The sequence below is a fragment of the Caretta caretta genome, chromosome 4, assembly GCF_965140235.1.
Source record: "Caretta caretta isolate rCarCar2 chromosome 4, rCarCar1.hap1, whole genome shotgun sequence".
Lineage (NCBI taxonomy): Eukaryota > Metazoa > Chordata > Testudines > Cheloniidae > Caretta > Caretta caretta.
In genome coordinates, this window is record NC_134209.1 from 40,724,931 (window position 1) to 40,846,826 (window position 121,896).

A 121,896-nucleotide genomic window follows, 5' to 3' on the forward strand; every position below is an offset into this window, starting at 1 on the left:
AGAGCAGCTTTAATTCAGCAGGGAGTTTCAAGCTGTCACCTGCCTGTAATGAGAACTTTTTTCCCCCAATGCTAAGTTTCTCATTTGACTGCAGTTTTTCCCTAAACAAATGTAGACTCAGAAGATGAAGAGATGCTCTTCTTCCTTCCCCCTTTCTCTGGGAACTCAAATTCTCTAGTCAGGGTTGTTTTCTTTATTTTCTCCTACTTCCAGTCTCACAAGCCTTTTGTGTTTGAATCTCTTTTCTCTAGAGATTTTACTAGAGACCTGTCAGTACCATTAATCTCAGGTATGTTACTGAGTTGCTTTCCCCCCTGCCCCTTCTCAACAAATTATCTCTTTAAATTCATTTCCCTAACTTTTTGTAATCCATTGACTAGGAAAACATTTCCACAATACAGAAGGTCACCTCAGGCCATCAATTTTTAAGCACAGTCCTCTTGTTTTCAGTGAGAAACTCCACTTTAGCTCCCTGAGGCAGAAACGTAAGTTAGGCAGTTATCTTTATACATGAAAGGCCAAATTGTGGCATTTAGCCACTGGCCCGAGTAGGAGGTTCAGAGCCATATATTCCCCATGGGAAATTCAAGAATGACTGTGCCACAGCAATAATATCCAAACATTTTAGCCTCCCCTCATAACAAATCCTGCGTACACTGACTGGAGTTGAGGCTTGTTTCACTGTGAGCTCCTCCTAAGCCTTTTTCCCCTGCAGTGTGGTTCTATTCATTCATATATAGCAACAAAGCCCCAACTTTGTCTCAGTGGGTCCTGTGCTTCCTGGCAGATTACACTAGCCTCAGAGACTCACTGTGACCCTTCACATAGCCCTTCTCTCTAGAGGCAAGGGTCACAGCCTACTGAGCCATTTTCATCATAAGCCAGCAAGGGAGGTGAGGAGAAGCTATCCTCCCTCGCACAGTCTCTATTGTCTCCCAGTCCTAGTGATTAGTTGGGGAAGGGAGGGGGGAGCCCGGGCCCACCTTCTACTCCGTGCTCTAGCCCAGGGACCCTGATAGTAGCAGCTCTTGGTAGCTGACTTTTTGGAAACAGGACAAATAAGATTCCCTGGGCTACTTCCCCACAGCAGCCCCCACTTCCTCAATATCTAAGTCACCCTTACCTCAGGGCCTCCTTTCTCATGCCTGATGGAGTTTGTACTGCTCAGTTTCTCCAGCAGCATGGCTCCCTTCAGCAGCTCCTGACACACACACCCCCACCTCACTAAGTGGGAGGCATTTAACTAGTTTCAGCCAGCCCCTATTTGCTTCAGATGTCCCAATCAACTTAGCTGTCTCCACTGCTTTCTGGAAGGATCTTAATTGGCCCCAGGTGTCTTGATTAACCTGGAGCAACTGCCATTTGGTTATCATGGTAACAGGGATTTGTTTAGCCTGGGGCTAACATACCTGTTTCTCACTACTTTCCTATAGCCATCTGGCCTTGCCCCATCACAATATATATATACTTTCAATCTTAATATGTATTTGTTGTTACCAGACTTATTATATTGGCTAGGTCTAAAATGTGCTTTTGTCACTCACTGGATCTGCCACCTGTCTCTACTAGCTCCACCTATCTTAGATCATGTTCCCTGTTCATCTTTCATTTAACTGGAAAAATGTTAGCATTGTGCTGTTGCTGTTCTCCTTCAAATGGGTTGTAAATATTAAAAAGAAGAACGCAGTCCCTGCGTGGTATCCAATGGTAAACTTTCACCGCTCTAGCAGCTACTACATATCTTTGGGTTTTCTCGCCAACAAGCTCTTTTATCATGACCTATAGCAGTCACTTTAAATGTAGCAAATAAGGCAAGTTAAATAATGTAAATTTATATTGTGCAGAGGTCACAGATAAAAAATTCAGCTTAAATATTAATAATTTTATAAGGGAAATTCTCTTTATGAAAGAGAATCTCCATTGTTAAATATATCTATTTTATTCTCTCTCCCAGTGGGCTTGTGCACAGTTCAAACTATTACCATATTTGAACAAAGCTGTGAAGAATCAATTAACCACTGTCTCCTCTAAGGGAAGTAGTCATTTCTAAGGGCAAAATTCAGCAATGATTAGTGGCCTTCAATCTACCAAAAGCACATTCAGTTGTCATGCTGCACTGGCTGAATCTTTCCTTAGTGCTGTCAAGGAACTCTCACCTTAGTGCGTTTGAGGTTGCCACTCTATGGGTATGTCTACACTACGGAATAAGGTCGAATTTATAGAAGTCGTTTTTTTAGAAATCGGTTTTATATATTCGAGTGTGTGTGTCCCCACAGAAAATGCTCTAAGTGCATTAACTCGGCGGAGCGCTTCCACAGTACCGAGGCTAGAGTCGACTTCCGGAGCGTTGCACTGTGGGTAGCTATCCCACAGTTCCCGCAGTCTCCGCTGCCCATTGGAATTCTGGGTTGAGATCCCAATGCCTGATGGGGCTAAAACATTGTCGCGGGTGGTTCTGGGTACATATCGTCAGGCCCCCGTTCCCTCCCTCCCTCCGTGAAAGCAAGGGCAGACAATCATTTTGCGCCTTTTTTCCTGAGTTACCTGTGCAGACGCCATACCACGGCAAGCATGGAGCCCGCTCAGATAACCGTCACCCTATGTCTCCTGGGTGCTGGCAGACGTGGTACAGCATTGCTACACAGTAGCAGCAACCCCTTGCCTTGTGGCAGCAGACGGTACAGTACGACTGGTAGCCGTCATCGTCATGTCCGAGGTGCTCCTGGCCACGTCGGCTGGGAGCGCCTGGGCAGACATGGGCGCAGGGACTAAATTTGGAGTGACTTGACCAGGTCATTCTCTTTAGTCCTGCAGTCAGTCCTATTGAACCGTCTTATGGTGAGCGGGCAGGCAATACGGACTGCTAGCAGTCGTACTGTACCATCTTCTGCCAGGCAGGCAAGAGATGGGGATGGCTAGCAGTCGTACTGTACCATCTTCTGCCGAGCAGCCATGAGATGTGGATGGCATGCAGTCCTTCTGCACCATCTGCTGCCAGCCAAAGATGTAAAAGATAGATGGAGTGGGTCAAAACAAGAAATAGACCAGATTTGTTTTGTACTCATTTGCCTCCTCCCCTGTCTAGGGGACTCATTCCTCTAGGTCATACTGCAGTCACTCACAGAGAAGGTGCAGCGAGGTAAATCTAGGCATGTATCAGTCAGAGGCCAGGCTAACCTCCTTGTTCCAATAAGAACAATAACTTAGGTGCACCATTTCTTATTGGAACCCTCTGTGAAGTCCTGCCTGAAATACTCCTTGATGTACAGACACCCCCTTTGTTGATTTTTAGCTCCCTGAAGCCAACCCTGTAAGCCGTGTCGTCAGTCGCCCCTCCCTCTGTCAGAGCAACGGCAGACAATCGTTCCGTGCCTTTTTTCTGTGCGGACGCCATACCAAGGCAAGCATGGAGGCCGCTCAGCTCACTTTGGCAATTAGGAGCACATTAAACACCACACGCATTATCCAGCAGTATATGCAGCACCAGAACCTGGCAAAGCGATACCAGGCGAGGAGGCGACGTCAGCGCGGTCACGTGAGTGATCAGGACATGGACACAGATTTCTCTGAAAGCATGGGCCCTGCCAATGCATGCATCATGGTGCTAATGGGGCAGGTCCATGCTGTGGAACGCCGATTCTGGGCTCGGGAAACAAGCACAGACTGGTGGGACCGCATAGTGTTGCAGGTCTGGGACGATTCCCAGTGGCTGCAAAACTTTCGCATGCGTAAGGGCACTTTCATGGAACTTTGTGACTTGCTTTCCCCTGCCCTGAAGCGCATGAATACCAAGATGAGAGCAGCCCTCACAGTTGAGAAGCGAGTGGTGATAGCCCTGTGGAAGCTTGCAACGCCAGACAGCTACCGGTCAGTTGGGAATCAATTTGGAGTGGGCAAATCTACTGTGGGGGCTGCTGTGATGCAAGTAGCCCACGCAATCAAAGATCTGCTGATATCAAGGGTAGTGACCCTGGGAAATGTGCAGGTCATAGTGGATGGCTTTGCTGCAATGGGATTCCCTAACTGTGGTGGGGCTATAGATGGAACCCATATCCCTATCTTGGCACCGGAGCACCAAGCCGCCGAGTACATAAACCGCAAGGGGTACTTTTCGATAGTGCTGCAAGCTCCGGTGGATCACAAGGGACGTTTCACCAACATTAACGTGGGATGGCCGGGAAAGGTGCATGATGCTCGCATCTTCAGGAACTCTGGTCTGTTTCAAAAGCTGCAGGAAGGGACTTTATTCCCAGACCAGAAAATGACTGTTGGGGATGTTGAAATGCCTATATGTATCCTTGGGGACCCAGCCTACCCCTTAATGCCATGGCTCATGAAGCCGTACACAGGCAGCCTGGACAGTAGTCAGGAGCTGTTCAACTACAGGCTGAGCAAGTGCAGAATGGTGGTAGAATGTGCATTTGGACGTTTAAAGGCGCGCTGGCGCAGTTTACTGACTCGCTTAGACCTCAGCGAAACCAATATTCCCACTGTTATTACTGCTTGCTGTGTGCTCCACAATATCTGAGAGAGTAAGGGGGAGACGTTTATGGTGGGGTGGGAGGTTGAGGCAAATCGTCTGGCTGCTGGTTACGCGCAGCCAGACACCAGGGCAGTTAGAAGAGCACAGGAGGGCACGGTACGCATCAGAGAAGCTTTGAAAACCAGTTTCATGACTGGCCAGGCTACGGTGTGAAAGTTCTGTTTGTTTCTCCTTGATGAACCCCCCCGCCCCTTGGTTCACTCTACTTCCCTGTAAGCTAACCACCCGCCCCTCCTCCCTTCAATCACCGCTTGCAGAGGCAATAAAGTCATTGTTGCTTCACATTCATGCATTCTTTATTCATTCATCACACAAATAGGGGGATGACTACCAAGGTAGCCCAGGAGGGGTGGTGGAGGAGGGAAGGAAAATGCCACACAGCACTTTAAAATTTATTGAATGACAGCCTTCTTTTTTTTGGGCAATCCTCTGGTGGAGTGGCTGGTTGGCTGGAGGCCCCCCCACCGCGTTCTTGGGTGTCTGGGTGTGGAAGCTATGGAACTTGGGGAGGAGGGCGGTTGGTTACAGAGGGGCTGCAGTGGCAGTCTGTGCTCCAGCTGCCTTTGCTGCAGCTCAACCATACACTGGAGCATACTGGTTTGGTCCTGCAGCAGCCTCAGCATTGAATCCTGCCTCCTCTCATCACGCTGCCGCCACATTTGAGCTTCAGCCCTCTCTTCAGCCCGCCACTTAGTCTCTTCAGCCCACCACCTCTCCTCCCGGTCATTTTGTGCTTTCCTGCACTCTGACATTATTTGCCTCCATGCATTCATCTGTGCTCTGTCAGTGTGGGAGGACAGCATGAGCTCGGAGAACATTTCATCGCGAGTGCGTTTTTTTTTTCTTTCTAAGCTTCACTAGCCTCTGGGAAGGAGAAGATCCTGTGATCATTGAAACACATGCAGCTGGTGGAGAAAAAAAAGGGACAGCGGTATTTAAAAAGACACATTTTATAAAACAGTGGCTACACTCTTTCAGGGTAAACCTTGCTGTTAACATTACATACATAGCACATGTGCTTTCGTTACAAGGTCGCATTTTGCCTCCTCCCACCGCGTGACTACCCCCTCAACCTTTCCCCCTCCCCGTGGCTAACAGCGGGGAACATTTCTGTTCAGCCGCAGGCAAACAGCCCAGCAGGAATGGGCTCCTCTGAGTGTCCCCTGAAGAAAAGCACTCTATTTCAACCAGGTGACCATGAATGATATCTCCCTCTCCTGAGGATAACACAGAGAGATAAAGAACGGATGTTGTTTGAATGCCAGCAAACATACACTGCAATGCTTTGTTCTACAATGATTCCCGAGTACGTGTTACTGGCCTGGAGTGGTAAAGTGTCCTACCATGGAGGACGCAATAAGGCTGCCCTCCCCAGAAACCTTTTGCAAAGGCTTTAGGACTACATCTAGGAGAACCGCAAATGCCAGGGCAAAGTAATCCTTTCACATGCTTGCTTTTAAACCATGTATAGTATTTTAAAAGGTACACTCACCAGAGGTCCCTTCTCCACCTGCTGGGTCCAGGAGGCAGCCTTGGGTGGGTTCGGGGGGTACTGGCTCCAGGTCTAGGGTGAGAAACAGTTCCTGGCTGTCGGGAAAACCGGTTTCTCCGCTTGCTTGCTGTGAGCTATCTACAACCTCCTCCTCATCATCTTCTTCGTCCCCAAAACCTGCTTCCGTATTGCCTCCATCTCCATTGAAGGAGTCAAACAACACGGCTGGGGTAGTGGTGGCTGAACCCCCTAAAATGGCATGCAGCTCATCATAGAAGCGGCATGTTTGGGGCTCTGACCCAGAGCGGCCGTTTGCCTCTCTGGTTTTCTGGTAGGCTTGCCTCAGATCCTTCAGTTTCACGTGGCACTGCTTCGGGTCCCTGTTATGGCCTCTGTCCTTCATGCCCTGGGAGATTTTCACAAAGGTTTTGGCATTTCGAAAACTGGAACGGAGTTCTGATAGCACGGATTCCTCTCCCCAAACAGCGATCAGATCCCGTACCTCCCGTTCGGTCCATGCTGGAGTTCTTTTGCGATTCTGGGACTCCATCATGGTCACCTCTGCTGATGAGCTCTGCATGGTCACCTGCAGCTTGCCACGCTGGCCAAACAGGAAATGAGATTCAAAAGTTTGCGGTTCTTTTCCTGTCTACCTGGCCAGTGCATCTGAGTTGAGAGTGCTGTCCAGAGCGGTCATAATGGAGCACTCTGGGATAGCTCCCAGAGGCCAATACCATCGAATTGTGTCCACAGTACCCCAAATTCGAGCCGGCAACTTCGATTTAAGCGCTAATCCACTTGTCAGGGGTGGAGTAAGGAAATAGATTTTTAAGAGCCCTTTAAGTCGAAATAAAGGGCTTCATTGTGTGGACGGGTGCAGGTTTACATTGATTTAACGCTGCTAAATTCGACCTAAAGTCCTAGTGTAGACCAGGGCTATGGCTTCATGAACGAAGAAAGTAAGGGGTAGGCTGGGTCCCCAGGATCACTATTGGTATTTCAACATGCCTAATGCCTAATTTGCCAGTCAAGAAAGAAAGTCCCTGCTTGCAGCTTTCTGAACAGTCCTGTGTTCTTAAAGATGTGAGTATCATGCACCTTCCCTGACTGGCCAACATTGATAAAGCATCCCCACTGAGCCACCAATGCTTGCATAACCATAGAAAAGTAGCCATTTCTCTTGCTGTACTCTGGCAAGGTGGTCTGGTGCCAAAATAGGGATGTGCAGGCCACTGCACACTGCTCCACTGCAGTTCGACTCCATTGCTGCAAATCCATCCACTATGTCCTGCACATTGCTGAGAGTCACAATCCTGCATAGCAGGAGATGATCAATAGCCCAGCGCACTTGCATAACAGTAGCCCCCAGAGTGGATTTTCCATCTCCAAAATGATTTGCTACTGACCAGTAGCAATCTGGCATTGCAAGTTTCCACAATGTGATTGCCACTTGCTTCTCCACTGTCAGTGCAGCTCTCATTTTGGTGTCCCTACACTGGAGAGCTGGGCACAGAGATCCAAGAATGTGGCCTTGAGCATCCGAAAGTTCTGCAGCCACTGTTTGTCATCCCAAGCCTGCATTAAGATGCAGTCCCAGAATCAGTGCTTGTTTCTGAGGCCCAGATGCGGCACTCCACCATCTGCAGTTGCTCCATGAATGCCACCAACAACCTTGAATTGGTCTTGCTATGTCCCCCAGCAATCTGTCCTTCAAGAAAACTTCTTGTTCCCTGCTGATTTGGTTCTTCATACAGTTCTGCAGATACCAGAGGACTGTGCGTCCTGTGTTTGCAATGCTTAAGAAAACAGTGCAGAGCTGTTCAGGCTCTATGCGTCTGTTAGAGACCATGGACAGTGAAGAGGGCTCCATGAGTTTGTGGGATTTTTGAAAAGATGCGAAAATTATGGCATATAGATACCATTACGGGAGGGAGACAGTTGCACACAGGGAAGTTGACCCCTTGCTCCCAGTTACCCACTGTGTGACTCGTTTCTGCCCCACCATGCATTGCTAAAATTTCCCAAAAGACAGTGCGCTGGACGGTGGTGGGTTGCACACTGGGATACCTACCCATGGTGCACCCCAGTGTGCATCAACACAAGCACGCCTCTTGAGTACATGCAGCACCAACACAAGGAGCAAAGTTTGCACACATATAAGCAATATACTAACTGCAATGGCTATACGTAACTTGTATAGACCAAAGTTTGTAGCGTAGGCATAACCTATAAGTACTTACATAGGTCTGATAGTAGAGGGCTCTTTGATCTAGCAGAAAAAGATCCAGTGGGTGGAAGCTGAAGCCAGACTAATTCAGATCAGAAAGGCACAGATATCTATCTATCTTTTTTTTTTTTTTAAACAGTAGGAGTCATTAATCAATGGAACAACTTGCCTGGGAAGGCAGTAGGTTCTTGGTCACTTGAAATCTTTACATCAAGATTGGAAGCCTCTTTCTAAAAGACAAGTTATGGGCTTGATGCAGAAATTGTTAGGTAATAGTCTAAGGCAGGGATGGGCAAACTACAGCCCGTGGGCAGGATCCAGCCCCTCAGGGCTTTGGATCTGGCCCACGGGATTGCCACCCCTGTGCCTCCCCCAAAGCTCCCATTGGCTGGGAACGGGGAACCGTGGCAAATGGGAGCTTTGGAAGAGGTACCCACAGGCAACAGCAACACGCAGAGCCCTCTGCCCCTCCTCCCTCAGGGGCCTCAGGGACGTGGTGCCAGCCACTTCCCGGAGCAGAGTGGGGCCAGGGCCAGGGCAGGCAGGGAGCCTGCCCTGGCCTTGGTGTGCACCACTGCCACCCCGGAGCCACTCCAGGGAAGCTGCACCGGGCCGGAGCCTGCACCCTGAACCACTCCAGCACCCCAACTTCCTGCCCTGAGCCCCTTGCTGCCTTGCTGTACCTCACACCCCTCCTGCATCCCAACCCCTTGCCCTGTGCCCCCCTGCACTCCACACCCCTCCCTGCACCACTGCTCTGAGCCCCCTCCCACACTGTGCACCCCAATGCCCTTCCCTGTACCTCGCACCCCTCCTGCACCCCAATTCCCTTCCTTGGTAGGCTGGACTCGTACACCCCTCCTCTGCCCCAGCCCCTTGCCCTGAGCCCCTTCCTGCACACCACACCCCCTCCCACACCCACACGCCCTCCCAAAACCGAACCCCCTGCCCTGGCCCTACATTCATGGCCCTGCATGCAATTTCCCCACCCAGATGTGGCCCTTGGGCCAAAAAGTTTGCCCACCCCTGGTCTAAGGCCTTTGTTCCACAGGTCAGACAAGATGATCATAATGGTCCCTTCTGGCCTTAACATCTATGAATCAAAGGCATATGGTCTGTTACTTTGATTAAAGTACTATAAGAGTGATGTAACAAGAATTTTTATTCATAACTTGGTTCTGGAGTGCCTATCAAATCATTAGAATTTGGGAGACATAGAATGAATAAGACTAAGTGAGGCATGGCAAAGGAAAGATATCATACTAACTATGTTCTTTAAAGTATTCACTCAGGCTGGCATTTCCAAAGGCTCCTAACTCTCTCTTATGCTCTATTACTACTTCATTTCTTTTTAAATATATTTAAATTTTTGTTGACTAATAGGATTGTTCCTGCAACCCTGGCCATTTTATTTGAAGGTTCCTTTGGTTTTCAAGCTCTTCTTAATTTTAAATTGACTGGAATGAATTAAAAACCAGTGACTAGATCTGAAGGAGGCCAGTGTGATTAAGAAGTTTATAAAAGGGCAGGACTGATGGAATAAACCAGTCAGGCTGGGTCAGAAATGGTTAACCACATTAGCTTTTCAGCTTTATTCACCCATTTTAATCCATTCTCATTAAATTAAAGGGAATAAACAAGCACCATACCTCTGGTATTTCTGAAACTGACTTTCACTTTCAAGCCAAGGTGTCTGCCAAAAGATGTCCTTGGTCCAGCCACAGCTTGCACCGAATAGTCTCCTAACTGAAGAGAGAACCTAGCATTTTAAAAATAAAATAATAAATATACATACATCTTTTTATACTACTCAGGAGATGGGTTTTTCTTAATAACATTATAGTTAATGTTATTCATAATAGTCATGTTATTTCAGACTACAAGGTTTAAATAAGACACCCTATTTCTATGTTAAAAGTAAAACCATTATTTTATCTTTATTACATTTTGCAAATATTACTTTAAAATGTAACATTTTCCTGCTTTGATTGCCTCCCAATGTCACAGGTTCTCCTGCAGAGTTCTTTTGCAATGGAACCCGTGTACAGTAAAATCATGTCTTTTCAGAGAGTAATTCAATGAAGGGCTGATCCTGCAACTTTTACTCAAGGGGGACTTTGATTTAGTAAGGAATGTAGGATTTCACCCTAGAAGTGAAAATTCTTCAGAATTCGAATTTCTATTTGTACTTTGCAGTCCACTGAAATGACATGAGACTTTCATTCTATTTCACTATCAGTGGTTTTACTATATCTGAGACCAATATATGGGTAGGCAGGACTCACTGTACTTCTTTCAAGCAACTGTCACCACTGCCCTAAAGCAAAGCAATTAACATGTAGTGTATATTGTAGTTGAGTTGAGAAGGAAGGATGATTAGGATGAATAGATGCATTAGGGAGACAGCATGGTCTATGGATAGAGCAGATGTATGATAGTCAGTAAACCTGGGACTTATCCCCAGCTGCACTAAGGATTTACAATTTGACCATAAAAAGAATAGGAGTACTTGTGGCACCTTAGAGACTAACCAATTTATTTGAGCATGAGCTTTCGTGAGCTACAGCTCACTTCATCAGATGTATACCGTGGAAACTGCAGCAGACTTTATATACACACAGAGAATATGAAACAATACCTCCTCCCACCCCACTGTCCTGCTGGTAATAGCTTATCTAAAGTGATCAACAGGTGGGCCATTTCCAGCACAAATCCAGGGTGAGAAAACCTGGATTTATGCTGGAAATGGCCCACCTGTTGATCACTTTAGATAAGCTATTACCAGCAGGACAGTGGGGTGGGAGGAGGTATTGTTTCATATTCTCTGTGTGTATATAAAGTCTGCTGCAGTTTCCACGGTATACATCTGATGAAGTGAGCTGTAGCTCACGAAAGCTCATGCTCAAATAAATTGGTTAGGCTCTAAGGTGCCACAAGTACTCCTTTTCTTTTTGCGAATACAGACTAACACGGCTGTTCCTCTGAAATTTGACCATAGCCACCCCCATGCTTCAGTTTCCCTCCCAATAAACATAATACATATTCATCACTATAAAACATTTTACTCAGATGCAAGCTGCTATGTAACTGCAAATACAAAATATCATTACAGTATTGCAACCCCCAAGCATTCAAAATTCAAAGGTCAGCCTCAAAAAAATCAGATTAGCTTAAAAATCATGAAGTTTTTTCAAAGAGTAATACATGTTGGCATGACACTGGCTGGCCACGTACCAGCTCATGTCAAGGTCCACATGTCTGAACTGGACACTTACAGATACTAGATACTTACAGACCTAGCTGGAATCTGTCTGGCTCACTTGTGGGTTAATATTGATAAAAGATATATTAGAATTCTAAGCATGTGTTTAGTGTTTGGACTGTATCTAATGCTTCTGAGTTGCTGCATGCATTAATCTTATTTCTAATATCTGTGCTCCATACTATAATGTAATATTTGAGCAGTTTGTAGTGTGAGCCTCTGTGACTATGTGAATTGTCATACAGGAGAGCGACATTAAAAAAGCAGCTCTTCATGCTAATTAATAAATTGTTATGCCCCTCCTGAAAGAGACCTATCAATACTAGACACACTCCGACTGAACCTTGCAACTGAAAACTCTCCACATCTGGATTAAGGAATCATCAACACAAGAACTAAAGATTCATATTGTTGCTCTGCTCTTCTCCCTGTGAAGATGAGTCCTGCAAATGGATTCCTCCCATCATCTATGTTTGCAGCTCAGAGCACATGGCTAGAGGGGGATAAAAACCCCAAATCAAAGGAGCTATGGATCTCTATGCTTCTTGGGTTCCTGATGTGGGCAAGGTGTTTCTATGCATAAGCAAGAGATCCCCAGATGCTTAGCCTGGATTAGCCCTAAAGGACAAATACAGCTTGCTGATTATAGAAGCCTATATTACCTTTTAAAAGCTAAGATGGTAACTCATTTGTGTGTGTGTATATTTGCCTTCTTTACCCTTATAAATAACTCTCTAATTTCCTTTTCCTATTTAATCAATCTTCATATAGTTTATTACTGGATTGGCTACAAGTGTTCTCCTTCATGTGAGATCAAAGGTGCAATTGACCTGGGGTAAGTGACTGGTCCTTTGAGATTAGGAATAACCTGAATATTACTGTGATTCTTGGTGCAAAGGGCTATCTATCTCAGAGATACACTCACCTGGGTAGACATCTGGCAAGACAGACTGGAGTGTACCTTAGGGAACTGTCTGTGACTCCATGTTAGGTCTACTAAAGTTCCTGAGGAGTCTACACACATGGTGCTGTTGGTTGGTCAAATCTAAATTTCAAACTCACAACCAATTTGGAGTTTGTGCCCTGATTCTTAGCAGTCTGCCTGAGGTTTATACTCACTCTTGCATCACCATTGGGAGCATCACAGTTGGGTTATTCCTATTTATCTTCTGGCTTCTGATCCTTTTAATATCCGGTAACGTTTTCAGTCTTTTCTCTGCAATCACAACACTTGACATTTAAAAGAAAAACTTTTTTACATAATCACTTGGAGTTGGGGTTGGGGTTTTAAGAAAAACACCAAATAACATGCAATTTGTGATAAAAATCATGAACTGACAACGTTATGTTGTTGCCATTATTATTAGCAGCAGCAGTTGTTTAAATGCTTGTGAGAATGTCAGATATAATTTGACACATACTGGCCCAAATTTTTCCAAGGTGACCAATGATTTTTTGGTTCCCTAACTTGATTTTCTGACCCTGATTTTCAGGAAGTGCTGAGTATCCCCTTCTGAAAATCAGGCCTCTTTAAGGTGTCTCAAGTTGAGTACACAAAAACTAAGGCATACAGAATTCATAGTCGCTGGAAAATTTAGGACACTTGTTATCTGATGGGGAGGAAAGAATAACACGCACAGCTTTTCCATAGAGAGAACTAAAATATAGTCTACTGCTGAGAGCCACTAAATCAAATTGTAAACCCTGTATATGAAGCAAACCACTTCAAGCCAAGGGATGCAGCAGCACCCCTAGTTCCAGTACCTGTAGCTACTGGTCTCAAGAATCCACAGCCACACCTATTCTCCTTTTCTCATGGCTTCTGCTTCCCCCCCCCCCCCAATTCTCAAAATGTTTTCTAGTTTTTTCCACAGACTGTTTAGGATGAAATTAACTACACACGGATCATCCCGGCAGCTACAAGTTTTTGGTTCCTGTCAGCTTCACAACAATTTTTTGCCTTGGTCTTTCAACATTCTATTAAATGGAGGAGGAAACAGAGCAGGCTGTCATGAAGTGAGCTGTAGCTCACGAAAACTTATGCTCAAATAAATTGGTTAGTCTCTAAAGTGCCACAAGTACTCCTTTTCTTTTTGCAAATACCATCACTGCTATTTTTCAATCTGACAGCCAGCAGCATATTGCAGTTAAGGCACTACCTATGTGGAAATGTGCCAAGACACAGGTTCAAGGCTTACCACCGCTCAGTTTTTCACTGTCAAGATATCAACCATCCTTTGACATATCTGCTGAGTTATAAAGAGAAAGTGATTCACATCCAATGTTGAATTTGAGGGCTTTTGTCCCCACCAATGAAGAAAAAAAGGACAGTGCACTCTCATGGTATGCTGAATAGCACTTCAGTGTTTGTTTCTATTCTGCTACTGTTTTCATGCTGTCCTATTCTTTGGCCGGGCAGCTCTGCTCCTCAGTGATAGAAGAAAAGGGACACAGGAATGGCAGAGGCAGTGGTTTCAGACAGAATTTTCCAGGACATATTTCACATTTAAACTAGTAACTTTGCCAATATTGCCACTAGACACAGAAGACAAATATTTTTTCCACTCTTTTTAAAAAATAATTTAAAGAATAAATGGACACAAATCAGACGTCAAGAATTATAACATTCAAAAACCAGTCGGAGAACACTTCAATCTCCCTGGTCACTCGATTACAGACCTAAAAGTGGCAATTCTTCAAATTCAAACAAAAAAACTTCAAAAACAGACTCCAACAAGAAACTGCTGAATTGGAATTAATTTGCAAACTGGACACCATTAAATTAGGCTTGAATAAAGACTGGGCGTAGATGGGTTATTACACAAAGTAAAACTATTTCCCCGTGCTTATTTTTTCCCCTTACTGTTACTCACACCTTCTTGTCAACTGTTGGAAATGGGCCATCCTGATTATCACTACAGAAGGTTTTTTTTCACCTGCTGATAATAGCTCACCTTAACTGATCACTCTCATTATAGTGAGTATAGCAACACCCATTTTTTCATGTTCTCTGTGTGTGTGTGTGTGTGTGTGTGTGTGTGTGTACATATATATCTTCCTCCTGTATTTTTCACTGCATGCACCCGATGAAGTAGGTTTTAGCCCACGAAAGCTTATGCTCAAATAAATAAATGTGTTAGTCTCTAAGGTGCCACAAGTACTCCTTGTTCTTTTTGCTGATACCAACTAACACGGCTACCACTCTGAAACCTGTTCTTATTTCAGTGACTCCTCTCTGTCCTTTGGAACCAGTATAGCTGTAATCAATTCTAAACACACAAACAGAAAAGGATCAGGGAAAGAGAGTGATAGGAAGAGAAAAAAGGCACTCTAATTTTGGATAAAAGCTACCAACTAATCAGTAATCAAAGGGTAAGTAGCACTGAGCCAAGCACCTGAAGTAGTCTGATAAAAGAAATTGTGTAGTGATATATGAAATACTGAACTAACACATGTCAGCCTGACCACATTTGCTTGTATGTGTGTTTATTCCTTTTCCCCATCACTTTGTTATTTGTCTCTTTAGGTTGTAGGCAGGAAACGTGTCTTCCTGGATATCTATAAAGTGCATAGGAATACCCAGTTCTGCTATCATACAGATAATATTATTTCCACTGTCTTGCCCTTGAGAAGGGAAAACATAGCTCAGGTCCTTACACTGTCAGCTAGTGCCATTTGTGATGTGAATACCTCTACAATTGGAACGACTCATAGATCACCAATTCCTTTCATATGGGCCATCAAACCGCTTACAGGTGATAACAACTTCCAAACTCTGCTGACCTGGAGACCTAGCAGTGAAAGACTATAGAGCCCATTGCCAATTTCTGGAGCCATCTTTTTCTATTTATTTTATGCTGCTATAGAATTTGCTTGCTGTAAGGTCTAGGTCTAAGGTGCCACTGTATGAAAGAGAGTGAAAACACTGGGGTTGCTTATCTTAGAAAGGAGACAAATAAGAGGGGGATAAAAGTATATAAAATAATGAATGCTCTAGAGAAGATAGATTGGGAACTTCTGTTCTGCCTGTTCATAACACAAGGACAAGGGAACATTCAATTAAATTGAATGTTGGGAATTCAAAACTGATAAAAGGAAATTCTGTTTCACACAATGTGCAATTGAGCCATGGAACTCATTGCCACATGAAGGCCAAGAATTTAAACAGGATTCAAAAAAAGATTCCATATTTATATGGATAATGAGAATATCCAGAATTACAATTAATGGCAATACAATTTTTTGAAAGGGCTATTAAACCTCATGCTTAGGGATTGGTTTGAGATCTAATTACCAGAGACCAAGGTGAGAACTAATGTAGGAGGGCAGATTATTTCACATCACCCTACTGCACAGCTTTTAGGCCCTCCTCTGAAACATATGATTCCGACCACTGCTGGAAACAGGATACTGAACTGGATGGATGTGAGCCAGTCTGACAATTCGTACAACGGCACAGAATGCAGAGGGCGCTCTAGACTTGAGGTTATTAATATCTGAATGAAGAAAAAGGTGGGAGGGTTTTAGATAATAATATGCTCTATCTCCCTCCTGTCCGGCCATTGAGAGCATTCTGTACATATTGGTGGCTATTGGAGTTTGATCATTTGCTTTTGCATGTTCCATTGCTCACCATTACCCATAAATCTCCATCAGTTTTGTCTTATTCCTATGGTGCTGATAAATTGTTTCTATTTCATGAAAGGAAGCATAACATTTCGGTGCAACTCTAGTGTGATAAGCTGCCTAACTGACTCTGGTATGGTTGTTATCACAGTATTTGTGGGTATAACATCTGCTTTATTGGCTGTGGCCTATTTTCTCTATAGTGATTTTCATTTTTCATTAAATAAAAGACCTGAATCACTGATTCAAAACAAGACAGTTTTTCTTTTTTATCCTTTCTGTGGTCAGATATGTTAAAACTAGAGGATACAACCTCAGATCCAACTTCCCCCCCGTCCCCTGAACTCTGGAGAAGTTTGAACTCAGATCCAGTTCCAGACCTCATAGCTAGCTGAGCTAAGTCACTATCTCAGATCCCAACACCCTGAGCTTTGAGGAAGTTCAGATCCAAATCAAGATATGAATGTTTTGGCCAATGTCCATTTTTAATTAAAACAAAGTAAAGATCTTGAGAGGGAGAAAAGTCATTTAAATACACAGTATATTTTAGATTTTGATGACTTTGTTCTCTATCATATTAAACTAAAATGGCTTTCACTCTCTCAGATGCTTTTCAGGGGAAAAATAACTAAGAACTGTTTTACTTATATTTCCTTATCTGCTCTCTAACTGCCCAGGAGGGATATGGCAACACCCAAGAATCACCTAATTACCTGTTATTCAAGCTGTCTCTCCTATTTGAGCTAAAAATCCCAATAACATTCTTCCCTGGTAATAGAGTCACCTCTTGCTAAACTTCCCCCCCCCCCCCGCCCCTCTGTCCTTTTGTTAAACTACAATTAAACTCCCTCACCTCTCAGTCATTTTTCTCAGTTCAATGAGCTTCCTATTAATTTAATATTTTCACATGTGCTCTTGAAAATCTTGAATTCACCAGTCTCCTTACATGCCCTCTTATGTTTTCTATACAAGAGCTTGAGCTGCTCCTAGGCAGCCTTTCATGTACCTGCTGGAAATGAACACTTTCTTTAGGCAGGGTTTTTTCTTGTAAACAATCCATTAGAACAAATTATTAAACAAAAGCTCCCATTGAAACTCAAGGCAAAGCTTCCAATGACTTCAATGGAAGTAAAATTGGGTCCAAAGTTTGTTCTTTCCTGCCATAAAAATCATAAACAAAAACAACCTCCCACTAAAAATCATTATCAACAATAGAGAGGGATTGGAGGGGTTGTTCTGACAGACTAACCACCTTTGCTTTAAAAAAAATTCATGTATAGCCACAACTTACGCTAAATATAATTTTCACTTTGACTTGTGAGTATATGGGGGATTAATATCAGTTTAGAAAGTAGCCATGCTGGAGGCAGTAAGTAGTCTCCTTGGCTAACTATGGTTTCATTCTGGAAGAGTGTGATACTACAAGTACACAGCTTAGACATGCTTAGTCTTACTTTCAGAGGGGCTAATGGCACATAATTCTCCACTCTGCTGCACGGGTTTGACACTGAGGTAACTCCATTGACTACAACAGTTACAACTCTGTAAAAATGGTGTGAATAAGTGGTGGATCCGTCCCAAAGTCTGGACATAGGCAAACTCTCCCAAGTTCTGGTATGTTTTGGATTTTGTCTTGACACATTATTAGAGATAGGAGCCCAAAACAATGTTTAGTTCCACCTGGAGCTGGTGTATGCAAAAAGAAAGTTTGAAATAGAAATGCTCTATTATAGAATGGAATATTGATGCTATGTCATAATGAGGTAATGCTTATTGCATGAAGCTAAATTAGTTTAAGCAGAATACAAACAGGTTTAATTTTGTCTATATTAGGATTTTGAGCCGAATGAAATAAGTGCTTTTAGTTCTGGCAGTGCAAGATTTCTAATGTAGACAAAGCCCAGAGATCAAGAGGGAAAGGGGGAGAGGTGCTACCAACTCCTCTTCTCAGGTTTTTAATTCTGATTGCACAGGGAGAAAGGGAAAACAACCAACAAAATCCCCAGTAGTTTGTTAAAGAAATTATATTTGCATTTGAATTGATAATCTCGAGGTGAGAGGCAAAGCCCCTTACCAATCCCTAGAGCCAGTCAGAGCTCCTTTTTTTCAGAGCTCCTATGTCTCTGGGCTCTACTCCCAAGACACCCTAGAAGAAACAAACAATAAAACTAACAGGAGGGCTTACAAAGTCCCCACAGACTTATAGACATTCAGGTTCAGAGAACAGAATGACACTTTAAAGTCCCACCCTCATCATCACCACCACCACCACATACACACACACACAATTTGATTTAAATTAGTATAGCTACAATATATATAGGGGCTAACAGACATAAATGTCATACTGAAGTTCATATTCAAAACCCAGGTGCCACAGATCTCCCATTTAAATGCACCCTACTTCTCATGTATTTTCCCATCTGTTTCTCACTGAGTTTGTTTATACAGCCACAGAGAACAAATATGCAATGTATTATTTATTTTGTACAGGCAGGAGAGTGGAGTGCAAAAAGCAAAGATAGCATCCTGAATCAAACATCCACGTCTCATCAAGACTTCATTAGTACATCTAATCATGGAAAAAGCCACACCCACACAACCATCATAAAAAAGGTAATGACTGCTAATAAAGAGATCCGTGGAAAACAATGCTGAGTTCTAAAGAAAGTAGGAGCACCCACCCTAAAATACAGCAACCTCATCTTCTGGCAAACACACAAGTGCTTCATTCAAGTAAGACCAGACTGTCAATCTCTCTTCACAATGCATATGAGTCTGCTGGTTGATAATGTTAAATTGAAGACGTGATGGCTTTAAGCCATGATGAGAGCTGTCAGTTTCTCATGGCAAATTATGGAGAAGTCACAGTGACAATGTCACAGTTCATGGAAATAATGGCAACATTCTGACAAGTCAGACATGTATTATAGTACCTGAACTGCCTTTGCGGAACCAGAGTGCTATACTTGCCCCTTACATAGGAGCATGGCTATCATTTCTTGCCCTGTATTTGACTGAGTTGCTGGGAAACTTCCATGTGAGTACACCAATTCGGTCCCTTATTTTCCTGCAACATTGTCACCGATCCCTGCTCTCTAAAAGCCTCCTGAATATTATTCCAAGATTACAGGATGGTGTACAGACATGAATCCAGGAGCAATCAAGACAGAAGCTAGGTTGGGCATAGTGCAAAGAGTAGGAGAGAACAGAGGAGGAGATGAGGACGAAGATGAAGGCAGTAGCCGAGTTATGGAGAGCTTTGAAGTTGAGGAGAAAGAGCCTGAATTTTAAAGAAGGTTCCTAGTACAGATTCAGAAAAGTAGGAGACATGGTGAAAGTGGCACTAAAGGAAGAATATCTTGGATATTGTTTTGAACTACAGGTTACATTCTTAACGCTGTGAATACAGTTGCTTACCTACTCATTTCCCCCAGGCACCTGCTTCCTCACCCACACATCCATCAGAAAAATCTCCAGATGTCAAAAATCATGGGCAGACTTTTAAATAATCTAAAAATAATGGAATTCATGACTGACAAAACAAATCAGTCCAATATCAGAGCCATTCAGTAGTAGTCACACACTAAGTTTCTCTCAAAGAACCCTACAGACAAAATACTACTTACATCCAATGTACATCAAGGAGAAGATAGGCCAGATCTGACATAAATCTATCCATGTGACACTTGCACTAGTTACATCATGGGGCACTGATAACATGGGTTCTGTAAAATGTTCTTTAGAAGATCTGGAATTGTCTGTGATTGTGTAGTTCTTCAGTGATGATTAATGTCTAAATGAACTGAACTGAAGGTGATATATGCCATTAACTTTTACTGCAGCAAGCTGTTGAGGATAGGCCATCATTAGGCCTCTTCAGCAGGGACAGAGCTTCTCATGGAACCACGATTAGCGCCCACTTCATCCTCTGGGAGCAGATATTGAGGCAGCCTGCTCCACCCTTCTTTCATTAACTGCTTGCTCCCTGCTCAGACAGCAGAGATCTTTGCAAGATTCTAGGAGGTTCATGGAAAATGTAGTTCTCAGAAAGTCTGGAAGGTTCCATGAGATTCTACAAAGGTCCAGAACATTCTAGGAGGTTAGTGAAAAATGAATCCACATACGGAATACCTGAAACATTTTACTCCAAACATTCTGTTTTCCCTTTTGTCACTAACAACGACCGCACCCCAAGCCCGGCACCGCCCAAGCCCAGCACCCCCTAACTCAGGCCTTGAGCATGGGTAGTCACCTTCAGCTGCAGTGTAGATATACCCGCTGAGTAAAAGAGAAAGATAAAGGGGAGTGTGAGAATGTAAAGGCCTGCTGATTTGTATTTGCTAATTTTCTAGATTATAGGGAATAAAATGATTAGGTGACATAAGTGCTGGAACTCAGGGTGCTGGGTTGCTGCCACACGCACTGGTTTAAAGTGGTTTCCATCATATACAGGATTTACAGTTTGGTTCAATGGCTTTCAGCACCCCCACTATACAAATTACTCCAGCACCCCTGTTAGGTGAGATAGAATATGAGTATTTTCTGGTTAATGTACTCCTCTTCCCCCCTTCCCCCGCAACTCTTTATTATTCTAAATAACACATTAATGGACTCATGAACACAACAATGACCATAGGCTGAATAAGGGTATAAATATAATGAATAAAATTCTGTTTTGACATAAATCGTGTGCAACTTCAATGGAGTCAAAGAGGTTTGCACTGAAATTTAAAAAGGGCAGAATTTGGTCTTGCATTCTGTATACAGTTAAAATAAGCCATGTTTTACATTAACATAGGGTACAGTGTGACAAAGAATTCACATCATATAACTCATTATCTTCTCCTACATAAGTAACAAACAGATTCACTAGGACCCACCTGGAGCACCCTCCTGCTGCAGTCCACAGCATGACAAGCCTGTCTGTCTCAGTTTCCTTTTACAGGTAACCCCAGGATTCTACACAGACTCTCTTGCTTGAATAATACCCCTCCTGGGAGCCACTTTACTACAAAACATATGCAGATCAACCCATAACAAGAGTCCCAAAAGATAGTCCCTATTACCTCCAGGGCACGTAGTCCTTAAAACCTCACTCTTCCCAGTGGGAAACACCCCATCTTCTCTGCTGGGAGTGCATTCCCACCGGCTTCCCCCACCCCTAGTCTCCTTGTCCATCCCCTTCCATCCTTTTGCCAGGACAGCCACCCCAGACTTTCCAGCTGCAGTGAAATTCTGCTCTTCACAGCCTCTCTGCTGAGAGATCATCTTTACAGGGGGAACATCCCTTGCGCCCCATGGCCCTGGTACTGTTCCTCAGGATTCAGCTTCTCACCTCTAGAGATGTCTGTGGGTAAGACCCTTATTTGCTCGCAGGTCTTCAGCCCTCTCCAAACCTGGAGTCCAGTTCTCCAGCTCAGAGCCAGCAGGTAACACCTTCTGCTGCTGTTGCCACTGCCACCTTCAACCCGGGCTCTTCATTTCTTGTTGCTTTTCTTGCTTTCATCCTTCCCCCAGGAAATGCTTTCTGCCTCCTTCCAGAACTTCCTCCTGTTCTCAGGCAGCTTGTACTTGCCCCTGACCGAACCAGTCTGCTTTGACTCACTAGACTCCCTTTGCCTAGGTCTCTCCATGATCCTTTATAACTTCATCCTCTTAACTGAAGACATGGGAGCATCTCTCCTGGGCACTGGATCTAATTCATTTACTGGTGCCAACCTCCCTGTGATAGCATCCCTTCAATGAATTTGAGCCTAGTTTGCTCACTGATGCTTTGGAAGTGCCCTGGAAACTTTGGGCTATGACTCGCAATTTGGATCTCTGTCAAACGGCTTTGACATCCTTCACAAACTTTGCCATTCATAAAATGATAGAAATGAGAAGGGAACTGAGGGCTGGATCAGAGATTTATAAATAATACTATCTAGCACTTATAGAACACCTTTCATCAGTAAATCTCAAAGCAGGGCAGTATCATTACCGCCATTTTACTGATGGGAAAACTGAGCCACAAAAAGAGAGACTTTCCCAAGTTCAGCCAGCAGCAGAGCTGAGAATAGAAGACAGGCATCTCACATCCCTGTTTAGTGCACCATTTACTAGGTCACACTTATTCACCTACTATGTACCTGTGATTACTTCAATTGTAAAGGCAAATGTCATAATCAGATATGCAAATGGTCAGTAATGCTTCTAATTGATCTTCTGTGCATGCGGTTATCCAGTTTGCACATATAACTATGGTAGCAGCTTGTCCAAACTATGCAAACACACTCACAATTCAGCACACAGTTTTAAAATGCTACCCTAAAATTACTTGCCCAAGGCCACAGAATTATTAAATCTCAGTGCCACAATAGGCCGCAGAACTTTCTAGTTTCCAGTCCTGTGCTCTGGCTGTGAGACCACATTTTTTTCTGAAAAGTCACATTGTCCAATTCATTATGTCCTAAAATAAGCAGAAGATGTTCCTAACCACTACAACAGTGTATGCATAGATACTGCTTTTTCTGTAGGATTCACAAGAAGCCATATATTTAATCATTTGCATTTCTCACAACTGCAAGGATCAATTGATTAGAAGAAAAAGATGGATCAAAAGATAGGCCTAAAGAAAGGCGGAACAAACAACTTTTGAGCTAAGTAAATTTCAGGACCTAGTAAAGTTGGGTGTCCTTTTTAAAAAAAAAAAAATGCCCTGTTTGAAAAATATTCATGACAATTTTTTTTATAAGTTCAGGCTAGAACTTTAAGCCCAAACTGTAAAAGTTTAATGAGGAGGGATTGTTTTCTTTAAAAATAACTTTTCCGAGACCTCCAGCATTCCTGCTGAGTTTAACATGCTCTTTAACTCTGCAAGCACTGCTGCCATCAGACAAAAGAAACAAGCAGGTCTGGCATCCTTCACAACAATTACTGATGTACTGTACAGAGGTCACTTTTCCCACAAATATGTGGCATATGTTTTAGTCTCTTGTTTTTCAGGAATCAGCATCTGGAAGCTAGGAATGAATGCAAATACATTGCATCATGATTTCAATTTTAATTTTCAAGTCTAGGAACTGGCTACCAGTTGTGACTTTGTTTTGTTTTTCCTTCCTATCTAGTTAGGTTTTCAAAAGGTCAACCATCACCATGGTATCTGAGCATTTTAATTGAAGCATTTTCCCCATTTTATAAACGGAGATAGGTCCAGGCACATGGGTCAGATTTTCTGATTGTGTAAATCCATTGAAGTCAATGGAACTACTCCAGGAGAGAATTTTGGCTCTATGTGCCTCCTATTAGGCTGCTAATAGAAGTCAGGAGATTTGCATTGTAAAGCAAGCTGCACTTGACAGCTGCATGTGTAATGGACAGCAGTAGATCTGAAAGCCAAAAGATAGCTGCTATCAATATGTGACAGGGGCACTGGGTCAGCCAGGAGGCCTGCAGCTAAGGTAGTTTAGAACAGCAGAACTGAGCAGAGGATACTGTTGTAAGTGTGGGTTACATTTTGTGGAGAAAGAAAGTGCTGCTGTTTCATCAGAAGTGCTGATCCTGGCTTTATCAAGTCTGTGAGGAACTTGATTATAACAGACTGTTGTTACAGCAGTAAATTATCTTTTACACACACACACACAAATAAAAAAAAGAGCAAAAGCAGTTAACCACACCTATAAGAGGAAGCATTTTAAGAATGCACCCATTTAGTGCAACTAACTTTGGGAGTCATGTCTGCCTTGTCTTTTGCTTTTCTTTTGCCCTAACTGCATAGACAGAAAAATAAATCCAAATTCGTTATACAGAACCTGCTGTTTTCTTTGTAAACCTCAAGTTATCCATGTTTGCAGTGGCTTGCTAGTGTGGAGAAAAAGAGGGGGTGTGTTCTCCTTTTTTAAATCAACAAATGTCATGGTGGAAGTAAGGGGTGGGAGAGTTGGCAAGAAAGGCCAGGCTTGTTTCCAAGCTGGGTGCAAGCCAGAGAAGATTTCAGGCTGACAAGAACCACCTGTTACAACAGAGAAGGATGTAGAAGGAGGTGGGGAGAGATTTCAAAGATGAAATGAAAAAGGGGTGACCTTAAGGATCACTTTACCAAACACAATGCAAACACCAAAGAACAATGCAGATAGAAATGCCTGAAGAAGAGCTCTGTGTAAGCTCAAAAGCTTGCCTCTCTCACCAACAGAAGTTGGTCCAACAAAAGATATTACCTCACCCATCTTGCCTCCCTAATTTAAACATGTAAATGTTGTATCTTCATTAGGCAAACTGAGGAGATACAAAAGATATAGGCCTAGAGCCTCAGCTGGTATAAAATCAGCTTAGCTCCATTGAATTCAATGCAGTGACACCAGTGTTCACCAGCTAGCCTGTAGCCTGTCAGATAGTTCTCTTCTTTATATCATTTGTCTCATAAAGATAACAGGAAGGGGGAAATCTCTTTGTTTTATTAAATGTGTAGAATTTAAACAGCTTGAAATACTGGTGAAAGCCTGGTAGATGCTAGGCAACTGCAGCCTGAAGCGAAAGGACAAAAACTGCTGGCAAACAAAATAAAAAACTTCTTATCTTCAGATAAACTAGTCTGCAGAGAGCCTCATTCTGATATCACAAACATCAGTTTAAACTGTGTGAAACTCGACTGAAGTTAATTATCTCACACCACTATAAAATCAGTGTGAGAGGAGAATTGGGTCCAGGCTTTGAAAACAAGAAGATCTCACTGTACAGAAAATTTTCTTTTCATACCACACAGAACTAAGAATTCCTAGCTTTTTCTTTTCTTTTCTTTTTTTCTGGTTCTGGTTTTAAAAAAGAACTTTTAAAATGAGACTGACATACTGTTCTGACATTGTTTAAACAAACCATTTCAGTATGATTACTATCATCATCATACTGCTTGGAAGCCCCAGTCATGGACCAGGGTCCCATGGTGCTAGGTGCTGTATAAACACAGAACAAAAATGGTGATACATTGGACCACGTCCCTCCTTGTTATTAAGAAGAAATCTTTCTTCATTATTCTTTTCTTTTTTCTTCTTTTTTTAAGTAAGGGAAACCTTTCACTACATAGATTTTCACATTGCAGAAATGTTTTTAAAAATCCGTCAAAGTACCAAGCAATGAGCTCGTGGCAAGGGCTGGCTTTCAACAGATCACAGTGAGGTAACTGCTCTGCTACATATGAAACCCTGACCCAGAATCACGTTGTCTATGAATGATTTGGCACCAGGTTCCCCATGAACATGTGGTGCACTATGGGTGAGAGGCAACCCCCTTCTGTGCGTGTTCCGGTCCCCAGAGAACATGCAATAAAATGGTTTGTGATGTAATAATTTATTGCCAAAATAACCTCTAAATTGCTCTTCACTGAAATTACTGAGCCAGATCTTCTGTCCTGATACATTTCCTTTGTATTTTTCCATGTTCATAGCCTAGCAGGACAGATAAGGGCTTACTGTCTACCATAGCTGGCTCTAAGCCACCCCTTTCTGTTCTCACCAGTGTAGTAAGCACCTCTGGATATGAGAGGGCTTGGCCAAGAATACTGCTTCACTCCAGCAATCCTTAGGGACCATCATTAGCCAGGATGGGTTAGAGCAACCCTGAGGCCCCAAGATAAAGGGTGCAAAGGTGGCTTTCCTTTCCTTTCCTTTGAGTCCTGCACTGGATATTGAGTAGCCAACCTGAGGATCTAGATGTCTATTTGAAAGCTGGGCCTCTATAGTATGAACACTAAGGGCCTGACTGCAATCATCACGTACAAATATAAGTAACTACTCACATGGAGTCCAAGTTTTGTTTGTGGCATGAGCTCAGTGGGATTGTTCATGTGAGTAAAGTTGCTTACACACATATGTGTTTGCAGGATTGAGCCCTGAAGTAATCAATGACTTACTATTTAAAAAATAAAATACTCAAGGGCCAAATTCCATTTTTGATTACTCAGATAGAAGCCCATTGATGTAAGTGGGATTGCACAAGTATAACCAAAAGCAGAATTTGGCTCCAAGACTCAAGCTGTCAGTGCACATGGAATCATTTCCTCTAGCAAAGAAAAATAAAGTTATTGTTTTAGAGTGCTATAGTGAGTCTCAGTCACAAAACAACCAAAGTCACTTGTGTAACCCAGTTACACATTTTAGAGATGCGTGAAAGTGGCTGTTTATCTAGCCCATGTTGCTGGATGTCTAGTGTTCTCTGTTTTTTAATTATCTCCAGATCCATTGCTTCAGCACATGGACTGAAATGCTGAGAACACAGGATGTTTTGTTGAAGAGGCTAGGTACCATATTATCCATTATTATGGTCATAAAATGTTTAAGGAGAAAGTCAGAGAAAGAAGTTAAAGTTCTGTTTTGTGGAAGGTGACTGTTATGCTCTCCCTGCAGCTCACATAGCCAGATAAACAGTAGGTGGGCATTGGATAGTGTGGGGGGGGAAATGATGACTCAATGACTTTTAAAGGTTGAGAACCAACCACATCAACATTCATAAGGCACTTTGACGTCTGTTTTCATCTGGCAATATTTTGGGGGCTGTACAATGGACGAACAGGACTAGGGCAGGGCTGCCCTAAAGACAAGGGCCTGGATAGTTCGCCATGGGGTAGGTTTTTTTTTGGTGGTGGTGGTAGTGTTTAATGTTTTGTTCACTCTGCTGCACTGCAGCTTCACTGTGGCAATGACTGTGGAGAAAGTCCTGTGTCAGCTCCCTTCTGGCACTCAAAAAGGGCACATCACTTGCCCCAGAAAAATTTTCTTCTATTGGCATTCTAGATCAGGCTATATACTCACGCTTTAATTAGGATTATCCCACTTTCACAACTCCTTGCCATCCTCAGCTCAGCTCAGCAAGAGATCCCTCCCCCAAATTTCCACAAGCAATTCTCTTCCAGCACCCATTGGTCACAAGCATGGGCAGAGTGCTTGGTTTTAATAGATAGCAAAAGGTCCCGCCACTTGGGACACAAGGGTGAGGAAATGAAAAGTGTGGAGCATGAGCGTGTACAAATGTGTCCTTGGTGCAGTTTGGAAGTGAATCAGCTACAAATTGCATAGCCGGCTCGGGTTAAAGGGAGGAGGAGGCTGGGAGAGAGGGGGACTCGTAGGGCAGGGGCCCAATAAAAAGGTCCGGAGGGCCATGGGTGCAGGCCAGGCAGGGAACACCCTCCCACAGATCCACTAAACAAAAGCCAGAGAGGCAGACGGTAAGGCTGCCCTCACCTCCTGGAGTACACGCTGGTGAGTATGAGGGGTGTAGTGCCCCATCCACCAACCAAGTGCCAGGAGGTCTCTGATTCTGGTGGCTCCTGCCAGGGACGAACCTATGGCGCACCGAGGGGGACTCCACCACCTGCACACCAAGCAGAGGGTTGTGTGGCAGGGGCTCTATGAGGATATCTACCCCCTCGGTGACCACCAGGGAGCTGATCGCTGAGACCAGCTTCCAGGTCTGGAGGAGGTCCTGGTAGAAGACCAGCAGCTTGGAGAGGTATCATGGAAAACCGTTTGGATGAAGTAAAAGAGAGCTGCTGGTTATATTGGAGCCCTTGGAGGGGGCAGAGGAAGGCATATGCCAACATGCTTCACGTTGGACCACCTGTACTGTAAAGTAGTCTCTGCAGGGCCTGGACACGGAAGACATGGACCTGACTGTGAAGGCAGCCCAGGCTCTGTCCTTCCTCGTCCAGGGGAAGACTCAGTGTTCAGAGTATACAGCTGGCCTGACTGCACTCAGCCTTGATGCACCCCCTCGCCTGAAGCTGACAGGTTTGGTCAGGGTCCAGTTGAGCTTGACCAGACACTCCACGGAAGCATATAGCACCTGTAGAAAACCCACAAATTGGGGTGTGAAGCCAAATGCCCACAGAGTGCCCAGGAGATATCCGTGGTTCACTCTTCTCCTTGTCCAAGGACAGGAAGGCAAATGACAGACAATCCCTATTACCGAGGTCCCGGACCAGATAAAGGTTATCAAAGATGGTACAGCCTAGGACAGTGTAGGTCTGGTCATAGTGAACCCCTCCACCAGCATGGATCCCAGCGCTGCAAGATGGCCTTTGCTACGACCTTGTAGTCCATACTGAGGAGTGAGATTGGACACCATTTCCTAAGGCCACGGAGGTCTCCCTTGTTTGGTAGCAAGGCAAGCACAGCTCGCCCATATGACAGGGGAAGCACTCCTCTCCCTAAGGATTCGGTCACCATGCCCGGTGACTTATTAGTTGATGAACATTAGAAGAACTGTTGGCTGAGGGAGGTTAGCCCCCGGCTGGCTCCCCCACACCCAAGGACCCGCTCTCTTCCCCCCGCCGGAGCCCCCCTCCCCGTGGCTGCCAGCTCCCTCATCCTATGAGCCCAGAGCAGGCAGGCGGTCCCCACTGGTCCCCCCCAAAGCACAGGGTAAGCAGCCCCAGAGCTTCCAGCTCCCCCGCCTAGAGCGCTGGGCAGTGCAGCCCCACCCCAGGGCCCAGGGCCTCCCAGTGCTGGGCGGCCCCAGACACCCCAAGTCCCGGCCACCCTAGCCCTAGACCCAGCCCCAGCACACTGCTTCCCTGAAGAGGAGCAGTTGCCTGGGCTGGGGCCAAGGGGAAAAGGCAAGCAGGGCTTCGGGGAGGAGCGGGGGCAGGGCCATGCCAGGCTGTTTGGGGAGGCACAGCCTTCCCCAGCCTATACGATAAGCCACCCATGTTACTGGGCATGAGATGCAGCACTGCTGAGAACGTGACCAGAGTGAGAGCCAAGCTGGTCCTGTTTTCCTGAGCTGACCATTGGGAATCTGTACCAGAGCACCCTGTAGGCATCGGCGTCGGTCGGATCCAGGGAGAAAAGGCTGGTGTAGAAGGCCCTGGCTCTTCCATGCATCTCCACTGGATCCAGGAGAGGGGTGTGGTCCTCTACCAAAAAGCAGGTGACATGCTTCTTAGCCCCTCTCTTTTTCTCTAGGGCATAAAAGAAGCGGGAGCCGCAATCCATCTCCCGAAGGAGACAGATGCAGGATTGAACAAAAGCACCCCAAGCCCAATGGTCCTCAAGAGCCCGGAGCTCCTCCTGCTTCTCCTGGCATGCTCCGCAGAGGGATAGATTTCCAGGGCTGACAGCCAGACGCCTCTCCATCTCTAAGACCTCCTGCTACAGCTGCTCTATAACCACATCCCTCTGCAAGCTGGCCCCCGGGCTGTAGTCACGACAGAAGAACCGGGAGCGGATCTTCCCCACATCCCGCCAGGACTGTGCCAAGGGAAAGGCACACCTCTGCCCTCACCAGGCCAGCCAGAACTCCTGGAAGGATGTGGCACAGCCCACGTCCTCCAGCAAGCTGTTATTAAAATGCCAGTAGGCCAGCCCCGGCTTCTCCATGGTGAGAGAGGCTGTCACAGTCACGAAATGGTGGTCTGAAAATGGGGATGGCTGGATGCTGTGGGGATGGCTGGATGCTGTGGAGTTGGCCTGCAAAAGGTGGAAATGAGATAAATAAATGCTGTCCAACAAGGAGTAGTGCGACCAATCAACCTCCACCCGGATATCAGTGAAGGTGGATTCAACATCCAGGTGGTGGTCACACCAGGAGTTCACCAGGGAGTGATGGTCAACAATTTCCCTGAGGATGTCTGCAGTGGCCAGGCAATGGGCTTGGTGGCCTCACGTGGGGTGCCGTCTGCGGCCAGGCAGGTGGAGGAGACCTGGGGCACCCCACAGGCAACAGTGGGGGCAGCAGCCTGGGAAAGGGGAGAGAGAGGGTAGGACAGGGCAGCACGATAAAATCATTGTCCAAACTCAGGCCCACTGGCAGATGGTCATCCTCCCCATGGGTGACTGGGATCAGACCCAGCGCCTCAATCTCCTCAGAGATGGAGCTAAAGTCCCCATCCTCTGCCACAGAGTCCACCCTGTCAGCAACCGAGGCAACATCTACCGTGGCACCGATGGGGGGCACAGATGACAAAGGGGTGGGGGGCTCACTTTGAGGACTCCTCAGGGAAGGACTCTGACAGGATGGCGTTACTGCCATGGTCTGATCAGCTGGCTCCACCCACTGGGCTCGCTCACGGGGCATGGCTGAAGGCTCAGCGGCGGCGGCACCCTTCATGGTCTTACGGGGGGCCTCCTCCCCTTCCATACCAAGTGGGAGGTGCTGAGCCTGCACTTCCCACTTGTCGCACTTCCCTTGGACAAGCGCCCCGCTCCCCAATGTGGTAGTGGAGGTTTGACCAGTGTGGATGGGTCCAGGGGGCAAAGTCTGGGAGGCAAGGGCGGGACAACAAGGGGAAGGGGAATCTCCCCCAGGGGCGGGCCCTCTCCCGAGCATGGTGACAGCTCTGCTGCCTTCTCTTCCACAGGCCCTACCCAACTATGCACAGTGGTGGTGGGCCCAACTGCTCATCTGAGTGCAATAGGGGGGCTATCGCCGGGGCCCGAGTGGAAGCGGCAATGGGCGAAGGAGGAGGAGGGGTGGTTAAGGAGATCAGGCAGTCAGGGTTGCAGGCGGTAATGGGGCCGGTGCCCTCCCAGATCTTGGGGGTCCCCAGAACCCCTCCATGGTGGGCTCCAGACGTGCCCCGTTGCCTGGCAGAGGAAACCTCGGGCTCCCCTGAGGAATAATATACCAGGTACTGGGCCCCCTGATGGGGCACCAGGAAGGATCCCTCGAGTTCCTCTCAGTCACACACCGCTGGCGGCAGCTGGATTTGCACCTGCTGGCGGAATGAGAGAATGTGGAGGAGGGCGGGATCCTTGCAACCCAACGGGAGAGGGCTGATGACAGATAAAGACTTCCCCAAGGTAGAGAGGACGGGCAATAGGGCAGCACTAAGGGGTGAAAACCACCCAGATGCTTAGGTCCTTCAGGGGCTCAAGAGGAACACAGATGCCCTCCATCGCAAGGCCCTTCTCCACAGCCTCCTGGGCAGTGCCTTCCAATGACAGGAAGAAGACAACCTTCCTGTACATCTTGGAAGTTGCCACAATGGCCGTGGGCCCCACCACCCACGCCAATGTCCACATGTAGGTCTCCACGTGGGACAAGGCGGACATCCGGAGGCAACAGACACCATGCTGCCTGGTCAGGGTGGGAAAAGGGCCCCGGCCACCAGAGATGGAACTAGGGGAGGTGGCAGGTGCAGATGACAGGGCGGTGGGCGGAAGGACTGGCCACCTCGGCGTACACTCTGGGGGTTGGGGGTTAGGTGCCCCCAGAGCTGGTGGAGGGAATAGCAGGGGGAAGGGAAGCCGTGGCCGATAGCAGGGCCGTGGTGGGGGAAGCGGTCCCTGCCATGGGGGGCTTCACCTTCCAGGCAGGGCTCTTGCCTTTCTTCTTCCCCTGGCCCTTTCTTCTGGCTGAGGAGCTCCCTTGAGTGTGGTAGAGGTGGAAGCCATGGCAGCAGTGGAGTCCCTACCCGTGACCGCTGTTGCTGTTTCCTGGTGGGGGCTCTGGCAATGGCCCAGCCGCGGCAGTCAAAGTAGTAGCCACAGGGATGGATGGGGGAGTAAGCTGGGGCGGCCACCTCCTGTCATCCAGGGAGAAGGGACAGGAGCAGGAGCTAACACCGGAGATGGGGGAGCAGCTAAGCACTCCTCCCACCTAGGCTGCAGGCAGTGGAGGAGGGTGACAACTGGGGGGGGGGTGTCATAAGGGTGCCAAATAAGGCATGGGGAGCAGGGCGCGATCCCTAGCACAGGGCAGGAGTGCCGGCTCCTCCGGCTGCACTGGGTTGGAAAGGGACTGTCAATGCACAGGGGAATCAACAACAACAAAAAACACACACGCACACCCATAAGGCAAACCATCCAGGCCCTTCTCTTTTTGGATTCCACTCCATAGCTTTAGGGCAGCCCTGTCCTGCCCTGCTCGTCCATGTACAGCCCCCAAAACATTGCCAGGCTTTGTGTGGGAAGCCTCAGGAGGGATTTATAGCGCCCGAGCGAGCCCGGAGGTGTAGTGCCGCAGCAGCACCCACGGCGCGGTGGAGCCAGTTCACATGCGAGTCACGCCCGCTGCCGGGAGCCGGAGAACAGCCACACTGGGGCTTCACCAAGTGATGAGAACAGACGTCAAAGGGGCCTTATGAATATTGATGTGGAGGCTCGGGTTGCTTTCGTAAAGGAGCAGAAGGAAGCAAGATGGCTGCCCTTTAGGATTTGTTAGCAAGGGGAGCAGGCTGCATTTGCTGGATTGCTGCAAGGCTGAGGGACATAAAGAGGTCAGAGCGGTTATCTTAATGCCACGAAACTCTCCCTTTCCTTCAGCGGGGCTTGGCTAGCGTGCTGCTGGGGGCTGGGATGCCGGGCTCCGCTGCCTGATCTACAAGTAGAAAGAGGGGAACGAAATTTTTTTCTGAAGCTTCTCCAACATGGCTGACAAATATAGTTTTAAAAATGTTTAAAAACTAGTGAGCTGGTGGCTTTCCTCCGGTGGGTTGGGCTGCTGCTCTCACCCCAAACTTTGCTTTTCAGCTCCTCTCAGCATCTCGGGCTGGCTGGTGTATTTATTTATTTTTGTAATGCAGGGAAGTGTGCTCATCATTTTTTTTTAAAAGACTTCATGATTCTTATGAACAGTTGTTGCTGTTGTCCCACTTTCCTCCCTTTTGGTGGGTTTCCTTCTTTTCCTGCGCCGTGTCTGTCACTGTATTTTATTGTGTTCTTTAAAGAGCCCCAAGAGGTGTTTTAAAACTGCGGTGGATGCCTGTTTTCTTTTTCCACTTCAGGAGGATTTTTCCGATTGAATGTGATAGCTGGTGGGATTTTCTGCATCTAGCTTTCATTTATTGTTGGTTTATTGAATGCAAAAGGGGTGCCTGGTGCTATGGGGAAGAACGGGGGGAGGAGGAGAGGAATAGTTTCTTTGGACAAAAAAAACGTCTTTTCTTTCTGATAAAGATAGATCCGGTGCCCACAGCCTGGGCGTTCTGGCTAGTTTGGGGAAATATCTGTGAGAGAATTTGTACGTGGAAAGTGTGTTTTCTGGCTTTGTGCTTCTCATGAATCAGCTTTCATTTGGTTTGCTGGTGAGTGACAGACAGACACAAAGGCAGGCGCAGTCAAAGGGGGAGAAGGTGGTGGTGGGGGAGAAGAGGATTGTGGAGTTTGAGGACTACAAGGTCAGGGGCGCTGAAGGAAATAAAACCCAATCCTAGAGGAGAAAGAGAGAAATGGAGAAGAGATTTGTAACAAGGCCTTCCTTTTTCTTTATGATTTTTGTCATCCTTGTTAAATCCTGTGATCTAGGCAACTTACACAATGTGACTAAGAAAAAATGCTTTCTACTGTACATTAGATTAAAAATGTCTTTAGCCAGGTAAGGCATGCACCTACAGTCTGATAGGAAAAAATCCAAAACATATGATTTTCAGATCTGACATCACTGTATCCTGATGTTGTGTTTTTATTAGCATTAAACCATTCTTCCAGCTGTTGCAGTCATTTTCATACCCTTGGTAAAAATGAGGCTTTTTTGTTTGCTCTTTGATTCTTGGAAATTCAGCTAGTCCTTGTTCTGCTTAGCTGTTTTCCTTTTCAAAGTGTGAAGTGGGGGAGAAAAGTGATGTGGTATAGTAGGCTTCCACTGAAATGTTTCAACCAAAGGTCTCATTATGAGATTTTTTTCCATGATGGAGAGTATGCAAATGAACACTGTGATAGAACTACATGATAAGCAACTGAGAAAAGGAACAGTGAATAGCAGTGTGGTTGTATAATTTATCTTTAAAACCAGAAATGTAGGAATTTCAGAATTGAGGAGTCATTAGCCTCAGTAAAAGCAGGTAAGTGGGTGTTTTTTACTGGCTAATGAGGCCATTATATTTGCATTATAATGGCAGGTTGACTTACTGCAGTGGAAGGGATAACATGTATATTCATTTGTGTATTTGCATGTGTATTCCATGATGACACTTGTATTGGAGGCTGTGAATTGCAAAATAGGGCATGTTTGTAAAAGAAATTCAGCAGAGAGGTGTTAACTGTCAAGAGTCATGAATAAGTTTCAGTTAGAAGGTGATGTGGATTATCAAAAGGTGAAGAAACCCACACCACAAAGCATACACAACCTTTTTAAATTGCACCCCAAAAACTATTTGTTGAACATTTCACTTGTAAATCATTCTTCTACTTATCTTTTGAGGAGTTAGGCAAATTTGCTTTAAACATTGAGTGTCCATCAGATGAGCTGCTTTTGCAGATTAAAGGAACACTTTACTCATGTCTCCAGAAGATAAGCACAGTTCATTGGCCAGTCCTTATGGCTGCTTATAATGATGATTTTATTTTTTTAGTGGGTATTTCCCCATCTTACATAACACATTCCACCCAATAAACAAACAAACAGGTTACAACCCATTTAGTTGTTTATACATTACTATTTGTAAATCACATTGTATGTATAACCCATCTAATGTCATAAAGAAACACTTCCTTTCAGCTCTTCATTTCTCAGACTTGTAATATTTTAATGTGTTCTCTTCTCTCCTTGAAAGCTTTCTACCCCGTTGTGGATCATTTCCCTTCACTTCTCTATTACTAAAGTATCTAATTTTCAAAGGATTGAACAAAATTAAACATTTAATATCCATAGAGTCTTGATAAATCTGAGTTGAGACAGTTGGATTTATTCCTACTCCGTCAAGCAAATAAAGCTTTTCCCATTATTTTGTGTAGTCCACTATATACGCATAAGCTACATACAGGTACTATTTATGTGTATCATACAGTTTATGCTGTTGTTTGCACTGTTGCTTTCCTGTAGAACAAGTAAAAGGTAAGAATTTGGAGCCAAATAGTTCTCCAATGGGCAATACATTGACACACTTCCTTAGTTGCTCAGGAAAAATTGGTTAGTCTCTAAGGTGCCACAAGTACTTTTCTTTTTGCGAATACAGACTAACACGGCTGCTACTCTGAAACCAGGAAATATAGTGTAGTACCAAAGAAATCCTGTCAGAGAAATCCATACAAAAGTTTAAATCCAGCAGCTAGGCTGGGGGAAATTTAGTGACTAGTTTGTTGAATTAGTTCTCTATTTTCTTGTTCTTTGTTGTATGTGAACAATCTTTCAGTGGAAAACAATTTGGTTGGAGAAGAGTTCCTCAGAATTAGCTCAATGGTTCCAAGGACCTCTGAGATTAGTTGTGTGTGTTTCCCATTTTAGAAGCTTTCACATACTGAACTAACCATTAATAAATATTGGCAAGAAGAGGTGGGAGGGAAGGGAGGCATTTTTGTTACGTAGATTAATAAATCTGCCAAATTGTTGTTAGTAGTAAGATTTTTGAACTAGGACTTTGGCATTTTATTGGTTCTTGGCCAAGAGCCAGGGGAACTGATATTGTTTTGATATAGTGCGCATGGTCCTAGACTTTGGCATGTCAACATTGTTTAAAGAACAAGGAACGTGTGCCTTCTGAGGCACTGTTATGACAGACAGATTTCCAAGATCTCTCGTTGTCACTGGTACTGCATTAGGTAACAGAAATAGGTAGCCATAAATGTCTGGTTTCAGTGTGATGACTCAGGGCACTTTCAGAATTACTCTCCTACCTGCAGAGCTGGAATTTTTAGCTGCCACAACTAGAAGGGGCCATTTTCACTTAATCTGAGCAGTCATCGTAAGACATACTACAGCTCCTTGCACTCCTGGGACTTATCCCCCTACCTGATCATTTACAAATATTAGTGACATCTAAGTGGTCCTAAAAACAAAGCATGTTTCAAAATAAACGTGCTCAGATTTTCAATGCATGTTTTACTGGTAGTGCTAACATTACCAAAACGTTCTGGGAGCTATGAGGAAAGTTTCATGTTTGATTTCTTCTAAATTATTTTTGTTTAAAAGGCAGTGCAGTGGTTTTCTAATAGAGTGCCTAAATAGTCACTTTAAATAATTTGTTCAGTTAAACGCTAAGTGGTATACTTTTTTGTTTTTCCAAAAGCAAAGAGGATCTCTCATTAAAACACGTATTTTTTCAAGCTGAAACTTTGGATGAGCTCAAATTCTGGCTTATCAAACTAACCCTCTTCCGCTCTTATTTGACTGCCACACAGTAGCTTTAAGTGTGGTAGTACAGTAAAGCCAGCAGCAGCGAAACTTCTTGCAAGCCAGATTTACAATTGGAACCCACAAGTGGTAGAATAAAGGTGCCAAGTTTCAAGTAAAGTTGGTGGTTATCTTGGAAACTGTGCTGCAGAACACAACCACAAGCGATTTCGCCAAATAGTATACAGTATTTACGTAGTCCAGCTCTCCAATTTGTTGTCAAGGCACTCTGCCAGCGATCAGTGTTGTGACATCATTTAGAAAGGCTGTGTGCTTGATCCGCTGATTCTGAGATGGAGTGGGATGTACTATGATTCAAAAGGGAAAGGGAAATAAAAGACTGTAGTCTGAACCAGAGATAAAGCATATGACTGCATCATGGCTGTCAGCCAAATAGGAATTATGTGCATCAATCATTTTCAGCATTATTCTGATCCTGAACTCAGCAAACACCCATCTATCCATTTAACTTGCTTCTGGAAGAAATGTCCTTTTATATACTGAATGTTTGGTGAGAACTGAACAAACTATTGTGGCTTGATTTAGTATGTTTTTCAGATTATCAGTGAGTGCATATTTAACTTGCCCAGTATACTGCACACACATAGAACTAGAAAGTACCACGAGTAATGGTCTTCTCAGTGCCCATGTGGATGGAGATGGGGTAAGAGATTGGATATCAGAAAAATGACTTTAAGTCAGTTACCATAGTCCCAGGGAATTGCTCAATGCATACAGACATCTGAGGTCAAGTAATGAGAATATGAACTTGAAATATCAACTGGGCTAATCCCAAGGGTAATCAATGACCCGCTGACTGGAAATAAAGGGTTGTTCAGTTTCAAAAGATTAGACATGTGTCCTGTGGTGCGAGGGTAGGCAAGTGAAGGAGGGGAGAGGAAATAAAAGTTTCTTAAAGTTTTGATTTGTTTCAAGACCTTCCAAATAACCTGAACTCAGTTTTTAAAGGTGGAAGAGAAGAGATGCTTAGTTTGGCTCACATTTTAAAAAACTGCACTGATTTAAAAGACGAAGAAAACCTAACCAATCACTCGTAATGAAAAATTTTAAACTTTAAACTGGTAAAATGCACTTAAGTGTGATGCTTTAAAGTCCCCTTTAACATACAATTCTTTAACATAGACTTGGCTCTTAAGAGGCAACATCTAGATTTGTTCCTTTCAAAGTCTGGCACATACTTCTTTCCATGCATTTTCCAAAAACTTATCAATCAAGCAAACTTCAGGGCCTTTTTGAAAAGTGTTCTAGAGGGATGTGAATTCGGAGTTAAAGATTCAGATGCTGTGTTGTAGCGGTTTGTGGCAAGGCCCAATCCTGCCCACCTTCCCTAATGCGATAGTTTTTACTCATGCCAGAAGTCCCAGCAAAGTCCAGACACGAGTAATGGTTTGCAGGATTGGGCCTTCAGCTTGATCTTACATATAAAGAAAAATGATTTCATTTCCATTGCCGTGTGCAATGTAGCAGGCCTGTCATATGCTCAGGTTTAGCAGGAAATTAAAATTAAGTACCTTAAACGGTATTTCAAAGTTTTCAGAAGTGTATTAGTATGTGCTTTAAGAAGGCACCTCCATATACTGATACCGTAGAAATGTAATGCATGGAAGGTGTATTTACTTTGTAGACCTTGGTTTAAGAGCAAAGCGATGAGTAAAATTTCCATGATGAGATATAAATCAATGCTTTCCCAGTTCTCAACTGCAGTGTCTTACACCTCTACTTACTGGAAAATCGTTCTGGATTTTTACTATCAAAGCATATTTTGCACATTAGGGCAGTGAGTACAGCACTTCGGGTTTGGGTGGGCACTTCAAAGGTGCCTAGCTAAAAGAGTGAGCTAGTGAGGCTGAGTTTACAAAAAGTCTACTGTGCATGGGAAGAGTATTCTGTGCTCTTCTTGTGTGAGGTAAAAAAAAAAAGTGAGGAGATGAGTGTGTTAGATAACTTTACAAAGTGGTACTTGTGGCACCTTAGAGACTGAGCTGTAGCTCACGAAAGCTCATGCTCAAATAAATTGGTTAGTCTCTAAGGTGCCACAAGTACTCCTTTTCTTTTTGCGAATACAGACTAACACGGCTGTTCCTCTGAAACCTTTACAAAGTGGGCTTTAATAAGGAGCTCAACAAGACAGTTTTCCCACACATGCAGGTCAGCCATCTTCAAGTTTTCTAAATAACTAAGTTGATGTAATCTAATTGTAAGAAAAAGTATCTTTCTTGTATAATATCACTACTAAGCTTGCATCATTGTAGAAACTAGCATGAGACTTTGAAAACTTGTGCTTCACCAGAGAAACATCCCAGAGGACTCTTCAAGTTTAAACATGAATTTTTCATTGGCATGTAAGAGTAGGATAATTACCGCAACCTTGCCTATGTATTCTTTACTGTGCACATGAAACACACTATACTTACTATTACATTTTGGTTCTTAAGATTAAAATGACTTGTCCCCTTATAATGCTTAAGAACTCAGAGTTCTGTCCGTCTTCCAAATGAGGCATGAGACACCATAAGTAGAATAATGGATACTGATTTGGCTTCAGTGCAGTAACACTGATGCAACGACTTACCAGGTGGGTACATGTTTAAGATCAGGATGACGACTCTCCATGCGGTTGCATGCACATGGTTATAGTGTTTACAAACACTATCCCAGAATTCCTAGTAACTGCCTTGGCATAGTCAGTGAGTACAGACCAGAGGGAACGTCCTTGCTCCTCACAGGGAAATAATGATTGTGAACTTTGGGATCTCGGGGGGGTGGAGGGGGAATGCAATAGGTTGGTTTTGGCTGAACTTTCTGCATTTTCTTTTACATTAGAGACTTTGTCAAATAATGCTTCCTGCCCCCTTGTCCTGATGGCATTCATGCTTTACAAGCACACTTGCTTGGGGTTGACTGATATTTAGATTCAAGAGGGTTTGTTGTAAAGGTGTTTGTTGTAAAGGTGTTTGATTTGAGGCTACCTTTTTCCCCCTCTTCTTTGAAGATTCCATCACCAAAAGCTTTCACCACAAGCTGCTTTTAACAATACAGTGATCCCACAGTAAATTATATTTTCTTCCTTAATTTGGAATGACTCATTGCCTCTGAATACTGGAACAATCCCATCTTTACCGAACAAAAATGAAATCCTCAATCATACCAACTTTATAAATAAAATCAGTTTTTTGGAAGGAGTTATTACTTAATGAGACATGTTGACACACACACAGGCGTTATTGTTGCGAAAGCAAATACCACTGTAAGGCAAGTTTCAGTTCTCAATAAAGCATAAGAAGCTCTGTAGACATCTCCCTGTTTGCTCAACCAAAGGAACAATGCCCTCAATCTGTGTCAAATGAGATGGTCATTATTTTGTTGATTTGCCAGGCTGGTTACCGGAAGAGCAGATGAAAATAAATCTGTTGGAAGCACCCCAACTGATAATTTAGTTCATACTTCATTGTGAATTTGACAAAAAGTTGCCAAACAGGTTATGGTATAAGGAAGAGTAGAGAGAGGCCTTTTGGCTACACCATGCATATTGTTAGACCTTTTTGGCTGAGGTTCCCAAAGTATTATTCATCCTGAAAACATTACCTCCAGCTTAAAGCAGGGTTTTAGTCTTTGCTGTTTGATAAAATTCTAAAGCCCTTACAACCACTTTCCACAGGCAAGTACTTGGGGAGCGGCAATGCATATCACATGCTTTGGGAAATGAATCCGGGGTACGTGCTTATTTTCTTGTGGACAGGAAAGCAATTGATGCTTGAACCTACAGCAGGATCCTTCTGCATATTTTGATTTCATCCAGATGAGTCTGGGTATTGCTATCATAAAACAGACTCTGTATAATAATCCATGTGCCGTGTTATATGCATTTCTGCTGCTATTTAGTGACATGTCCTCATTTGTTTCATGTTGCTTCCATCTTGCATTAATTTAATTACAGTGGTTGTGCTTTACCATTGCATACCGACAGGTTCTTTTTGATCTATCATTTTCATTTCCTTGGTGCAGTTGTCTAGTAGTATAGCATCCAACTTCTGGTTCTATTTCATTCAGACTCTTCACAATGTATGAAGAGGGACTTGTCTTGTTTTCTTTTTGGAGTTTTTTCCTTGAGCCAAGATTAGTTTCACAGCAGCTGAGTATAAAAGTAAGGAAGACAGGAGTAAAGGTTATGGAGAAGGGAAGATGTTAGAAAATGGCTCTTCTGAGACTACATTGCCTTTTTATTCTTCCTCTTGGTCCATCGGTGCAGAGAGAGGCAAAAAAAAGAGTACACCGTGTTAATACTGGGCCTGATCTTGATATTAGAGGGCATTGCCCTTGACTTTAAGGCCTTATCCAGTTCCATTATTACTGGTGTTCTTTCTCTAGTTAGCACTAGAGGTAGCGACTACTCCTGGATCACACCCCACTTTCTTGCTCCTGCTACCTTTTTTTTTTTTTTTAAATCTTTGTTTAATCTGTGTGTTCTTTCGGTACCCTTTCATTTTTGTTTGAAGTCTCATACTTTGAAGTTATACCATTTTTATACTTGCCAGAGCACACACCACTCTTTCAGCTGTTATAGATTCATAGATATTTAGGCCAGAAGGGACCATTATGATCATCTAGTCTGACCTCCTGCACAATGCAGGCCACAGAATTTCACCCACCACTCCTAAAAAAGACCTCACATCTATATCTGTGCTATTGAAGTCCCCAAATTGTAGTTTGAAGACCTCAAGGAGCAGAGAATCCTCCAGCAAGTGACCCGTGCCCCATGCTACAGAGGAAGGCGAAAAACCTCCAGGGCCTTCCAATCTGCCCTGGAGGAAAATTCCTTCCCGACCCCAAATATGGCGATCAGCTAAACCCTGAGCATATGGGCAAGATTCATCAGCCAGATACTACAGAAAATTCCTTCCCGGGTAACTTGGATCTTACCCCATCTAAAAACCCATCACAGGCCATTGGGCCTATTTACCATGAATATTTAATTACCAAAACCATGTTATCCCATCATACCATCTCCTCCATAAACTTATCGAGTTTAATCTTAAAGCAAGATAGATCTTTTGTCCCCACTACTTCCCTCGGAAGGCTATTCCAAAACTTCACTCCTCTGATGGTTAGAAACCTTCGTCTAATTTCTAATCTAAATTTCCTAGTGGCCAGTTTATATCCATTTGTTCTTGTGTCCACATTGGTACTGAGTTTAAATAATTCCTCTCCCTCTCTGGTATTTATCCCTCTGATATATTTATAGAGAGCAATCATATCTCCCCTCAACCTTCTTTTAGTTAGGCTAAACAAGCCAAGCTCCCTGAGTCTCCTTTCATAAGACAAGTTTTCCATTCCTCGGATCATCCTAGTAGCCCTTCTCTGTACCTGTTCCAGTTTGAATTCATCCTTCTTAAACATGGGAGACCAGAACTGCACACAGTATTCCAGGTGAGGTCTCACCAGTGCCTTATATAATGGTACTAAAACCTCCTTATCCCTACTGGAAATACCTCTCCTGATGCATCCCAAGATGACATTAGCTTTTTTCACAGCCATATCACATTGGCAGCTCATAGTCATCCTATGATCAACCAATACTCCAAGGTCCTTTTCCTCCTCCGTTACTTCTAGTTGATGCGTCCCTAGCTTATAACTAAAATTCTTGTTATTAATCCCTAAATGCATGACCTTACACTTCTCACTATTAAATTTCATCCTATTCCTATTACTCCAGTTTACAAGGTCATCCAGATCCTCCTGTAGGGTATCCCTGTCCTTCTCTAAATTAGCAATACCTCCCAGCTTTGTATCATCTGCAAACTTTATTAGCACATTCCCACTTTTTGTGCCCAGGTCAGTAATAAAAAGATTAAATAAGATTGGTCCCAAAACCGATCCTTGAGGAACTCCACTGGTAACCTCCCTCCAACTTGACAGTTCACCTTTCAGTAGGACCCGTTGTAGTCTCCCCTTTAACCAATTCCCTATCCACCTTTCAATTTTCCTATTGATGCCCATCTTATCCAATTTAACTAATAATTCCCCATGTGGCACAGTATCAAACGCCTTACTAAAATCTAAGTAAATTAGATCCACTGCGTTTCCTTTATCTAAAAAATCTGTTACTCTCTCAAAGAAGGAGATCAGGTTGGTTTGGCACGATCTACCTTTTGTAAAACCATGTTGTAATTTGTCCCATTTACCATTGACTTCAATGTCCTTAACTACCTTCTCCTTCAAAATTTTTTCCAAGACCTTGCATACTACAGATGTCAAACTAACAGGCCTATAATTACTTGGATCACTTTTTTTCCCTTTCTTAAAAATAGGAACTATGTTAGCAATTCTCCAATCATACGGTACAACCCCTGAGTTTACAGATTCATTAAAAATTCTTGCTAATGGGCTTGCAATTTCTTGTGCCAATTCTTTTAATATTCTTGGATGAAGATTATCTGGGCCCCCCGATTTAGTCCCATTAAGCTGTTTGAGTTTCGCTTCTACCTCAGATATGGTGATGTCTACCTCCATATCCTCATTCCCATTTATCATGCTACCATTATCCCTAAGATCCTCTTTAGTCTTATTAAAGACTGAGGCAAAGTATTTGTTTAGATATTGGGCCATGCCTAGATTATCCTTGACCTCCACTCCATCCTCAGTTTTTAGCGGTCCCACTTCTTCTTTCTTTGTTTTCTTCCTATTTATATGACTATAGAACCTTTTACTATTAGTTTTAATTCCCTTTGCAAGGTCCAACTCTACTTGACTTTTAGCCTGTCTCACTTTATCCCTACATATTCTGACCTCAATAAGGTAGCTTTCCTTACTGATCCCTCCCTTCTTCCACTCCCTATATGCTTTCTGCTTTTTCTTAATTACCTCTCTAAGATGCTTGCTCATCCAGCTTGGTCTACAACTCCTGCCTATGAATTTTTTCCCCTTTCTTGGGATGCAGGCTTCCGATAGCTTCTGCAGCTTTAATTTAAAATAATCCCAGGCCTCCTCTACCTCCTCTACCTTACCTTTATGTAAGCAAAAATAAAAGAATGACTGCATATTTCTTCTTGTGTAAAAATTGCTTTACTTCCCTTTGTGTGGCAACGACTACTGTGAGGAAAATGTTCTGTTGTTGCACTAAAACCAGAAGTTGCTCCCCCACCCCCGAAAGTCACAGAATTGTGACAGCCTGGAAGTTTTAAAATACATGCAGAATTTAGAGCAAACGCACTGCCACTCTTGAAACGGAACCTGCAAAAGATAAAAATAAATTGGACTTTGCCTTTCCCTTGGTCCTTATTAGTATATTAAAGAAGACCTGAAAAATGTTGCTTTAAATTAACTAAGTTTTTTGTTTTGTTTTTTCTTGCGTTTTTTAAAAACATCAGAAATTCAGATCTTTTCTGTCCAGAAAGCTAATGGAGTTATTGAAATGACAACATCATGAAAGTCAAGAAAGTGAAAGCTGAGTAATTGAGAGGGAAAGGGATTATAAATTAGGCTGTTTTTAACACCTATTTAACTTGTATGACTAAGACATTTTGGGAAAAGGAAGTCTTTGTTAAATGTTCAGCACTCTGCCCATTAAGTTGATGTGTGCAACTTCCTCTGAGACTTCCAGGAGGTCAGCCACCAAAAATAGGAAAGATCAGACTTGCATTTCTCCTCTTTAGGAATATCAATGAGAGTGAATAAAATAAAACTCTTTGCAGGCCACCATACATCCTTAAAAAGTTTTAAAAAAAAAAAGTTGTGCCCTTCTTATTTGCATATCACCTTGGTCATAGTAAGGAAGATTTTGGAGGGGGGGAGGGAATGAGAAAGAAGAGCAAATCATCAACAGCCCCAGTGATGCCCATATAATGGGAAGGGACACCTTCAACTTAACCACACTTCTTTCTGAATCTTGTCTGCCTGTTATTGCTACAAGTCACATCTGAGAACTGTAACTGAAAGAGATTAGAGGAAAAAAGTGTATTTTTGTATTTGACAGCACTCTTTGGCAGTTCTGCTGTCTCCTCTGTATAGTCAGGCTGTGATCCTGAAAATTACTCTGTGCTCACAAACCATGCTGCTTACATAGAACCCCATTGGCTTCAGAGAGGCTCCACAGGGACAAAAGAGCCTGTACGCACACAGCAACTTGGAGAATTGAGGCATTATTTAGTCAGCTTCTTACATTCTTCAGAAATGGGGGCAGGGTGGGAGAAAAAAATGTTATTTTGTTTTTGGTTAAAAAAGGGGGGAAATGTAGCTGTTAAACCATAAAAAATGGGCAGAAGGACTCAGGGGCAGGTGTAGTAGCTGAAACTACTTGTAATACTCCTAAAAATTTGACTAGATTTCAGGTTAATGATTTCCCTTTAAAAATAAACCCTGTAGCTAATGGGGATTGGGAAGAAACTTTCCCTGTGGACAGGTTGGTCTATAACTATCTACTACAATTGTTTTTCAGATTTTTTTTTTAACCTCCCTCTGGAGCATCTGGTATGGAATACTAAACAGTCAGACACCAGATATTGGACTAGATGGATCACTGGTTTAATTTGGTAGTGGCAGTCCTGATGTTCTTAAATAGAAGCAGAATGGATAGTGAATGACTATTATTTGTATTCTAGTAGCACCTTGGGCTCCGATCAAGACCAGGGTCCCCTTGTGCCCAGAGCCTTACAAACATAAAATAAGGCAGCCCCTGTCCCACTTACTGCAGCAAAGTAGATTGTCAAAAAGTAAGACAGTGACAGTGAAAAATGATAAGAGTAGAAGTAGCTTGCTTTCAGAACTCAACAACAGAAGCATTGCTACAGGGGGAGACTCAGACAATCCCTTTCTTGAATAATTTTCAAAACAAACTAAAATTACTTGATGTTTGTAATACAGAAGGCATAGAAATCCCAACCAACATTACAAAAGAAAGTTTCTGCCTTAAAATGCTAACATTATGAATCGACAAGACAGACAAAAGGTGGGAGGAAGAGATACAATTTATAGGCAATGGTTGGGACCCAAGGTACAGATATATTAAGGCGCTGATGCAAAGCAGCATTGAAGCCAGTGGGAGTCTTTCCATTCACTTCAGTAATCTTTGGATCAAACCCTAAATGGCTTACCCAAGAACACACAGGAAGTTTGTGGCAGAGGTGGAACAGAACCCTGAGTCCCAGAGCCTTAACCCTCTTTCCTGTCCAAGCAGACTTTAACAGATAACTGGCTGCTCTTACTGAGATAACAGAAGTAGCAATGTTAGGAAATGGAAACTAGAAGCAGAAGCAAATGGCTTTTCACTTATTTCTAAGGCAAATTTTTATTCGTGTTTTCTGTCCATGAACGAGTACAACCTCCTTTGGTGGAGTTGTTCTGTGGTTTTAAGCTGGCACCACTCAAACAAAATGATGCAAGTTGTATTTTAATATAGTTTTTCATTTGGAGGAGGGGTTGCTGATCACTATAACTTTGATAGCAAAATAGGTAAAACAACCCCTTCAGGTGAAATGGGGATAGTGGTGGTGGGGGGGGGCATGGAGAGGAAAGGAAACTATCACAATTTCACTGTCAATGCCAGTACTTCTGCACACCTCTAACAAAAAAAGCTCTCACTATGAGCTCATTTGAGTTTAAAATAGCATGTTGTGTCAGCTAATTGCAGTGTATGGAAGAGGGGTGTATAGTGTCAGCTTAATGAGCAAGGTACTCCGATAATTCCCATTAACCTTTAGTGCCCTAAATCCTCCCATAAAGATGAGATCTCCCACAGTCTGCAAACTGTTCCCATGAATTTGCTCAAAGCTACCATGTGCATGTCATTATAACTTGGCTTATCAATTTTAAGGCCAAGTGGAACTCATGAACCCTCACATAAATGTCATACGTAGCAGTTGAGCTCATCAAAAGAGCAAGTTCCATTTGTTGTCAAAAATACTCCCCGTTGCAGGAGGTAGCGTACACAGATGTGGTTAGCAGTGAGAGGAGGGGTCTGTAATATAATCCTAAAAGCACTAATGGCCTTTAAATGTCATCTGTTATTTCTGAAACCTGAATCACACAGGGTAAATTTCTCTCTCTGTTCATTCACTGATCTTTCACATTGATACTCAGCTCTTTCTTTAGTTTTTATTTGGGAATATCCCTGCTGTGTGAAATCTTGGCTAATCTAATCTGTAAACTTCAGTTTGCAGTGCATTTACGCAAGGCTGTACCAGGAATTATGGTATATTATAATTAATCTTGAAATGTATTCTAAAGCAAAATAAAAATGGATCCTGTTTCTTTAGGATTTAAACAATTTTCATATAGAGACTGAGTTTCATATAGCTATTCCTACAAATGCTGTCCAAGGAAATGGTCACTAGAGTATAAGGAATTTTTTTTTTTGGTCATATTTAGGGATCCAGTGCTGCTATCGACACCTTTGGAAAGAGATTGAGAGAAACACACTTAGACTTTTCTCTCCCTTGCTTCCACACCATTTCTTCTCATTAAGAGTGTTCAGATCCAGTGAGACTCGCGTCACCACGTGGGTTGCGCGCACATGGCTGCACTGTTTACAAACATGGTCCCAGAATTCCCAGGGCTGTTATGTAACAGTCCAGAGGGTGCAATATTTCAAGCGTCAGCTGTGTTAGCGGAGATTCCCAAAATCCATATTTCCAGTGCAGGTTTCCAATTACTAATAGCCACCATTGCAAATTACAGGGCTGACTGGTCAGGGTAGTTCACGAACAAATTCTGTTTCAATCTCCCTTGTGTTACGATTAAGCAATATTCAGCACTAGAGCTTAGAAGGAGGTTGTATGTGGTGAACTAAAGATAGAAGCTTTCTTGCTTGACAAAGAACTGGAGCTGGACAACGCTAGTTGAACTTGCATAAGATAGAAAGTAAATTTCTTTTCTGCTTGCCACAAAGGCTACTAGGAATTCCAGGAACATTTATGATTTGGCAAGATTTCAAAAACATTCTAAAACCAGTGGATACTTTTTCTCATTTCAGTTTAAGTAGCAAACTGGGGAGCGTTTTCTATTCAGGCTCAAGTGATGAGCCTCAGCAAAATGTAAATAGTTTGGAGCTGCTAACATTTGATGCCACAGTCCCATTATTGCTAGGAGAGAAATGCCATCATCTTGGTTTATTTTAGCAGGCCATTGGAATATAGCACACAAGAGGTTTAAATAGCTGTGTGTCACTGGATTAAATTGCCTCCTGTAGCCTAAGCAGAAAAGACACAGCACTCTTATTCCCAGTCACTCAGCTAAAATTGTATTGACTTTTTGCAGCTCTCCTTAGGAGTTCACAGTTCAAGCACTCATTTATCTACTGTACCTTGCATTAAGATAACAAGATATAACTACTCAGGAAAATAAAAAAAAATCACATTTTTTATCCTTTTTCCCCCTTGTTTTGGTTTGGGGTGTGATTTATTTGTCTTTCTTCCTTCCCCTCCCATCCACAGAAGCTTAAATGGCCTGAGAAGTACAAACTCAGCAGGGATTGGTAACAGTTTAACTCTTTGTCCTATTCTCAACAGAAAATGAGATTACAGCTACACTTGAAACAGAATCACTATAGATGGGCAGGGACACTGCTTGTTCCCTCTTCCCCCCCCACCTCCCCCTTTTCCTGTGGTATTTATTGGAACACATAGAACACATGGTCAGGGCCCAAGAAACTTTCTTTGGGTGGCTGTAATTGCTAATCCTGTGTTAAGAGGAAATGAAAGACTTGTGACTTTTATTTGTACTGGCCATATCTATAGCTTCTTGCAACTTCTGCTGATAAACAGAAATAATTTAGAGGCTACTTCCTCAAACTCCTGAACTGTGGTCTTAATTTCAACAGCATAGATCCAGCAATATACTACAGACTTGGTATCTGTGTTGTCTGTGTCCAAAGTTGACTTGGAAACTTTGGCTACACGCCCTTTGAAAATCATGAATGTTGGGGGATTTGGGGTAGTGTATGTGGGGAGGTATTTTGTTTTTTCAAAGGGCTGTGTTACAGGGACCGACAAGCTCAAAGTTGCATTCTCTTTCTGGGAGCAGAAATAAGTATTTCTTAGGTTTTCAAGGAAAATAATGAAATACTCGGCACTGTTAATTTGTTTACATCTGAGGAGGGGGCCTGTCCTGATGCAAACAAATGTAACATACATTCATGTGTGCTGTATGCAAGCAAAAAATTCACTTTCCCCTTCAAATGACCTCCTGCTCTGCTTCACGCGCCTGCAATGGGAGTACACTGAAGAGAGAGTTAAAGAGAGTTAGTTGGCTTAGTTACATTAGTATTGGCGCCAGGGTTTACCTCTCAAGTAGGAGTTCCAGGTCATTCTGATGACTCGCCACGTGGCCACGCGCACATGGTTACAGTGTTTACAAACATGATCCCAGAATTCATAAGGTCTGTTATGAAACAGCCGGCAAGTGTCGTATCTCGCAAGCTATGGTGACCTGCATTGTGAGTGCTGTAGAGAATATTGAGACGCTTGTACAAAACATAAACTGGAAAACACTTTGGATGTTCGAGCAGATAATTTTACTTCTGAGTTGTTTGGAAACATCACTGCCATCAGAAGAGAATTTTCCACTGCAGATATAAAATAGCAGTAAGTGTTTTAGCAATGCAGGGATAAAAGTGACTGTGTTCTTAAGCATCGTAATTTTGTTTCTTAACCAAACTAACTCAGAAAATATTTTTAAAAGACACAAAGTAATGTAAAGCTACTGTCACACTCTCACTGCATTAAAAAAAATGAACACTGTGATCTTGTGACCCCAGTCTCCCAGTCCCTTTTTATTCCTTATTAAAACATTTCCTCAGACATTTTGTGCATGTTTTGTAGAAAACTTCCTGCTTTAAAATTCAGTTGTGGAAAGATGAAAAGACTCAGTATTCTGAAGTAACGTACCTGGGTGTGCAGAATAGGAATACTGCTTAAAGACTCAATTGTAAGTTCACCAAGAAGCTTGGAAAAAGGGTGCTGCATAGTCATGTTGCCCCAGGAACAAACCAAGAATCAGAATTAATGTACTGCATGCTCCATATTCTGTTGCAATGCAAGTTCACTGATATTTTGGTACATTAAATATGCCAAACTTTTTAAAAAACTGTTTAAGTTCCATGAAGGCAATAGTCTTGCTAGAAATTAGCAGTTCACTAGAAACGGCAAGCAACCCATCAGAAAATTAACTTTTGACATAGATTTCACTGATGGGTTGGAGGATCTAGGAAAAAAAATATTATTTAAGAGAAGATGCTATTTTGTATCTTGAAAAGAGAACCATAAATGTGACTGGTTGCCAGAGATGGACAGGCCTTTCTTGAAAATGCTGCTAAATTAACTGAAAACAATCCAAGCCCTTTAATAAACCACTTCCTGTTTTCAGTTTTGGAATGAAACAATTTGTAAAAACCAATTATTTGATGAAGGACTTTCTTCCCCCAAAGTAGCAAAGATTACTTGTTTCCTCTTCTGCTTAGTCATAAAAATATATCAAATATAGAATGGCTCACATGTTTTTACATGGTTCCTACACTACATGACTCAAGTTAATGCCATTATGGTATTTAATAATAATTCTCCTTCTCCATTTTGAATTTACATAGTCCAGAGTGGTTGGGTGTTACTATCATCTAGAATAACAAACTGTATGATTATTGTAAGGGTTTGATTAGGCATAAATCATTCTACAAGTGTAGATTAATATGTACGTATTTTAAAAAATAAATTGAGGATCTAGGAGGAAGTTATAACTAAATCTGTTTACTTTAAGAGTTACATGGTATGCTGTATATATATTTTATTAACCCTTTATCTCTAAAAGGAGATTAATATTTACATAGGTGCCAGACTGAAAGCCCTAGAGAATAAATTCCTGAACATTCAGTACAATCTTTCCCACATCACGCTGTCAATATACCTTGAACTCACTACTGGAGGAACCATTTATAAGTATGGTGGTAGTTCATTTTCCATATGTTTTCCCCATTCATTTTCAATACCTCACTTCCATGCATGTTCTCTGCTGGGTCTGCCAGTATCTGTATCAGCTATGTTTCAGAGTAGCAGCCGTGTTAGTCTGTATCCACAAAAAGAAAAGGAGTACTTGTGGCACCTTAGAGACTAACAAATTTATTTGAGCATAAGCTCACAAAAGCTTATCCTGTATCAGCTATGGTAATTTTTTATGTAGACACATGCCAGTTCTGAACTAACCATGAATTCATTTCATATGGGCTACCAAATAGTTATCAGATAACTACAGCAGGAGGAGAAATGCTCTGTATCCTAGGCCCTGACTTGACACTGGATGCACACAGCCTCCTCATTTGGCTAATTTTAAATTGTATTCAGCATGTGAGAACAAAGGCATTTGCATTGATTACTGATAGGGCCCTACCAAATTCACTGTCCCTTTTGGTCAGTTTCATTGCCATAGGATTTTAAAAATGGTAAATTCCATGGTTTCAGATATTTAAATCTGAACTTTCATAGTACTGTAAACATGGGGGTCCCCATCAAAAAGGGGGTTCTCAGGGGGAAGGGGGGTCGCAAGGCTATTGTAGGGGGGCTCGCGGTATTGCCACCCTTAGTTCTGCGCTGCTGCTGGTGACGGCACTGTCTTCAGAGCAGGGCTCCCAACCAGCAGCTGCCGAGCTACCTGCAGCCGGGGGAGGTCCCTTGAGATGGGTCAGATCCAGCCCAGGAGCAGGAAGTCCTTTCCTTCCCCAGCCCAGCTGGAACTAGCATCTGGAGACAGGTGCACAGTAAGAATCCCCAGCCCTGCCCCTCCCCTACACTAGCCAGATTTTACAGGTAAGACCAGGTTTCACGGTGGAGATCAGAATTCATGGTCCATGACCTGTTTTTCACAACTGTGAATTTGGTAGGGCCCTAATTATTGATGTCTTCTTACTGATGGGTGTTGTAAGTGTTCTTTACACTGTATATAGGAGACCTAGAAATTAGTAGCTCTTTTTAAAAACAGCACTATTGAAAATGGATAACTCCTATCTACCCATTTAAAGAACTCCTCATGGTCACTCTGCATGTCGAACCAATTGCACAGCACATAAACTTTATTGTGAATCTCTGCAGTAATAGTCAAAAAGAATGGAAGGCAAAGTAGGGTGCTGGTATTAAAAACCTCTCTTAAATATAACAGTAGGTTTTTACTGTGCACATCCTGCACTAGAATTCTCATCAAGAGTAATACTGGAACATTTTTCAAGAAAAGCTGAAAGCATTTTGAAAATGCTCAGAAACCAAAAGACTCAAGGCTTGTTTATATGAAACAAAAAGTTGCCTTTTACTCATTATTAGTGTTAATGACACCCACAGTATTTTGTTTGCAGTGGAAGTTCACACTTAACTTATAAGATCCACATAGGTGGAGGTGAGGTGAACATGCAGACTGGAATTAACATATCTGTAGTGCATATTTAACTTAGTGTTCTTTAAAAACAGATTCTGATGACACCAGAAACCTATCTGGTGACATTTTTCTCATAGTAATTTTCATTGTAAAAGAATATCTTTAAGTTGCTCCATAAAGCAGGTGAAATCAAAGAGCTGTTACTGCTGATAAAAATGAACTTCTTTGCACTGGAGGTGAGAGGGGTGGGGGAGAGAGTGGTGTGAGATTAGTTTTGCGTGGTAAAAAGTAAGTAATGATATTGTGTCAGTTTAGATGAATATCTCAAAATGCAGACTCTGTCATGGGTTTTTCATCTAGATAAAAAGGGTAAAGGAAATCCTGTCTAACAAGTTTAGCAAAAGTCACACCTGAAGTCCAATTATGTCCTCAGATACATTGGCACAGTTCCTGCTGAAGTGAATGAGTTGCACCCAGGTATCTGAGAGAAGACTTGGAACCCTCCTCTAATTTCTGTTAGTGTAGAAAATCTGCTGGTTGATAGTCACATGACTTGGAGAAAGCATTTCTTAACACAATAAATAATTACATCTAGGAACAGTTGATTTTTGGAGCATGCCAGTAGAGGGGACACATATATCATAACCTCCCAGAAGATCAGATTAAAATCCCACAGAGAGGTGAATCAGACTTGAGAGAGAGACATATTTATCTTATGGATTTTCCACTGAATTCTACCCTTGAGGGACAGGAGTTATGGCCTTGTGGATGTGGTATGAGGTATGTCCACTAAAACCTGTGGATCTTAGTGATTCACAAAAAGAAGCCCTCCATGAATCTGGTGGAGAGGATCTACTTCTCCATGTTGCTCTTGGGTCTCCTTTACCTATTGTTCCCTAAACGGAACATGGTTCCCTACCACATATACAACCTATTTCCTCTTTCAGTGGACAGAACAAAGGAGAAATTATGCAAGGAGCCTGACGGAGAGCCAATTTAAATATATGGAAAAATACTTCTATAGATGTCAGACAGCTGTACATCAGGCCCAATGTTCTGAGCAACACTAAATTTTTGATGGGTTTTTCTTGTAGTAGTTTGACTGTCACTGAAGAGAAGGATGCCACAATCCTGCAAATCCCGCAAGAATCTATACAAAAGTGTACCAACCAACCCAACCTATTGCCTATGTATTTGCATGAAGATTTGACCATGGGAAATCAGGGTTTGATTAAACCAGGATCTTTTTGAACTTCAAGGCCTGTGACCTAAGAAACTACAAATTTGATTAGAACCTAACTTGGAAGAGTTCCCACAGGAAGATGTGAATAGTAAGTATTCCCCATGTATCAGTGCTAGAACCAATAACGAGGAAGATGGTGTGATTACTGAGTGAGGTGGCAAGATCTGCTGATGAGACACAATATTTAGGTTAGGAGTACAAGAAACTCCAGAAGCACCTAAGAAAACATCAGATTGCATGAGAACAGATTAAGTCAATGTTGACAAGTACAAAGAAGCGTATATTGGATGAAACTTTGAAGTATGAGAAATGCTGAGTTCTGAGTTTGTTATCTTTTTTTTGTCTGAAAATAAAACTAGACTGGAACTTTTCACGGGGGAGATCCGAATTCATGGTCCATGACCTGTTTTTCACAGCTGTGAATTTGGTAGGGCCCTAATTATTGCTGTCTTCTTACTAATGGGTGTTGTAAGTGTTCTTTACACTGTATATAGGAGACCTAGAAATTAGTAGCTCTTTGAAAAAACAGCACTATTGAAAATGGATAATTCCTATCTACCCATTTAAAGAACTCCTCATGATCACTCTGCATGTCGAACCAATTGCACAGCACTTAAACTTTATTGTGAATCTCTGCAGTAATAGTCAAAAAGGATGCATGATCCGATGAAGTGAGCAGTAGCTCACGAAAGCTTATGCTCAAATAAATTGGTTAGTCTCTAAGGTGCCACAAGTCCTCCTGTTCTTTAGCTCAAGCGACACAGGCCTGTCCTGCTGCAGTAGGAGGATCTGAATTCTATCCCCCTTGTTACCATGGAGTTCTGAGCAACCTAGAAGGCCATGTACATCATCACTTTGCATACAATATACAAGTTTGGGTCACATCATTTCACAAAGGCGAGAGCAGAAATAGAAAAGATCAAGTAAAGGGCAATGAAAGAAACGAGGGAAGGAATGATGTAGAAGAACAAGAGTAGATATAGTATGATAGAAGTATGTATGGTATGGCCAGCCAGGCATTTGCATTTACTCATTCCCATAGTATGGTATGAGAAAAAGAGAGGGCATTTGGTAAAATTAAAAGGCAATACACTTCAACTGGATAAAAGGAAATCAATACAAACTAGTGCAATCACACAAGGAACTTGCTGTCACGGGATATTACTGAGGCAAGTCATTTAGTATGTAAGTAGTGACAGTAGCGGACAGTTGTATGAAATAAGAACTGTCCCTGCCATTACACTAACTAGGATAAAAGTTATAGGGGTTTTCAGTTTTCATGCTTTAGGATATAAACTGAACTCTAGAAGTAATCAGAAAGAAAACAATATTGCTCACTTGATAGGTACATTACTGTGGGACCGTGTACCTTTCACTGAAGCATGTGTGATGTAGCAGACCAGAACTAAATGGACAGTTGTTCTGCTTCAATATGGCACTTCACGTGTACATGAGAAGTGTATCCCTGTGTGTGCAGCCCCCAAAACATTCTCCACTTCAGTATTCAGAAGACTACTACTATGAAAACATGGTACATAAAATTGACTATTACAAATAAATATATGCAAATGGATGACTCATTTAACTGAATTCTTCGTTCATTTGGTGAGCATCTAAAAATTCAGCTTAAGCTTTAGAGACGTGACCTAGCATGGTTATCTAAACCATTCTTTGGAACAAAGTCTAAAATTGTTTAACTTTGAAAGGCAACAAACAGCTTTTTTTACAGAGGAAATTCAAGGAACAGGAAAGCTCTTTCTTCTAGCCCTTTGTTTCTAGTTTTAATATTTAATGAACATGTGATATTGTTTTAAAACCAGTCCTGATGGTCTTGTGAAGTTAATATTTAAAGCAGATGGCTGCTGTGCTTTAATAAGATGGTTACTATAGAAACACAGCACTATGAAAGCAATACTTTTTGCAGTGCATGGTCTCCTCACTAAACAACTTAAATGCCCTTGATTTATGTGAAGTGAGTGCATTCAGGACTAACATAGAAGGGAAAAGAAAGGTAGTATGCCTGTGCAGACTATTTATTTAACCTGGGACCCACTTACACTGAATTGGATAGTTAACATTTTTGTGGCTTACTGAGGAGCTGCTTGAAACTACGCCAAAAGTGAAAGGAGATAAGCAAAGATAGTTTAGAAAAGAAATCCACAAGAACCTTAGTTCTGTTAGGAAGTTTTCCTGAAAAATCCACAGGAAACATGGACAACTTTAAATGATCTTATATTAGAGATGTGTTGGAACCTAAATAAATGAATAATCCAGACACCATGAGCTTTTAGAGTTTTCAAATCCAACATTTAGATGTGTAGCTATGAAACTGTGGTGCCTGTGTCCTTTTATTGCACCTTTGCGTATCTAAAGAAAAAAAACAACACAAAACACAGAGTGCAACCACCATATTCTCCAAGTAGGTGCAGCCTGTTACATGGGGATATACACTGCTCTCTCAAGGAGACTTTGGTTTCATTTTTTCTTGTTTTTCTTCATCTAGAATAAAAGCAAATTCAGAATGAACGCACCTGCCTTCCTCTATGTGTAGAAAAATACCCGCACTCTTGGTGCTTTATTCCATTTTTCATATTAATATGTTGTGCTTACTGGTTTGACTTCCCTTTTGGAGAATTTAAAAAAATTGTAGCTGAGTTTTTACAGCTGTCTCACTCTCTTTAAGTGTCCCAGTAAATAAAAAATGAAGAAAAGTACTAATGACTTAGTACTGCAGTAGAAACAGCAGGTCTTTTTTGGGTGGATGGGGAAACTCTCTTGTGCAAAACCACACAGAAAAGTTACATCCTCATCTGGATGTGAGCAAACTTTTCTGGCTGTCTAGCGGATTGAAAAGTTGGGTGTCAGTCGCACTACAGTTGTAGCGCAGGAAATGATGGTTCTATGAAAGATCCTTAGAAAGAATGATGAGAGGAAGGGAAGAAAGAATCAGAAGTCCATTGTAAGTGTGTGTGTGTATGTGTATATATTGTGTATGTATATGTGTGTGTGTATGTGTGTATGTATATATATATATAAAGAGGTACTTTAATTTTAAGATCCCAAAAGAAATACATGAATCTGACTCACAAAGTTCCAGCAACAACAATTAAAAGAAATAGATACCCTTTCATAAAATCTAGGCATCTTGTTAAAACTCATGAGCTGAGGTCTAATCTGCAAAAAGTCCTGACCTACACTAAATAAAGGTTCCTAGAGACTCGCAGACCAGTTTTGCTCCACCCTTTATAAGTTTTAACCAGTGGGTCCCTTCGACGCCTACCTCACCCATTTGCCCTGTTTGTATTTATTTTCTTTTTTCCCCATTAAAAACATTTTCTCTTGCTTTACTTAAAGTCTTCAGAGTATGGATTGGCTGTAGTCTGTCTCATACAGTGTTGAGCACATTGTCACTTATGAGATACCTGATTAATATGACTATTTCCTCATCTTCAAATTCACTCATTTAATTAGTTATTTCTGTAAGACAATATCTGATTCTTTTATAAATTCCTGTTACAACATAAAAAAAAGTGAGGAAGAAGAAAAACATGTGTGACCCAAAATGCCTCTTCTTTTTGAGCCTGATCTGAATCCCACCTTCCCGTTTTATCATTATCCTCAACTTCTGTCTCCAGAGACAAATCAGAGTGTTTCTTGGCCATACTTATATTCCTTGCTTTAATCACTTTACTTGGTAGCTTTATTTCATACACACTATTACGGACTCCTGACTCCATTGTCTATTTATAATAGTGTTTTAGATTAAATATCTTTAATTTATGTATCCCTCATCAGTTCACTAAGATTCTTTCTGTGGTACAGGGAGCAATGCTGCACACAGTTTTGCAGATGACGTTTAACAAGTGCCACATGAAGTAATGACATCAACTTTCTTGTTTCTACTTTATCCCTCTGCTAAGACAACCAAATAAATAAATAAGAAGCAAACCAGAGAGTTGTTTATACTTCAGAAATGCAGCTGATATGGAAAAATCATTGAAACTAACTCCAAATCCTTATAGTGCTCAGTGTGTTCAGTAGAACATGCACATTTTCTGGACTAGTTAACTTGCCATGAGACTGACATAATTTTGTCTCTTCTTCCCCTCAGCCCAATATAACATGCCTGTTTTTGTAACAGGAATATTTTTATCCATGACTGATAGCATGAAGGAACTTTTCCCAGCTGTGCTCAGAGTAGATGTATTATAGGCTATTTTAGGTAATTACATGGCAACTCTCAAGAAAGAAGACTTCATACAGGGCAAAGCTCAACAGGAATAATCGGTCCCTAGTATCCTGTCATAAGGAGTCCTGAGAGACCATGTGGTCCAGTGGATAGCCCACTGGGTTCTATTTCAGACTGTGCCACTGAACTACTGTGATCATGAGCAAGTGGTCACATCTCTGTGCCTGTGGTTCCTCACCTGGCCTCTGTCTGTTTGTCAATTTAGACTTGTAGCCCCTACTCTGAAGAACTTATCTCTCAATATACATTTGTTCAGTGCCTAGCACAATGAGGCCCTATCTCAGCTGGTGCTCAGTTATGCTAGGCATTGTGCGACCATGTAGTAAAAAACCAATTCCTGCCCCCAAAGAGTTTAAAATAGGTTTTATGGAAAAATACAACAGGTAGATGAATCAAACACATGGCAGGATCATGAGATTAAAAAAAAAACAAATTTGACATGGTATGCAATAGTGACATGCTGCCTGTTGTAATATAGATGGTCATTCACAATAGCGTAAGCAGTAATGTAAATGTGCAGTGATGACTACTGGCAAATACTGACTTTGATGATCTCCCGTAGGTAGCCGAGATATCAGTGTTCCTTTCACGGGGCTATACTATGAATGTCTAACCACATATGCTCCCACTGCAGTCAATGGAACCATATATGGGATTAACTGATCACCGATGTGAACAAGGAACACACAATCCGACCCATAGTTATTATAGGAAATAACTGGGATTTCCGGTACCTGCTCATGATAAGTGAAAACAGTTGTCCAGCAGGCACAAATTATAGCTGTTGAGAAATACTGATATTTAAATGGCAATCACAATATCTTAAGAACATGGTGACATGAATGTTCTCTTCTGCTAACATTTTCTGGCATCTGATAGTTCTGATACATTGATTTATCTGAACAAATTTCTCAACTTTCAGGGGGTACATCCATGGCTTTAATAAGGCTGGGGGTGTAGGTAAGAATTTACAGCCTATTTAACTTTCTACTTAATCTATTATGGTGTGTCCCATATGCACATCTGATTGAAATAAAGTGAAAGCAGAATGAATAGCCTCATTTATTTTCCAGGCTACCATTGAATAACTAGCATGTGGGTTATTTTGTTTTTATTTTGTGTCTATTAAAAATTTACTCTGCAACTTCTATACACACTTCTAGTGTCCAGAATTCTTATCGATGGATGCATAGGGTGGTAAAAGCAATAACTCTTGTAGGGTTCCACATCTAACCAGCATTGATTCAACACAAGTAAAATAAACACCGCAAAATTAACAAAAATAGCTCTCAACAACCCTAGTCTATGGGAGTCTTTTGTGAGTAAGGACTACATGATTGGTTCCAAAAGTGCCTGATATCGTTACTGGCATTCTATACTCCATCTTTATAATGACAGGTTTCAGAGTAACAGCCGTGTTAGTCTGTATTCGCAAAAAGAAAAGGAGTACTTGTGGCACCTTAGAGACTAACCTTAGAGACTAGCTCACGAAAGCTCATGCTCAAATAAATTGGTTAGTCTCTAAGGTGCCACAAGTACTCCTTTTCATCTTTATAATAAGCAATATAAATCCAATGCAGTTTTCAAAGTAAGTTGATAGTGAGTGACATTCAACCCAGTTCAGAGGACTAACCATAAGGCCTATCCAATACTTAAGTCTCATTAAGCTATCATAGTGATACTTAAGTGCATAATCTTGTGCTGACATCTGAATAGGGGTATATTTCATCCTTTGTGCACATTTCTGGTATAAAAATAGATTTATTTTAAAAAAATCTAATTTTTAGAACTGTGAGTAGCCTAATTGAAATTACATAGCAAGGCAGGCAGGATTTAGCCTTATATTTATTGCTTGAAAAAAGTGTGAATATCAAGTCCTTAAATATGAACTGACATTGAACACACAGTCCTTGATATGTTTACTAAAGCTGGTAGCCGCTAGAGGCTGTGAGACAGAGGTCCTCTTGCAAATTTAAAAGAATGACTTTTGTGAGGGTTCACAAACATCTGTATTCCAGAAAAGAATTCCCCTTTGTGTCAAAAACAATGGCCTGCAGTGATAGCTGGGAAGTTATGACATCATAAGGACCGTACCACAACACATTTTTTGACATCTTTGAGGAGCATGAGTGTATCTCCTGTGAGCAATGTTCTAAATTACAGGTGTTGCATTTTAATAGTGTGTGTTGACATGTATACATTTCTCACAAAGGATGAAACTGCATGAAAGGACACGCTCTTTCTCGCACTCTCTCTCTCTCTCTCTCTCTTCTTTTTTAATATTAAGAAAAGCAATCCTCTTAAAACACTAAGAAAATATGTGGTGCTTTCTTGGGCCCGACCCAAAGCCCATTGAAATTAATGGGACGACTCATTGACTTCAGCAGGCTTCAGATTAAGCCCTTAGATTCTGATTCAGCAAGCATGTGAATAGTCCCATCGGGTTTTTTTTTTTTAAGTTAGATATTCATATGCTTATAGTAAAGCATGTGTTTTAGGTATCTTGCTGACTTGAAGCCTTATTAAGTAAAGAGTTACGCACGGAACCAAGCATGCTACTCAGTGAATCAAGGCTTCTGGTAATGCATATCTAAAGAGATAAAAATCCTTTAATGCCAAAACCAGTTTATTTCTCCCAGCCCTCTCAAATTTTGCCTGTGTTCTTATTCTGGCAACGTGCGCTGTCATATTACCATTTATCTGATAGAGCCAAATAGCAAGATGTATCTGTATGACTCTTGTGAGCCAAAATTTAAAAGTTGCTTCTCTTCCCCACCTCCCCCTGATCCGCATCCCTTCAGGGAACCAGTGATATGAACAAGAATACTCAACAGTCTCCCAAGAATACAGTTTTTGTTCTGAGTGGAAAGTTGGCTCGTGCACATCAATTACATGTTACAAAGAATAACATTCACCTAAGTTTAACTTTTGAAAGGAATAGAAAAATAAAATGACCATTTGCAATATGCTATTTACCCAAGTAGCAATTGTCAGGGTAAACTTTTTAAAGCGAAATTAGAGAAAGTTGCCTGAGTAGGATGATGGGAGAGTAGTTTCAAGAGAGAGAAGGATAGGAAGTCTTACTATTAAAGATAAAGTTGACTTGCTGCCATGATGTGCAGTATGTCAGGTTGAGGACTGTGTTCAGCACAATTTTTTGCCATATAGTTAGTCATGGACCAAATCCAGACTTAAGCAGGCCAAATTGCTCCTCTTACACTAAGGCTGAATTCAGTCCCTTGTGAATGTGTTAACAACGCACTGAATTTTTTAGTCTTCAGAATACATGCTATTTTTTATATATTTAAGTAAACTTGAATCATGTTTTAAAATGTGCTATTGCTTTTGGCACTGAAGCAATCATCTTGCGTCATTTGATGTCAGATACTATATTGATAAGCAAGGCAAGTGGCTGAAATAGCACTTGATTTAAAGTAAATAAATAAGGTTGTTTTTATTTTTTTATCTTGCCCTTCATTCGGCATTGTCCTAATAGTATTATCTTTAGGAAAAGATTAGATTGGCCTTTTGCTGTGGTGCTCTAGAGTCATAACTCTTCCACTCATCCTAATTAGACATGATTAGAATGGTCAGTAAATTATTAGCATAAACCTCTAGAAGAGAACAGTGGGGAAAGTAGAAGTAGAAACACCATGAGGAACTGAAAGGTACAGGACCATAATTATTCAGAGCTGTACAAAAAGTAAAACTTGTCTCCCACAGATGTTTTAAATTAAGCACCCAAATAAAAGCAGCCTCTAATATGGATTTGGATACCTAGCTTTAGGCACCCAGGTTTTGTCTGAATTCTTAGAGAAACTGGGTCTGTCTCTGGAATTACACCACTATAAATCTGAGAACAGAGACTTCACTGGAGTCACTCCTAACCAACACTGGAGTTGGTGACTTTCAGAATCAGACCCACCATCTTTGCACACTGTACAATGCAGCTTTTTGCAAACATGGTGAAACCAAAAATGCCAGTTATACCCTACCCAAAATGTACACCTCAGAATATACTATAGGCTGAAAATGAACCTAGTCCTACCATCCTGAGGGTTTTTTGCATGCTCGATAGTAAATACTATCGATAGTTTGTTCAAGATCTCTCTCTTTATATACATATTTTAAATATGAGTGAATGCTCAAGCTTATGAAAGTAACTAATAGAATTCGTCTCTCTACCTACAATTCATGTCAATCAGGCAGCTGCCCTGTGAAGTTGCTTATGCTTTTGCTGGTCTTGACCTGGAGATATCTGCTTCTTTAGGGATGAGAGTTAGTTAATGGTCATGACTGAGTTGGTGTGAGAATTGCCTGAGCAGAGACAGATTTACATGCAAAATTACATATAGTGGTAGTTTAGTGATGGGAACTGAGCTAGGATTACCAAATTCATTTAATTTAGGACTTTACATTACACTTGATTTCTGGTCCCAGGGTGAAAGGAGAATGCTTTCTCCGCTAATCCAGCCAGACCTACTCTTGGAGGATATCGGAATTGTGATAAGCCCTTCCTGGTTATGTTTGGGGTGGAAGGTGTTAAAATAAGTGCATTTCCTTCTTCAGGAAAAGGGTGCTTGAAACAGAAAGTTATTTTTAGTCTCTGTACACTATAAGAGTTGATATATGCAGCCTCTGACCTGCCTGCTGATAACGCATTACCTCATTTGCCGCGCCAGTGATGGTGTGCGTGGCTCTGTCCTTGCTTGAACCTGACAGGCAGAGCCACATACAGTTGTCATGGTATTGTTTAGAGGATTGAACTACAGCCAAGATCATTTTTATTTATGGTAACCCACTAACAAAATCTGAGCACCAAGTATTAGCATTAAACAACAGTGTGGTAATTACACCATTGTATTCCCAGCATAATGCTTTTGAAAAACCATGAGTTACTCCAGTTTTCAGACAGGTATAAAAGAGATCAGATTCTGGTACAATCGTACAGGAAAGCTGGGCCAGATCTTAGCTGGTGTCAATCTGTTAATTGATGGAGCTATCCTGACTTACACCAGCTGAAGATCTGGCTGATTATCTTCATTTCTCACAAAATTACCAGAAACTCCTAGCCAAGGCAAACAGGATGTTCACTGTGAGCAATCTCAGACTTCCTAGGAATCTAGATATGAATTGGCACCTGACTATTGACTAGTCTTTTTCTCTGTTATATAGAACTTTAACCATGGCCAGGACAGCTATGCATCCATCCGCGTGGTCAGACAAGCAACCATCTTCAGAGATGGCACAATTGCCTCTCTATGAATTAGCTAATTATACAGGCACTGTATAAAACCGATTAGCTCTTTTGATGGATAAGTTCCAGCCAATGCGTCATTTCTGTGACTTGCTCCACATCCACTGGCTGAAAGCCCTAGTCAGCTCTTCAGCTAGGTTTGTCAGCCAACTGACAGTGCAGTGACCTTACATTGACACAGATTCAGTTCCACTGGTGATGGAGGAGAATTGTATTTGCTTGTTGATCATTTTGAATAAGAAAGTCACGTGTCCACTACACAACTAACCTGTTTTATAAATTCTCCTCAACTGTCTTCATTAGGTTTGGAAATTTTATTGCCTTCAGTTATTATAGGCATTTGTATCGTGCCCATCATGGTAAAGTATCTGGTCACTCGGCACTTGGCTTACAATGAGGCGAGAACTACCACCAAGTACAGAGAGTGAATAATTCACAGCTCCCTTAGTGCCACAGCTTTAAAAGGATAGAGACAAGGAGGTCTTTAATATCTTTATGGTCTCCTTTCTTACTGCAAACTTGGTTTCACCTTTTCCTTGCTCTGCTCGCGTCCTACAGAGTGAAAAGGATCACTGCTTTATTTCAAAACCAGCCTTCATAGGCTTTTGCCTCTACTGTATCTGTAACCTCTTTTCTTTTAAATCTAACCTTCCTTGTTTCACATTCTCATTCATCCATTTCGCTCCCTTTCAGGTCCCTTCTTTTGATCTTTCTTTTTTCTATGCCCAAAGAAGGCCTCACATCTGATTTCTCTAATCTAATTAAGACCTGCATTTATATCGGGAAATGTACAACTCCCTTCCCCTGCTTAATTCATTGCAGTCCGTTTGCTGTTATAGTACTAGGTTTGATTGTGGATTCCCCCACCCCACCCCCAGTCTTCTACTCTATGGTTTGTGCTCCAGTATCTACCCTGTTTCCCATCACAGCCTTCATTTTTTCTCTTTAATTCCTATCATCAAACTTTGCAACCAACTTTTTTCCAAAGGTGGTCAAATTAGAATAATTCCCTTTGTAGATTGTTAACATACTCCCAACTTCCTTTCCCTTTTTGGCTTTGAGAACCTCGTGTCTTTCACTTTAAAGCTTTTTAAATGTTTCTGTGAGATAACCCATGATCACAATAATAAAATTCATACAAAACCAGCTGTGTGAATGAAACCACATGAGCTCAGGAGATATTTCTAAAATGCACTACTCTGGGTCACTGCATTGCTCCTGTCAGCAGTGCTGCCATTTTACGACCAAACCATTCTGTTCTTTGGTTCCCACAAAACACTAGAGTTGCTAATGCTAATAAAAGAAGGACTTGTGGCACCTTAGAGACTAACAAATTTATTTGAGCGTAAGCTTTCATGAGCTACAGCTCACTTCATGGGATGCATCTGCGATGCATAATGCTAATGCGAGTGTAGACATACCCTAAAAAGTTTCTCTCTTTACAACAACAGGAAAACAGTCGACGCAAATTACCACCTCTGTCACAAAGCAACCTATTGGTTTTCATTCCTTAGATCTGTCAGTCACAAAGGATAAGTTGTCCCTGGCTCAGAAAGTTTTGTTTGTTTGTATGTGTTGTCTTCCCCACCCCCATCTCACTGTACCCAAAAATTAGGGCCCTCCCTCTGAAACCTGTCAAATGGTAGCAATGCAATGAACAGCCGTGTTAGTCTGTATTCGCAAAAAGAAAAGGAGTACTTGTGGCACCTTAGAGACTAACCAATTTATTTGAGCATGAGCTTTCATGAGCTACAGCTCACTTCATCAGATGTGATTCACATCTGATGAAGTGAGCTGTAGCTCACGAAAGCTCATGCTCAAATAAATTGGTTAGTCTCTAAGGTGCCACAAGTACTCCTTTTCTTATTGCTACCATTGTGACATTTGCAGCAGCAGCAGCTATGAAGTTACACTGCCTTTACCAAACCTACTTACAACCTTAATCCCCCTCTGTTTCACAAAGTCAAGAAGTCTCTGGAAGTACTAGCTAGCTTTGCACGAGTTACAACTTTCTCTGTGTTTCTCTCCCCTCCCTCCAAACCCTCCCTCCAAATATTGTTCCCATATTTTGTCTTGTCTGGTCTCCTCTCCTTTTCTAGTGTTTGAAGAAAAAAATCACAATTGTGGCTTTGCCTCTTGGATAGTTTTCTACTCTTGGTATGTCTCTTAACCCTTTAATTCCAATAAGACTAGTGGTCTCTGACTTTATCATTCATACCACTACCAAGGAATGTTACTGCCATTTTTCTGTGACTCACCTTGTTTTAACTAGAAAACCATTTTTAAAGGACATCAATTGTTGGTTGCTTATTTATCAGTTGCATTTTAAAAAAATTAAAACAATTAAATTATTTATTAATGAAATTATTATAGTTATTATAAGTAGCTCCTGTGCATCCACAGTATGGGGTTTTTTTAACATTTTTAGCAGTCAGATTACTTATGCATGTTCAGTACACATATTAATTCACTGCATTGCATTGGCTTTGAGAGAGCTGGTGATTGGGTTAGTGATGCAAGAGCGAATAAGTTCTCCAAGTGATCTTTGATGCTATAGACTTGTGGCAGCTCTGAAGGGAACCATCAAAGTCTACTGGTTTATTGATCCACTGACTCTCTAAATGGACAGTGATACAAATACAATACACAGTAATGGCTCCATTCTTTTGAAGAGCTGATTTTTACAATAACCCACTAATTGCAGAATTACCTGATTCAGGGTATAGAGCTGCTACCTCAAAAAAAATGTAAAAATCTTGATTAGGGTATTTATCCAGTAGAAACTGCAAAACAACTGGGCAATTGAGGAAGTCTCAAAACATGCAATTTTCATAGAGTATTGTATCACCATAACAAGCGGTAACATTTCATTCTAAATAACAATGACATGATTTAAAACTACTATAGCAAAAAACAAAACAAAATCCATTGTGACTGAAAAATCCAGGGCAATAGTCTCACTAATAAAACTTCACACATTATTAGCCCCATTTATCCTGAAGAATTTCAGGGTGTTTTACACACTTTGTATAAATATAGAAAACTCACACACAATCTGGGGGTTACTTTCTCCCAGGACAGAAATTCAGTCACTTCTGAGTTGGAACATGACCATGGTTTTGTGCAGAGTGGAAGTGAACAGTAATTCATTATGCTGACCTTACTGTGGTGTGGGCCCAGTACTGGCACCAAGAGAAGATAACCACACCTTGAACAAAATATTAGACCCACTTCCTGCTGCACCTGGCTTTTTTTCTCCTGAATTAGTCTGACCATGCTCAGCCTGCAAAAACTGATCTCACAGCTCAAAGTGGTATGGCTGCTGCCTTTTTCTTTTTAACAGTTTGACCTAAGTTTAGAGTTGGTTGACCTTTTTCATCTGAAATATTTTTTCACTGGAAAATGCAGATTTGGGCTTCCTGAAACACTTCGTGACTGTGTGTCTATTTAGGTTAATTGTTTCGGTTAAAGGAAAAAAATGAAACTGTTGAAATAATTTCATGGTGGCTGTCCTAAATGAGTGTTTGAAGGGAGGAAAAAAAGGCTACCTGCAGTCCAGGGTCAAGTCATGGGAGTTCAGCACAGGCCTATTACAGCTACTGTTCCAGATCATAGGCTGGAATAAAGGCTGCTGCCTCTCCATACCCCACATGCAGGGGTTCCTGACTACAGGGTTGGCATAAGAATGGCTCCAATGGTCCCTTTCTCAGCATATTTCTCTCTGGTCACCTGTTCAGACCACCTCTCTGGCATGTGGAAGTGCACACGTCTTCCTCTGAAAAGTGCATCTACCCACGCTCCTCTCCAGCCCTGCCTATTGAGGCTTCCACAAGGAGCAAATTCATCTTCTCTGCACAGCATGCTAGTTAGTGTGTACTTGTTAAAAGATTTCAATTTAATGGGATACAGAGCAGGCACAGGGCCTGATCTCACATATAGCAATTCTACATCCCATGTGACTATGGAGTTACTCCTGATTCACACCAGAGTGAAATCATAATCAGTTCTGTAGCTCTTTATTGTACAGGACAAATATACCCACTATTGTACGTATATATTTATCTGAAGAGCCTCTCTGTTGCCCCATGATCTCAGATTAATGAGGAAATTCTTGTTTTTCCTCATTAATCAGTGACCATCTCAGGGTTGCTTTCTTCTGCATGTGATGGTTTTCCCCATTACACAATCTAGTTATTTTTCATGCATTAAAATTCCCATTACTTACATGTTTCTGTGATTGCAGTATGATTATCTACAATGCAATTAAGAAGTATGTCCATTTGGCACTATTCATGCTTCTCAGGGGAATCATAATATGCAGCATACTTTCCACGCCCCTTCTGCAATGCATTCTAATTTCTAAAAACAGTGATATGAGGCACAAACCCTTACTATGTTGAACAAGAGAGTTCTAGGTGGCATTGGGGTAGATTCTCAGAATTCTCCTGTGACTTACAGAAAGAGTCACTTTCTTCTAACATTGAAAAAGAAAGTTTTTATTATTCTAATTAACAGTTGTTATCCTGGATTTCCTTTGTCTTTCTCACCTTCTGGGTAAAACTTCTGTCTAGAACCCACCCACATTCCCTTGTTGCCTGGATTCCTGTCCCAGTTTTAAAGAACCAGAACAAATCTTCACAGCAATGTTAGCTAAAACGACTACAGTTGGGAAGTAACATTTTGTTTTTAATTCAGCTGCAACTGTTCCTTAAGGGGTCCCTTCTTCACCCCTGTTCTTTCCTTTTGTTCACAAAGTAAACAAAGGAAAAATCTCTGTGTTCACAGCACTATGTTTCCTGAAGAGGGATTGAAAGATATTTGCTTTTTACCCTGCTATATACTGTTTGGTCATTTTGTGGGCATTTGTGTAAGGACAGTCTCTGCTGGCAAGCAGCATTCTCAATTAACATTTCCCCGTGGGCAGACCTAGGTCAGCCAGGATCTCTGGCTTGCAAAGGGATTTTTTTTTTTTTCCTTGCTAGGGAGGGAGGGGAGGGGTTATGTGCTGTGGGTGTATCTAAGCGAGGCCAGTGACCAGCTGTTCAGTAAACTCTGGCTTGGCTTCTTTAGGACTGGAGTGGGATTTCACCGTAGCTGTATGGAGCAGGAGCAGTGGCCGCCTGGGAACACTGATTAGAAGGAGCTTCCTGCTCAGAGCTCATGTTGAAACAGGATGAGTTATGGACAAATAGGAATAGGAGGGAGGAAGGAAGGATTCAAGCCAAAACAGTGTGAATGTATCCCAGCACAATGAGCTGAAATAGTTGGGTAGCTTTTGTCAGTGACTGAAACTTCTTTGTAAAAGCTAATGCATCCACCAGGCCTCGGAGAGTTTTTCTCTCTCTCTTTTTAAAGATTTCTTGAAAAAGATGATGTGACTGCTTCTTACAACAGAGTCGATGCTTCCAGGCTTCAAAACACAGGTTACTTTCCTGTTAACGGGTTCCAGCTTTGTGTCTCACAATGAAATGATGTTTTGCGTCACTGAAACTCCCAGAAGACACCAGTGGCATTTTTTTCAGCATGTTAATTGTAAGATAATGCAGAAGGTAGATTCTCTGTGTGACAGCTGTTGGTTTTTAAAAAAAAAAAAAAGAAAAAAAGTGTGATCATGATTCAATCAGGGACACAGGGAAATCTGCCTGTCCCTGGTGACCAACTTTCCAAAGAATCGGACTTTCTGAGATGATTATGCTGGAAGAGCTTTAACTGATATTAACAGGGCAGAGGAGGCACCTCAATGTGAAGTTTTCATTGTTTTTCAGTTCTTTGAACATACCCTCTTCCTCTCAGTTATGGCTCAGGTTTGCACCAGCATCATTCCTTGCCTCAACTCCATCATCAAAAAAAAAAAAAAAAAGTCATCTGTGTGATAGTGGGACATCATCATAGTCTACTTTTGAAAACTTTTATAGAAATGCAAATGATCTCAAAGTAACTAACAAACATGTTTTTCCCAGCACCCCGATGAAATACTTTGTATCCCAATTTTATAGATGGTAAAACTGAGGACCAGACAGATTAATTTGTGGACTACGCTATGAGGGCTATCCGTTGCTGTGTGTCAGTAACATGTCCTAAATACAGTTAAACTACAAGTTTTGCAAATGTGAACAGACAAATCATGTTCAGCACCATTTCCAGCTGCCCCCGTTGCTGACAGCTGTGGTCAACAATGGGTTATTTTCCTAGTATAGGCAAGTTTTATTATGTGACCTGCAGAAGTCACTTAAGTTAGTGGAAGAAGCAGGAACAGAGTGAACCCAGGAGGATCTCATTGTAGCCTGACTTTGAGAGCCTTGTTCTAGCCAAAAGCCTATCATAGTTTTCACTTCAGGAGCCAACAGAGCTGCTACAGTTTCCATCTGCATAGGATAGCCCATGGTTGTGTGACTTTATTCGGTGCTACAGGTGGTCTGAAGTCAGGGGGTCTGGGCCTCCAGCTGGTGTTAGGACATGTGAGCTTTTGGGCTGATCCATTGCCAGTCCTGCAGGGGTGGAAGCAAGCTTTTGCCTTCTCCAGTGGAACAATCTGGAAAAATTCTGCCGGGGGACTATCAAAGGGACTATCACTATCCCCTCTCCCCTCACTTGGCACAAGGGAAAAATGTTTCTGTATGTAGCTCTTCACATAGCAATTAGGCCACCACTCTGATCACCTGCTCTCATTGCCTTCTTCTTCTTCCCCTCAATTTAATAGACCCTGAGATAGGAGATAGGCTTGGCACAAAGCCATATGCAAGAGGGAGTTTGAGAGATGGCAAGTTAAGGGTGTGCACCCTGAGGAAATACAGTGTGTTAGTGAAAAGAGAACATCGGCCTGAGGACTGCTCTGCGCCAAAGACTGAAACTGTCATTACTGTGCAGATCACAAAGCAAAAATAAATAAAACTTTGACTGTCCTGTCAACTTTCCTATTTATGCAACTTCCTGATGTTAATGACTGATGTACTGTTACAAGTACATAATTAGGCTTGGAAGGATTAGATTTTTATTGGTAAATTTCAATTTCACTGTATATACACCAACCGATAAAAATATTAATAATCAATAGTCAAAATATCAATAATAACCATCAATAATTAAAATTTCCAGGTAGGCAAAGGGGAAAATATGCTGCTAGAGAACTTAGGGTTTGATTTAAGGATATTTACTCTGTATGTTTCGACATCTGATGTTGACAAATAGTATTTTAACAGCTATAAAGCTTTAACTTTTTGAATCTGTCTGTCATTAAATAATTAGTGTCTGACCCCCATCCATAATTTCCCACAATTATGAACATTTTAATGGATAAAAATCCTAAAAAGCATATAAAAATAAAAATTAAATTCTGCAAACCCTACGCATAATGTACATGTAATAGACCAAATTAATCCCTAGTGTAACTATTGATGTCAAAGGAGTTAGTCAAGAGTTCGATTTGTGCCCTTCTTTCTATGGTAAACTGAACAGCAGAGGACCTAAATCGGGGGTGGCCAACGTGTGGCTCTGGAGCTACATGCGGCTCTTCAGAACTTAATATGCGGCTCCTTGTATAGGCACCGACTCTGGAAAGTTGGCACCTGTAGCTCCAGCCCCAATGTGCCAAGGGGTTCTCACTGCTCAACCCCTGGCTCTGCCACAGGCCTTGCCCCCACTCCACCGCTGAGCATGCCAGGCCCTCACTCCTCTCCCTCCCCCTCCTGAATGCCACAAAACAGCTGATCGGGAGGTGCAGGGAGGGAGGGGAAGGCGCTGATCAGTGGGGCTGCTGGTGGGTGGGAGTAGGCTGACCAGATAGCAAGTGTCAAAAATCGGGACAGGAGGTGGGGGGTAAAAGGTGCCTATGTGAGAAAAAGACCCAAAAATCAGGACTGTCCCTATAAAATTGGGACATCTGGTCACCCTAGGGGGAGGCTCTGGGAGCTTGGGTGGTGGTGATAGTGGGCTACTGACATATTACTGTGGCTCTTCGGAAAGTGTACATTGGTAAATTCTGGCTCCTTCTCAGGCTCAGGTTGGCCACCCCTGACCTAAACAGTCCACTTAAGTGGCAGTACCTTTAAAATAGTCATTTAATCTGAGAAATTAGGTGTATTCTTGACTACCATGATTACTAAAAACAAAACTGACCTGATGGAGGAGCAGGAGGAGGAGTATGATATTGATGGCGAAGGTGATGAAGTTTAAAAAAACATGTTAGGCAGAACAATTACTTGTATCATGTAGTCATGCTGATACACCAATGGGGTTACACAGGGCATACGTCAAAGTAGATTTGAATGTTCATTACGTTCCTTGATTTCAAACCATCCTGAAATCAGTGACTTGCTGTACACATACTTGGCAAGGCATTCCTTGCCATTTTGCTTCATTTCTTGTTAATATTTGGAGCTAAAATGTAGATTCAAAGCAAATGAGATGTTTCTATAATAAACAGGAAATGCACAGCAACTGAGAAGGCTGCACCAAAAATGGAAATAACACAATACTCAAAATCTGTTCTCTTAAATAGACCACAAAAATTATCTATTGGGTGAAGACCTGAATGAATTTATTATCCTCAGAGCTCTTGGGAAATGCTGAAAAAGCCCTCTGGGTGACAGCAGGGTTGAGTGTGGTGCTGCCATTACAAAAGAAGCAAGATGACCTCAATTCAGAAATCCCCTGGATTTTATTTTACATCTGAATAGGGGAGAAAACAAAAGCCAGTGAAAGAGAAAACAACTTAAATGGTTGATAGTGCAATAACAGTGCAGTCTAACCTGTCTTTTAGTGAGGCAGTGCAGTGACGTGGTCCTCTTAGATTAGAGGTTTGAGAGTGCAGACAGCTGCTCTTGCTCTGAACATCTCTCCTAAACTGACTTTGTGCACAGAATCCCTCCCCTTTTATCCTCAGATAAACTCCCATCATCTGTCGTTTTGGAGAAACTGTACCATTTCACAGTCACATTGTAGGATCTGTCATGCATCAGTGTAAATCAGCTTTGTTTTTAGCAGGGAATTGCAAGTCGTGCCTGCCTTTAACAGGTAGAGGCTTACAGGAATTACTTAGTTCCTGTAGCCAGCAAACAGGAAAATTTTCCTTCCATTTTACCTTCCGTTCCCTCCTCCAAAGAAACATTACATCAGATGATAAAAGGAAGTTCTTCCTCTTTCTCTCTGAAAGCTCAATTAAATTTTCTAGCTGAATGCTAATCTTTGGTTTCCAGATAATTTTACATGGATAAAATTCCCTTCTTCCAACTTTTGGGTTGTTTTTTTGTTTGTTTTAATTTTCATCTACTTTTCATAGAATCATAGAATATCAGGGTTGGAAGGGACCTCAGGAGGTCATCTAGTCCAACCCCCTGCTCAAAGCAGGACCGATCCCCAATTAAATCATCCCAGTCAGAGCTTTGTCAAGCCTGACCTTAAAAACCTCTAAGGAAGGAGATTCTACCACCGCCCTAGGTAACGCATTCCAGTGTTTCACCACCCTCCTAGTGAAAAAGTTTTTCCTAACATCCAACCTAAACCTCCCCCACTGCAACTTTGCTAGAGTCCTACCAGTATCACTGATAATTTGCTCAGGGAAAGAGGAAAGCGTATAGTATCTCCCCGAACCAGTTTGTTCTTTCCCTTCCCCTTTAAATAGCACCTATTTATTTGGGAGACGTTCCCCCTAATACACAGTTTTTATCTTGCCCCTGCATAGCATGAGCCAGCAGATTCTCTACTACTTGGAAAAACACCCCAAAAAATGGAAGGAGAAACAATGTCAAAATGGTGACAAAGATTACTTGTTCCTTTAACTCCTATTCCCTAATCCAAAGAGATTCTTATTCTGTGCCTAAACTCCAGCAAGAGAGTTCGTCCCTGAAACATTAATAAACCACACCCCTGAGCGAGAAAGTTGCAGCGCTGTAAAGTGCCAGTGTAGACAAGCCCTACGTTACTCCTGAGGGCATGCTGCACCGAAAATTTAAAATTCTGTGCACAGTATTTTAAAATTCTGCACATTTTATTTGTCCAATAAATGTGGAGGCTCCAGCAGGGCATTGAGAGGCACAGGCCACTGGCTTCACAGAGGTGGGAGATCACTGTGCAGCTTCCCCTGGGACACGGACTCAGCAGTGAGGCTGCACCCAACCCTGACACAGCGCAAGGATCGGGCCTGCCCCAGAAACACCCCAGGACCCTGCCCTTCTGTTCCAGGTGCACCAGGTGTGGTCAGGCAGGCTCAGCAAGGCAGAATCCAAGGGGCTTAGTGGGGGGATCCAGGTGTGGGTTGAAAGGTTTCTATGTGGGACAATCTGGGTGCGGGCAACTCAGTGGAGGATCTGGATGCACAGGGCTTGTTGGGGGATTCTGGGTGCAACAGTAATGGGACTCTGCAGCCGGGTCCAAGTGAAGGTATTTGGGGATCAGCGGGGGGGTCTGGGTGTGGAAGACTCAGTGGGGGGTCTAGATGCTGGGGGAGTGCGGCTCAGTGGGATGGGGTTCCAGGTGCAGCTGGTTGGGGCGCAGTGGGGTGGGGATCCAGGTGCAGGAAGAGTGGGGCTCTTGGGGGCGGGGTTCTGAGTACAGAGGGGTGAGGCTTGCTGGGAGGGTCTGGGTATGAGGGGTTCTGGATGCATGGGGTTGGGTGGGTGGGGGAGCAGCTTCCTCTACAGGCATCCCTTGCCCTGCAACTGAGGAGCAATGGGTGCAGGAAGCTGGGGGGTGGTGAGGGGGAAGAAAGAGTTTTCAGAGCTTTCTGCAGCTGGGGGAGAAATCTGGGGGTGGGTCTGACCCAGCCCCGGATGCCGTGCAGGGGAAGAGGAAGTCCCATCCTTCGCATCTGGGACTAGCAGCTGAGCCTAGCACAAGGTAGGAGCCACCAGCCGGGTCTTCCGCAGTCCCGCCTCCTGTCTCACAGTGAATTACCTCTCTGCCAGCTGCCTGGGGCACCTGAACCATACTGCTAGGGAGGGTCGCACTTTGTGGCTTCCCTTTGCTTCCCCATCAGAAAGTCATTTTTCTGACATAAATTCTGCACATCCGCAGTAGCGCAGAATTCCCCCAGGAGTATTAAGTGCTTTGTTGAAGTAGGACCAGCTTTTTCAGTGCCTTTCAGGATAGAGTCCCAACTAATCGTTTCATGTGAAGTTCCAATTGAAAATATATCTTTTCACCCTTCCCTTTTGTTATGAACACACTAATTGTGTTTAAACTGTAAAGTGTCTTGGGATTCTGTTGGAATAAAGATGTTATATGAAAATAAAGTTGTATGTATACTAGAAATGTCTGGCCCGTGGATATTGCTCTTAAGTGGCATTATAGCTGGTCGCTTTTATCATCTTTCCTTTGTAAGGACATGGGGCCTTTCTTTGATTTCATTAAGGTTTGGATTAGGCTCTCAATCTTAAACTGAGTATGCACATGTGATGCAATAAGACGGTAATGAAGACTGATGGGATTTTGAAATTTATGTTCCGAAGTACCAGGTCAGGGAGCACGAGACTGTGATTGGAACACTGCACATATACTAAGTCATCAAGGTTCTTCAAGTAGAAGAAAATTACGAAGTCTCATATCAAATACATCTTATGATTTAATTTTTATTCTAAATTGTATCAAACCTGAAAGTTAATTACAAATGATAGACAGAATGTTGTATTAAATTTTCTAATATGTGATCTATTTGATAGCTTACGTCTATCAAACTTATTTTCTAGATATCATACATAGGTGGTATGGGGGAAGGAGATCCATCTGTACTCTTAGTAAACTTCTGTCCTTTTTCAATTTGACAGTCATTTTTTCTTTATTCATGCCTGGTGGATTCAGTCTACATTTTACTTTCTACTCTTTCTAGATCAAAAAAGTACAGTATAACCTAAAATAACCTTTATTTTTATTTTTTTATTTAAAAAAAAAACCCAAAACCCTCACGAATTTATATTCTTCCTAGGAAGGGAAATTTTTGTGTAAAGAATGCAAATAAAAATGGCCAAAGAATGAAAATACTCAGTGTTGCTAAATTATAACTGCATGACAGACACACCACAAATATAAAACGATGGTACTTTTGCCTGATCTTTGCGGGGAAGAGGAGTTAACCTACTATTGTTACAGCAGACACCTCCGGTAACTATAACGATAGTCTCTGGGTGAAATCCTGGCTCTGTTGAAGTCAATGGGAGTTTTGCTAATGATTTCAGCGGGGCCAGGATTTCACCCTCTATCTTTCCAGTTTGTTCCATTAGCACATTTGATAGCACTTTGTTTATGGTCAGTTTCACTGCACAAACCACAAACCACAAATGAGTAGGGAGTTTCAGGAAGAGGTATAGCACCTGAAACTATTTTCAATCCACTTCTAGAAATTAAATAGATTTCAAGTGAATAGCTTTCATTTAAGATTTAGCTACACAGAAAAAAGAAAAGGAGTACTTGTGGCACCTTAGAGACTAACCAATTTATTTGAGCATGAGCTTTCGTGAGCCACAGCTCACTTCATCAGATGTGTACCGTGGAAAGTCTGCTGCAGTTTCCACGGTACACATCTGATGAAGTGAGCTGTGGCTCACGAAAGCTCATGCTCAAATAAATTGGTTAGTCTCTAAGGTGCCACAAGTACTCCTTTTCTTTTTGCGAATACAGACTAACACGGCTGTTCCTCTACACAGAAAAGTTGCCATTCCATTCACGAGGCCCATTATAATTGCTCTGTTTCATCTCTGAAATTCTGGACATAGATGGCTGTGGTTGGAACCATTGTCTTTAGTTTTGCCCCACAAAAATATGCCTGTTTGTGTGGGTGGAATGTGCCGTTTCACACATGACAAATAGAGGAGTTAGATGTACAGTTATCAGTGTTTCATGCTAGCACAATTCAATGTGCATGTTCAAATGCAGATATTGTGCATATAAATGATTATACATGCAAAATATGTGTGTGCTAGCCTACAAGCTGGCTGATTGCAAAATGCCACATCCTACTTTAAGTTTTCTAACTGGACTGTAAACAGGGATCGGGGTGGTGATACGGTTTCCTAGCCTTATAGGTCTGGGAGCTGTCTAACCAGCATGAGTCCTTGAAACAGACTCTTACTATTTAGCATGCAGTAGTCACAATCCCAGTTTCCTGGTGTGAAATGCAAACGTTTGTCAAAGGAATTGGCTAAATTTTACATTATGCTTTGCTGATTATCAACAATATCCAATTTATATATAAATTCTAATCATAAAGGGACAACAGTTTGTAACGAATACTTCCAAAATTAGTATTACCTGAACTTTGTACTGTATTTGCCTGTAAACGAATAACAATATCAATTTGTATTAACTTCTGTAACCTATAAGAAAAATAATTCTCCAAAGTTGACTATTTGATGTCCTTTTTTAGTTGGAACATGACTTGCTGACCATGTGCCGGGGCATGCTGTTAATCCACAGAGCCATTCAGTAACCCCAGCGTACTGCAGGATGGAGGAAGGTTTTCCAGATATAGTTAGAGCCAGTGTTATGGCCTTATACATCCTGCAGTTGGTGATTCAGGAAAGAAGTAATTCAAGTTAGGCCATCTTCAAAAGTAATGAAGTAGATTAGATGGGAGGAAAATATTCTGGTGCAAGTACGAAAGATAAGGCTTATCAATACTGAGATGTGTAATGCTACTCTGATATAGGCCTCTTTTACTCAAAAGTAAGGAAATTGAACAAAAAAACCAAAACCAACCCTGTTTGAATCAGAAGCTTATTCAGTACAGTAAACGTTGGAGTTCTCCAACCCAAGTAGCCATGGAACATTTCAGTGTTTATGTTTTTTTCAAATAGTTAGCTATTCCTGTTAGTCTGACTTTGCAGTGTGGTGATCTGCCATGACAAACAGCAGATAGGGAACAAGGCACTACATTGCACCAATTAAAATAAAAAGTATCTTCCTCCTCAGAAAGAACAACAGTCAGCAAATGAGGTTCCCTGGGTCAGAGTAAGATAAGCAGTTTTGGGGAAGGGGCTGTGGCAAGGGCTAAAGATAGCAGAATTTAAAGACTAGGACCCTGATTAGTAAAAACATTTAAGCATGTTTAGGTTGAAGTAAATGAGATTTAAGACCCATGTTTAAGTGCTTTGCTGAAGGGGGGCCCAAATCTAGGTATCCTTAATGATCATTTCACCTATATGAAGTCAGTTGGCATCCTATGTGAGTACTACAGAATTTGGCCTTAACTGTGACTGCTGAATAGGACACAACACAGGAACCAGTCTAGTGAAGTCTGGTATTTTAATTAGTTACCTGTTTCTCTGCTGAATGTATTGTATTCAGCACACATGCGATATGCAGCCCACGAAGTATTTATCAGTAAAATTAATGTATTTTGCATATCTGTATTCTTGATAAGGGTAAGGAGAAAAATGAGGCCATTATTGTAAAAAACCTGAATCATCTCCATACTTTTTAAATTATTATTATTATTTATGTTTTTTGAGATAGACTACACATGCTAACGGATACAGGCCTCATGCCTCTAACTGTTATATAGTCAGCACACGCCTTTGGACTCTAACAGATTGCCATGAAAGAAAGTCGGATGACCATATTGGTTTAAAATCCACAGTGCAAGATTTTCTCCCTGCTATCCTCAATCCTGCTATGCACAATCAGTATAGCTTATTTTTTAAAATACAAGTGGACTTCATTATGTAAAATAACTTTTATGATAAGTTTTTATAAACAAACACAATTAACCAAACCAATAAATGCAGGACCATCATGATTCATACACCACAAACCAAAGCAAGAACTTGATCTTTTTGCAGGATAGATTTAAGCTTGTTTGGGCAGGTAGTGGGCCTGTGTCGTTGATCTCTCTGTGAAGTGCCATGCACACCTGTAGGGATGTGTTAAATGTACATTCCCTTATAAATATACTAATGTGCTCAACAGTAATGGTTCCAAGCAATGTAATTTACAGCTGCGCTGCTGCAGTGTTTCTGATCATTTCCTGTATTTTTGTATAGGTCAAGAAAACCTGATCCTGAATACTGATTATGCTTTAATGCAAATACATGATTCTTTTGTACAGCTGGTCTACAGAACTCTGCTGCACACACACTTTTTCACAGAAATAGATATCTCTCTTATTTTGAGCCTCCTAGACAACCATTGGACTACCACTATGTAAATATTCATTAAGAACCCAAATAATTTGAGCATGTCATTAAAAGTTAAAAAGAAGCTCTGGATAATGGACCAAGAAGTTCTGAAGAGAAATAATTGACAATGGCACGTAGATATTTGCTTTTCATTGAAACGTCTCCTTTCTTTTTCATTGTCTTTTTGAATGGCATTGTCCTTTAGATAAGTTCATGGAGGATATGTCCATCAATAGCTATTAGCCAAGATGGTCAGGAACACAGTGCAATACTCTGGGTGTCCATAAACCTTTGATTGCCAGAAGCTGGGACTGGACAACAGGATGGATCACTCTGATCAGCTGTGGCCACTGTCAGAAGACGGGATACTTGGCTAGATAAACCAATACGGTTCATTCTTATGTTCTTAAGCACCCTCCATTTAAGGCCAGCAAATAGAGATCTCAGAGTCAGATCTAATTTAAAGCTCTAAATGTAGAGGGTTTGACCTGCAGGTTGCTAAGCACTCCAGAAAGCAGCTCACCATTCTCACTCCCATTGACTTTCATGGGAGTTGAGGAGATTCCGCACTTTTTAGGGCCACTCTCTCACAGTAGTATAGAGCCTAGCTCAACAGGTCCGAGCTGTTCTAGGCCTCCAGGTACTACCACAATACACATGAGTAATAACTTCTATGAAGAACTTTGCGGAATTGTGCCCTTTAAAGTGCACAGTGAACCAGATTATCTTTCCCATTAAAATTTTGATGTTGGTCTGATTTGCTTTGGTTCCCCATGTACTACTTTATTGCAAGTTAATTGCATGTAGCCCAGGGCAGATCTCTCATTTTCAGTCTTCCACATTTAGCATAGCTAGCTTTCCAGAACATTTTTTTAGTCATCCATACATATCATGAATTTTTAAGATATTGGTTGAAATACATTTTGGATTTATTACATATATATACACACAAACATATGTGAGCTAGATGGGGTTTTTATGATGGGTGGTCTGCTAGATTGCATAATGAGCAGATAGCTCTTGCTGGCAATTTCCCCTTCCCCCACAGTGAAATTATTCGCTCATTTTGTCATAATCATCCTGGCTAGCCATCATATTTTTAGGAAACCCAAAATCTAATGTCCCTTTATGCGTTTGACAGCAGTGTGCATTTCAATTTAAATGGCTACACTGAACATTTAGTATCCTCATGACTGTCTCTCCCCTCCCCCGTCTTTCCATTTTTTTAAGAAAAAGCAGCTGTTCATTTTCCCAAAGGCTCTATAGAAGTTATATTACCAAATGCAGATTTTTTTTTTCTTTTGAGCTAAACCAGTTGTATGTGTTGGAGCTTAAAACCTGACTACCCTCCTCCCTGCCCCTACCTGCCTTTTAAAAAAGAAAGAAAAAACCTCTCACAAACCTGAAGATTGCTGCTGGCATAATAAGGAACAGCTGTGGTATGAAACGGCATACAATTACAGTTCTTTCAGGACTGCAGCCCAACAGCTTTCGGCACACACGCACTTACACACACACTTCTCTCTGGAATTTGACTTATACACGCAAGACATTCCTTTAACTTCTTACTTTAGCTGAAGACCATATTTATCAGACTTCAAGCTGGAAGTCCAGCCCTGCAAACACTTACTATAGTGCTTACAACCATGAGGAGTTCCACTCGGCCTTGCTGGTGGGATTTGTATATTAAAATAAGAAAAAACAAAGTTCATCTGCTGCTCTTTCTTGGAAGAGCAAAGAGGGAGGGATGGATGAAGTAGTTTAATTATTATTTAGTTGCTTTTTTCTTTTGACTTATAATTACTTGATAAACTCCAAGATATTTCTCCAAACTCAGACTTTTCAGCTAGGAGAATCCTAAGTTTAATTCAAACCCAGCACAACACTCAAGTCTCTGCCAAAGAGAGGTGTGTGTGTGTGTGTGTGTGTGTGTGTATACAAAGCTCATCATTTTTAAGCAGTAGTGATACTTTTTTCAGGACACCGAGGTCAGTGTGTGTGTGTGTGTGTGTATATATATATATATATACACATACATTGACCTCAGTGTCCTGAAAAAAGTATCACTACTGCTTAAAAATGATGAGCTTTGTAATTCACACTGCTTCTTTGTGCGCCAGAAGTATGTCCACATCCCGGACAGAGAATAATCAATTAGTGAAATAGCATTTTGTGAAGAATATGGCAGAATATGAAGCTAACTTTGTAGAAAACTAACAAAAGTTTGTGTAGCTGTGTTTTGTTTTAATTTAAAATTTGATATATGTTTTTTTTTTTAATACCCCAAAATGTCTTAGTACTTCAGCCATTTAAAATTCTCTTAAATCCACGTGGGCTTTTGGAGGCCTTGGAAGATTATGAGCTGAATTGAGTTGGCAGTGAATGGCAGCCTGCCAGAATGAAGAAAGACTGACTGTTTTCAAAGCTTTGGAAGTATTTTAAAAGGAGTGCCAGAGAAGAGTACTGAAATTCCCTGTAGAACTGTATAAATATCACTGTTACGAGGATCTACTGTTGGAGCCTAAAAGCCTTACTTAGAGTTAAAACACAATCTGCCATTTTTCTCCTCTTTTAGTTAGTTCTCTAGCTCTTCCTGCTGCATCTTGCCATAGAGAGTACATTTTACCATGGGAAAGAATGTGCTTTGAAACATAGGAAATTGAAGGAAGGCTGAAATGTCAGCTCATTCTGGGATTCCAACCCATAACCTTTGTCAACACAGTAGTGCTGAATTTTTATGCTGTTCTAGAAATCGGTGGCTCCAGTGAAGCTTAACTTTAAGACAGTACCTTTAAATAGACTTCCTGTCTATAAAGACTACTCTTTTTCCTGGTTCACCACTAAGGCAGTTTCCAAAAAAAGGCCAGCCACCTGTCTTCCTCCAACTTTTTTCCTAAAACCTTTCTAACCAAATGTTTCATGCCATGAAATACATCAATTTGGCATCTCAGTGTCAGTTTCTTACTAAACTGTTGCAGAGTTTTGAAAGGCAGTGAAAATAAAACAAGTTGTGTGTACTGGAGTAAGCTGAGTATAAGGGAGAACTCAAAAATTTGTCAGAATGCTGTTGGAGCATTCTGGTGTCTGTGGCTTTAACTCCAAACTTGGCTTAGTACGATGTCTTAGTTAATGGCCTTCCAGAAAAATAAAAATAAAATGGGGCTCCAGCTCCTAGAGGAAAAAAAAAATACTATGGCCAGAATGTTAACCTCAGAAAACAAGGTTTCCATATTCCTACAGTCTTGAGGGAGTCACACTGTGGCTTCTTGTTAAATATTGATGTAACTTGAAAATTGCTTCTTTTGACTTATAATTAGTGCACAATTTGGGATTTATGCTGTTTTCTTTGAGATTAGTTGATGCCTAAGATCTTCTTAAAATAATGTATTGGCTAGTCCAAAAATAAGATCAAGACTTGGGACCAAATTCTCTTTTCTAATCCAGTCTCCAGAAGCTGAAAATGTCATCATGTATTTGAAGGGATGACAATATCCATACCAAATATTTGCTCCTAAGGTGCTTTGCTGTCCTCCAAAAAAAAATGCCATTCCTCAATTCCACCTGTCCTCTGCGTTTCTGATGGCAGAGCTTCACCAGAGGGTGTATTTTCCTAAGCTGTTCGTATGTTACTGTTTGAAAAAGGTGGATCTAGAAACAATTTAGCAAGCATCAATTACAATTGACTTGGGAAGGGATAAATTATTCTTTAGTGCTTCCTTAGATGTATAGTTACTATAGAACTTTCTGCTAAATAAGTGGTACAAATACAAAATCTAAAACAAGGCAATTGGATGAATTTTGAGAGTCCATAAGGGATTTGGGGCCCAGAAATCCATGGATCGAATACACTGAACCACGTGTTTATGTATGTATATTCATTCTGTTGCATCTATGAGAGAGATAAATATTGGTATTTTAATTATTTTGGGTTCCAAAGCCCCCTGGAGTCAATGAAAACCTCAGAGATTCTGCAGGCTTCTTTTCTAAGACTGCTGAGGATAGCAAGATGATTTTCACTGCGATGCCATCAATATATGGGTGACATGAGGCTTATAACTAATCCAGATGATGTGATTTATCTGTTTTTCCAAGTGCTTGACTGAGATGGGAACTTGGATGAAAATGTTGCTCAATCCAGAGAAGTCAAGGGTGATGCTAGTAGATTGGGGTATGTTGGTGGCATCTTGAGGGTGTGGAGACACTGGAGCCTGCCCACATTTCTTTTGGGGAAGTTGTCAAAGAGCTTTATTGCTTGGTGAGTTTGGCTCTGACTGCTTTTGGATTCTCAGTGGGTGCTGGTGGTCAAAAGCACCCCTTTTTCATCTGTTAAGGCAACTGTGGTCATTTCCTCAGATATAGAATTTATCCATGCCATTATTGCTTATAGATTACAATAATCCATTGTGATGTACATAGGACTACTCTTGAGGACCACACAGAAGTTCAAACTGTGGCTGCTTGACTGCTTGGCAGTACTACCTTCAGGGATAAACTTGCATCAAGACTCTGAAAATTTCATTAGCTTATCTACCATGTGCAATTCAGGAAAAAACTCCCATTGGCTTCAGGAGCTTTTCACCCAAGTAAAGACTTCAGGATTTAGCCCATGGTTTGTAATGGTTTATGATGTTACAGAGAAGGGCTGTTTTGAGCTTTTTCCCTTTCTTTGCTGAAATTCGTAAATTGTTACTTCTGTAGCTTCTTTCAACCAGAAGACTCTCAAAGTGCTTTACAAACTAGATAGAGGCATGAGGTTGCCCATCACTGAAATTCAGCCACTGCTGGGGTAGGATAGGCTACTGTTTAATTGTGCACAGTAACGCTAAACAAGTTAAGTCCCGAAGTGAGCCTACTATTGTATTCAGTTGATATTAGAAGGGGAATTAAAGGAGGCAGAATTTAACGACCCAAACTGGAATTTGGCCAGGGCACCTAGATAAACACTCTTCTCTTGCAGAAACTGCCATGGGAATTTAATGACTGCAAATGATTTAGACCTCTGTTTCATCCAAAAGTGTCTAGCAGTATAGTGACTCAAGCGTCATGCTGGGGCAGGGCAGCAGTTTAGTATTGACATAGAAAAGACTGTCACACCATTGCTATTATCTGTACTTCCTTGACTTTTACTTTGTGTTCTCCCATCCAGCTACTGACCAAGTCCAACCCCATTTATGTTTGAGATCACAGCCCAAGGAGGTCTGGTTGCATAAATACCCTGTGAATGGCTGGGCTATCAGCAAGTCACCTTGGAGAAGATGCAGTGTGTTCTCTGCTCTGTTTCTAGTTGATACGGAGGGGCTATAGTACCACCCATCTTGATTCTGTCAGCCAGCAAGTGTTCATGGACATCCTAACAGAGAACAGTCACTGCTCTTCCTAATGGGATTCTGGCCTGCCCTTGTGGAAGAGCCGGAGGAGGGGGGAACTCACCCCAATTTTCTTCCTACGCCTCCTGCACTAGATGTATGTACAAGGGCTGGTTAGAATCTGATCATGGATGTTTACTCAGCCAAACTTCTTTGCATTCACAAAGTCCCTAGCTAGCAAATCAGCACAATACAAATAGTTAATAAAATATGAACCTCAGGAATTGGCTCAAAATAGATAAGTTATCAAAAGAAAGCAAATCAACATAACCAAGGTTACTTTTGACCAAAAAAAATGTTTTTCCTGTCATCTAATTGTACACGAGTCACTCTCTTACATATTCTGTGCTCATGAAGATTGCAGGAGCACTCCAAAGAGGCACTTACACATCTTTTTAAAAAAACAAAACCAACAATAATCTACTTCTAACTCCTTATCTCTCGTTTGTGCCCAGTATATGGCAAGAATTACATGTATGTTCCTGGATACTTCAAGAAGTCAAATAGTGATGGGCAGAATTACAACTTGGTGGGATGTGAGATGCTGATCCATTTCCACAGTAATGTGCTATTTTTAAGTCATGCATCATGGCATCTTCAAAGAGACCAGTCATAATTCTGATGGATTAGACTGCAGAGTCAGTCCTAGATGCAGTAATTGTTTCACAGATGCTGCTGATGTGACTTGAATTCCTAATAAATTATGGCTGGGGAAAAATATGTTAGAGCTCCTAAGTGTATTGGCTCAAACACCTGTTACTGGAGGAGAAAAAATAAACTACTATCCTTTAGTAAATGTAAGTTTTCTTTAAAAGAAATGTAGTTCACCCCACCACAAATGTAAAAAGACCATAGAGTCCAGATTTTGCAGTCCTAAACAATTCAACAGTAGCATCTAAAGCACATGCATGGTGTACTAGCTGAAATAAATACCAGAGGCATACCATTGCTTGGTTTTTTCTAACTTTAAATTGCATTACTGTGGTTTGTCTGAGCACCTTTTATGGTTTGTAATAAGACGAGACTCAGGAGGATTGTGAATAGAATCATAACTGAGTTTATACATGGGGAATCAAGAGTAATGCAAAGTAACCCCAATCCAACAGTTATTCTGAAGAAAGAAAGTGTGAGGCTTTTTAAACCAATGAGTTCATACGAGGCTTTGAAGAGTCAAATGGTTTAATCCTGCTTTGGAATGCCTTCCACCACCTCCTTTTATGCTGGAGCCAATCAGAATCCAAGGGATTGGTTGATTTGTAGTGTGAGGCTTTTGAGAAGCCTGTGAAGAGTGCATGTATTTTTTGTCACATAATAAGGAAGGAAATACGTGGCTTTCAAGGATCATGAGTTTCCCTCCTGAGGAGCAGGCACACTTTGCACAGAGGTTTGCATGCTGAGCTTAGATACAGGCCACACATTCCTCAAGTAGTAAGGCTCTTTTACCCATCAACAAAACACAGAGCAAAAGGAGCTTTTGAAAACTTTTAGCGAGAGTTAAACTTTACCCTCTGTGATGAAGTAGAGTTCAGTCACCAGTGTTAAAATACTGATATGCTTTGAGGGCCATGGAGAGGGTTCCCATGGCTCAGTCACACAGACTAATACCTTGTTTTGATAGAAATAAAAAATAACCTGATAGGGTAGTGTTAATTACTGTTCCTTTGTACTTTGCTCAGAATACTGTGTCATTTAGCAGCTTACACACTCATCTTTCACCTCTGGGAGTTGTTGGGCTGCAAGCTCAGGTATCGAAAGACAGCAGGTAGGGAATGAAAGGGAAGCAATTTCAGGTTAGGGTGAATGTCTGTTTCTTGAACCCCGTTGGGAGGGAATGTAATTCTGCAGCATCCCTTACTTTTCATTTTTACTTAAAAGAACTATATGGAATGGGGGGAACTTGGAAAGTTTTCCTGATGTGCCAGTCTAACAGTGATGTCTATTATGCTATGGAATAGTCTCCCCAGGGAAGTTGGGAATGCCTTATCACCTGGGACTCTTAAAGCTAGCCAAGCCAAGATGCTGGAATATATATTGTACACAGAAGAATCCTGCTTTATTAGGGGAGCAGACTAGATGACATAACTGATCTTCTCCATCTCTAGTTTCTGTTTTCCAAATTACTTTATAAACTCACTTTGTTAGTGGTGGGGTTTGGGAAGCAATGTGACCATAGCATATTTTCATTGTATAAAGAATAATTCGAGCACATGGAGAAAAGAGTTTTAAGGGTTAAAAGCACATTTAAGAACAAATGAGGGGGTGCGGTTAGCATGTCCAGTTGTCCAGTTTTGCTTAGCATGCACCTGTGATGCTTTGATTGTCTCTATTTTGAAGTTAGCGCCCTGAACAGAAAGGGAATCCCAGTAATCTTATATAATGCTATCAATTCTGCTTATAATAATTTTACATGGCCCAAGAGCAATTCTTATGTAAAGAGTGTTTCTGAATTCTATTATTCACTTGAGTTTAGTAAGGCAATAATACCCTGGAATTCAGTGCACATTGTATAAATTAGGTGTAATTTGATATTGTAAAAAAATTAGAGAAGGATAAATAATCCTGTTCTGTGCTCTTGGAGGCAAATCTACTGTGATAGGAGAAATTTTCAAATGTAATAGTCCTCTCTGTGGAGTGGTAATGTCAGCCACTTGTGAGGCTCTTAGCAGTCCAAGCAAATATGAATTAATAATAGAGAGCCCTTCATATTCCCTTTCTATGCAAACTAGAAGTAATGTCTTCATTGCAAAAATTTGCGTGAGTCAAAATTTTTACGTTAGACTCATTTGTACCTTTTAGTACATTATGTATTTATTATTTGACACATTTTCCTAACTTTCCCAATCTGAAATCCTTCTAACATCTGCAGGGTGCTCTGTCGGTCTCTCTTCTGTCATTTGGGCTGTTGGTGGTGAACGATAAAACCCACAAAGAACAAATTATGGAGAGAGTGCAACAACAGCTTTCTCTACTTTTTCTGTCATTCTGAACCTTCAGCTGATCTGCCTAACCAGAATTGGACAGTTGTTGGGTGGAATTTGTTCACTACACCCTGGCAGCACGTTTATCCAATGTGAAACCTTTTTTATATAAATAAAAGGTAAATATTTTATTGAATATTAAGATATTTATTGAAGAGAAGAATTTCCAAACGACCCAACTCATATCCAAGACACACAGATTTTAGGCTTTGCTGCAGAACAACAACAAAAATACAATTCTAAAGACATGCTCACAGGCTTCGTTCATAATATCAAGCAAATACAGTCTGTTGCATATGAATATGTACCATGATTTTAATTTTTTTCCTTAAATAAATGCATAATGGTAATGTTAGTATTGTAACAATAATGAATAAGTATAGGGATTCCAGTGGAGAATAGTCAGTTTTTGTTTTGTTTTCTTATGCGTGTATTTTGTTAAGGGTGAGATCTTTGGAAAACCAACTTTAAATGACCTTGTCAAACAGCTGATGAATAGAGGTGCAGGGGTGCCTCTCTAACCAGCCAGCTTGGTGGCAATAATCCTTCAAATCAGACAAAAGAGGCTTGGCATACTATAATCAAGTAACAGGATTAGCTCTAAGTCTGGGAACTACAGTTTCTGCATGATTTTCCACCTTACTTGGAATAAAAATCATTACAGAAAAGTTCAGGCGAAGCAGTAAATACTTATATTTTCATTAAAAAATTATCATTAATCATGCAAGAGATTTAGCCTTAAGATAAGTATATTTCTGTTAGAACAGCATTTTCTCATCCCCAGTTTATTTTTGCATGCCCTTTTCTATACTAATCTGAGTTTCTCACCTATGCATCCATTGTTAGGAACTTAGTGCTGAAAATGCTTATCAAGTTTGAAAACACACTTGAACTAATCATGTGCTGAACTTCAGAAAGTGTGTCAAATTAAAATATGAACTAAGACAGTATGTTGCTATAAGGCATAATGGTTTCAAGTTAACAAACCAAGCGTTTTTTCTGCACCATTTTAAAAGCGGGTCTGTCTGGTTCAGTTTCACACTGCTTGCATACCACCATCAGCTTCACATGTTCATGCCCAATCTGATATTGTTTCAGTTCAGGCTTCACCTTTAATTTATTAAAAATACATCAGACTGCAGCATGAAAAAATGACACTTTATAATACCAAATGACACTTTATAAGTCCAATGCTATTGAAAACACCCTGAGAAAACATTGGTTTGATTAAGAGACCAATCAAACGGGAGAGACCACTGTAACTTGGGATGCTGTGCATAGATAGGAGGGCAATGCTCAAATATTGTGTCTGGTCAGTGATTTGATGTGTATCAACTAAAACTAAACTTAGACCCTTTTCCCTCCCTTTTTCTCTTTCAGATACGTTAAAAGGGCAGCCTTGTGGATGGCCCTGGAGCAGGCCAGATGGAACAGGATAGAACCAACCATGTTGATGGCAATAGATTGAGCCCATTTTTAATACCACATCCTTCTCATGTTTCCCAGGTGGAGCCTTTGTCAGTGAAGCTGCAGAATGGAAGTCCATTAACAGAGAGAACCCATGCTGAAGTAAATGGTGACCATAAGTGGCTACTTTTTAAGAACAGCTATGGAATACCTCACGTGAAGGGAAACCCAAATAACCGTACCAGCCCTGACCTCCTACAGGAAAAGAGAGTGTATTCCAAGTATATGCAAAATGGTGGGATAAAACGCACTTTTAGTGAGCCTTCTCTATATGGCCTTCATCAGAACAAGAAAATTAAACGAGATGAAGAGGGAAATGGTGAAAAAGATGAGCCAGGGGAAAACAATGAAAAACCAACTGTCTCCAATTCATGCAATGAGAAGGAATCTGAGAGTTTTACTGGACAAGAAAATGCAGCTTCTGATTTTATACAGTCTTCAAGATACAACTGTGATGGTTCAGAAAATCCTGAAGATCTCCAGATTCAGAATGAGCAAGAGAGGGAAAACATTAATTGCCACAACAAGAACATTGTCTTACTACTTAAGAACAAGGCAGTGCCAATGCCTAATGGTGCTACAGTTTCTGCCTCTTCCATGGAAAACATGCATGGTGAACTCCTAGAAAAAACACTGTCTCAATATTATCCAGACCATGTTTCCATTGCAATGCAGAAAAACACATCTCACATAAATGCCATTAACAGTCAGGCTACTAATGTGTTGTCCTATGAGACAACACATTCATCCCATACCTCAGGGCAGATCATTTCCCCACAGACCTCAAACTCTGAGCTGCCTCAAGTGCCAGCTGTAGTGGCTACTGAGGTCTACAATACAGAAGACTCCAGTAAACCACCTGGATTACCAGGTAGCTGTTCACTTCAGAAATCGGAACTACAGCCTCAGCAACAAAACCCAGGCTATGATACGCATCCGTTACCCACAGGAAACAGTAGTGTTCATGGAAATATGGGGCGGGCACCCAACCAAGATCTCTCTCTAAGTTCCGGCAGTAATCTGCAATCTCACAACAATAGCCTGGAGGGGATTTCAGAGCAAGCAGAAAAAAATGGTGCTTTGTTTAAACACAACTCAGTGTCCAATAAGGATTCCTTCACTCCTCCTCCTGCTTCTGTTCCTCCCCCAGCTCCAGAAATGAACAGCACTCTGTCCCTTGGGGTTACAGAAGGACATCACCCCTATGACAACAGAAATGTTGAAACTCTTCCTAGAGAAGTGAAGAATGAAGGGCAGCAGGAAGAACTGATGTCCAGGAGTCCTGGCCTTGCCCAGCAACAGCCTAACTCTCAACAGAAGCTTCCACGGAAGCCTGAGGTGTCACAACAGGATGGCAGTGAAAGTGATCTGCCAGCTACCATGATGACCTCCATTCAGCAACGCACAGAAGAAATAAAGCCAACATCAGAACCACACATCCAAGAGCTGCAGGTAGTTGGGAACAATGGAGAGTTGCAGCAACACTTTCAGCAGCACTTGGGACAAAAAGAACACGAGATGCCTCCTGAGAAAGGAAAAGACCAAGTGAAACAGCAGCCACAACATTATCCAAAACCAGGTTGGATAGAATTGATTTCCACTCATTTTCACCATAGAGCTTCCCCACAGAAGCCCAATGAGGCTTTATTGAGGTCAATTCTCCAGTTCCAGCCAAATCCAATGGAACAGATGCATTTAAACCAGTATACTGGGAATCCCGATGCATTAAAAGAGCCTTCAGGACAGCCCCATAGCCAGAAAATAATACAACAGGAACAAATGCCTCAACTGTACAAAAGCGAGGCAGCACAACTGCAAGTCCATCCTATAGCTGACCAGCAGCGGCAATTCCAAAAGCACTCTCCCCAGCCACAGCTCACAAAGAGGAATTCTCTGGTGAAGTCCTATGTGCAGGTGCAGCAACACCATACACAGCAGCTTGATTTCCAAGTAAGACAAGAACAACAAACTGAGCAGCCTTTGGGGGCCCTGTTAAAACAGCAGCACTTGACTCCCCAGACAACAGAGAATGAACCATTCTTACATTCAAACATTTTACAACAGATGTTGCAAAAACAGGCTCAGCAAACACAACTGTCACGCAGTCCACAGTTAACCCCAAACCACCACCACCAGCAAACCCTGCAAAGGAAAAGCGAAGAACTGTCTCAGACCTTCTCCCATTCCCAAAGTAACAATGAACAGCAAATAGATGGGGCATCCTACAGTCAGCTTAAACTAGAAGAATGTTTTCAAACCGAAAATAAGTATATAAAACCAACTGAGTTCCCGCATAACCCTCAGCTTGGACCAGAGCAGGAGCAAAGTAGCAACAGTAAAACTTCCCTTTACAATCAGATTCTGAAAACAAATACTAATCTGCAGCATCCTGGCCGTATGCACTTGGTTTCTGAGAAGAAGGAAAACACCATAAATGCTGAACTCTTCAGAATAAACAAAATGCAGGACTTGCAACATATGCAATATTATCCAAATAGTATGACCCCAAAGCAAGAGGTGCATCATTGCTTTCAAGAACAAGAGCAACAATCTCAACAAGCTTCAGTTATACAGCGACCACTCCAACAACCAGAGGGATGTGGTGGGAATTTGAAACAAGGTATGTCCAGCCAGCAAGCTCCACCGATTCAGCAAAGGTACTTACCACACAGCCAACAAACTCTCCCACAAGACCAGAGAGGGTGTTACCTTCAGGCTCAACCCCACAAGGATTTTCAAAATCATGCTGCTCTCAGGTGGCATCTCTTACAAAAGCAAGAGCAGAAAATACAACAACAACCCAAACCTGAAATTTGTCCCAGTGTGACGCACAAGCCTATAAAAGTTGAGGCTGGCTCAAAGTCTAATATCTGCATGCATCTATCAACTGGACATCTGGAAAACAAAACATGGAAAAAAACAATTAAACAAGAGAATCAGCACTTCAGTTGTGAGAACATGCAGCAAAAGAGTATCATTGAGACAATGGAACAGCAGCTGAAACAAATTCAGGTCAAATCACTGTTTGATCACAAAGCTCTTACTATCAAATCACCTAAGCATGTGAAGGTCGAAACCGCAGGTCCTATCACTATCCTATCAAGAAATTCTATTGCTGCAGAATTTGACAGCCACACTTCCACCTTAGATCAACAAGCAATTCCTTCTGCTGAAAAAACCCCAACTAAAAGACCAGCTGGATCTGTCCTAAATAATTTTTTAGAGTCCCCTTCAAAGTTATTGGATACTCCTGTAAAAAATTTATTGGACACACCTGTCAAAACCCAATATGATTTCCCATCATGCAGTTGTGTTGGTAAGTGGCAAGAAATGTACTAAAAATACATTGTTAATTCACAATTAGGAAGGTAGCTTTCAGAGTGGTTGGGGGTTTTGTTTGGTTTGGTTTTTTGTTTGGTTTTATTTTGGGTTGATTTTTGAGAATGCCAGCCATTAGCAAGGGAGAGTTTCAGTTTCTTTCCAGCAACACTAGTTTTTACATTAAAAATAGAACTCCACCCTATGTTTGTAACAAAGCTGTCTGGTTTGTGTGCTAGCACATTAATGTATGGCATACAAATCTAATATAAAGTAGATTCTTCAGTCTGTTTATCTCTTTGTATCCAGTCTCCTTCAGAAGCAGGCATATATTATGCAAACACATCTGATAAAAAGATCAGATTCACAATTTAATTTGATGCAGTATTATTTAAGTCAAGGTTGGAGATACTGTTTGTATGAAAGATGTCTTGGGACCAAAACCTGAGATCCTTACTCCATTTTTACTCAGATACACAGTCAAATTACTGAGAGTTTGACTGAATAAGGGCTGATTTAAAAACAGAGGGTTGGATTTTGCATGACCCTTTACATAGGTGCCTTCTTCCTTTCTTCCCTTCCACTCCCCTGGTAATGACCAGTGTCAGGGCCAAGCAGAACTTCAGTCACTGTGCTTTAGGAAGCACAGTGACTGCTCCTTCTCTGCTCTCCTCCAAGAGGCAGCAAAGGGGCAAGACCATGGCTCACCTCCCACTCTGCACAGAGCAGGACTGGAACTGTAGGGAGAGCATAAGTGTAATAGCTGGCATGCTCCTCCTTTTCATTCTGCCACACACTGTTTTGTTTGGCGAAATGAGTCTCCATTCTGCCTCTTACTATGGGCACATTTTGAAGTCATTTTTCTGGAGAAATGATTCTCTGCTGTGTTGGATTGAGACAAAATGTACAGTTCTTCATTGTGAAGACAAATAGCTTTGTTGTGACCTCCCTGATTTTATATACACACACACACAGAGCCTGCCCCAGGGTATAAAGTTGAAAATATAGTTCTCTACAAAAGCAAAGTTGATCTTTTCCCCCTTCTAAAATGTTTTGAGTTGAATCTCAGGAAAATTAACATGGGGGCGAAGGGAAAAAGTAGTGCATTACCATACTGCAAGGAGAAATACAAAACTGGAAGTTGGTTTCTTGTTTCTCCTTGCCACACTTTGAGAAACCTTGTAGAAATGAAATGGGGAAATCAAAACTCTCTGCATTTGTAGTTTTAACTTGTCCCTGATACTTACAGAGATGGTCACCCTGCATTTTCACATAATGGATATATTAAGACAATTTCTTCAATGTATTTGGCACAAAGAGGCTTTTCTTCAACATCTAGCATTCATCTCATCTTTGCCCCAGTCTTCCCCACCCCTTTTTCAGCTAATACAGCAATTGTGAACTCAACAAGAAGAGTCCACTCTCCATTCAAGCTGTGTTTAACTTTAGGGGCCACATTTTCAAGCCTTTGGTATATAAGTTATACATGCATGCAAAAAACAGATACGAGATAGCCCCCGAAGTGATGTTTGCCAATGTGACCACAAAAATCCTCCCTTCTAAATACGGGGGTGAGAAATCACTGTTCAGTAACTACTGGGAAATGCTAATTTTTAATTTCACTGTAACTGAAAATATAAAACAAGCATTTGTGCTTGCAAAAGGGACAATGGGGTGCAATATCTACTTGCATACACTGTCACCCATTATATATGTGTAAATTCATAGTTTGCAAATACACTTGGGCATAATTTGTGGGCCTACTTTAGACAAGTATATGTGAAAGTTTGGCCCCCAAAAATTCATAACAGGGTCCTACCTGGCCAGCTGTGGGCAAGCTTTGCAACGCAATTTCTTATATTAAATAATTACACTTTAAGGCAATAACCTTTATTTTATTTTAAACAGAGCAAATTATTGAAAAAGATGAAGGTCCTTTCTATACCCATCTAGGAGCCGGTCCTAACGTGGCAGCTATTAGAGAAATCATGGAAGAAAGGTAATTAGCGCAAAGGAACAGGACAGATTAACATTTATCCTTTTGTGTATGTCAGAATTTTTCCAGTCTTTGCACATAAAGAAGTAAACAATTGCAAATGGAGTAATTATTTGTAGGCTTAGCTACTCCAGTGTTGCCAGCTTTACGTACTGTGCTATTCACCAGAGAGTCACAATATTTGACAGGGCTAATAGTCTGCTGGCTGGCACAGGCTGCCCACTTTGAGACAGATGCCAGCAAACCCAAGCGGGGACAAGTATTCATAAGCCTGCCAAGCAAGAGTGTTGGCTATGGTATTCACAGTGGGGGATAGGAAGAAGATGGAGGGATGAGAGCACCGAAAAGCAAATTCAAGCAAAATGTTATCTACAAAAAGACTTCAAATGGCTTAATCCTACTCACTTTCCTCCTGCAATGTGTTCAATTACAATAATGGGAGCAAAGTAAGATTTGGTCCTGAAACTCAATAAGCAATTCTTTAGCAAAACATCCCCCCTTCCATTATATGAAGACAGTATTGTTCAGATTGATAGAATAAATTATATATCACAAGATACTACATTACTAGCATTCTCCAGATTACCAGCAAAACAAATGCTTAGGATATGCATATAATAGTCATATAGATATGTGGATCATTTACATATTATATAAATATAAAACACTGCTAACATTAATAAGGTGTTAAATCGGAGAACTCCAGCAAACAGTAAGATTCTCCTGCCACTTGAAAACTGCCATATTGCACAGCCCATATATTATATGGCATGCATAGACACTATGTGCCAAATCCTGAGGTCCTCACTCTGCTGTGTCTGTGTTTTTACTTACTCCATACCCAGGCTATTTGGAGTTTGCTTGAGTAAGAACTGCAGGATTTGGACCTGATCTATTGGGGCCAGATTGAAGCTAGCAGGTGCACAGGGGAGTGGTACAGTATAAGGAGCTTCTTTCCCCTGCGACTCCCATGCAGGGCTGGCCCCAGCTGCAGACCTTGCACTAGCCCAAGTACTTCTGGCTATCATGGTAAGCAGCATTAGCAACTCTAACAAGGGAGTGTGATGCTGGCTGGCCAAGTGCCAGCTCATGGCGCAGTCCCAGGCCTCACTTGAAAACTGGCAAATACTTAGCTGACATCAGTTTGGCTCACCGGTGTGTTAATATTGTTAAAATAGGTATTAGAATTATAAAAATGTGATTACTGTTTAGACTGTATTGAATGCTTATAAGTTTCTGCATGCATTAATCATCATTAATTATAACATCAGGGTCCCATATTGTAAGGTAATATTTGAACGTTGTATTATAAGCCTCTGTGATTGTGTATATCACCGGACAGGAGAGAGACGTTAACTAATGTAAAGTGCTGATCTCCAACAGAAGGTGTTATGTCCTGGCACAAAGGAAGGCCTCTCAACACCAGACAAACTATTGTGGAACATTTAAAGAGGACAAAAACTTTGTTGTCTGTTCCTCCCAATGAAGATGAGACATCCAGGTGGATGCCTCCCATCAGTTGAGTTTGCCGCTGAAAGGGCAAGGGGGGAAGAGAATAAAAACCCCTTACAAGAAGGAACTGTGTCTTTATTATGCTTGGATTCTGGAGGACAAGGATTACTGGGAATAAGAAAAAGATCCCCCGTGCTTAGTCTGGGTTAGCCTTAAAAGACATCTAGAGTTTGTTTATTATAGAAGCTTCTATTATTTTTTGAAAGTTAAGATTGGAACTTATTTGTGTCTATATATGTTTATGTGCTTTAACCTTGTAAATAGCTTTCTTGTTTCCTTTCCTATTTAATAAATTTTTAGACAGTTTACTGTAGGATTGGCTACAAGCGTTGTCTTTGGTGTAAGATCTAAATTGAGATTGATCTGGGGTAAGTTACTGGTCATTTGGGACTAGGAATAACGTGGACTTTACAAAAACTAGACAAGCCATTTACAACACACACTTTGCTTCTCTACAAAAGAAAAAGGACACTAAACTATCTAAAAAGGGGCCACAAGGGGCCACAACAGTGGTTCCCTTAACCCACCCAGCAATATTGTTAATCTATCCAACTATACTCTTAGCCCAGCAGAAGAATCTGTCCTATCTCGGGGCCTCTCCTTCTGCCCCTCCACCCCCACGAACATGATACAGTTCTGTGGTGACCTAGAATCCTATTTTCGACGTCTCCAACTCAAGGAATATTTCCAACACACTTCTGAACAACATACTAACCCACAGAGACCTTCCTACCAAGACTACAAAAAGAAGGATTCTGGGTGGACTCCCCCTGAAGGTCGAAACAACAGACTGGACTTCTACATAGAGTGCTTCCTCTGACGTGCACGGGCTGAAATTGTGGAAAAGCACATCACTTGCCCCGTAACCTCAGCCGTGCAGAACACAATGCCATCCACAGCCTCAGAAACAACTCTGACATCATAATCTAAAAGGCTGACAAAGGAGGTGCTGTCGTCGTCATGAATAGGTCGGAATATGAACAAGAGGCTGCTAGGCAGCTCTCCAACACCACTTTCTACAAGCCATTACCTTCTGATCCCACTGAGGGTTACCAAACGAAACTAAAACATTTGCTCAAGAAATTCCCTGAAAAAGCACAGGAAAAAATCCACACAGACACACCCCTGGAACCCCGACCCAGGGTATTCTATCTGCTACCCAAGATCCATAAACCTGGAAATCCTGGACGCCCCATCGTCTCAGGCATTGGCACCCTGTCAGCAGGATTGTCTGGCTATGTAGACTCCCTCCTCAGGCCCTACGCTACCAGCACTCCCAGCTATCTTCGAGACACCACTGACTTCCTGAGGAAACTACAGTCCATCGGTGATCTTCCTGAAAACACCATCCTAGCCACTATGGATGTAGAAGCCCTCTACACCAACATTCCGCACAAAGATGGACTACAAGCCGTCAGGAATGGTATCCCCAATAATGTCACAGAAACCCTGGTGGCTGAACTTTGTGACTTTGTCCTCACCCATAACTATTTCACATTTGGGGACAATGTATACCTTCAAATCAGCGGCACTGCTATAGGTACCCGCATGGCCCCACAGTATGCCGACATTTTTATGGCTGACTTAGAACAAGGCTTCCTAGCTCTCATCCCCTTATGTCCCTACTCTACCTGCGCTACATTGATGAAATCTTCATCATCTGGACCCATGAAAAAACGCCCTTGAGGAATTCCGCCATGATTTCAACAATTTCCATCCCACCATCAACCTCATCCTGGACCAGTCCACACAAGAGATCCACTTTGTGGACACTACGGTGCTAATAAGCAATGGTCACATAAACACCACCCTACACCGGAAACCTTGCAAGCAGGTGTTTGATAAGTACAGGACAGTGTGGCTGCAGGTAGTTCCTGATTGCCCCTTTGCTGGACACTTAGGGGTGAAGAGAACCTGTGATAGGCTCCAACAGAATTTTTATTGGCCTCACATGTGTGAGAAAGTTTAAAAAAAAAAAAAAGTACTGTAAGAGTTGTGTCCTATGTCAGAAGCATAAGAGATTAAATGAACTCTCCAGGAATGGAAAGAAATATATACTGGCTATGGTGGATTCTGCCACCAGGTACCCTGAAGTGAGAGCTCTATCTAATGTACAAGCGGAAACTGTGGCTACTGCCCAAATGACCAATTATAGCAGGGTAGGTTTTCTGAGGGAACATTTTCTTCGCCTTTAATGGATTTGGTCAAGGAGACAAGGAAGAGACTACTCTGGAGAGCACTGAGATTTGAGAGGGTTTGAACCCAGCCAAAAGCAGGAGATATTGGCTCTCTTGAAATACCACAGGCAGGGGCATTCATTTTCCAACCTCCCAGGTTTAATTTAAAAAATAATGCATTCTATTGTAATTACAGCACCCTGCCCTGCTCCTAGCAGAGCCTATGCTAACAGTGAAATGCAAAGACAAATTCAGGAGGAATTGTAGAGCATTGTAGACGTGGGAGTGATCACTAAATCAAAAAGCCCCTGGGTCTCCTATTGTGATGGTACCTAAAAGGTATAAATCATGAGATTTTGTTTGGATTTTAGAAATGTACACACCATCACCCAACCTGATTCCTACCCCAACCCTGGAGAGAGGACCAGTAAGGACATCCAAGTTTATTCTTCCCATCAGCTGAGTTTGCAACTCAAAGCACAAGTGGGGAAAGAAACAAAAACCCCTAACAAGAAGGAACCGTATCTTTATGCTGCTTGGACTGTGCATAAGAAAAAAGATCTCCAGTGCTTAGCCTGGGTTAGCTCTAAAGGACATCTAGAGATTGTTTATTACAGAAGCTTCTATTACTTTTTGAAACTTAAGATTCGAACTCATTTGTGTGTATATATGTTTACCTGCTTTAACCTTGTAAACAACTCTGTTTCCTTTTCCTTGTTAATAAATCTGTAGATAGTTTATTATAAGATTGGCTACAAGCATTTTCTTTGGTGTGAGATATAAAGTGCAACTGATCTGGGATAAGTGACCGGTCTTTTAGGACAGGGGGTAACCTGAATATTGCTGTGATCTTTGATGTACGGGTTCATCTGTCACAAAGGCAGGCTTACCTGGGTGGCAAGACAGATCGGAGTACCCAACTGGACTGTCTGTGACTCCATGTTAAGGCTGTTATAGTGCCCGAGGAGTCCACACTTGATAATTAGTTGGTGAAATCTGAGTAAGGAGCTCACAACCAGTTTGGGGTTTGTGCCCTGTTCCCTGACAATCTGCCCTGTGGTTCGTACTCACGCTCTTGAGCCACTGCAGGGCAGCTTGAGGGGGTGGGTGGACCATATCCCACACTCCTCACTGTGCAAGGGAGCACGCACATTTAGAAGGTGGTACAGGCCACACCTGGGATGCAGTATGTTTGTAACTGCACAGCATTCCCAGCTCAGGGCTTTAGTTCTTCCATTTAGGCCTTAATATTTATATTTAATCAGTAAAACAGAAAATCCTCCGTATGAGACTTTGGCAGTGTTATAGAAGAAACCTTAATTTTTCAAACTTTTTGACTTTTGAGGGCTTGATTTCACAGCTTATTGTGTTCACTTGTTCGCATTTAATTTCTGCTGTTTTGGCATAAGGAGAAGATATAGAGGTATTTTGGTTGACAGCCTTCATACTCTCAGCTGGCTTCACCAGAAAAGCTCAAAAATTACTTGAACAGGCTGGGAGTCTTTTATATTGTAAGAGCTGTGTGGTTCAAGATGGCTGAGGAACTACAAAGCTATTTGGCTCTCTAAGCTAATACTACATCCTTCCTTTAAAACACACCCTGAAATACCTATACAAATATTCTAAAACACATGTATGCAATTACTGAGTTTAAATAAATAGAGCGTTGACATTACTGAACTGGCTTTCAACACACTTGGCTTTAGTTTTAAGTGTTTAGATCTACAAAACAAGCTAGGTCTGGAATTTCTAGTTATGCGACAACAAATGTGTTGCATGAATCCATGGGAATGTGTGTTTATCTTTTCCCTCATCCACCCTCTACAGTGCTCACATAACTCAAAACTATCAGCTCCTATTTTGCAACTTAAGGAAAGATGTCAGAAGAGTGAGAATAATATTATAGAAACAAATTTCAGTGCAACCTGATTAGCTAATTGATAGGAAAAACGGTTTTATAAAGAATTACAACTTTTGCACATGGTTAATTTAAAAAAAAAAACAGCTGTACATTTACATCTCAGCCTTTAACTAGGAAAAAGGTGATCTAGTAATTGCCTTTAGCACACGTGTAGTCCAACATGATTGGGAATTCTTCCTTTTCCCCCTTCCTTTACTGATGAAGAAAATTAAATACAAACATTTGTATTTAATTTAAATACACAAATAAGAAAAGCCAAACTGAACGTTCCAGAAGCAGTTAACTTGGCCACATGACATGTGTAATGCTTTCTATTACTGGTTAGACTATTACATATATAGTAGTCTGTGATATGAGCCAAATGCTACCTTCATTTATGTCCCTACAACACAACGGAGTTGCACAAGTGCACCTGAAAACAGAATTTTGCCCAGTTGTGAAATGTGGCTAAGTTAATGTTGCTGTTGGAACCATGATGTTGCATTTACTGAGAACTGTTCAAATTTGCAACTAAGTGGGCTGTTTCAACTTTGGTACGCTATTGTGTTGTGCAGAAGGGCACCACAACAGCAGCAATGGCCTTCGGTAAATGCCTCTGGGGGACACAGAAGGGGGAGTGTGTTTAGAAATGACAACAGATCTCATAGTTCTTTTATAGATTCAGTAATTGTTCTGCCTAGCACAGGCCTCAAACTGCCAGCTGGTGCATGGGAGTGGGGGGGGGGGGGCATGGAGAGCTGACTATGTCCCCTTTGGGGTGTATGCTACTGCCTTTGGTTCATACACACTCACAACTTTGGACCAGATTCCACTCCAAAATGTAATTACTCCTGATTTACACCAAGATAAGTGAGAATCAAACCAGATCTCCAAATCTGCAAAGGTTTACAGACACATTATCAAAGGTATTATTTTAGTACTTCCTATAACCCTGCTTAGGTATAGAAGGCAGGCATAATTCTTATCCATACTTATTAACTAAATGCAACAGGTAACTCAGAATGGATGATAATCTACAAGTATGTCTTAAAATAAATGATTCATGTCTTTTTGCTGACTTACGCTGTGTCTAAGGCAAAAATCAGTATAGAAAGTGAGTTGAATGTAACTATTACATCCCAACTATTCCATGACAACGATAAACTTAAAAAATGACCAACTACCTACAGTTAAAATACCTGTCAAATGTGTGTTTCCAAATGATCAAATACAGCAAATTCACTATAGAAAGGAGCTATCTGGTTTTAAAAATTTAGCACAGATTAGGGTGACCAGATAGCAAGTGTGAAAAATCGGGACAGGGTGGGGGGTAATAGGCGCCTGTATAAGACAAAGTCCCAAATATCGGGACTGTCCCTATAAAATCAGGACACCTGGGCAGCCTAGCACAGATGGACAATTTTTACACTTTTATGACCGTCTAAATACATTTTACAAAATGGCCTCTTTCACCATAGCAACATATTATTGTACTGATATGAATAAGACTGAAACATTATGATTCATCCCTTCTTGCTTAGAGCTAAGAGTTTATTTCTTAAGATAAGACTCTGAAATGTGCTCAAACTTTAAGTATTTGTGCAGACCACATTCAAATTCAGCTGCTTATTGTATTTGTTTGTTTGTTTGTTTGTTCGTTTAAGATTTGGACAGAAGGGTAAAGCTATAAGGATTGAGAGGGTCATCTATACTGGAAAAGAAGGCAAAAGTTCTCAGGGATGTCCTATTGCTAAATGGGTAAGAGTGATGTCTACATGTCCTTAATAAGCTACTTCAGTTTGATCATTCATGTAAGTAAAGGGGAATGACACATGTATTTATTTTAATTGAAGTAAAATTAAAACAGCTAAGTACCAACAATATCTCAGGCTGCCCAGTTGCCCACTCTGAGCCAGTTTTTGACCTCACACCTGTGCAGTTCCTTCAGTTGAGTTGCATGTGTGTGAGTGAAAGCAAAACTTGGCCTAGAGTTATGAAAAGGAAGATGCATTCTTTTAGATATAAGATCCAGAATGTTAGACACTCTTCTTACTGTTACATTTAGCGTAGAAATAATTAAGAGGTGCAACAGCACTAGTACAATGTTTTGAATATGCACACTGATCAACAGAAGCCAGCACGCTCTTTTGTCTGCTCTGGCAGACTCAGTACTGAGTACTTTGGGTCACTTGGTAGGAGACAAGATGAGGACAAATTGATGCCTTTTTAATTATAGTCTTTTGGTATGCCAGACTGTACCCTCTTGTAGAAATACCCACAGTCATATGGGCACTGAGGCAGGACCTGTCTTCCTACTTTGTTTGAACTTTACCTGCCACTGTGTGCATGCTGCCATAATGTTTATACATGAAAATTAATAATAGGGACACATGAGGTCGCAAAACACAGAGGCTGACCTCAAGTTTGCAATTTATCATCTGGGCACAGCAGGAATCAGGGGAGAGAAATGAGGGCAGGCTCCTCTGTGAAGCTTTTCTAGTCTCTTCCCCAAATCTGTGTGGCTCTTGCAGAAGAGAGACCTAAATTATTCACCATTGCTTTAGGGAGGATTTATTTGGGTACAAATATCTGCTGCCATCTCTGCAGAGGGAAACACCATGGGGAGTATCTAGCTTTTCCTGCCCCCTCTACTACAGCAGTAGTCCTTTCTGCCATAATACCATCCTGGACACATTTCTGTTTTCTCAGAGAAAAAAGGAGATATTCTGCAAAGGTGTCATTGCACCTACCCCAGTTCTTCTGTGCTCTTCAGACAGTATCTATCTCATCTAGACCCACCCTGTGTTTCAGGAAACAGAAGAGAATTAACCTGGCCCTTATCAGTGTATTACTCCAATAGAGGCAAGAATCTGTGTGTCAGAAGCATCAAGGGGGAAAACGTATATTGGCAAATGTAACTTTTTACCATGACTGTTGAGGTTTCATGTTCTCTTGCTTCTCACTAAGAAATGCTTTTTGGGGGGTGGGGGGATGGTGTTGCCGTACATGCAGGTAGTTCGTAGAAGTAGTGACGAAGAAAAGCTGCTTTGCTTGGTGCGGGAACGAGCTGGCCATACCTGTGAAACTGCAGTGATAGTGATCCTTATCCTGGTATGGGAGGGGATTTCCCTGAGTCTGGCAGACAAGCTGTATTCTGAACTCACCGACACGCTAAGGAAGTATGGCACACTCACAAACCGACGGTGTGCTCTGAATGAAGAGTAAGTGAAACAAATCATATTCTCCTTTCCCTTGAGTATGCAATCAAGCTACAGCCAAAAACAAACACAAGCTCTACTTACGTCTTGGATCTAATTTTCCTCTCAGTGGTTTTACACTGGTGTCACTATTAACCTCACTGAAGTTACTCTTCATTTAGGCTGGTGTAAATGAGAACACGACAGGGCTCATTACTTCAGTGGGAACTGTACTTGCCCTTGTCTGATTGAGAGCAGAATTTGACTCACAAAAGTTTATCTAGATCCAGTAGGACAAATTCTGTGTTGGATTTCACCCCCATGTAATACCAGCGAAGTCATGGCGTGGGGGAGGATTTTAGTTCAGAAGCTGCAAGATGTGTACATATACCGTTTTTAAAATTAGCCAATTCAAGTTACGTATTTAGGGCTCGAAGAAACTTCTCTCAAAAGCAAGGTACTTTTGAGATTTTGAAACCCTACTGTCCTTGTGGGGGAGACAAATTCAGCTTCATTAAAGTCAATGAAGACCTCTTTCGGCACTCACAATTACAAAAATCTCGATATAAAACAGACATTCAATATATGAGCTTTTCCATCTAGGCTCATGGGAGTGCATAAAGAGAATTAGCTGTATGATTTCTATATAGAATTAAGTTGTGTAGCTACAGTTTTTAATGACAGTTCATTTTAAATCTCCCATCACCCACAAAAAATTTGACAACTGAGCACAAATTCTCTCAAGGCTTCATTTAAACAGAGAAGCACTGGCTAACAAAACCTTGATAGTCTGTAAAAATATTTAATGATTGGTAACATCTTTGTTTGAGTCAGCTATTTTACAGCTAGGAAATGATATATGCAGGTTTTGTGAAAGAGCAAGAAAGGGCACACTCCTTTTCCTCTTTCTCCCTTTCTCCCTTTGATGGCTATACACAGAAAGAAACTGCTTTCAGAACAAGGCTTACTTAATTACAAATATTCTGTTTTCTCTTTTTGGTAACATGGGCATGGCTTTGTTTCAGGAACTTAGTCCTATCCCAGTTGGCAAACAGCTGTGAGTTAACTCATTTTCCCTAGAAAGTCAAAAGACCATTTATTCAACAAAGCTTTATCTTATGGGGCTGAAACCTGGGCCAGGCTATTCAAGCACAGAAAGCCAAAAAGAAGCAGAAATCCTACACTGATGGTGGGCAAATAAGGAGAAATGCCACACAAAAGAACTCTATCCCCATATACATGAACATGTACATGGTTTACATGTATTGCATGAATTTTAAGCATGCAGACTTTTACCCATGTACGGCTCTACATGCTGTTGATAGCCACATAAATGTTTCTCTTATTTCTTAGACGGACTTGTGCATGTCAAGGGCTGGACCCTGAGACTTGTGGTGCTTCTTTTTCCTTTGGTTGCTCCTGGAGCATGTACTACAATGGGTGCAAGTTTGCCAGAAGCAAGGTCCCAAGGAAGTTTAAGCTGCTGGGGGATGATCCAAAAGAGGTTGGTGTTAATTTTAAAGTGAAGTTTGCCTCATTGTATAAAATGTTTCTGTTGTTCTTGTGGAGCTGAGGTAAAGTAGACACAGGGCCAGAATCTCATTTGAAATCCACCCACATAGGGAAATTAAGTCAGTGTCAGTCAAAATGGATTTACCCCAGCCACTGAGCCAGCTTAATTGACTGCCAAAATGCTGGCAGCAGGTCAAAACCATGAGACATAAAATGATATATGCAGGTTTTGTGAAAGAGCAAGAAAGGGCACACCCAGAACAGTTGTGGCTATATCAGGCCCACAGACAAGCTTTGCACTTGCAGTTTCCACAATGGCAGAATACAGGATGTACTCGGTTGAGGCATATAACTTTTTGCAGCTCCGAGCTGGACTAAATTGCATGGAGACAGTATGAGGGAGCTGTGAGATACAGTAGGAGTGACAGAATGAAAGGACTGGGAGGACTCATTCAGTGGATGCTGCTGCCTCGCCGACAGTGTAGGAAAGGTTTCCAGAGTGGCCTCTAAGATGCTGTAAGTACTGGACCCAGAACTGCATGCTGATCATTTCAAAGCATGTCACGGAGCTCAGCAGCCATGCCTGTAGCTGGGGAACAAGTTGACTTTGAAGTTCCGACTCCAGTGGGTTCTAGATACCCTCAGCTAACAGGCCTGCTAATTGTTAATGGGCTACCTTTCTGTGGAGGGTTCTACTCTCTGATTGGCTGGCTCACTTTTTTGGCACATACAAGTGCAAATGTGTCCCTTACGATGGAGCTTGTCCACTGTGATGGATGGGCCACATAACATACTAAAAGCTTGGGGCATTTTATGCAAAACCCATAACATTTAGCATTTCAGACATGTCGTCAGTGACTTATGTAATTAGCGAGCTGGTCAGATTTTTTGGATTCTCAAAATTTTTATGAAAAAGGCAAGAATTTTGATAACATTTTTCATGGAATTTTTAAAACTTTTTTTTAAACCATCTGTTCATGTGACATTTTTATGCCTAGATCTAGCAGGCATCACATGGCCTGTGGATTATGTTAGCACATTTGATATTCTATTAAAAATGTTAGCATCTCTGAGACAGTTGTAACCTTTGACCCTCTTTTTCCCTCTATTATAAAATACCTATGCTTGATGAGAGGGCAACAAAGAAAGCGTGATACACATCACACGTGGGTTCTACACAAAGACTCAAAGAAGAAGTGACATTTTATGAGTTGTAACTTGTAGGCTGGAAAGGAAAGCAACATAATGATTCCAGGTTTCGATAGCAACTAAAAAAAGGGACACAGTGAAAAGTTTTTGATAATGTCATACTGTGATTTTGGGTTCCTGTGAACCCAGAACTCAGATTGAAACTGGCAGGTCAAACTTTTTTAACCAAATTAGTGCATACCAAAACTGATGGATTTTTCATAGCTTTTCACATGCTTTCATGAACATACAAATTCCAAAAATGATTACATTTCTCTGTGTAAATCTGCTGCTCTTTTTAAACATTTGCAATGAGGCCTGTATTTTTAATTTAAGAAACAGATCTGAAATTAGGATTCTGGGCATGAGAAATTAGTGGAGCAACTTAAATTTATTAGAGCACTTCATGTTTTTAAGAGCCTTTCATTTTGAAAGATTGTATCTCTCTCAAAAACAAAAAGTAAGTGGTCATTTGTATCCCAAATTGCTCTACTACACTAGCCACACCCACAACTCTTGATTGCTCAAAAACTGTTATTTTTTCAGTCTGAAGTATTCCAATAATTTTAAGTTGCTACATGGAGAGAGAATTTCATTGTGTTGAAGTGTTATGATTTCAGTATGTAAAACTCTCAAATTAGATGGATTAAATTGATGCTGATTGGGTAGTCTGTTATTTTTTCTTTTCTTTTCTTTTCTTTTCTTTTCTTTTTTCCCTCTCAAGGTTTTTAAAGGGGAAATTTTTTTTCCAGAAAAAACTGTAATAACTAGTTATTTCGTGCTTGGGTTGAATCTTTACATAGTAAGGTACATCTTTTCTTATAAATCAGATGAGCATTGTATGATGCTTCCTCATAAGGATCATAGAAGCTCATTTCTGGACATACTTTGTGCTTTTAAAAACAGTAAAGGGGATCACTATAACTGAAATTTATAGGGGCTGTTTTCTCAGCAAGAATTACAAGGCATTTACAATGCATATTAGGCATTTATTTCGGTCATCTCTGTGGTATCATAGTGTCCGGTAGCTTCTAAAGATGGTAGATTGCATGTATAGTAATGTGGGTGGTTAGATGATACGTTAAAATGATTTCATCTGATAACAGGAAGAAAAGCTAGAGTCCAATTTGCAAAATCTATCAACTCTAATGGCACCTACCTACAAGAAACTTGCACCAGACGCATATAACAACCAGGTAGGTCAAAAGGAGTTGGCAAAGTCACTAAAATAATCTGATCTTTGCTTTACTTTGCCAGTGCATGTTCTTTGCTGTACGTAATTGTTTACAGTTTGTGCCAATATTTCTCTTACTTAGACTAAATCCTGCTCACTCAATACATTATATAGTGTTTAACACTCTAGCAAAAGCTTTGCTCCTGTGATTGATAAGGTCCTTAAGGTTTCCAGATTCAGCATTATTCACTGGCTAAGTTGACAGATGTTCGATTTCCCTGATTTACTCCAATGTAAACCTGTCTCAACATGTTTGGTTCCAGGGCAAATCCATTATTGGATTTTCCAATTTAGATCCCGCAGAAATTCTACAAGAACATCTCATGCACCTTCAGCCCCATGGAATCTGAACATGATCCCTGTCTTTGTGTTGGCCTTGAACCAGAACCCTAACCTCACTCTAATCCAGATTTGAATCCAACCACGGTCTCTTGTTTCAGATTGCAAGGGTTCACATCTCTCAAGCTTTGCTTTGATTTTCAGATTTGAATGAAATAAATATCTCAAATTAAAAATAAAAATAATCACCAAACTAGCCAGGTTCTTCCTGGTGTGGAAGCCAAACCTCAAATTTCACATTTTAATGCCAGTCCATACATTTACTCAAAATAGGGCCCATGTTCGCCTGAAAGGTTCATGAATCTTCACAAAGTTTTTGAGAACTTCTAACTTTCTAATAAAATGTGAAACCAAGAATTGTGTGTGACTTTTGGTTTCAGTGTGAACATTTCACAAAATCAGTAATGAAAACACAATAGAAAATATTATGCTGATTACCCGTTGTTTATTTTTGAGCACCATCATGCTTGTGTTATATCAAATATAGTGAAAGGCTGTCAATGTGCCAAGAAATTACAATTCAAATTCTGCACTGACTTCTTCTCCATTCAGCCCACTGAAAGTCAGTTTTCCAAGGAAATGCACTCTTCCTAGGTAGTTCAATATTTCTGAGCCTGTGTTTATAACTTAACAACATGCCAGACATTCAAACTATATACTGTATTTTATCATCTGAAGAAACTGGACAATGGCAGGAAAATGAAAAGTAATCTTGAAGGAGAAGTACTGTCAGCTAAATACACAAATATGATAATGGCAGAAGCATGGCGCTTGAACAATGGAAGGCAACGTGGAACTGAGTAGCAAGAAAAGAAAGAGGAGCTTGTATTCCCATTTTTATTACCGTAAAGTAATTTCTTGGAATTGTTCACCTCTAAGAACTATACTCTGCCATTGCCAAGATATTAGGAGGGTAAGGTATTCAGTAGTAATTCCGTGTAATGGGCTGTCCAGATAAGTTTCAGTGATTACTTGACTTCTGTTCCAGATTGAGTATGAACACAGAGCGCCAGAGTGCCGTCTTGGTTTAAAAGAAGGTCGTCCATTCTCAGGGGTCACTGCCTGCCTGGATTTTTGTGCTCATGCTCACAGAGACTTGCACAATATGCAGAATGGGAGTACATTGGTAAGTCAGTGCTGCATAAAGCTGCCTTGTTTCAGCACTGATTTCTCATATTTAATTCATTATCTATATTTCTATTAAGTTTGCACATAAAGCTAACTGCTAAAAGAAGAGTCGTTCCTCAGTAGCTGGAGCTAAAATGTGCAATCCTGACAGGATTTTTTATTTAAATCAGACTTTAGAGAAAGATCTAAAATAGATTTGGCTGAAAAACTTCAGTGGAACAGTTTTCCACTGGAAAATGTAGTTTGAAATTGAAACAGTTCGTGAAATCATGTAGATTTTCCAAAATTCCGTTTCGGAGAAAAAAGGGGGATGGGATTTATGATGATGCTAAAACTTCCCATTTTGACATTTTTGGAGTGAAATATTGTGATTTTTCACTTTGACTTTTCACTTTGAATTTTTAAAATTCTGTATTACATTATAAATTTCAACTTTATTTCATATTATATTCTAACCAAAGCATTTTGATCTGGAAAGATTTTTTTTCCCCTCAGATTTATTTTGCAGAAAATTCAAAATGTTCATGTTTAATTTCAAATCAGAATAAAAACAAATGTCAAAATCCTCTCAAACATAATTTCTGTTCTTTGGCCAGTACTAAATAAAACCCTTGCTCTTGTCCCACAAAACTCTGCTTCTCTCCAAAATTCGACACTGAAAGAAATAGCTGAGCAAGACTAGCTGGCTTCATTGAATAGGAGAGTTTATGACTTACTTCTATCTACTGCATGCTGTCAGTGAAAATATGCAAAAAAATCGAGACTAGCTTGCTGTAATTTGAAGTAAGTGCATCAGTGCCTGTAAGCAGGTGCTATTCCCACCATGGTCTGAGCAGAACATCCAAGTATTTTACAAAGTCTAAACGTACTCCCTTCCTGGGGCTTGACTTTCTTCAAAACAACATTAACAAAATATACACTTCCGCCTGAGGTTTCTCCCCAAGACTGGCTGGTTTTCCTGCAGATCTTTCTGTCTTGCAGTTTCTCATTCCTTTTGAGAGATACCCCCATCATCTCTTATATCCTGGATGGAGTTCACAAGATCTGCCTACTGCTATGTCTCTGCAGCAGTTCCTTGAATCTGTATCTGGCATTCAAACATCTAACGTGTGGTTGACTCAGTGAAGGAGCCTGCATCCAGTACAAGGCCCTAGAGTCTGCCATACTGTTACGCTGCCCTTGGAATTTTAGGGTGGTCTTTGAAAGTATATGTCATGTCATGGGATTTTTTTTATACTAAACAGCATTGCCAATATGTAGCTAGCTATCGTGTCACACCCTAAGAAAAAATCTTGCTGGCTGTAGAGTTCCAGGGAGCCTAGCATTTCAGTTCCCTGACCATGGAATCATTGGCCAAAGAATTCACTTAATTTTTTGGGAACACATGGCTATTCTGCTTACTTCCAGGCGGAATATGGAATGTGAGGAAAATAGGCATTTTATATAAAGTGTCCCTTAATATTGCCAAGGTGGGGGGCGGGAGAGAGAGAGAGTTGGATGCTGAATCTAGAAGCAAAAAAAAAAAAAAAATTAAAAGCTTACCAAAATTTTCTACACACACAAAAAAAGGGGGGCGGGGGGTTTGCATTCAGTTGATCCCCCACATTGGATGCTCTATTTGGCATTACATCTGTTACGTCATGAGCCTTGCAATCTGATGTTACTGGCCAACTACTTGCCATTATAGAGTTATCTGAGTTGACAGCGTAATGCAAATTTTTGATAGTTTTTCTACCATACCTTTCGGACAGGTGTGCACACTAACCAGAGAAGACAATCGTGAAACTGGCCAAATGCCAGAAGATGAGCAGCTGCATGTACTCCCATTATACAAAGTCTCTGATGTGGATGAGTTTGGAAGTACTGAAGGCCAGGAACAGAAAAAGAAGAATGGCAGCATCCAAGTCCTCAGCTCGTTTAGGCGCAAAGTAAGGATGCTGGCAGAGCCTGTTAAGACATGCAGGCAAAAGAAGTTAGAAGCCAAGAAGGCAGCAGCAGAAAAGCTTTCCTCATTGGAGAATAGCTCTAGCAAAACTGAAAAAGATAAGTCTGCAGCAGCACGCCATAAACAAGCCAGCTCGGAGGCTGCAGGTCATGCAAAACAGTTAGCAGGTAAATGCAAGAATCTTCTATTAGTCAGTATACTTGTTAATAACAGTAATTAACCATAGAAGTGAAGGCAGTTTATAAAAAGTCTTGAGAAAACCATGAGGTACGGAAAGAGGGGTGAGAGGCAGACCATTTGAAAGTCTCTAGTAAACATAAAAGGGGGATAAAAACCAAGGGTGATATCATTGTAGGGGTCTATTATAGATAGGCTTGGCAGAATTTGATTTTTTTTTTCTAATTTTGACTATTAATTTTTGTTTAAGATTTTTTTGTTTTAACAGTTTTTGGAAATTAATGGGGGTTAGGATTAGGGTGTCCAGACGTCCTGATAAAATTGGGACTGTCCCGATTTTTAGTTCTTTGTCCCATGTCCTGACGGTCGGGACGCCATTTGTCCCGATATTGCGGCTTTGGCCGCTCCGGCTGGTTTTTTTTGTTTTTGCTTCCCCCATGTGTCCCGATGTTTTGTCCGTTTCATCTGGTCACCCTAGTTAGGGTTGGGGCTGGGGTTTGGGCAGAACTGACAGCGGGCCTGGAGGGGGCTCTCAGCACAGACATCGGGGCTGCAGGGGGTTCTCTATATGACCAAAGGGCCCAAGACACTGGGGAGCAAGGTGTGACGGAGGCTGCAGTCCTGACCTGGCAGAACAGAGACCCCCAGCCAGGACTGCAATGAGGTGGACAAGCCCCCAGCCATGGCGCACTGACGAACATTTCCTGCCCGAGGATGGCTCGAACACTCCTGGATGGTGGGTGAGTGAGCGAGCGAGCAAGGCCATGACTACGGAGCTGCAGATGGCTCGCTGCACTGCCACAGGGCTGGTGACATCCCATCCCTGCAGGCACAAGCAGGGGAGACTGCAGTCCCACTGTTACAGATCAATATTTTTTTCCATCCATTTCAATGTTTCAAGTGAAATCAATGTTTACCAACATAAATTGATTTATATTGAATCCTGCCAAGCCTAACTATAGGCCACCAAGTCAGGAGGAGGAGGTGGATGAGGCATTCCTAGAACAAATAAAGGAACTCTCCAAAACATAAGGCCTGGTAGTAATGGGGGACTTTTAACAACAGAAATCTGAGTAGTTAAAGTAACACAGCAAACCAGAAAATGAAATGTATTGGGATAACTTTTGGTTTCAGAAGTTGGAGGAACTAACCAAGGGCACAGCCATTTTAGACTTCGTTCTGACTAACAGTGAGGAATTGGTTGTGAATCTGAAGGTTGAAGACAATTTGAGTGAAAATTAAATGATAGATTTTATGATTCTACGGAAACTTAAGAGCAGCAGAATAAGGACAATGGACACCAGAAAAGCTGAATTTAACAAACTCAGAGAACTGGGAAATAAGGGCCTATAGAAAGAAAATCTAAGGAAAAAAGACCCGGCAGTTTCTCTGAGAGACAATATTAAAAGTGCAACAGCAAACTACCCTGATGTAAAGGAGAGATAGGAAGAATAGTAAAAGGCCAACATGTCTATTAGGAGCTTTATAATGATCTGAAAATAAAAAAGGAATCCTTCAAAAAATGGAAACATAGATGAATTACTAACAAGGAGTACAAAAGAATAGCATGAGCATGTACAGCCAAATAAGAAAGGCTAAGGCACAATGTGAGTTATATCTAGCAAGGAACATGAAAGGCAATAAGAAGAGCATCTATAAATATATTAGCAATATGAGAGAGACAAAGGAAAGTGTAGGTCTTCTAATTAAAGGAAGGCTAATAACAGAAGACATCCAGAAGGCTGAGATGTTTAATGCCTATTTTGCTTCCATCTTCACTAAAAAAGTAAATTGTGACCAGAAATTTAACTCAATTAATATTAATACGGGGAAAGAAATGCAAGATGGAATAGGGAAAGAACGGGTTAAAGAATATTTAGGTAAGTTAGATATATTCAAGTCAGCCTGGCCTGATGAAATTCATCCTAACGGTACTTAAGGAACTAGCTGAAGCAATCTCTGAACCATTAACAGTTATCTTTGAGAACCTATGGAGGTTGGATGAGGTCCAAGAGGACTGGAGAAGGGCAAACATAGTACCTATCTTTAAAAGGGATAACAAAGAGGACCTGAGGAATTATAGACCAGTCAGTGTAACTGATACCAGGAAAGATACTAGAACAAATTATTAAACAATCAGTTTGTAAGTACCTAGAGGATAATACGGTGATAAGTAATAGGCAACATGGATTTGTCAAGAACAAATCATATCATACCAACCTAATTTCCTTCTTTGACAAGGCAACTGGCTAAGTGGATGGAGGGAAGCAGTAGACATGATACCTTGATTTTAGTAAGGCTTTTGACACAGTCCCACGTGATATTCTCATAACCAAACTAAGGAAATGTGATCTAGGTTAGACTACTATACAGCGGATGCAGAATTGGTTGAAATACCATATTCAGAGTAATTATCAGTAGTTTGCTGTCAAACTGGAGGGGGACATACCTAGTGGGGTCCCACAGGGGTCTGTCCTGGGTCCAGTACTTGTCAATATTTTAATTAATGACTTGGATAATGGAGTGGAGAATATGCTTATAAAATGTACGGATGACACCAAGCAGGGAGAGGTTGGTAGCACTTGGAGGACAGGATTAGAATTCAGAACAGCCTTGACAAACAGGAGAAATAGTGTGAAATCAACAGGATGAAATTCAGTTAAGACAAGGGCAAAGTACTTCACTTAGGAAAGAAAAATCAAATGTACAACTACAAAATGGGGAAAAACTGGCTAGGCAATAGTATTGCTGAAAAGGATCTGGAGGTTATACTGGATCACAAATTGAGTATGAGTCAACAGTGTGATGCAGTTGCGAAACAGGCTAATATTCTGGGCTGTATTAACAGGAGTGTCCTGTGTAAGACATACAAAGTAATTATCCTGCTCTACTCAGCACTGGTGAGGCCTCAGCTGGAATGCTGCATCCAGTTCTGGGTGCCACACTTTCAGAAAGATGTAGACAAATTGGAGACAGTCCAGAGAAGAGCAAAAAAAAAACCTGTGAGGAAAGGGTAAAAAGACTAAGCATATTCAGCATTGAGAGAAGATGACTGAGGATGGATCTGATAACAATCTTCAAATACGTTAAGGGTTGTAAAAAAGAAGATTGTGATCAATTGTTCTCCATGTCTACTGACTGTAGGACAAGAAGTTCTCTGTTTAATCTGCAGCAAGTGAGTTTTATGTGAGGTGGTAGGAAAATCTTTCTAACTATAAGGGTAGTTAAGTTCTGGAATAAGTTACCAAAAAAGGTTATGGAATCCTCATCATCGGAGGTTTTCAAGAACAGGTTGGACAAACACATGTCAGGGATGGTCTAGATATACTTAGTCCTGTCTCCTGAGGTCCCTTCCAGCCCTATATTTCGCTGATTCTCTGGCCCATAGAATTGATAGGTATTTAGGTGTCTAGAGATGCAGATAGGTACCTAACGCCCTCTGTGTTAACTCTACATCAGTGGGAGTTAGGCACTTATCTGCAACACTACGCACCATAAATACCTTTTAAAATCTGGCAGGTTCCTTTTAGAGGCTGCTTTGAAAATTTAGCCCTTAGATTTTATGCATTTGACTCTTCTTTAGGACAGGTCACACTATGAATTTTGTTCCAAGTTTTCACATATCACCTTGCCAGAAACTTGGAAAAGTAGAAGTGTTTAGTCAACTGTAAGAGCAACTGTTGCATCCGATGAAAGCTCACGAAAGCTTATGCTCAAATAAATTGGTTCGTCTCTGACGTGCCACAGGTACTCCTTTCCTTTCTGGGAGAGGAACTGTGTTTTTGATTTGCGTGAAAGGGATCTTTCTGTTAATCTGTGAGAAATTTAATGGAAATTGCTTTGATATTTTCCTCTAGAGTCAATGTAAGATGTGGTTTTTTTTTTCTTTTCACGTCTGCAGATCTTTTACGTCTTTCAGGACCAGCCATGCTACAACAGCAGCAACAGCGTGCGCTCGCTAACAGCCCTCAGTCACACTCTGTCAACTCTTACTCTGGTTCAGGTCCTGCCAATCTTTACATGAGGCTCCCTAATCCAGCCAATGCTCATCCAAGCTCTTCGTACACTTCAGATCTCTATGGAGGGTCCAACCCCATGAACCTTTACAGAACCTCATCACAGCCTTCAGGGTCTTATTTGAATTCTTCCAATCCTATGAACCCTTATTCAGGATCATTAAGTCACAATAACCAATATCCACCTTACCAATGCAATGGAAACATGCCTATGGACAACCTCCCCTCTTACTTGGGTTCCTACCCTTCACAACCTCAACACTTGGACTTATATAGGTGTCAGAGTCAAGACCCTTTGTCTAAACTAAGTCTGCCACCCATTCATACACTATACCAGCATAGACTTGGGAATAACCAGAGTTTTGGTCCCAAGTACTTGAATTATGGAAACCAAAATATGCAGGTAGACTCCTTCAATAATTGCACCAATAGACCAAATGTACACCACGCAGGGTCTTTTTCCCCTTACTCCACCCTTGAGGCTGACAGCCACTTTATGGATGTTGCCTCAAGATTAAAATCTAATTTTAGTAATCCAAGTGTGGACTATACTTCCATGAATAAAAATGGTGAACATCCCCTACATCCACCTTCACATCTAGCACATGATTACCACTCAGCTTCAAGTATATTCAGTGGTCCTCCTCATTCACTACATCTCCAAAATAAGGATAGTGAAATGACTTCACACACAGCTAATGGGTTGTCTAATATGCTTCCAGGTCTTAACCACGATAGGACTACTCCCCAACATGGTTTAAATAAAACTGATAGTCTGAATGCAGAAAAAGCAGAGGATCCCGATGATGTCTGGTCAGATAGCGAGCACAGCTTTCTGGATGCAGATATTGGAGGAGTGGCAGTTGCCCCATCTCATGGGTCAATTCTCATTGAATGTGCAAAACGTGAGCTCCATGCAACGACCCCCTTGAAAAATCCCAACAGGAACCATCCCACCAGGATATCACTTGTCTTCTATCAACATAAGAGTATGAATGAGCCAAAACACGGTCTGGCTCTGTGGGAGGCAAAGATGGCTGAGAAGGCAAGAGAAAAAGAAGAGGAGTGTGAAAAATATGGTCCTGATTACGTGCCTCAAAAATCTTATGGCAAAAAATCAAAGCGGGAGCCTACTGAATCACACGAACCCTCAGAACCAACATACGTGCGCTTTGTCAAGTCTCTTGCACAAAGGACTATGTCAGTCACCACAAACTCCACAGTAACTACATCTCCATATGCCTTTACACGGGTTACAGGGCCTTACAACAGATATATATAACTTCACACCTTTGTTGGTTACCTCATTTTAAAAAACAAGTTGTCAATAGAATAGTTCTCATTTAGGTTGCAGGGAGGGGTGGGCAGGGAAAGAAACAGTATTTTCATTAGACTTGTCAGTGGAAAAACCTCGGCACACCAGCAAAAAGAGGTAATCTTACCACCGCACTTATTTTCCACTGACTTGTAAGTGGTCACAGATGGCATGTGGAAACAAGACCAAAGCATCCTATGCAAAAAAAAAAAAAAAAAAAAGTGTTTCACAATTTACATTAAAAAACACTGGCTCCATTATTGGAAGAGAGAATCTGCAAATGTAACTTTTTTCCTTAGTTTTGCACATCTGTGACCACTTTTAATAATATCGACTTTGCATAGTCATGGAACAGGAGCAAAAAATTAAAATACTGTAGTATTACAACAGAAGGAATCTTAAAATACCATCTGGTGCTGAATCTATGATGTACTGAAATACTGGAATTATGGCTTTTTAACATGCAGTTTTTACTGTAATCTTAATAGTCTCTTGATTTTATTTAACAAAATAGATACATATAGAACATAATGAATAGACAGCAAAACACTGAATTTGTTTGGATATTCTAAAACATGGTGCTATCTAAGAAAATGGTGTCTTTATTATAACCGTTGAACAGTTAATGCCTTTATAATAGTTTAAAATGTTAATGGTGTATTCAAATATCCTTGAACAACAGGGGGGACCTTTTCGTTCATGTTTGTATCAAATTTGCCTGTTACTAAAACACGCTTACTTTTTAACCTATGGGAATTAAAGACCTCTGGATTTTGCTCATCCAGTCAAGTCCTGGTTAAGGGACAATAATATATATAGAGAGAGATATTTTTTTTAAATAGTGTTTCAGAAGCACTTTGTCTACCTAAGCTTGGCAACTTGAACAGTGCTAAGGTACTAAGACGTTAAAAGAAAGAAAGAACGTTTACTTTGATTTTAAAATGCAAAGAATTTTTTTTTAAAAAGCTTTTAAATACTTTTGGCTTTAGCCATACATCTGCTGGTGGGCTACATATCCATTTTTAATAAGTCAGTTACAGTAGAAATGGGGTTTACTGGATACAAGAGGGAATACTTTAGTACACAACACATATTTTACTGGTGCTCATCTCTCACAGCTATATTGTAACAGTTTTTTACAATTATTATGACAAGTTTATTGCTCAAATGAGTACAGTTTTAAGGAGAGAATTTTATAGTAACCACAGGTAATAATTGGCAGCATGTGACAGATTCTACAACTAGTTAGCTAAGGTTTCTGCTATTTCTAAAAGATCTGTATGCTTCTTCAGATAATTGAATGGCAGATTGTTTTTGTGTTGATAATTATGTAAATTGTGGTGTATGTCATTTCTCAGTGCAAGTGTCCTCTTTTCCAGGAAGATTGAGCAGACTGATGCCTACATAAAATTAATGAAGAAGGGTTAGTTCTGTGTGATTCCATTGATTAAATGGAGGGGAAAAGGCAGCTGGCTTGCTGTGGTGGTTTTAAATCATTAATTTCTATAAAAAAAAGCAAAAGTTGTATAGTAAATTAAATTGTAAACAAAACCTTTTTTAATGCAATGCTTTAGTATTTTAGTACTGTAAAAATTTGTGTGTATATATATATATGTATACACACACACACACAGATATATATTTGGGTTTGAAGCTGAATTCACATCATGGTGCTACTCAGCCTGCTACAAATATATCATAATGTGAGCTAAAAATACATTAAAAGATTTGAGTGATGTTCCTACTTGTCATATACCTCAACACTAGTTTGGCAATAGGATATTGAACTGAGAGTGAAAGTTTATAATATTGTATACCACCTCCCCCACCTCCCCTAGCCTTTGAAAAAAATACCTTTTTTCTCAGTACTTGATATTTTAGCAAGTATAACTTGAACTTCAAGCTTTTTTTTTTTTTTTCCTAAAAATTCAGGGATATTTCAGCTCCTGTTCTCCTTATGCCAATATGTCACCTGTGTGTATGTAAGCTGTTGTAGGTTAATAAATATATTATTCTTGTGGGTTTTTTTTATTTTTTTCAGGGATTTAACTCTTCTCTTTTGAATCCCTCTTCTACTTTTACTTGTATATGTATTGATGTAACAAACTAATTTTGTAAATTTGTTAGCTCTTTTTATTGTAATGAAAGTGTTTAAAAGTTTTAGACTTGTTTTGCCTATTTCAAACAAAGAAAGTAGAATGCACTGAGCTAATTAAAGGGAAAATTGTAAGGCAGAGGTTTGGCAAGTGACCGTTTGCTAGAGTGTTTCAAATCGCTCTCTAAACAAGGCTTCTGGGATACTGTAATGAATAAAATAATTTTTTTAAAAAAGGTACAGTCTGCATGGGGGCTTCCCTAAACAAGCAAACCTCCATCACTTAGATATTTGTTGTGCAATATACTGTAAGATTGATCTAAACACATGTTGTCTAGCAGAATTACAAACTAACTCTATTCAATAAAAGGAGGCCTTTTGGTTTTATTGGTCAAATATTTATATTCTGGCAATTTTTGAAATTCTTAATATGTGGCTTTAACCACTATAAATACAAAATTTTTTAAAAAAAGTTTGTTTTCATTGAAACAGGAGTTTTAAGTTTTTAAAACCTTAACTATAATTTCCTTATGTATTAGGTTAATTAAATCATTAAATTTAATCTCTTGATTTTTTTTATTTGAATCATATCCATCATGCCATCCATAGTTGATGTTTGGTTAATATACCATTCACTGTCATTTGCCAAACTGCTGGCAAACAATAGCAGGAAGCTTAGTTGGGGATTCAATTATGTATTGTAAATACCTGAACTGTAATTTAGGTGTACAGAACCCTGCCTCAGAATGAATGAAAAAGCAGACATAAAATTGCGTGTATAGGATTATCAGGTTGACTATAGCCATACTTGAAGATGCTTCTGAGTGGTGTCAACTTTACTTGAATGAATTTTTCATCTTGATTGATGCACAGTGGTGTAAAGTTCACTTCTAAAGCTAGTGGTTAACTTGTGTAGGAAACTTTAGCAGTTTGACACTAAGATAATGAACTTCTGTGTGTGTTTTCCATGCTTATGTTCTACTTTTTTTTTTTTTAAACTTTAGTTTCACTCATTTTCATGAAATGTTTGGTAAGTCTATAAAAATCTGAGGATGGTTATAAATACTGTAAGTATTGTAATGTAATGAATGCAGGTTATTTTAAAGCTGTTTATTATTATATCATTCCTGATAACGCTGAGATGTGGGTGTTTTTAATAAAATTTATATTTATTTAATGCACTCTAAAGTCTGTCTTACAGAAACTTGTCTTTCATGATGAATAATTTTTACCAAGCACATACAGCCAACAAGAGAATGTATGCAATTCTGGTTTGCTCGGGTCAAGGAAGAGGTCAGTAAACTGAAAAGGATTTGAAGAAGCCAAAGAAAAATTATTTAAAAGTGTGACGGGTTGGGTCACAGAAACCCCCTTGGGACTGCCACCTGATGTGCTGAGACTACTTCTGAGCCCATTTTCCCTGCCAGCTTGGGACTTCAGTACCCTGTGTGGTTGTGTCAGACACACTAGCCTGCTACAAACCCACACCCAGGTCTGAACCACGTCCCCCAAAAGCTGCAGGCTTAACCGAAAACAGCTTAAGAAGTGCTCCTGTCTCCAACCCAGATACCCAGTTCCCAATGGGATCCAAACCCCAAATACATGCGTTTTACTCTGTATAAAGCTTATATAGGGTAAACTCATAAATTGTTTGTCCTCTATAACACTGATTGAGAGAGATACACAGCTGTTTGCTCCCCCAGGTATTAATACTTGCTCTGGGTTAATTAAATAAGTAAAAAGTGATTTTGTTAAATATAAAAAGTAGGATTTAAGTGGTTCCAAGTAATAACAGTCAGAACAAAGTAATTTACCAAGAAAAATAAAAACATGCAAGTCTAAGCCTAATACAGTAGGAAACTAAATGCAGGTAAATCTCACTCTCAGAGATGTTCCAGTAAGCTTCTTTTGCAGACTAGACTTCCTCCTAGACTGGGTCCAGCAATCACTGACACCCCAGTAGTTACTGTCCTTTGTTCCAGTTTCTTTCAGGTATCTCTTTGGAGCTGCTGAGGTTATCTTTTGAGCTAGCTGAAGACAAAATGGAGGGGCTTTCAGGACCTTTTATATCCTCTCTCTTGTGCAACATCACAGCCACAAGATGTGGTCTCTAGCCACCTAGGCAAGTCACATGTCTATGAATGATTCAGCTTTTTGCAGGCCGACGCCATTGTTTACATTGTTAGTTTGAACGTTCCCAGGAAAGCTCAGATGTGGATTGGCATCTTCCAAAGTCCATTGTCAGTTAAGTGTTTCTTGACGGGGCACTTACTGAGAATAGTCCTTTCTTAAGAAGCTGACCAAATGCTTCACTGAGGCTACTTAGAATCAAAGAAATATATAGCCAATATTCATAACTTCAAATACAAAAATGATACATGCATACAAATAGGATGAATATATTCAGTAGATCATAACCTCTGCAGAGAGATTTTACATGGCATATCTAGCATAAAACATATTCCAGTTATGTCATATTTACATTCATAAGCATATTGCTATAAAGCATTATGGGGTGCAATGTCACAAAAGGACTGCAGAAACTAGAGTTAAATGGGTATTGGAGAAACTAGAGTCAAATAGGTATTGCTTTGCTAAATGCAGCTAAGGGGAAAACATAACTATTAAATACTTAAAGTTTGAAGCCACAAAAGAAATATTATTTAGGGTGGGTTAAGAAGGATAGTCTAACTAATTACTCCTGATACAGTTGAGTACAAGAAAGTTTAGGCTGAACATGGGGAAAAATCTAATGGTCTAACTGTTTAAAATCTAAAATATTGCACTCTGAAACTGTCTGAATGTTCTGCAAGCTGCATGACTTCAGTCACTGAGAGGCTTGACAAACACAGTGGGCCAGAACTAGTGCAAATCAGCGTAGTTCCATTAACTTCACTAATACCGGCTTCACTAACACCTGTTTTGGAGCTAGCTAAGAAAATTTAAATGAGGGAATAATCCCACTGACTTTATTGGTACAAGAATATAATTATGGTCATACTGAGTCCGACCAATGGTCCATCTAGTCGAGTATCCTGTCTTCTGACAGTGGCCGGCACCAGATACTTCAGAAGGAATGAACAGGACAGTTTATCGAGTGATCCATCCATTATCCAGTCCCACCTCCTGGCAGTCAGAGGTTTAAGATACACCCAGAACATGGGGTTGCATCCCTGACAATATTGGCTAATAACCATTGATGGACCTATTCTCAATGAACTTATCTAATTCTTTTTAGAAACCAGTTATACCTCTGGCATCCCCTGGCAATGAGTTCCACAAATTGCACATTGTGTGAAGAAGTACTTCCTTGTGTTTGTTTTAAACCTGCTGCCTATTAATTTCATTGGGAGGCCCCTGGTCCTTGTATTACATGAAGGGGAAAATAATATTTCCTTATGCACTTTCTCCACACCATTCATGATTTTACAGAGTTCTATAATATACCCCTGTGACGGGATTCCTCGGGTGCAGCCTTGAACTGTGGGACTGCTGTGCCCTCTTAACTCTCCAGCCTGGGCTGTCTCTCACAATGCTTTTGCTAGTGACACGCAGCAAACCCCCCCAGGCCCTGTTATCACTCAGCACAACTGCATGTGGAGCCCCACACCCATCTAGATTGCATGAATGCTCTCAAAACCACTTATGAATCACACAGAGAAAGACACCAGCCAAATCCACCCAGTTCCCAGCCTTGTTCCTCAGGAATATACCATCTTGCACTGCTCAAGACCCTTTCTTGAGCAATGCAAGTTTATTAATTGGTTCACCACTTCATCAATGGAAAGTGGATATACTTTGTAAACCTGCGCAGATTAACCACACACTTCGGGCAAACTCACTGGTAAAAATAAACAGTAAAACAAGTTTATTGATTACAAAAGAGTGATAGGCAAAAAGGCAGAATGGTTACCAAATTTTTATATATATATATATAGAGAGAGAGAGAGAGAGACCTTATCACACTAGACCAGCGATTCTCAACTGTGTGTCACAACCCCATTTTAATGGGGTCACCAGGGCTGGCTTAGACTTGCTGGGCCCCTGAGCTGAAGCCAAAGCCCGAGCCCCACCGCCTGAGGCTGAAGTCAAAGCCTGAGGGTTTCAGCCCTGTGCATTGAGACTCAGGTTACAGGCCCCCTGCCTGGGGCTGAAGCCCTTCCTTGGGCTTCAGCTTTGACCCCTTCCATTTCTGCCCAGGGCAGTGCTGCTCAGGCGGGCTCAGGCTTCGGTCCCCCCTCCCGGGGTTATGTAGTAATTTTTGTCAGAAGGGGGGTATGGTGCAGTGAAGTTTGAGAACTCCTGTACTAGACAGTATTTAGATCAAGCAATGTTCTCACCCCACTGGATCTTACAGTCCTTAATATACAGGTTTCTCCCTTAAACCTGGGCAATCTCCTCTGTTGAAACCATCAGTCTTCTGAGTGCCCTTGTTGCTTGCAGCATAGGTGGGGGGAGGAGAAAAGGCCAAGCATGAGGCCCCTGTGTTCTGTTTTATACCCTTAGTTCATGTGCTTGGAGAACACAAGTCCAGGCATGTCTGGTGGGCATTGCTGAGTCACCACCTGGCAAGGTTGAGCAATTCCACTGGTGTGGCCTTGTGCAGGTGAGTCCTTGCGTTGTAGCTCCCTTGCTGGACAATGGCTGTTGGTAGTTTTTCAACACACACCCAGGTGTTGGTTATCCCCCCTGGATATTGTCTTTGGGGAGCTAATGTCTGGGCACTTCCCACACTCACAGCATTTTTACTGCTATTGTTACCCATGCGTACTGGATTCAAGCTAGCTTGGGTAGGCTAACCCATACACACTTTTTTGCTGTGTAGACATGCCATTAAGTTTGAAAAGCCACCTATCTCCTTACACGAGGCCCTGAATCAGCAAAACACTTAAACACAAACTTTGTCCCATTAAATTCTACTTGAAGAGGCTTTTTGTGTGTGTAAAATAAGGAAGGTGGTGTGATATTTCAGGCCTTAATGCCAAGTAGAATTGCTTTTTCCTCATATTCACGTAGATCAACATTGTTGAAATAATTTAGGGTGCCACACTTTATACTAATCCAAAGCTAAAGCACTTCTTTGCACTGAAAATGTTCTAAATTGCTCTAGATTTAGATTAAGCAGTGTCATAAATATAAAGGGAAGGGTAAACCCCTTTGAAATCCCTCCTGGCCAGGGGAAAGCTCCTCTCACCTGTAAAGGGTTAAGAAGCTAAAGGTAACCTCGCTGGCACCTGACCAAAATGACCAATGAGGAGACAAGATACTTTCAAAAGCTGGGAGGAGGGAGAGAAACAAAGGGTCTGTGTCTGTCTGGATGCTGCTCTTGCCAGGGACAGAACAGGAATGGAGTCTTAGAACTTTTAGTAAGTAATCTAGCTAGGTATGTGTTAGATTATGATTTCTTTAAATGGCTGAGAAAAGGATTGCGCTGAATAGAATAACTATTTCTGTCTGTGTATCTTTTTGTAACTTAAGGTTTTGCCTAGAGGGGTCCTCTATGTTTTTGAATCTAAATTACCCTGCAAGATATCTACCATCCTGATTTTACAGGGGGGATTTCTTTATTTCTATTTACTTCTATTTTTATTAAAAGTCTTCTTGTAAGAAAACTGAATGCTTTTTCATTGTTCTCAGATCCAAGGGTT

The 121,896-nt window shown here is 41.3% G+C and overlaps 1 protein-coding gene across 2 annotated transcripts; it reads left to right on the plus strand.

Annotated features, from left to right (window-relative positions):
• The first annotated feature begins 32,034 nt into the window (after positions 1-32,034).
• TET2 (tet methylcytosine dioxygenase 2) lies at positions 32,035-117,429 on the plus strand. Of its 2 annotated transcripts, XM_048846668.2 has the most exons (10): positions 32,035-32,339; positions 87,113-90,515; positions 92,426-92,516; positions 99,767-99,860; positions 101,115-101,323; positions 102,653-102,803; positions 105,106-105,195; positions 106,561-106,698; positions 108,452-108,812; positions 112,724-117,429. In XM_048846668.2, the coding sequence occupies exons 2-10, from the start codon at positions 87,158-87,160 to the stop codon at positions 114,118-114,120; spliced, it is 5,889 nt and encodes a 1,962-aa protein (XP_048702625.1). In that variant the 5' UTR covers positions 32,035-32,339; positions 87,113-87,157; the 3' UTR covers positions 114,121-117,429. The 2 variants fall into 2 exon arrangements, with proteins under 2 accessions (XP_048702625.1, XP_048702627.1); XM_048846670.2 differs by lacking the exon at positions 106,561-106,698.
• Positions 117,430-121,896: the final 4,467 nt, after the last annotated feature.

Bases quoted from the DNA above. Each gene is read 5' to 3' on its own strand.
- TET2 (XM_048846668.2), top strand. From the start codon at position 87,158: ATGGAACAGGATAGAACCAACCATGTTGATGGCAATAGATTGAGCCCA. The intron at 101,324-102,652 runs GTAAGTGAAACA...CTTATTTCTTAG, and splicing joins CGGTGTGCTCTGAATGAAGA to ACGGACTTGTGCATGTCAAG. The intron at 108,813-112,723 runs GTAAATGCAAGA...TCACGTCTGCAG, and splicing joins TCATGCAAAACAGTTAGCAG to ATCTTTTACGTCTTTCAGGA.